Genomic DNA, 121,602 nt, shown 5'->3' on the forward strand with positions numbered 1-121,602 from the left:
TGGAAAGATTCACCTCGCGAGGACTTTACTATGAGCGACATGCCCCCAGTAATCATAAACTTAGGATGAGGCCCCTGATTGTTTTGGCATCCTTGAGAGATTCTCGGAATCTTGACTTAATTGCCCCAGATTGATTGAGCAAAGCGTGCCATGCCCCTTGTATACGTAGGGGACATTGCTTCTCGGAGTAATCTTGTCTGTCGGGATAACTTTCAGTCATTAGTTGTACCCTGTGCAAGTTCTTTCTGACGCTAACATTTAAAATTATGTAGCAGAATATGTTTAATAATGAATTCATGAGATGCAATGCATACGTTTGTCTTGAGTTTTTGAAAAAAACATTTAAAACAAGAGATGTAAAAGCGTGATATTTGTAAAAACATGCTATTTTTGTAGAAGCGAAATATCGACTCAGCATTTTAGTAAACCTTAAGGAGTCGGGATACCTTTTTGGTGACAGTATGCTTTCGAACTAACCATGCTTCAATTAGGACTTTCAAGGGTTGTAACGTGGCTTGGTTCGCGGTTTAAGAAACAAAGGATAATGGCTCAAAATTTATTTATACCCACCCCTCTTCGTGATGATCTTCAGTCCTAAGTTCAGTTAATTCAACTTATGCATTCAGGTTCCAAGAGACTTTTGGATTTGCACCTTTGATAATAATGATAGTTCACAAGCAAAGAGAACTTTTGAGATGGCAGTCACTTCTTCCTTTTGGTAGTCATAACATTGTGTTGTTCAGGAATTTATCGACTTCTCTTTTTTCATCTTTTTGATATCCCTAACTTTTGCCTGAACTGTCTATCTTGAACTTACAGTCAGCGGGATGCCTTGATTTTTGCCTAAGTCATCTTTTTGATTTTTGACTTAGCAGGCTTTTCTTTGTATATATGTTTTTTCATTTTTTTTCTTTTTGAAAGATATTGACTGCCTTGCTTAATGATTGATGAACCATCATTGGCTTTTGACTGACATCTCCAACACTTCTTTGATGTGTGCGGATGAACGCTTGTGATTGAAACCTTTGTTGAAAGGTGTACTGAATGATTCTCTTAAAATAGAATGCACAGCCAAATTAACTGAGAACTACCCTGCCCCAGGTTATGATTAAGGGTTTTAATTAGTACAAGAAAGAAACTTCTACTTCTTAGGCTCAAAGGGGTTGACGAGGGATTAACATCCTTATATCTCCACTGTTTGGGAATTGAAACAATGCCTGTACATCGTCAGCATAGTCCGCTCAAAAGCATATTGTATGAGGTTGCGGTATCATTTTCGTCATCCTCCCTTAAAAGGTTTTAAATATCACAAAACATATGCAAAGTAAAGATGTAATTTAAAAATGAGTGGTAGCGAAATAATTTATTCAAGACAAACATATGCAATGCACTGATGATGATTATTAGAACAGATAATGTCTATCATGAGTCAAATGTTTAAACAAACAGAACAGGGACTTGCAAACGAGAGTAGATCTAATGCTCTAAAAGTTCGTCCGTCTTGATGTTAATCAGTCTTGTCATGACTAGGCATAGGAGCGGTGATCACCACAAAAGTTTTCAGGAGGGTTGAATTTGACCTCTCCGTCATTGATCAGATCTTGAATCTTATTCTCCAATGTCCAGCAATTGTTTGTGTAATGTCCAGGAATGTTGGAATGATATGCACACCTCACAATAGGATTATAGCTACGCGCAGAAGTACTAGGATTCTTAGGGGGATCCTTTAAAGTGATCAACTTTTACTTCAACAGGTGTTGTAATGCTTGAGCCAGTGACATATTGATCTTTGTGAATTGGCGCTTAGGTGCATCTGGCTTGCGTCGTTGTTGTATAACTGGTGTAGAGATTCAGAGTATCCGGGGTTCGAGCTTCCGGAATGTGTATCTGATTGGAATGTTTCAGAAGTCTGGGGGTCAAGCTTCCAATATGTTCATCAGATTGGAATGTTCAGAATGTCCGGGGTTCGAGCTTCCGGAATGTATATCTGATTGGAATGTTTCAGAAGTCTGGGGGTCAAGCTTCCAGAATGTTCATCTAATAGAGATTGATTTGTTGATGGTATCTGTCTGACCAGTTGGTCGACCTGAAAGGAAAAGTTAGTTCTATGTGATGTTATGAATGCAAATGCAATCTTTTCAAGGATCTTTAGGAATTTAGTTGGCAACATTAGAAAGTGATTTGGCCGCGTCTTTGTCTAAAGAATTCTGACTTTCGTCTTTGAACGTTCCTCTTTGAGAATCAAGCTCACCATATCGAGTGGGTCATCGCCTCTGATTAGGGATACTTCTGAATTTGAAGGTACATGGATAGTGGAAAATAAATCCTCTTGCCCTTGATGGGTACTGAGTCTCTGAATTGGAAGGTATGTGGCCAGAGGAAAATAAATCCTCTTGCCCCTTGATAGGTACTGAGTCTCTGAATTGGAAGGAGTCTCTGAATTGGAAGGTATGTGGCCAGAGGAAAATAAATCCTCTTGCCTCTTGATAGGGATTTAGTCTTTGATAAGGGCACCTGAAATTGTGCGCCCTAAATCCCTAAGATCCTTGAAAGGTTTAGTTGAATCATGTTATGCTTATGATGTCATGATGTTATGCGAATGCAGTTCGTTAGACTTAGTGCGAGATGGTAAGGACAAACAAATCCTTTCAACAAAACCTGCGAGGAAATGAAGGTTAGTAGTAAACACAAACAAGTCACACAAGTCACACAATTTTTTGCTTAAGGCTTGCATGGAGTCTGATTATGTGTCCTTCCCAAGGGTATTTCTATAGATAAGGAGATTTCAGCAACAGGTTCTACAAGTTATCCAGAATTGTCAGCCCTTCTAAAGCACCCTCGGACATGATGCATTCGCACCATGCAATGATACTTTGAGAAAGAACCTATTTGAATTGTAGCATCGGGTAGCGACTAGTTCTTAACATTTGTCAAGAGTAGTCCCCCCACTACGTTCCTAAAGGCCAGGATGGGTTAAGGGTAACTAAAGGTCCTTGAGCTCCGGCGCACCCATAGACACATACATAGACCCCCCTCATTTGAGAAAGGTGTGCATATGCTATGGAGTCCTAACTCAAGCGTGAACTTCATATTGACTCATCTCCCACATATGTGAAAGAGGTCGCCATGACTATGCCACTCCTAATCTTAAGTGTTCTTGAATCCGGGAATAGGATTCGTCCTTCAGTTAATTCCCAAAACAACCCTGAAAAATAAAGCAAGCAAAGCAAACAATAGAATACAATTAAGTGATCCTAAACTTTTAAGGTAACCCCTCTTTTATCGAAAAATCCCCAGCAGAGTCGCCAGTTCTGTAATACGGTGAACTGACTTTTATAATCGAAATGTTCGGTTGAGCAAGAGTCGCCACCGACTTTTATTTTATCCAAATATCGGAAAGGCTAAAAGAAACAGGAAAACACCTTTTAAAAAGATTTGAGTCCGGGGGGTAATTATGCAAAGGGAAGGTGTAAAGCACCCTTTGCATCCATGGTTTTCCATGGGCTCTTAATTGCTTTGCTCTTTGTTTGAAAAGAAATGTAGAAGAAAAAAGAATAGGGACTTTAGCTCGTAAATGAGCGTAGCCCTTTTGAAGGTTTATGAGAAAGAATATAAAAAAAACTTTAGCCAGAGCAAGGCAATTAAAAGCAATTACCTTAAACTTAGATGATAGGTCTCTTTTAGCCTTTCAGGGGAAAGGGTCTGTCCTTGCCATAAGAGGGCAGGAAGCCTTTCATTTGGAGGTTAAAGGGTCGTCGAAACATCCTTTGCCATAAGACTGTCCCATGCCATAGAAGGGCAGGTAGTCTAAGGTAAGGATCAGAATAAGCCTTATTCGTAGGCAACCAGAGGATACCTCAGCCTCTCCCGTAGGCAACTTCCGAGGGTCGAGGTCATATTTGTGTATCGAAGGCAGCATCATTTAGGGTCGCATGACCTTTATTTATCGAGGCAGCATGGCTGAGGTATCCTCGTATTCGAGGGACATGGCTTATTCTGCAAAAAACACAAAGGCAACAGGCAACAAGGCAACAGGCAACAAGGCAACAGAGAGGTTACCCCAAAAGAGTGCGTGTGTGCATCAATCATGTGGTTCAATTCAGTTATTTATCTTGTAATTAGTGACTCTAATCCAGTTTAAATTTGCACTCCCTAAATTACTAACCACGCAGTATATAAAGCAATAAAGGGGAGGGGAAAGTGAAACCAGCGGATCCCCAACAGGGTTTGACACAAGTAATAATAAAAGAAAACAGAAAATATTTAGGGTTTAGGGTTACCCATGGCGTAGCTTTGGCATTCGACAAACCCTGAAAAGATGGGAAAAATGGCAAACAAAAGAGGGTGAGTGCATTATCAGGTTCGGAGGCAAACTTTATTAACTCTAAAAAAACAAAAGAATAAAGAAATTAAAAGTAAATGAATGAAGAGTACTTAGCTTGGCATTCGCCCTGACAGGGTTGGTGGGCAAAGGTTTGCCTCGAGTATGAAGCATTGACTCTGATCATCTAAGAATTGACAGAAAAAATAATAGGAAGCAGTGAGTGTATGGCTAATTCAATGGCAATTAAATTTAACCCTGATTTGATAAAAACAAAGTAGAATGATTATTTAAAATAAATACGAAATAGGACTTAGCTTTTGATTTGATCTGATATGGTTTGCAGTCGGAGGAACTCTGAAGCATGCACAAGCTATGAATTCTGCAAAACAATCCAATACTCACGATGGTAGTACCTCGCAAAAACAAGAAGGTGTTAGTAAAAAAGTTAATTAAAATTGACGGAAAAATCTAAGAATTCAAATTAACTTCTAACAAACTTAAGTGAAACACTTTTTTTTGTATTCTTTTAATATATGAGAGAAAATAAAAATAAATAAATATTATAAGTACTATTTATTATTATATATAAAAAAGAGTAAAAGATTTTTTAAAGGAAACAATAAAAGAAATAATATAAATATATATAATTAATAAAAACGAGTTATGTGATTAATCATTAAAAAAATTGAAAACTCATCTTTCTGATTCGGTGTTGCGCACGCCTGAGTCTCCATGGTGAGGAGGCGTTTTCTAGGCATTAGATCGGAGTGCTGGATCGATCTGAAGGCTGGCACTGAGGGTACGCCGTGAGGCTCTGTTGCTGTAGTGCACAGGATCAACAGACAAGAAAATTCATAAAATTAGTGTTGAAACCTGGGGATCGAACCCCCTCCTGCTGGGTCACTCATATACTACTCTCGCCAACTGTGCCATGATCTATTTGCTGTTAATGAAATCCACGATTATTATAATATATGTAAACAATAAGATTCAAATAAAACAAAACTGGCGCGCTTCCACATTCCCGAAAGAACCAATAGCGAATCGACACAACATCGTCTTCCTCAAGGATCCGTTGCCTTAGCCCTGTGATCACCTTTACCTACGGACAAACCGTGGCTAGAAGTATTACCTACGGATTTCAACCGTAGCCATAGAACCTGTGACATCAAACTCGTGAGATATACAAAATAAATCCATGGCAGGGGTACCAAACAGTCAGAAATTCGATTCTAAACACCAGGGACCCCTTCGTTTGCCCCAATTTTAACTAGAACCCGAAACCCCAATTTTGAAGTCTTGAACCCTAGCCATGGCAAAATCTAGAACCTGCACTTAAACTCTAATTGAATGGTGCATAAAGCTTCTAAACATTATCAGGAACACAAATATATACTCAAATCACGTTTATCATGCATAAATCAGTGAAAACGATAGGGGATTAATAATCTCAAACCGTAGGCGTGTATGCGACGGTTCTGGACATGTGAGGCCTTGGAGATGATCGAGATTGCTTCAGAGCACGTTCAGGAAGCTTATTTGATCCTTCAAATTCTCTAAAAAGGCCCTGCAATTCGTATCCGATTTGGAGTTTTTTCTTTGGATTTGTTTTTAGCGTGATGCCTCTGTTTTGGGACTGCAATCCTTGTAACCTTCGTCCTCCTGCATTAGAATGATTTATATAGCACATATTAGGTCAGAAACACTTAATCAAATCTTTGCAAATCAAGAGATTGACATTGATTTTGGAAGGAATATAGCAAGTTTCCAATTTTGTCTTCAATCAAGCCAATCATTCTTCCTTCATTATTTTTGCGCCTCATCCCTCTCCAATATCCAATCTTTTAGCTTCAAGAAAGATTCAAAATTATATTTGTGACTTAATCTATTTATTTTATATTTTAATTGATTTATTAATATTTAAATGAATAGAAATCCATATAAATATAAATAAAAGCCATAAAAATAAAATAATAAATTTAGAGGTCTTGAATTATTCCATGGGTGATTTTAAAGTCCAAAAGCTAGGCCCATTGGTTTAAAAACAACAAATTGTGCAATTTAGAGTTTTGTGCTTTTCTTGAAAATTGATCAACTTGTGCTGACCACAACTCAATCAATTTTTATCATATGAAGATGATCCAGGACTTTTTGGAAAGCCCAAAATATCCTCTAAAAGTCACTTTGGAACATATTTTCCATTTGAGGATTTTATCTTGGTGATATTGGCTTTGACAAAAAACTGCTCCTTTACGATCTTCTAGAAGGACCTGTAATGTATTGGCTCATATCTCTTAAACGAAGCACTTTTAGCCTTGGCATGTGAGAGACAAAATTGTAGAGAACCAAATTTCCTTCAAAATGAGCTTTGGATGGAAAATGTGTCTTGGAGCTTTGCATCATTGATCTGATTTTGAATAGGAGAAAATATATGGGCAAATTTTGGGGTATGACAATTTCGCATACCCTCATCAGGCCTTTCGAAGAAAGCATTCTGTTCTTCTACTGCACCATTATTCAGCACATAGTAACACACAGGTTTGTGTTTCGTCATTTCTTCGATATCAGCCTCTTCACAGTCTTCTACTTCAGTTTCCTGATTAAACTCGTGAGGGAGTACGGAAATAACATTGCAATTCAAGTTTATAGATGACACTCCATCAGAGTCAAAATCATTTGTCATTCTATCCTCTTCTTTCCAAGAATTTGAACGCATCTTGTCTTCTTCGTCCAAGAGTTTTTCAGCTTCGAACAATCTGCGTTCTACCGGAGGTTTATTTGACTTTGCCCCCTGGTATGGGACTTGGTTGCTACTAGATTCTCCAGCTTCTCTTGGCCTGTATTCCTTCTGAGCCTTTTTTATTCTCTGATGCCTTCTCCACTGGGACCGAGACATAGGATTTTTTCCTTTATAATTCTCCAATCAATACGCCTCTCGATTTGATCTTTGAAATTGTTTCCTATATGCCATTGCAGTTTTACCACCTTGGTCCCAAGTTCGCCATTTGTTGGTTCTTGCATCAGCTTGTACCCACTTATCCCTTGGCGCATCTGCAGGGATTCTGAAAGTTACCCTTCGAGTTCTGGGGTGTGGGCTATCAGGCCTCTTCGTTGGAGTCCATATGTCGAAACCGTACAGGTTAGGACGCAACCCCTGAGTTTCTTGATTCATGTAGCAATACACACGTTCGAATGATCGTGCTAGCATTTCGTCATAGACTGCCCCACATCTTGGGCAGAGAGCAACTTCAGTGTTTTCTTTGTGGCATCTGACCAAAAATCCTACCAAGCTTTCCTCCATCTTTGGGTACAGTTGTAGTAGGGGATTTGGCTCTCTTCCTGGGTGTTCCCACCTTTCGCGTCGAACCCTTTCGAAGTTGGCTTCGACCCTTCGATTCAGCATGATCGAACACCTTGGACACATCCATTGCTTACCACCATTTTTCTCGTGGCAATTCCAGAGATATTCCTTGAGGCTTTCGGTTCTTGGAGGAACTTCGATGCCCCCATTTTGCTTCGTCAGCCATGTCTCTAGTTCGCCAAATTCAGACACTGGTCGTCTGGCGCTGACCATGTTAACCGCTGCTGGAGGAACTTCAGAGATCTGGATTTTCTGGAGTTTCATCCTGAGGTCTTCAGTAGCCTCAGTGTTTTCTTCCTTCGATGCTTCAGTTATTTCTGTCTTGGAAGATTCTTCAACAATAGTGTTGAAGACTATTTCACCTTTTAGGCTTTCAGTAGCCTGCTTTTCATTGAACATTGCTTTAGTCTCCACAACTTCAACTTCAGAGGCCTCCACCATGTTGACACCTTCTACCTCGCAGAAGCTAGCGTCAGCAATGTTTAGGGGATTGGTATCGACCCTCATATGACTCTTGGTCTTGTCAGCAAACTTCAACCTTCCATCATTGAGAGCATTTTGAATTAGATCCCTGAAAAGAAAACATTGAGAAGTTTTATGGCCTAAAAACCCATGATATTTACAAAAACCTCTTTTCTTCCGTTGTTCCAACGGAGGAATTTTTGAATTTGGAGGTAGTATCATTTGGCCATCTTTTACCAATAAATCAAATATTTCATCACACTTGGTAATGTCGAATGTATAAGTTTTCTTAGGGAACCTATCATTCTTATCGTTTTCTACTGGGTTTTTTCCATTGGCAGGATTTAGCAATTTGCAGGCGTAAGGTGGCGCTTCTTTTAATTCAGCTAAGTCTATTTCGACTTCTTCAGGGCTATACGAGTCATTGAAAGACTCATCATCAGCGTCCTCGGCTTCGACGTACGCTACTCTCTCTTTCTTATAACTTTTATTTGCCCTAACTTTTTCTGCCTTCAGCCGTTCGACTTGTCGAACCCTGTCTGCTAATTGGGCCATGTCCCTGAGGTATTGGGTATCTAGTTTCTTTCTTATTGAATAATCTAGACCACCTGCAGCCATTTCAACAAATTCATGCTCTGGGACTGTTGTAAAACACCTTGATTTCAACAAACGGAACCTATTTAAATAATCATCAATTGTTTCTGTGAATTTTCTTTTAACACTGGCCAATTCTTTCAAACTTATCTTCGTTTGACCCATGTAGAATTGCTCATGAAAAAGCCTTTCCAAGTATGCCCATGCATCTATCGAATTTGGTGGCAAAGTAGTAAACCAAATGAAGGCATTTTTTGTCAGCGAACTAGGGAAATATTTGATCCTTAAATCCTCGTTTCCCGCTAAGTCTCCTGCTTCTGTCAAATATCTAGCAATATGTTCCACCGTTGATTCATTAGTTTCGCCTGAAAATTTTGTAAATTTGGGTACCTTAGTGCCCCTAGGCAATTCTGTCTGCATGATATAATCTGATATAGGGGATGTATAGTTTGGACGTCTAAGTCCAGTACTAAGGCCATTATTAGCCATAACCCTTTCTATCATGGCAGTTAAGTTATTTTCTGTAGCCAGATTTTCTCTTCTGACTCTTTGAACAACCTCATCTGGGTGTTCATTCCTACCCACAATCCTTAATCTGGGTTGCTCCTCCTCCGTTTCTTGTCGAACGGGGACGGTTCTTTGATTTGAAGCTTCTAAGTTAATTATTGGAGTTCCTTCGAACATCTCTGTTCTTCGTGAGGGGCCTACATCCCTAGTGGCTGTCCTAGATGACGGAACTATGTCTTGTACACGTTCTAAAATGGGCCTCTCTTCTTGATTCGAAGGTTGTTTGTCTTTCCTTTTAGGTGGTGTTATTCCCATGAATTCTGCCATTCGATTCATTTGAGATGATCTCTTTTGGAAAGTCTCCATGTTTTCTCTATTTGTAGTAGTAACATTTGCCATTAGTGGGCTTAAAACTGAAATCAATTCTCTGGCCAAAACCCCTACCATATCATGGTTGCTTGCATCCATTTCTTGTCGAAATGCTGCTTGGTTATTTGTGGTAAAGTGAGGCACCTGGGTAGAAAAACCAGTGTTATGTCCCACTGGGCGTGCCAATTTGTTTACGGTGATTTCCGGTAAACAACCGCTAGTCTTCCAAACTATAATAAATATGATTTGGTTACTTGCAGGATCGACTAGATTGATCCTAGGACACATAGTCAAGAAGATTGTCATCAACGTTCATTCGGACCATATTCATTATTTGTCTTCTTCAATAAGCGTTGTTCGATTAAAGAACAAATAGTCTTGACAATCACTTATTTATATATAAATGTGACTTCAATGAAAAGATAAGTAACATAACATAGAAAATTAAAGGACTATTGAAACGTAAAGAATCTTAAACTGCAGAAATGTAAAAGACTTTGAAAGTAAATAGCATGAAAGTAATTCGAAAGTAAATGACGTTAAAGTAAAGATACAAAAATGTAAATGGCAAGAAGTAAACGAAATGCAGTAATTCTGGAAGATAAAAACAAAAGATAATACACATGTATTAAAATGGTGGTGTCATACGTACATTTTCTCAGCGAACTCTTTCTCTTAACACTTGATACTTGAGTAAATATGTGAGTGATTTGTACAAAATGAACACACAGAATCCTAACATTAAGACTCCTATTTATACTAGTTTCGACCTTAACGGTCCTATACTAATCTGCTGCCACGTTTCTCATAAGGACTTCTAGCGATGCCATCTGTTACTTGGACAGTTACGAAACCGTCTTTGAATTTCAAATCTTCCCGCCTGAGTCTGTCTTCGACGCGTGGCAGTGTACTAAACAAACACTACGAAAAAACACGCTAAGTAGTAATACTTGAATATATTTACAAATTTGTCTAAGTCCTCGAAGACACATACTTTTCACTAGCTTTCAGTATTCATTATCTTCATAGCGAACTTAGAAATCTTTACTCTCGAAGCATGACCATCAGTAGTCATTCTTTTATTTTTAAAGGATGGCCATCAGTAACCATCTTTCCTTCGATTTTCTACTTCTTCGAAGGATAAATACTACAAAACGAAATCTTCAGCTAACACATCATTAGCTTCATATATAGAAGAAGCAACAAAATTAAATTTTGGTGTCAAGAATCGAATAATCTTCTCAACAATGAGAACATCCTATGTCTTGTCACCATGGATCCGCATCTTGTTAATGATTGCCATCGTTCTTGAAAAATAGTCTGTAACTGATTCTCCTGACTTCATTCAAAGTATTTCAAACTCTGAACGAAGTGCTTAAAGCTGCTGCCTCTTAGCCCTTATCGTTCCTTTGTACTTCTTCTTCATGGATTCCCAAATATGTCTGACTGTGTCTTTGCAAAGAATGGTTTCCAAGATTGAGCGATCGATAGCTTGGAAGAGATATTTTTTGCTTTAAGATCCTTTAACTTCAGCCTTCAAGCTTTGTCTTTTGCGCATTTGTCACTGTAACACCTTCTGCTGGTTTCTGCTACTCCATAAACAACAACCGTCCAATATTCTTTGGACCTCCAGAAGATCTCCACGAGGATGCTCAAATGGTTATAACAACTATCAAAGCATGGAACAGTTGCTTGCACAAAGCTATTTTCTGAAGACGTGGTTGACAAAACAAGGAAAAAGAAACTACAACTTTTCTTGGTTCTCTCCTTCACAGTTCGCAATTTTTTTTCTCTCACTATGAAATCCCTCTGATGTAACCAGCTCTTGATACCACTGAGAACAATAGTAGGAAGCAGATGGATGTCTTTTATTGATAAACTAACATCCTATAAATAGGCTAATACATAACTGAAAGCAACATGAAAATAAGCACTACTTAACGTTCAAAATAAACTCCTATTAACTAGGTAAACTGAAACAAACTTACTGAATATACTAAAAACTAGGACAAACCAAAAACGTACAAATTATGAAATTTCCTCAACAATCTTAACAACATAAAGTACTAATGACACATAAACCACACATGAAGCAAATCACACATGAAAATAAAAACACTGGATTGCATTTTCTTCTGAAGCATTTCATCAAACACCTCATATGCGAAAGAGTTAAATGGGTTTCTCATTTTTATTGGATCATAGTATTGAAACAGAGCAATGAAAAGGGTTTCATTACATTGAATATCAATATGTTTCATATGTTTGAGTTTGTTTTCAACGACTTGTAAGTTTCCAAATACTTTGCTTTATGTTTAGCTATGTTGGATTGTATTCATATGTGCAATAAAGAATAACAAGATGAACATGAAAGAAAATTAGTGAATTTAGGGAGGTTTTAAACCACCGCAATCTACTGTGTTTTTTTGGAGTCAACCAAACTATTGATTTTAAGTGACGTGGCATGACACGTGATGTGCCACGTCATCTCCTGTTAGAGCAAATAAATGACAAAGACTAAAATTGGAGACATAAAATTTTATGAGGACTGTAGCGGGGAAAATCTGATATCGAAGCCATGGGATTGACTCGAATCAATATTCCGTTTGAAATCGCCACCGCGCTTTATTTTTTCAAAGGAAAAGGGAAAAGAACGTAAAACCCAAAGTTTTGTTTTTTAAAAACAAGAAAGAGATCTCAGGTACGGGTGTTGATTATATGAGGGGAAGGTTTAAAGCACCCCTCATATTCGTGGTACTCCACGGGAACCTTTTTGAAAATCTGTGTGTGTGTGTGTGCTAAAAAAAGGGTTTGTTTTATTTTTAAAATAAGCTCGGCAAAGCGTTTAGCTTTGGGCCTACATACCTCCTCGGTGCAATGGAGAAGTCAGAGCTAATGTAGTTCCGCTTTTTTGGGAAAACATTTTTAAAAACGAATAAACACTTTATCATCGTCGGAGAGAAATACTCAGCCATTGATCTTGAGCATGAGAACAAACGAGTTCTTTGCATCCCTAATGAAAGAAGGGCTCCAACTCGGATAAAATCGACGAGTATGCCACTAGCTCTCTCACGCGGAAAAGATCTCATTATATCAATCAATTTCAAAATCGTGGGGTATAACCACTCGTTTCGACGATTAACGGTGTCTAAACTTTGAAGAAAAAGGCCACTAAGGGCAAAAGATATTTTTTGAGAAAAGGTTTTGAAAAGGTTGCAAACATAAGAAGGTTTTTGAAAAAGGGAGAAGATTTTGAAAATTTAAGAAGTGGGAGGAGATGAAGAGGCTATCCTATTGCGTAAAATAAAAGCTAAGGAAAGAAACGGTCTAACCGAAGAAGAAGCCAACACTTGACATTATGAGTCAAGGTAGATTTCCCATCCTTTGGAATTATCAATACCAACACATTAACACTTGGGGATCCAGATGAACTTATTATCTTAGCACCACTTTGCATTAAGCACATTAAGATTCTGACGAAAATCGGGCAGAGTAACGGCTGTTTTCGGGTAAAATCCTTATCTCAATGCCTTGGAATTAACCATCAAGGCTTTCAAGGAAATACCTGCACATACAAACAGACAACAATCCAATGCCAGACAGACAGAATAACAGCAGAGTAATAACAGAATAAGAGTCCAGAGGCACTAGGTCCATAAGTCCGAATCTCCAAAATGCTAGGGATAGTAACCAATAGTCCAAAAGAGAGCCTTAAGTGTTTTTTAGATTTTGGTTGTTTATTAGTGTTTTAGCATAAAAGTAAAGTATGGTCCAAGTGGACAAAAGGAAAATAGCGGAAGCATAAACATACGTCCAAGTGGACAAAGAGAAAATAGCGGAATTATAAACGTCCCAATGGACAAAGAGAAAATGGCGGAATGTAAATATGATGAAATGATAAAATAAAGCGATAAAGCGAGAAATATAAAGAGCGGTATAATAAATGGCGGAAATTAAAGTTAGTTGTTATATGTTAAAGATAACCATCTTGAAACTTGTCAAGTATGTTATCAAAGTTAGTAATGAAGATCGATGGTGAGTGAATGATGTACTCGGATTTAAATTCAATGGAGGTTTATCAGAAGCTTGATAGAAATCATAGCGACTACACGATAAATACCTCCACAAGTCTTAAATCATCGCATACAATTCTCTTCCATATTTGATCTTTTATCGAGTCGGGACAAATGTAGGAGAATTCTCCATGTATCAAGATCATCAATCAAAAGAAATAAGAAGGAGAAGAAGAAATGATCTAGCCTTTATCAAGAATCCATAGAATTCTCAAGATATCAAGACTTTCATCGATCAAGAGAAAATAAGATGAAAAAAGATAAGAATGAAAACAAATTGATCTAGTCTTTATCAAGAATCCATAGAATTCTCAGGATATTAAGACTTTCATCGATCAAAGGAGATAAGGTGAAAAGATAAGAAATGAAAACAAATTGATCTAGTCTTCATCAAGAATCCATAGAATTCTCAAGATATTAAGACTTTCATCGATCAAAAGAAAGTAAGATGAAAAGATAAGAAATGAAAACAAATTGATCTAGTCTTCATCAAGAATCCATAGAATTCTCAAGATATTAAGACTTTCATCGATCAAAAGAAAAATAAGATGAAAATAAGGATGAAAACACAAAAGATAATCAACTCACACTATCATTAATATCATTCATCCATTTTGGTGGATTAGGTCATTTCAAACCTATCAACACCCTAGATCCAATGATATTAATGAAGTGTAGGAAGAAGGAAGCCAAAACAAGCACAAAAGAAGGCAAAAAACCACATTCTGCCTGCTGGAAATCGATTTCATGCAGGGGGAAATCGATTTCCATAATGCAGTTTTAAAAAAAAACAAGTTACGTTCAGCAGGAAATCGATTTCAGCCTTAAGGAAATCGATTTCCTCAGTGTAAATTTCAGCAAAAACAGCATTTAAAGGCATGAAACTTGATTTGAACAAATATACAAACACCTTATGATCACACATCAATTAGAGCACGAATTTTCCATCAAATCACCAACAAATAGCACCAATATAGCATCAAAGATGCATTGAACACAAACAACAAAGAATCACATTGTGATATACAAAAAGGATGAAGAAAATTACCAAATCTTGAACAAAACTTAGATCTACTTCAAGAATCACCAACACAAATCTTGATCTCTCAACAATTGAAGAAAAAAGAGTGAAATAGATGGTGGTTTAGCTCAAAGTTTGTGAGGTTCAAGGTGTGACTCACAAACTTTATGAAAGAACAAAGAGCTTTGGTGAATTTGGTAGGGATGAGGAGAGAAATTGCAAGGGGTTTTTTGGCTCTCAAAGCTTGAGAAATGAGAGAGTAGTGGGCTCTATTTATAGGATGAGAGCAAGAGTAGTGGTAGTTTGGTCTTTTTGCATTTGGTAATTAGCTTGTGTTTAATTGGTGATTAAAGTGGCAATTAAATGGTAAAAAGTGGTAAAATGGGGTTTAAGTGGGTTTAATGAAGAGAATTATTTTGATGAGGTGGAAAATTGGTACAATGATCAAATAAAAAGGTGCCAAAATGATGTCAAGCTTCCTTCCTTATATTTTTTGAATTTCGCCTTAAGGAAATCGATTTCCCCAGGAGTGAAATCGATTTCACTCTGTTCCAGAAGAGAATTTGGCGCAAAATACACTAGGGAAATCGATTTACCCAGGAGGGAAATCGATTTCATCAGTCAAAAATTTGAAAAATGCCTTGTTTATTGCATGTCTTGGCTTGGTACCTACAAAACAAAAGCCTACAAAGAAACAAAGCAATGTTTTTGGTATTTGGGTTAGTATAATATGCATACAAGGTAAACAATCATTAGTGCTTGATGATCCCTCTTATTGATGAGGTGAGTGCAACACCATAAACAAAACTTCCAAGTGAAGCTCTTGATTAATGATTGGGATATGAATGATACAGGATCTTAGGGTCAAAAATTGGGGTATGACAGATGCCCCTATTTAAGTTTCTTCAATTTTGGAGATACGATGATTGGAAATCTTCGTTTTGACAAGATCGAAGAGACTTAAATATATAAAACACAATTTTTGATCCTAAGATGCAATGCAATGTTAATGAATGCCTATGATGATGATGAAACATGATAACATTGGGGAGTAAAAGGAACTCCACTGGGGAAAACAAATGTCTTGCTAGAAGAACTCCAATGGGGAAACAAGACTTTGTCGGAGAAACGAAACTTTGGTGGGAAAAGAAACTTTTCTGGGGAAAACATTTCGCACCAGAGAGGTTAAAGCATCACCTTTCGCTAGAGGTGAGAAAATGGGGTATCCTCTTTCACTAGGGATGAGAAAGTACGCATCCTGAATCAGAATTCCAATCTTCCGTCAACAGAAAACACACCATCGTACCACTGATGATATGAAGAGATGTACCGCCGTACCACTGACGATAAGATTTTGATTCGTGGACCATCCTCTTACTCAATAGTTGAAGGTAGAAGAAAATCGAATCACCGTCTCAATAGTTGACGATAAGCTACCAACTCAATAGTTGAAGGTAGAAGAAGATTGAATTACCGTCTCAATGGTTGACGATAAGCTGCTGAGAACAATAAGTTGCCGCTAAGAATAGGGATCAACTTCTTCAAGGACATGGCTTGAGAAAAGGAACTGGATGCAAACTGTCACTTCTGATGAAGGGACTTGCCATTTGCTGACTTTGCTGAGGAATCTTTAAGCAAAACGAACTGTCTTCGTGAAGAGGGCTACCATTCGTTATCTCAAAGGGAACAAACTGTCTTCTGTTGAAAGAGACTGCCATTTGCCGACCCTGTCGAGAAATCCTTAAGCGGAACGAACTGTCTTCTGCTGAAAGAGACTGCCATTCGTTGACCCATCTTAGGAAAAAGTGAGCAAACTGTTTTCTAATGGAGGAGACTGCCATTTGCTGACTTTAAAATTAGAATTCTTAAACGAACTGTCTTCATGAAGAAGACTGCCATCCGTTATCTCAAAGGGAACAAACTGTCTTCTGCTGAAAGAGACTGCCATTTGCCGACCCTGTTGAGAAATCCTTAAGCGGAACGAACTGTCTTCTGCTGAAAGAGACTGCCATTCGTTGACCCATCTTAGGAAAAAGTGAGCAAACTGTCTTCTAATGGAGGAGACTGCCATTTGCTGACTTTAAAATAAGAATTCTTAAACGAACTGTCTTCATGAAGAAGACTGCCATCCGTTATCTCAAAGGGAACAAACTGTCTTCTGCTGAAAGAGACTGCCATTTGCCGACCCTGTCGAGAAATCCTTAAGCGGAACGAACTGTCTTCTGCTGAAAGAGACTGCCATTCGTTGACCCATCTTAGGGAAAAGTGAGCAAACTGTCTTCTAATGGAGGAGACCGCCATTTGCTGGCTCTAAAATTAGAATTCTTAAACGAACTGTCTTCATGAAGAAGACTGCCATCCGTTATCTCAAAGGGAACAAACTGTCTTCTGCTGAAAGAGACTGCCATTTGCCGACCCTGTCGAGAAATCCTTAAGCGGAACGAACTGTCTTCTGCTGAAAGAGACTGCCATTCGTTGAGCTTCTTCCATTTGGAATCAAGAAGTTCATAAAGTATGAGAGATTATCACTTGATTTGAAGATAAGATTGATATGTGGAGACGTACAAACTTGCTCAAATAAAGAGGCTTCAATTTGTTGTCAACCAAAACGATGATGGGGATAACATATGTTGCTTAAAGTCAAAACCTGCCCCTTGCTTTCAAGCACAAATTCCAAGGGAGTGCAATAACATCACTGCCGGAAAATAAATCTTTCGATATCTGATAGGAACATCAATCACAAACAAGTTCTTCATTATAGAGGAAAGCATAATCCTCAAGAGGTGCAAAATAAATGCCTTCTCAATCTAGGTTTCCCAGCCTAGAGAGGTTCAAAATAGTATTGTAAGAGACCAAAGTTCAACTCCAAGAACAAGCTGGATAGAAACGGTCAAACAAAGCTTTGCCCCTTGAGGAATAAACTCAACTGGGGATTAATTCCATCCTGACAAATGAGCTGAGGAGGAACACTGAAGAAAAATTCTTCCACGAAGAACAAACTCAGTGGGGATTATCAATTTCTGCGAGGAATTTACAGATAATCTTCTTCTTATCAAAAAGGTTGGACAACACATCAAGCTCTATTAGGGGGAATCAGAGAAAATTTCTTTGGAGAAAATCTCCATTCTGAACTTGCAGAGGAAATAAGAAGTTAACATCAAAGCAAACAAGTTAACATGCGGGGGATTTTAGTTCAAAACTCAACACAAGGTGAGAAAGAAAACCCAACAGTCAACCGTTGTCTCAAAGCTTCTTGGTAGAGAGTGACATACTCTGGATTGATCATGGCAACAACCTTTGTACTTCAGGCTAATGAGGTGATCAAGGTAACTTCGGATTCACAACTTGCCCCAGATTACATGGTCTATGAAAGGAAACTACCTCAAAAAGGTTCATAGAGATCCTTGGCGTCATGCAGACTTGGAATAATCTGCCCCAGATCAACAGATTTTTGGAGAGATTTGTCAAATCTCGACGTAGCTGCCCCAGATTGACTAAACTTGACACATTCTTTTACTTGACAGAGTCTTCAAGATTTGCCCCATGATGGTAATCAAACTTGCAAAAGCATTATACTGGGAAAACAACATGCCCCTGGCAATGTTTTAGTTTTCTACTGATGATCAGATGTAAACTTCCTGGATGTCAAACAAATGTTTACAAGCAGAAAAATGTTTATTCTGAGAATGATAATGAAAATGCAACAATTATGTAAGTCTTGAAGTTTTATTGAAAAAGATGTCGCAAAACCTTGTGAATGAATCACTGGTTAAGGAATGACATTGATTTTTTTGTATGCATATGATACCAACAGAAGTTTTCAGCATAACCGATAGGAGTCAGGAACGCTTTCTTGTTTAAATATGCTTTCGAAATAAACCCTACTTCAATTAGGACTTTTGAGGGTTGTAACGTGGTCTGGTTCACGGTTTTCAGAAAAAAAGATTTTTAGGCTCAAAGTTTATTTAGCCCACCCCATCTTTGTGATGATCTCCAGTCCTATGTTCAGTTAACTTAGCACGAGTATTCATCTCTCAAAAGGATTTTGTGCCATTAAGGACCTAATGAAGCTTTCTTGGAGTACCAGTCACCCTTTTGTCTTCATTTTTGTATTCACACAGATTTGTTCATTGTTGATGACTTTTGCTTTGTAGTCCTTTCTCTTCACTTTTCACTCTTTTCTCTTTTTATTTTATTTTATTTATTTCCCTAACTTTTGCCTGGACTGATTCTTTTGAATTGGTCGTCCAGCGGGATGCTCTAACTTTTGCCTAAGTCATTTATTTTCAAGTTTCTGACTTAGCGAGCCTTTTTTCTTCTTCTTTTTTTTTATTATTTTGATTTGAACAAATCGTGTGACATTGACTTTGTCTTGACTTGCTGAGAGGGTTGTGACTGCCTCATTTCTTGGCGGATGAAGGATAACCATTGTGGTTTCACATTTTCCAGCCTTTTGATGCGCGGGGAATAACCATTGTGGTTTCCCATGATCCATCCTTTGATGTGGATATGACGTGCTTGACCTTTGGATGCACAATCCTTTTTGAAATATGAACACTCGGTCCAATTAACTGAAGACTACCCTGCCCCAGGTTTAAAATTAGGGTTTTTTCGTTTAGAAAAGAAACTCCTACTTCAAGGCTCAAAGGGGTTAACAAGGGATTATCTTCCTTATATTTCCGGTGTTTGGGAATTTGAAACAATGCCTGTACATCATCAACAGGGTTTTATTCAAAAGCATACAACCAGAAACTTTGCGTTTTCAGATCATCATCCTCCCTCCAATCTTTGCATAAGCAAGAGTTTGGCAAAAGCAATTGGTATCGTAATGCATAAAAACAAATAAACATGAGTGAAGCGAATGAATTACTTCAAGACAAACACTATTATTGTGTTAGCATTAACATTCAAAAATAAACAAGTTTCTACATGCAAACAATGCATTGAAAAACAAGAAATATTACAAATGGAAATCAATAAGAATACTAAAAACTGAGAAAAACTCTCTCCATCTGGGCATATGCTGAACGAAACATCTTTCGAGCTTCAGGCTACTATCAATAGTGATTCAATCATGCTTTGGCAAAGAATTGGCTTGAACATCATAACCAACATCTTGGAAAGTCAAAATACCAGCATGGATTAATCTTTGAACTTCATTTTTTAGAGGCCAACAATTATCTAAGTCATGTCCAGGAGCATTCTGATGAAAAGCACAAGTGACATTAGCATTGTACCACCAAGGAATCTTCTCTGGAATTGGAGGTGGTGACCTTGTCTGAACCAAATTCTTATGAATTAGAGCAGGGAACAATTCTGCGTAAGTCATGGGGATAGGATCAAAATTCCCCTTTTGAGGTTGATTTTGCTCGTTCGGTGGAGAATCTTGTTGACGAGTACTCTGCTGATAATCTGGGATTGCATGAACTGAATTGGATACAGGAATGACATAGGAAACATGCTGATGTTGGTGATGATTGTTTCCTCCCCTGATTCTCTTCTTTGAAAAGTCATTACCAAACTTCTTCACACTACCAGCGGAGTTACCTTCTTCAAGCAAACATTCCTTTCAGACATCTTTTTCTAGAAGCGCTTTCATATCCACCTCCCTGTGGAAGTCAGCAGGTGTACTGACTACTGTCCCCTTGGGAAAGAAAGAGTTCAGAGTTTCAAGAAAGACCTTTGCCATCCTTTCTTCCATCATAGGAGGATTGACTTGGGCAGCAACTAGAGCCTCAACCAGAGTAGTTAGATGCTTCATACCAGCCTTCAGAGTAACCACCTCTTCACGGAGCTCGAGAATCTCTTGTTTGATACTTTCCATTTCTTCTTAGTAAGAGTGTTGTACTGATGATACCAGGAGAAAGGAAATAAGGCTCTGGAGAATTTCTTTAGAAAGCAGGACCAAATGCAGAATGATGCATGCAATGCAAATAATTTTTTTTTTTTATTATTTGAGTTTCAAGGAACTTAAGATATTAACTTGTAAACACTCAACATTGGACTAAAGCTTCGATTAAGTTATCATCAAAATCAATCATCCATTTTGGTGGATTAGAGTTTTCACCCCATCAACACCCAAGATCCATTGAGTTTGATGAAACTTATGATGTTTACAAGGAAAGACGTCTAAGTTCCTTGAAAATCAAAAGAAAAAGAGTTTTCATGGATGCATGAATGCATGGTTTATGCATCAACCACAACCAAGAGCACACAAGGTCATACAAATCACACAAAAATCACACAGTCCAAGTTCAAAGGTTCGGCGTCACGAGCATGGAGCCATGGGTCTACCCATCCCACAAGGTGTGATCTAGGGAGTTTTGTACCTGCCAATCGGGTTCTACAAAGGTTCCCAGAGTTTTCAATCTTCTATTGGATATTACCGGCACGCACAATTGCTCATGGGCGCCAATAATATGCCTAAAAAGACCTCGTCTGAGCGTAGTATCGCATGACAACAAGCTCAAATTGGTACTTGATCTTGTCTCTGCACTACATCCTAAAAAGGCTTAGATGTGTTAAAAAGGTTCTAGGCCATTCAACTTCTACGGACACTCACTATTGAAAGTAATAGCGTTATCACGATGGTTCGTAACAACCTCTACTACCTTCCATGAGGCCTCCACTGATTGGGGTTCCACCATATGACGCTCATGGTAAGGATTGCTCCTGACATGCGACTATTGGTCTTACCACCTCCTATCTCAAGTTACTCACCAAAGTTCGGGTTAGAACTTTATCTCATCACAGAGGAACCATCGAGCACCAAAAAGAAAAAAAAAGAAAATAAACATACAAAGCACACAACAATATATACAGATAAAAACACACAGACAAACAAAAATAGGCTTAACACACTTAAAACTGGATCCCCAGTGAAGTCGCCATTTTTCTGTAGCGGGGAAAATCTGATATCGAAGCCATGGGATTGACTCGAATCAATATTCCGTTTGAAATCGCCACCGCGCTTTATTTTTTCAAAGGAAAAGGGAAAAGAACGTAAAACCCAAAGTTTTGTTTTTTAAAAACAAGAAAGAGATCTCAGGTACGGGTGTTGATTATATGAGGGGAAGGTTTAAAGCACCCCTCATATTCGTGGTACTCCACGGGAACCTTTTTGAAAATCTGTGTGTGTGTGTGTGCTAAAAAAAGGGTTTGTTTTATTTTTAAAATAAGCTCGGCAAAGCGTTTAGCTTTGGGCCTACATACCTCCTCGGTGCAATGGAGAAGTCAGAGCTAATGTAGTTCCGCTTTTTTGGGAAAACATTTTTAAAAACGAATAAACACTTTATCATCGTCGGAGAGAAATACTCAGCCATTGATCTTGAGCATGAGAACAAACGAGTTCTTTGCATCCCTAATGAAAGAAGGGCTCCAACTCGGATAAAATCGACGAGTATGCCACTAGCTCTCTCACGCGGAAAAGATCTCATTATATCAATCAATTTCAAAATCGTGGGGTATAACCACTCGTTTCGACGATTAACGGTGTCTAAACTTTGAAGAAAAAGGCCACTAAGGGCAAAAGATATTTTTTGAGAAAAGGTTTTGAAAAGGTTGCAAACATAAGAAGGTTTTTGAAAAAGGGAGAAGATTTTGAAAATTTAAGAAGTGGGAGGAGATGAAGAGGCTATCCTATTGCGTAAAATAAAAGCTAAGGAAAGAAACGGTCTAACCGAAGAAGAAGCCAACACTTGACATTATGAGTCAAGGTAGATTTCCCATCCTTTGGAATTATCAATACCAACACATTAACACTTGGGGATCCAGATGAACTTATTATCTTAGCACCACTTTGCATTAAGCACATTAAGATTCTGACGAAAATCGGGCAGAGTAACGGCTGTTTTCGGGTAAAATCCTTATCTCAATGCCTTGGAATTAACCATCAAGGCTTTCAAGGAAATACCTGCACATACAAACAGACAACAATCCAATGCCAGACAGACAGAATAACAGCAGAGTAATAACAGAATAAGAGTCCAGAGGCACTAGGTCCATAAGTCCGAATCTCCAAAATGCTAGGGATAGTAACCAATAGTCCAAAAGAGAGCCTTAAGTGTTTTTTAGATTTTGGTTGTTTATTAGTGTTTTAGCATAAAAGTAAAGTATGGTCCAAGTGGACAAAAGGAAAATAGCGGAAGCATAAACATACGTCCAAGTGGACAAAGAGAAAATAGCGGAATTATAAACGTCCCAATGGACAAAGAGAAAATGGCGGAATGTAAATATGATGAAATGATAAAATAAAGCGATAAAGCGAGAAATATAAAGAGCGGTATAATAAATGGCGGAAATTAAAGTTAGTTGTTATATGTTAAAGATAACCATCTTGAAACTTGTCAAGTATGTTATCAAAGTTAGTAATGAAGATCGATGGTGAGTGAATGATGTACTCGGATTTAAATTCAATGGAGGTTTATCAGAAGCTTGATAGAAATCATAGCGACTACACGATAAATACCTCCACAAGTCTTAAATCATCGCATACAATTCTCTTCCATATTTGATCTTTTATCGAGTCGGGACAAATGTAGGAGAATTCTCCATGTATCAAGATCATCAATCAAAAGAAATAAGAAGGAGAAGAAGAAATGATCTAGCCTTTATCAAGAATCCATAGAATTCTCAAGATATCAAGACTTTCATCGATCAAGAGAAAATAAGATGAAAAAAGATAAGAATGAAAACAAATTGATCTAGTCTTTATCAAGAATCCATAGAATTCTCAGGATATTAAGACTTTCATCGATCAAAGGAGATAAGGTGAAAAGATAAGAAATGAAAACAAATTGATCTAGTCTTCATCAAGAATCCATAGAATTCTCAAGATATTAAGACTTTCATCGATCAAAAGAAAGTAAGATGAAAAGATAAGAAATGAAAACAAATTGATCTAGTCTTCATCAAGAATCCATAGAATTCTCAAGATATTAAGACTTTCATCGATCAAAAGAAAAATAAGATGAAAATAAGGATGAAAACACAAAAGATAATCAACTCACACTATCATTAATATCATTCATCCATTTTGGTGGATTAGGTCATTTCAAACCTATCAACACCCTAGATCCAATGATATTAATGAAGTGTAGGAAGAAGGAAGCCAAAACAAGCACAAAAGAAGGCAAAAAACCACATTCTGCCTGCTGGAAATCGATTTCATGCAGGGGGAAATCGATTTCCATAATGCAGTTTTAAAAAAAAACAAGTTACGTTCAGCAGGAAATCGATTTCAGCCTTAAGGAAATCGATTTCCTCAGTGTAAATTTCAGCAAAAACAGCATTTAAAGGCATGAAACTTGATTTGAACAAATATACAAACACCTTATGATCACACATCAATTAGAGCACGAATTTTCCATCAAATCACCAACAAATAGCACCAATATAGCATCAAAGATGCATTGAACACAAACAACAAAGAATCACATTGTGATATACAAAAAGGATGAAGAAAATTACCAAATCTTGAACAAAACTTAGATCTACTTCAAGAATCACCAACACAAATCTTGATCTCTCAACAATTGAAGAAAAAAGAGTGAAATAGATGGTGGTTTAGCTCAAAGTTTGTGAGGTTCAAGGTGTGACTCACAAACTTTATGAAAGAACAAAGAGCTTTGGTGAATTTGGTAGGGATGAGGAGAGAAATTGCAAGGGGTTTTTTGGCTCTCAAAGCTTGAGAAATGAGAGAGTAGTGGGCTCTATTTATAGGATGAGAGCAAGAGTAGTGGTAGTTTGGTCTTTTTGCATTTGGTAATTAGCTTGTGTTTAATTGGTGATTAAAGTGGCAATTAAATGGTAAAAAGTGGTAAAATGGGGTTTAAGTGGGTTTAATGAAGAGAATTATTTTGATGAGGTGGAAAATTGGTACAATGATCAAATAAAAAGGTGCCAAAATGATGTCAAGCTTCCTTCCTTATATTTTTTGAATTTCGCCTTAAGGAAATCGATTTCCCCAGGAGTGAAATCGATTTCACTCTGTTCCAGAAGAGAATTTGGCGCAAAATACACTAGGGAAATCGATTTACCCAGGAGGGAAATCGATTTCATCAGTCAAAAATTTGAAAAATGCCTTGTTTATTGCATGTCTTGGCTTGGTACCTACAAAACAAAAGCCTACAAAGAAACAAAGCAATGTTTTTGGTATTTGGGTTAGTATAATATGCATACAAGGTAAACAATCATTAGTGCTTGATGATCCCTCTTATTGATGAGGTGAGTGCAACACCATAAACAAAACTTCCAAGTGAAGCTCTTGATTAATGATTGGGATATGAATGATACAGGATCTTAGGGTCAAAAATTGGGGTATGACAGATGCCCCTATTTAAGTTTCTTCAATTTTGGAGATACGATGATTGGAAATCTTCGTTTTGATAAGATCGAAGAGACTTAAATATATAAAACACAATTTTTGATCCTAAGATGCAATGCAATGTTAATGAATGCCTATGATGATGATGAAACATGATAACATTGGGGAGTAAAAGGAACTCCACTGGGGAAAACAAATGTCTTGCTAGAAGAACTCCAATGGGGAAACAAGACTTTGTCGGAGAAACGAAACTTTGGTGGGAAAAGAAACTTTTCTGGGGAAAACATTTCGCACCAGAGAGGTTAAAGCATCACCTTTCGCTAGAGGTGAGAAAATGGGGTATCCTCTTTCACTAGGGATGAGAAAGTACGCATCCTGAATCAGAATTCCAATCTTCCGTCAACAGAAAACACACCATCGTACCACTGATGATATGAAGAGATGTACCGCCGTACCACTGACGATAAGATTTTGATTCGTGGACCATCCTCTTACTCAATAGTTGAAGGTAGAAGAAAATCGAATCACCGTCTCAATAGTTGACGATAAGCTACCAACTCAATAGTTGAAGGTAGAAGAAGATTGAATTACCGTCTCAATGGTTGACGATAAGCTGCTGAGAACAATAAGTTGCCGCTAAGAATAGGGATCAACTTCTTCAAGGACATGGCTTGAGAAAAGGAACTGGATGCAAACTGTCACTTCTGATGAAGGGACTTGCCATTTGCTGACTTTGCTGAGGAATCTTTAAGCAAAACGAACTGTCTTCGTGAAGAGGGCTACCATTCGTTATCTCAAAGGGAACAAACTGTCTTCTGTTGAAAGAGACTGCCATTTGCCGACCCTGTCGAGAAATCCTTAAGCGGAACGAACTGTCTTCTGCTGAAAGAGACTGCCATTCGTTGACCCATCTTAGGAAAAAGTGAGCAAACTGTTTTCTAATGGAGGAGACTGCCATTTGCTGACTTTAAAATTAGAATTCTTAAACGAACTGTCTTCATGAAGAAGACTGCCATCCGTTATCTCAAAGGGAACAAACTGTCTTCTGCTGAAAGAGACTGCCATTTGCCGACCCTGTTGAGAAATCCTTAAGCGGAACGAACTGTCTTCTGCTGAAAGAGACTGCCATTCGTTGACCCATCTTAGGAAAAAGTGAGCAAACTGTCTTCTAATGGAGGAGACTGCCATTTGCTGACTTTAAAATAAGAATTCTTAAACGAACTGTCTTCATGAAGAAGACTGCCATCCGTTATCTCAAAGGGAACAAACTGTCTTCTGCTGAAAGAGACTGCCATTTGCCGACCCTGTCGAGAAATCCTTAAGCGGAACGAACTGTCTTCTGCTGAAAGAGACTGCCATTCGTTGACCCATCTTAGGGAAAAGTGAGCAAACTGTCTTCTAATGGAGGAGACCGCCATTTGCTGGCTCTAAAATTAGAATTCTTAAACGAACTGTCTTCATGAAGAAGACTGCCATCCGTTATCTCAAAGGGAACAAACTGTCTTCTGCTGAAAGAGACTGCCATTTGCCGACCCTGTCGAGAAATCCTTAAGCGGAACGAACTGTCTTCTGCTGAAAGAGACTGCCATTCGTTGAGCTTCTTCCATTTGGAATCAAGAAGTTCATAAAGTATGAGAGATTATCACTTGATTTGAAGATAAGATTGATATGTGGAGACGTACAAACTTGCTCAAATAAAGAGGCTTCAATTTGTTGTCAACCAAAACGATGATGGGGATAACATATGTTGCTTAAAGTCAAAACCTGCCCCTTGCTTTCAAGCACAAATTCCAAGGGAGTGCAATAACATCACTGCCGGAAAATAAATCTTTCGATATCTGATAGGAACATCAATCACAAACAAGTTCTTCATTATAGAGGAAAGCATAATCCTCAAGAGGTGCAAAATAAATGCCTTCTCAATCTAGGTTTCCCAGCCTAGAGAGGTTCAAAATAGTATTGTAAGAGACCAAAGTTCAACTCCAAGAACAAGCTGGATAGAAACGGTCAAACAAAGCTTTGCCCCTTGAGGAATAAACTCAACTGGGGATTAATTCCATCCTGACAAATGAGCTGAGGAGGAACACTGAAGAAAAATTCTTCCACGAAGAACAAACTCAGTGGGGATTATCAATTTCTGCGAGGAATTTACAGATAATCTTCTTCTTATCAAAAAGGTTGGACAACACATCAAGCTCTATTAGGGGGAATCAGAGAAAATTTCTTTGGAGAAAATCTCCATTCTGAACTTGCAGAGGAAATAAGAAGTTAACATCAAAGCAAACAAGTTAACATGCGGGGGATTTTAGTTCAAAACTCAACACAAGGTGAGAAAGAAAACCCAACAGTCAACCGTTGTCTCAAAGCTTCTTGGTAGAGAGTGACATACTCTGGATTGATCATGGCAACAACCTTTGTACTTCAGGCTAATGAGGTGATCAAGGTAACTTCGGATTCACAACTTGCCCCAGATTACATGGTCTATGAAAGGAAACTACCTCAAAAAGGTTCATAGAGATCCTTGGCGTCATGCAGACTTGGAATAATCTGCCCCAGATCAACAGATTTTTGGAGAGATTTGTCAAATCTCGACGTAGCTGCCCCAGATTGACTAAACTTGACACATTCTTTTACTTGACAGAGTCTTCAAGATTTGCCCCATGATGGTAATCAAACTTGCAAAAGCATTATACTGGGAAAACAACATGCCCCTGGCAATGTTTTAGTTTTCTACTGATGATCAGATGTAAACTTCCTGGATGTCAAACAAATGTTTACAAGCAGAAAAATGTTTATTCTGAGAATGATAATGAAAATGCAACAATTATGTAAGTCTTGAAGTTTTATTGAAAAAGATGTCGCAAAACCTTGTGAATGAATCACTGGTTAAGGAATGACATTGATTTTTTTGTATGCATATGATACCAACAGAAGTTTTCAGCATAACCGATAGGAGTCAGGAACGCTTTCTTGTTTAAATATGCTTTCGAAATAAACCCTACTTCAATTAGGACTTTTGAGGGTTGTAACGTGGTCTGGTTCACGGTTTTCAGAAAAAAAGATTTTTAGGCTCAAAGTTTATTTAGCCCACCCCATCTTTGTGATGATCTCCAGTCCTATGTTCAGTTAACTTAGCACGAGTATTCATCTCTCAAAAGGATTTTGTGCCATTAAGGACCTAATGAAGCTTTCTTGGAGTACCAGTCACCCTTTTGTCTTCATTTTTGTATTCACACAGATTTGTTCATTGTTGATGACTTTTGCTTTGTAGTCCTTTCTCTTCACTTTTCACTCTTTTCTCTTTTTATTTTATTTTATTTATTTCCCTAACTTTTGCCTGGACTGATTCTTTTGAATTGGTCGTCCAGCGGGATGCTCTAACTTTTGCCTAAGTCATTTATTTTCAAGTTTCTGACTTAGCGAGCCTTTTTTCTTCTTCTTTTTTTTTATTATTTTGATTTGAACAAATCGTGTGACATTGACTTTGTCTTGACTTGCTGAGAGGGTTGTGACTGCCTCATTTCTTGGCGGATGAAGGATAACCATTGTGGTTTCACATTTTCCAGCCTTTTGATGCGCGGGGAATAACCATTGTGGTTTCCCATGATCCATCCTTTGATGTGGATATGACGTGCTTGACCTTTGGATGCACAATCCTTTTTGAAATATGAACACTCGGTCCAATTAACTGAAGACTACCCTGCCCCAGGTTTAAAATTAGGGTTTTTTCGTTTAGAAAAGAAACTCCTACTTCAAGGCTCAAAGGGGTTAACAAGGGATTATCTTCCTTATATTTCCGGTGTTTGGGAATTTGAAACAATGCCTGTACATCATCAACAGGGTTTTATTCAAAAGCATACAACCAGAAACTTTGCGTTTTCAGATCATCATCCTCCCTCCAATCTTTGCATAAGCAAGAGTTTGGCAAAAGCAATTGGTATCGTAATGCATAAAAACAAATAAACATGAGTGAAGCGAATGAATTACTTCAAGACAAACACTATTATTGTGTTAGCATTAACATTCAAAAATAAACAAGTTTCTACATGCAAACAATGCATTGAAAAACAAGAAATATTACAAATGGAAATCAATAAGAATACTAAAAACTGAGAAAAACTCTCTCCATCTGGGCATATGCTGAACGAAACATCTTTCGAGCTTCAGGCTACTATCAATAGTGATTCAATCATGCTTTGGCAAAGAATTGGCTTGAACATCATAACCAACATCTTGGAAAGTCAAAATACCAGCATGGATTAATCTTTGAACTTCATTTTTTAGAGGCCAACAATTATCTAAGTCATGTCCAGGAGCATTCTGATGAAAAGCACAAGTGACATTAGCATTGTACCACCAAGGAATCTTCTCTGGAATTGGAGGTGGTGACCTTGTCTGAACCAAATTCTTATGAATTAGAGCAGGGAACAATTCTGCGTAAGTCATGGGGATAGGATCAAAATTCCCCTTTTGAGGTTGATTTTGCTCGTTCGGTGGAGAATCTTGTTGACGAGTACTCTGCTGATAATCTGGGATTGCATGAACTGAATTGGATACAGGAATGACATAGGAAACATGCTGATGTTGGTGATGATTGTTTCCTCCCCTGATTCTCTTCTTTGAAAAGTCATTACCAAACTTCTTCACACTACCAGCGGAGTTACCTTCTTCAAGCAAACATTCCTTTCAGACATCTTTTTCTAGAAGCGCTTTCATATCCACCTCCCTGTGGAAGTCAGCAGGTGTACTGACTACTGTCCCCTTGGGAAAGAAAGAGTTCAGAGTTTCAAGAAAGACCTTTGCCATCCTTTCTTCCATCATAGGAGGATTGACTTGGGCAGCAACTAGAGCCTCAACCAGAGTAGTTAGATGCTTCATACCAGCCTTCAGAGTAACCACCTCTTCACGGAGCTCGAGAATCTCTTGTTTGATACTTTCCATTTCTTCTTAGTAAGAGTGTTGTACTGATGATACCAGGAGAAAGGAAATAAGGCTCTGGAGAATTTCTTTAGAAAGCAGGACCAAATGCAGAATGATGCATGCAATGCAAATAATTTTTTTTTTTTATTATTTGAGTTTCAAGGAACTTAAGATATTAACTTGTAAACACTCAACATTGGACTAAAGCTTCGATTAAGTTATCATCAAAATCAATCATCCATTTTGGTGGATTAGAGTTTTCACCCCATCAACACCCAAGATCCATTGAGTTTGATGAAACTTATGATGTTTACAAGGAAAGACGTCTAAGTTCCTTGAAAATCAAAAGAAAAAGAGTTTTCATGGATGCATGAATGCATGGTTTATGCATCAACCACAACCAAGAGCACACAAGGTCATACAAATCACACAAAAATCACACAGTCCAAGTTCAAAGGTTCGGCGTCACGAGCATGGAGCCATGGGTCTACCCATCCCACAAGGTGTGATCTAGGGAGTTTTGTACCTGCCAATCGGGTTCTACAAAGGTTCCCAGAGTTTTCAATCTTCTATTGGATATTACCGGCACGCACAATTGCTCATGGGCGCCAATAATATGCCTAAAAAGACCTCGTCTGAGCGTAGTATCGCATGACAACAAGCTCAAATTGGTACTTGATCTTGTCTCTGCACTACATCCTAAAAAGGCTTAGATGTGTTAAAAAGGTTCTAGGCCATTCAACTTCTACGGACACTCACTATTGAAAGTAATAGCGTTATCACGATGGTTCGTAACAACCTCTACTACCTTCCATGAGGCCTCCACTGATTGGGGTTCCACCATATGACGCTCATGGTAAGGATTGCTCCTGACATGCGACTATTGGTCTTACCACCTCCTATCTCAAGTTACTCACCAAAGTTCGGGTTAGAACTTTATCTCATCACAGAGGAACCATCGAGCACCAAAAAGAAAAAAAAAGAAAATAAACATACAAAGCACACAACAATATATACAGATAAAAACACACAGACAAACAAAAATAGGCTTAACACACTTAAAACTGGATCCCCAGTGAAGTCGCCATTTTTCTGTAGCGGGGAAAATCTGATATCGAAGCCATGGGATTGACTCGAATCAATATTCCGTTTGAAATCGCCACCGCGCTTTATTTTTTCAAAGGAAAATGGAAAAGAACATAAAACCCAAAGTTTTGTTTTTTAAAAACAAGAAAGAGATCTCAGGTACGGGTGTTGATTATATGAGGGGAAGGTTTAAAGCACCCCTCATATCCGTGGTACTCCACGGGAACCTTTTTGAAAATCTGTGTGTGTGTGTGTGCTAAAAAAAGGGTTTGTTTTATTTTTAAAATAAGCTCGGCAAAGCGTTTAGCTTTGGGCCTACATACCTCCTCGGTGCAATGGAGAAGTCAGAGCTAATGTAGTTCCGCTTTTTTGGGAAAACATTTTTAAAAACGAATAAACACTTTATCGTCGTCGGAGAGAAATACTCAGCCATTGATCTTGAGCATGAGAACAAACGAGTTCTTTGCATCCCTAATGAAAGAAGGGCTCCAACTCGGATAAAATCGACGAGTATGCCACTAGCTCTCTCACGCGGAAAAGATCTCATTATATCAATCAATTTCAAAATCGTGGGGTATAACCACTCGTTTCGACGATTAACGGTGTCTAAACTTTGAAGAAAAAGGCCACTAAGGGCAAAAGATATTTTTTAAGAAAAGGTTTTGAAAAGGTTGCAAACATAAGAAGGTTTTTGAAAAAGGGAGAAGATTTTGAAAATTTAAGAAGTGGGAGGAGATGAAGAGGCTATCCTATTGCGTAAAATAAAAGCTAAGGAAAGAAACGGTCTAACCGAAGAAGAAGCCAACACTTGACATTATGAGTCAAGGTAGATTTCCCATCCTTTGGAATTATCAATACCAACACATTAACACTTGGGGATCCAGATGAACTTATTATCTTAGCACCACTTTGCATTAAGCACATTAAGATTCTGACGCAAATCGGGCAGAGTAACGGCTGTTTTCGGGTAAAATCCTTATCTCAATGCCTTGGAATTAACCATCAAGGGCTTTCAAGGAAATACCTGCACATACAAACAGACAACAATCCAATGCCAGACAGACAGAATAACAGCAGAGTAATAACAGAATAAGAGTCCAGAGGCACTAGGTCCATAAGTCCGAATCTCCAAAATGCTAGGGATAGTAACCAATAGTCCAAAAGAGAGCCTTAAGTGTTTTTTAGATTTTGGTTGTTTATTAGTGTTTTAGCATAAAAGTAAAGTATGGTCCAAGTGGACAAAAGGAAAATAGCGGAAGCATAAACATATGTCCAAGTGGACAAAGAGAAAATAGCGGAATTATAAACGTCCCAATGGACAAAGAGAAAATGGCGGAATGTAAATATGATGAAATGATAAAATAAAGCGATAAAGCGAGAAATATAAAGAGCGGTATAATAAATGGCGGAAATTAAAGTTAGTTGTTATATGTTAAAGATAACCATCTTGAAACTTGTCAAGTATGTTATCAAAGTTAGTAATGAAGATCGATGGTGAGTGAATGATGTACTCGGATTTAAATTCAATGGAGGTTTATCAGAAGCTTGATAGAAATCATAGCGACTACACGATAAATATCTCCACAAGTCTTAAATCATCGCATACAATTCTCTTCCATATTTGATCTTTTATCGAGTCGGGACAAATGTAGGAGAATTCTCCATGTATCAAGATCATCAATCAAAAGAAATAAGAAGGAGAAGAAGAAATGATCTAGCCTTTATCAAGAATCCATAGAATTCTCAAGATATCAAGACTTTCATCGATCAAGAGAAAATAAGATGAAAAAAGATAAGAATGAAAACAAATTGATCTAGTCTTTATCAAGAATCCATAGAATTCTCAAGATATTAAGACTTTCATCGATCAAAGGAGATAAGGTGAAAAGATAAGAAATGAAAACAAATTGATCTAGTCTTCATCAAGAATCCATAGAATTCTCAAGATATTAAGACTTTCATCGATCAAAAGAAAGTAAGATGAAAAGATAAGAAATGAAAACAAATTGATCAAGTCTTCATAAAGAATCCATAGAATTCTCAAGATATTAAGACTTTCATCGATCAAAAGAAAAATAAGATGAAAATAAGGATGAAAACACAAAAGATAATCAACTCACACTATCATTAATATCATTCATCCATTTTGGTAGATTAGGTCATTTCAAACCTATCAACACCCTAGATCCAATGATATTAATGAAGTGTAGGAAGAAGGAAGCCAAAACAAGCACAAAAGAAGGCAAAAAACCACATTCTGCCTGCTGGAAATCGATTTCATGCAGGGGGAAATTGATTTCCATAGTGCAGTTTTCAAAAAAAACAAGTTACGTTCAGCAGGAAATCGATTTCAGCCTTAAGGAAATCGATTTCCTCAGTGTAAATTTCAGCAAAAACAGCATTTAAAGGCATGAAACTTGATTTGAACAAATATACAAACACCTTATGATCACACATCAATTAGAGCACGAATTTTCCATCAAATCACCAACAAATAGCACCAATATAGCATCAAAGATGCATTGAACACAAACAACAAAGAATCACATTGTGATATACAAAAAGGATGAAGAAAATTACCAAATCTTGAACAAAACTTAGATCTACTTCAAGAATCACCAACACGAATCTTGATCTCTCAACAATTGAAGAAAAAAGAGTGAAATAGATGGTGGTTTAGCTCAAAGTTTGTGAGGTTCAAGGTGTGACTCACAAACTTTATGAAAGAACAAAGAGCTTTGGTGAATTTGGTAGGGATGAGGAGAGAAATTGCAAGGGGTTTTTTGGCTCTCAAAGCTTGAGAAATGAGAGAGTAGTGGGCTCTATTTATAGGATGAGAGCAAGAGTAGTGGTAGTTTGGTCTTTTTGCATTTGGTAATTAGCTTGTGTTTAATTGGTGATTAAAGTGGCAATTAAATGGTAAAAAGTGGTAAAATGGGGTTTAAGTGGGTTTAATGAAGAGAATTATTTTGATGAGGTGGAAAATTGGTACAATGATCAAATAAAAAGGTGTCAAAATGATGTCAAGCTTCCTTCCTTATATTTTTTGAATTTCGCCTTAAGGAAATCGATTTCCCCAGGAGTGAAATCGATTTCACTCTGTTCCAGAAGAGAATTTGGCGCAAAATACACTAGGGAAATCGATTTACCCAGGAGGGAAATCGATTTCATCAGTCAAAAATTTGAAAAATGCCTTGTTTATTGCATGTCTTGGCTTGGTACCTACAAAACAAAAGCCTACAAAGAAACAAAGCAATGTTTTTGGTATTTGGGTTAGTATAATATGCATACAAGGTAAACAATCATTGGTGCTTGATGATCCCTCTTATTGATGAGGTGAGTGCAACACCATAAACAAAACTTCCAAGTGAAGCTCTTGATTAATGATTGGGATATGAATGATACAGGATCTTAGGGTCAAAAATTGGGGTATGACAAGGACCATTATTCGAAGAAAATTTTTATAGGGACCAAAACTAATTTTGAGTTATTTATAGGGACGAAAAACATATTTAACCTTTGATTTGATCAATTTTTAATTAATTGGTTAAATGATTACTTCACTTATTCATTTGTTTGTTTGGGTTTTTATTTGAATTGGTTTATTATATCCCCATTCGACAAAATGTATCCCTCTCCCATGACATGTAATATTTTTACCGCTTTCCTTTATTTTGTTTATATTGTGTTAGTTAATTGTTAATTTTAGATTTGCATAAAACGAACCTTTTTTCAAAAACCCATAAAAATAAGCTCGATCCAATGTCGAGCCTTTTTCCCAAATCAAATCATAAATCAATCGCATTGCGATGCTTGATCTAGCATCAAGTGTCATTTTCTCTAATCATTCAAATAATTTCCTAATCAAACACTTGATCCTACTTCAGGTCGTAACTTCTTTCCAAAGCATTTTCTTAATAAACTTGGAATGAAAAATATTGGTTGAACGTACTTGTCCCTCTGATTCCTAAGTACTTGGATTGTTGGTTGTACTTAGCTTATGGCTCGATGCTTGTCTTTCACGCAAAAGCACTTAAAATAAACGAATCTCGATTCGTCTCACAGATTTCCTAAAAAACTTTTGGGATGAAAAAGAGTTGGTTGGACGTACTTGTCCCTCCAATTCCCGAGTACTTGGATTGTTGGTCGTACTTAACTCGTGGTTTGATGCTTGTCTCCCACATAAAAAGAATATAAACTCATCATACTACTTTATCACCCTCGTGCGACTTCAAAACGTTTTCATAAAACGAAAAGAGCTTTATCCATTCCGCGACAATGCAAACATCGCTTCAACATTTATAGATCAAACATTTTCCACTCGAATGCGATGATGGCAAGAATCTGTGCTGATCCATATTCAGTCATCCATTATTGAAGTGATACAAATGTTCAATTATTCATGTTTTGGGCAACAATATTTTCCATACGAATGCGACTTGAGAATATTTCGCTAAAATGAACCAACCCACAAACATTTACTATCCAGAACTACGTCGCCTTGAGTTCTCTATCGCACTTGGAGATACGTATGAGCAAGACACAAAGTCTTGTCAGGCGCAATAATAAAAAAATCCAAAAACACTTGTTTTTTTCTCTTTTTCTCGTGTAATAAGTAGAAGATCACAATTAACATAAGCTAACACTCGTTTGCAAAATTAACTAAATGGGTCTTGTTGAGTACAACGAACGTGAGGGATATTAATACTCTCCCATTGCATAACCGAAAGTCCTAACCCGTTATTGGTTGCGACGACCATTTTTTTTCTTTTGTGGGTTTTATCGATATTTTCCCTTTCTTTTTGGAATAAATAAAGTTCGGTGGTGACTCTGTTGTATCTCGAACGTGCGATGTGCTCGAGTATTTTTGTGCGTCGCGACAATTTGTTACTCTACTCGGGAAATTTCCTAAAGCGAGTCCACCCTAGTTTAATTATGTCTGTGGTGTATGTTAGCTTTTAGTTTAATTATGTTTGTGTTTTTGCTCATTCTTTCTCCTATTGCCTTTATTATATTATTGTATGGTTATTCATCTGTCGTGGTCGGAACGTTATGATTGTTAGCACTTCGTGAGGAAAAGCCCACTACCCAAGCTTTGAGAAAACACCTAAGATAGGATGATGGTTGTGCATTATTGACTTGCTGAACGTAGTTTTCTCGTTGGTTCGGTGCAAAAACCCTGCCTAGAGTAGATCCTTTAAGAAGTATTGTTGGCTCGTAAGTTATTTGTGTTAGCGATAATATTTTCAAAAAAAGTTATGTAATTCTAGGGACCTTAAGTAAACCCTAAACCTATGGATTTTAAGATGATGGATGTACTTAGCTTGTGCCTCGATGCTTGTCTTCCATGCCAAAGCAATTAAAATAAACGAATCTCGATTCACCTTACAAATTTCGTAAAAAACTTTTGGGATGAAAAAGAGTTGGTTGGACGTACTTGTCCCTTTGATTCGCGAGTACTTGGATTATTGGTCGTATTTAGCTTGTGGTTTGATGCTTGTCTCCCACATAAAAAAGAATCTAAACTCATTAAACTACTTTATCACCCTCGTGCGACTTCAAAACCTTTTCATAAAATGAACAATGCTCCACCCATTCCGCGACAATGCAAACATCACTTCCACATTTGAAGACCAAACATTTTCCACTCGAATGTGATGATGGTAAGAATCTGTGCTGATCCAGATTCAGTCATCCATTTTTAAAGTGATACAAATGTTCACTTATCCATGTTTTAGGCAACAATATTTTCCGTTCGAATGCGACTTGAGAATATTTCACTAAAATGAACCAACCCATAAACATTTACTATCCAACTACGTAGCCTTGAGTTATCCATCGCACTTGGAGATACGTAGGAGCGAGACCGAAAGTCTTGTCAGGCATAATAATAAAAAATTCAAAAACACTCATTTTTTCTCTATTTTTCTCGCGTAATAAGTAGAAGATCACAATTAACATAAGCTAACATTCATTCTCAAAACTAACTAAATGGGTTCTGTTAAGTACAACGGATGTGAGGGGTACTAATACCCTCCCATTGCATAACCGAATCCTAACCCGTTTTTTGTCTGCTTGTAAGTTATTTGCGTTGATGACGATATTTTCAAGAAGAATCCATGACTCTTGGAACCGTGTCTAGAACCCGTGAGTGGATGGTTCGTATTGTTGACTTGCTGGACATAATTGTCTCATTGGATCGGCACAAAGGCCTCATTAGAGTATACCCTATCGAGGATATTGTTGGTTTGTAAGTTATTTGCAATTGTTGACAATATTTTTAAAAAGGATCAGTGACTCTAAGAACCTTCTATAAACCCTAAAGCCTACATGCGAGGAGATATTGGTTAGATGACATCTTAAAATTTTGCCGCCCTCAAAACTTCCCTACGTGCTGTTTGAAGCATTACCTTCGAATCCTGCATGACATGAAACAATTCATTGCGTTATGGCATCCCATTCCATTGCATTCTTTGCATGCATTCAAGTTGTCGAAAATTCATTTCACCTGTCCTCTTCCTTAGAGTTGTTTGTTTGCCGTCAAACTAATTCCTCGACACAAGTACAAAATCAAAGCTAACGTCAAAAGAAGAATGAAAAATCAAAAGCAACATAATGTAAGGGTTAAAAGAGAAATTGATGAATTAAAAGGAAGTGTGAGCAACCATTATGAGGCCGTACAAATTAAAAAAATACATTAAATCATCTTTGATGAACTTTCTTATAGATGGATCATAACTACTATATAAAGAGAAAAACATAAGAGAAGAGATATAGACAATTTACAAGAGAATTCAAATAATTTTTAACTTTTAAAGTAAAGAAAAATCATTATAGATCAAATAACTCGAGCATGTAGCAATATTGAATTTTTTACTGTTGTTCATCTTCACAAGATAAGAAAGATATTCATTACACATAATAAGTTATTGGTCATCTTAAATATCTCAAATTTTATTTTAAATCCCTAAAAATATTTTCTTCAAAAAGAATAGTTCATCTAAAAATTTTAATTTTAATTTTTAGTTTTTCATGCCAAAACCGTCGTTAATTCCAAGTAAAAAACCATCGCTAAAATCATCACTAATTCTATTCCTAAGTTATAAAAAACCGTTGCTAAGTTGCAAAAGAAACCAAAAATTAAAATTAAAAATTTTAGGAGGACTAGAAACATTTTTAACCTATAAAATTTTTGATAAAAGTTGATTCATAATAAAAAGATCATAGAAAAGTAAAATAACAAATTTGATTAAGGGGACCACCACTAAGCCGGTGTCAGTACCAGGTTCTTACAGAGCGCGTCCTTACTCAATACTCATAATAAACTTTGAAGTTAACCGGGACCTATATAACCAATTCTTCTCATTTCTTCCATTTTTCCATTTCTCGTCTCTTGAATTGTTGAATCTCTTATACGTACGTACTCTCTTTCATTCTTCATTCCGTTTCTTCCATCTAACAATCCGCATCTCAGGTTCTCACCGCTTTCATCATCAAACCCTAGTTCTCGCTTTTCTCTCTACATTCTTCCAATCGCTCATTTCTTCATGGATCCTTTCGTATCTCCGATTTGATCGCACTCTAGCTTCTCCGATTGTTCATCATCATGTTCGAAGCTCACGTAAGAATCATCCATAGCTTTCACTCGTAATTCGTTTTTTTCGCGCATTGATATTCAACCTGATTTTCAATTTTCAATTGATGTTTGAGTTTGCGTTTGTGTATGCGATCTTTCTTTCTAGGCTTCGGTTTGTTCAATTTGCGATGTTTCTTGAACGCATGCTTTGTATTGTTTTTGTCAATTAACGATGATGAATAGTAAGAAGAAAGAGTAAATTAGTTTGGAGACTATGCTTCTGTGTAGTGATGTTTGCTTTGTTGACAGGTACTGCATTTGCTTCGAAGATATTTGGGCGAATATGTACACGGACTCTCTTCGGAGGCGTTGAGAATAAGTGTCTGGAAGGGTTTGTTTTCTGCTATTTTCTCTCAATTTATTCTCTATTTTTTTTAAACTGAAATTATGCATTCGGAGCTAAATTAGCAGTTATGGATTGATTACATTCAACTCATCTTAGTTCGGAAATCTTCTTTTCTCCTCTTAATTTATACTCCACTTTAGAGGTGTTGAGAGTTGGAAGGAGAGTAAATTATTCTCTATTTGCCGGATTGCTGATGCCTGATGGCATATTTGGTTAGAGCATAATTTTGTAGGGCGGGCTTGTTTTTCTAAGCGTATTTTTAGCTTTGCTGTCATTGATTTGTTTAGTTTTTATTTTTTATTTTTAATTTTTTTTTTTTTGATATGCAAATGAAATTATTCTGCTCTTTGAAGTGATTTAACAACTATGTTGGTTAAGCATATGCTATGCAAGATGTAGTTTCATTAACACATACCTTTACATTTTAATATTATAAGCTTTTGCATGGAACCATATTAAATATTGCGCTAGCAAATTCCTTTTTATTGAATGAATTCATCTCAAAATACAATGTTGGCTGAAGCTTTTTGTCATGAATGCTTGCAAAACTTCACATTACTCTGAAATGCTTTTTACTCCTATGAGACAATCGATCGTTGTTATTACATCTAAAGGATCAACTCTGCAGGTGATGTCGTTCTTAAAGATTTGAAGCTAAAGTCAGAGGCACTAAATGCACTAAAACTCCCGCTTACCGTCAAAGCTGGCTTTGTTGGTACCATCACATTGAAGGTAGCATTTACCATTTCTGGTTGTCTGATAATAACAACTTTTGGCCCCTTACTTTGGATTTATTAGTCATAGTCATATATGCGTGCGTCTATGTGCGTTTTATAATTATATGAATATGAGTGGATACATATGCACATGCTTACATGCCTATTTAGCTGTGTAAAATATATGGCATACAAGCTTGCATGTTTGGTTTTGTAATTTCAATGTATTTTTTGTGGTTTACGATGTTCGTTTTTAATGCTCATCTTTTTACCTTGTTTATTGCCTCCTCATTTTCCCCCTTTTCACCGCCTCTGTAATTCTTCTTCGTGCTTTCAAATTGGTTGTTCATTAGAATTTTTGCCTCACTCTCTATAATGTAATAGGTTCCTTGGAAAAGTCTGGGGAAAGAACCAGTTATTGTTCTAATCGATCGTGTCTTCGTTCTTGCTAATCCTGCTCCCGATAGTCGGACTATAAAGGTACAAAAGTATTTCTGTTTGTCGTTTAACTGATTAATGTGTATCCTTTTCGTAATTGAGCTATTTTTCTTTTACAGGAGGAGGATAGAGAAAAACTTTTCCAAGACAAGCTTCAGCAGATTGAGGTAAGTTTCTGTGGAACTTGTGAAAATATTTTATTTAAAATCTATTTTAAGAAAGGTGTATTAATGCTTGTTGCCCAGTCGATTGTGTAATCTGTGATAGATTTTCTGCATTATAAGTGTATAAAGTTATCATGACATCTGTGCCTGAACCAAATTTTCTTTTTATTATTGTCAATCAATTTTAATGAACCTTCAATGGTGTACCATCTATGTGACTGAATGTTGGGCAGTAAGGAGCCACCATGAAAGTAAACTTAGCGAAAAGAGATGAAAATGTTCTAATTGATGAATGGATATATAAGACCCAACAGAGAAATACAATCATTTGAAAGAGGAGTTGTGTACTTTAAATTGTAGAGGCTTGCGTACCTTATGTAGTTTAGACATGTGTGGGAAGACCCATGGAAGCACTTGTAAGGAGGGTTGACTAGATGGAAGGTTGTTCCATTGATAGGAAAGCAGAGGGAAAAACAAAAAAATTATAGGCCATACCTATTATGAAAGAAAGGAAAATTTTAATGGTCTATCGCTGGACTAAATACATGAGAGGGTATTATATGTTGTTTGATCCATAAAGCTGATTCACCTAATGGGTAAAAGCTTGTTTAGGTTACACCTCCTGTTACAGATATGCTTAGCAGTCAATTGTACTAAATATACCTGCATCATGTATTTATCCTCACAACACCCGTTATAGAAAACTTTGCAGTTTCTTCTTGTTTTTCTCTCAATCCAGACACATTATTAGAGGTGTCCAAGAGATGTCAACTCAATGGCAAGAGTTTGACTTTGTAAGGGACGGAGTTCAAATCTCTTCGGATATGGTTGTAAATTGTCATTAGTGCAACTTAATTAATTATGATGTCCCCCTTCCCCAATATATTTTTTAAACACTATTAGAGGTCAGTCAGTGTAGTTTGCACCGTTATGATCTGTCTCTATTTCAAATAGTCGTATTCCTCTGAAAAGGGGAGGTCCAGAGAAGGAAAATTAAGTGATAAGCAAGGAAGTCGGTGCTTTTTCATTTTCGATACATTTTCCCTTTGTCTTTGGGCCTATGTTAAACTTCAACAACTTTTATTTGTTAAATCATCTTTTTTCTAATGTTCGTTTTTTCAATTCTTTGCCTTTTTTCCCTTGGTCATGCAGGAAGCAGAGTCAGCAACACTTGATGCAATATCCAAGTCCAAGCTGGGAAGTGTACGACTTTTTATATAACCTAGCTAATGGTTTTTAAATTCACTTGGTTTTATGATTAGTTTACCCATTTTTTTTCATGTTATTTAAAATATGGTGAAAGTATGAAAATTGGAAGACATGACATATCTGAATGTGCATGAGGTTTGATACTCTCAGCAATATATATTTCTATTCTAGAGTTACAATGAAAATAGATGCAAAAATGTAGTTTACAAGATGATTAACGTGGCTAACAGTAACACTATTCTCTGATATGCATTTTTCATTTTGCTTCTATAGAGTGAATCCAAACTATTTGGAAATGGAACGACAAATTTATTCAGCTCCAACACTCACCCATAAGTTGGTGACTAAGTATTTCCATTCCCAGCTTCAATACTATTTCTTAAAAAATTGGGCTGTACAATCTTTTGACGAGATAATTAGAAACTGTCCCTCTGAAATCTTAGATTTTGGGTTAAGCCCTAACTCAACTTCACAAAATTGGCAATATTAAGCTGCAATCAAGTCAGTGTCAATAACATTCAAGTTTCTTCTTCTTCTTCTTCTTCTTCTTCTTTCATCTGTTACCTAAAATCCTACAACTTCAAAATGATATTATAGTATATCCAAGATCCGATGAGTCACCTACTATCACGTTTATGCTATCGGGCCATACTTCATATATTCAGTTTTAGATGTAAGGATGTGGTTGAGAGTCCTACATTAAATGAGAGATGATCTGAGCATGTGTTATAAGTGAGGATAATCCTCACCTTACAAATTGACTTCGTAAGGTTGAGTTATGTCCAACCCAAATTTTAAATAAAGAAACATATAGAGTACAAATCAAACCATAATCAATCAAGCTTCTTCGTGATAACACGCCGATCTAGCTCAATAAGTTCCATTCACTGACCTCATACAAGATTATAGGCTATCTTGATTGCTAACTTATTAACATTGTTGAATATTCTCTATTTATTATTGAAGGGGGATATACAAAATTGTGCAAATTAAAGGGGGATTAAACTTATGAGTCATACTATAAAATTATGGAAAAGAGTGATTGAACAAAGACTAAGAAAAGAGACTCAAGTCATTGAGAATCAATTTGATTTTATGCTTGGGAGGTTGACCATGAACGCGATCTATCTACTCAGACGTGTGATGGAGTAGTATCAGATGGACCAACAAGACTTGCACCTAATTTTTATTAACTTGTAGAAGGCGTGTGATAGAGTTCCTAGAGATGTTTTGGGAAAGCTCTAGAGAAGAAAGTGATTAGGATTGCATATATTCGAGCTATTTAAGATATGTATGAAGGGGTATCAACTAGTGTGCGGACATAGAGTAGAGAGACAGACGATTTCTCCATTACAATAGATTTGCATCAAGGTTTAATCCCTAACCTTACAAGTCAGTTTTATAAAGATGAGTTAGGTCTAGTAGTAATACCCAATAATCACATTAAAACAAATGCCCTTGTGCATATCCTGGAAATCCGCTTCAGCCTTTGCACTAGAAAGAACTGCCACATATTTGCTTTTTATTTACTCTTTCCGTCTCATATTATGTTTCATTACAAATATTTTGCATCTCATATTTTTTGTCATTTTATACTACCCATAGTTTTAATTATCTCATAATATACCCCCTTATTTATTGTATCTCAATTGACCTAACTATTCCATAAACTATTATTAATAAGGGTGTACTTTACTAATTAAAACTACTTCATCAATAAAATTAATGCACTTAAATGATTTTCTTATGAGGTGTGTATTACCTTAAAAATACACATTCTATGAGATGAGTACTCAAATTCCATAAACTATTATTAATAAGGGTGTACTTTACTAATTAAAACTACTTCATCATGAAAATTAATGCACTTAATGATTTTCTTATGAGGTGTGTATTACCTTAAAAATACACATTCTATGAGATGAGTACTCAAATTCCTACAAGGACTATACACTAATCAGGGTAGCTCTCTTGTTAGTAGCTAACACTGGATAGTTATAATAAGTCTTAGGCGTGTGTTTGGAAAACTTGAAAATCATGGTGAAAAATCACGGGGACAGAAGCTACACATACCAAGCTTCTCAAAATCACGTTGAAAAAGACCTTAAAAGTGTGGCAGCGGTGGCCTACCATGTTATCAAACATAGCGTTAGTAATTGTATTGCCATTCCTTTTATTAAAATTTCTTCTTTCTGAAGTTCCCAGTATTGTTAAACCGGTATTGAATATACACTAACCAGGGTAGCTCTCGCTAGTCGCCAACACTGCATAGTTATAAGTCTTAATAATTGTATTGCCATTCCTTTTATATTAATTTCTTCTTCCAGAAGTTCCCATAAGCAGTGTTGTTAAATAACAGGTATAGCAGCGCTATATGCTGTACCGCTGTGCATATCAGGTTTGGAGCAACCGCAACAAAAGCCGATATGCCTTTGCGATTTCGTTACCACTGTTTTCTATATTTTTTAACTAATAATAACGTTAAAATATCACTTGAGCTGCATTGACATATTTTTAAAAACAAAATAATATAATTCTGAGTTGGTGATGAAATGGGGTTCTTATATAAACCCTACAATCCCACAACCTAGGCAACCTCTCATCTATTCTCCTTCACTTATCATCCCTAATTTGATTTTTTTTCTTCTTTTTATCTCTTTTTCCTATTGTTCTCTTTCATCTATTCCTTAGATTTTTCCAAAATATTTCCTTTCTATTATATTCCCCATCCCCTGTTTAATTCAATTTCTGTTTATGTAACTTTTTTGTGTGTGTGCCCCTTGCTTTATTTTATATATAATTATTCATTTCAACTGCTATGTGGGTTCCTCTATTTGCCCACTACGTTATCCGCTATTTCTCAATTCAGATTTTTAACGATCCACTATTTTGCACGATCTGCTATTAATAACAATGCCCATAAATTGTCTAAAAAAAAACCACTTCCCATAAATGAACTTCTCTTGAACAAACTTGCAATGAATACAATGTTTGTGTGAAACAAATAGATTAATTTCCCAACTAATCATTGATACCTTTCCTCATCCAGTGCTGCACCTTCATCTGCATTACCTAGTTTAATAGTCAAATACTCGAATATATGGGTATACTTACATTCTTACATACTATCTTCCCCGACGATTTTGTTTTATCTAAACATGATTTGATTTAGCCAGTTCTGTTAATGGAAAGGTTTCTTTCTCTCCTTCCTGCGTGCGTGTCTGACTGCTTTATTGTCGTACAGCCGTCTTCTGGAAATTCATGGCTGAGTTCTCTTATCTCTACAATTATTGGAAATCTCAAGATATCTATAAGCAATGTGCATATCAGATACGAAGATTCAATCAGGTTTGTTAATAAGTATCATTTTAATTTCTTTGATTGTACAAGTATGCATTCATATTGGCATTTAATTTAATTTTGCCACACTTTAAATTAACGAGGTTCTTCTTGCTTATGCTATTAATTGTTGTTTGCAGTAATCCCGGCCATCCATTTTCTTCAGGTGTGACTTTGGCTAAGCTTGCTGCTGTTACAATGGATGAGCAGGGGAATGAAACTTTTGATACTAGTGGTGCTTTAGATAGATTGAGGAAGGTAGAACTTTTTTGTTAAGATAGTTATATGAAACTTCTGTTGAAGGTCCACCTGTTTAAGTAAACCAAATCAAGACTTACCAAAATTGTGTTTTGATCTAGTAAAGCTTCATATCTAAATATATATTTTTATATTGTAGTTTGTACACTCGTTTTTGTTACTTCCCGTTTTAGCTTTTTGTACATAGTTGAGATTTGTTTTGCAATATTTCAGAATTTAGCGAACCTAACTGAGGTAGATCAGAATTAGTAGGAAAAGAGATATTTTATTCAAGTCAAAACCCTATAATGTTGGTACTATAACAGAAAGCAAAAGAAGAAGACCCTCCCAGGGTATTCTAAAGACCAGGTCTCTCCTGAATACTGGAATTCCCAACCAAATCAAAATCCCTCCCTCTCTCCTGTTTATTCTCATCCCCATCATTAAATTTTATTGTCTACCAAAAATTTACTAACCGCCCTTCTCCCCTTTTTGTTCCTGCTCCGTCTGTTACAGTCAACTGTCTGAGGAAACTTACTATTAGTAATAACTCTCTGTATTTCTAATGTTCTGATTCTTTTGCCCATTGAAAATACTCTTAATTGGTGTTTTACTAGTTGTGGGAAATTCCTCCTTCATTGCGATCCGCCCCTAGTCGCCTAATTGTGGCATTTGGTCTGCCTTCTTTGTAACCTCTAACACTTATATTGTGTTGGGTTTGAAGAGGTGGTCCCACATTGTTTAGAGATATGACCTAAGTAGTATTTATAAAGTTTGAACAACCTTCACCTTACAATCGGTTTTGTAGGTATGAGTTAGGTCCAACCCAATTTTTAAGATATTATTAGAGTATATCCTAGATTTGTTGTTGGGCTTCCTGCATAGTCCATGTTTCAGGCTTGTTGAGACCTGAGTGTGAAGGGCGTGTTGGAATTTACGCCTTCATTGCGGTCTGCCCCTAGTCGCCTAATTGCGGTATTTGGCTGCCTTCATTGTAGCCTCCATCCAACACCTTTTTTGTGTTGGGTTTGAAGGGTGAATTTAGTCCTACATTGCTTAGAGATATGATCTCTGTAGTGTTTATAAAGCTTGAACATCCCTCAGCTTACAAAGCGGTTTTGTAGGAATGAGATAGACTCAACCCAAGTTTTAATTTAAACTAGTAGATACCAAGGCAAATGGTATTCATAATTCCTATATTTTACTCTTCTGCCATATGGTTATACAATTTGGGTCGGAGATATAGCTTCCGGACAATTTCTGGTTGGTTTTATTTATCAGAAGATTTCAGTAGCCGTAGTAGCCGTTTTCCAGCCACTTGTACTTCCCTAATGTGACATGGTATACCATAGGATGGTGGTAGAGATGTTAACAAGTCCTTTGCTTGGCAGTTGATGCACTTGGGATGGCTTGGTTCCTTAAAAATCTTAATAGAGCATCTTTGACGTATTTTGATCTTTGTTGCCTCCACTTCTATTTTAATTAAATATTTAGCTCAAGGTCAAGGTGCCTTTTACCTTGTTACAGCAGGGCAACTCATATTGTTTGATAAATACTTTATTCTTACAGTCAGTGCACCTGGAGAGGCTAGCTCTTTATCATGATTCTGATCGGCTTCCTTGGGAGATTGACAAGAGATGGGAGGATATCAGTCCACATGAATGGATTGAGGTTATTTTTAATTTGACCAATTCTGCATTCTCATTTGATGTGTTAGATATATGTTACTGTCAATTAGATCTTTTTATCAGCACGGTATGTGACTTAATCCCCCCATTTCACGCGTTAGTTATATTTGTTCTGTACCAGATATTTGAAGATGGCATAAATGAGCCTACTGATCACCATAAGTTGGTGTCTAAGTGGGCTATGAACCGAACATACTTGGTCCATCCTATCAATGCAAACCTACAGTATCATCGTCTTGGAAACCAAGAAAGAAGTGATCCTGAGATTCCGTTTGAGAAAATTTCCCTCGTCCTCACGGATATCTCTCTTACTCTTACTGAGGTATTTAGTTTTCAATTATTTTATTGATTTCTAGAATTGCCCTTGATTTTGGTGTCAAACACATCTAATTAAGAGAAAATGTCTAGAATCTTGGATATTTCAATGTGACCGCTGTGCTTGTCTTAGGTCCTAACTTGTTTTGATATCATACTGGATATCCAATATATTTCAAGTTATTGGACAAATTACAAGTACTAAGAATATTAATTCTTTGTCACTCAACGATTATTTGTCTCCTTGAAAATACTGTTTGTTTTACTTGTTCCTTTCTGAACTCTAGGCTCAGTATCATGATTGGATAAAACTCTTGGAAGCCGTTTCAAGATACAAGACATATATGGAAGTTTCTCATTTACGACCTTCAGTTTCCATCTCAAAGGCTCCTTATTTGTGGTGGCAGTATGCTGCACATGCCACACTCCAGCGGCTGAAGTTGTGGTAATTAAATTATGGTTTTGTTGGAATAAATAGATGGCCTTTAAATGAGATATGTATTATAGTTCAGAAGTCTCCCACTCATATGGATTCAGTACTGTTGTTAAATCCTGTATTTAAAATTGATTTTACACTTCCCGTGTTAAATCAGTTATCGCTTGTCATGGGACCAAATTAGACATCTTTGTCAGCGTCGACGGCGATACGTTCAGTTATACGTGGCTTCTCTTCAACAGTCATCCAGCGTCAACCTCTTAGAAATCAGAGAAATAGAGAGGGATCTTGATTCTAAAGTGATTCTTCTATGGAGGTATTACTTTTGATGGTCATTGTGCTGTTTATCATTGATGATGAGTATATAGTTTTATGCTATAACTTGTTATTATTATTTTCCATTTGAAAAGCATAAAAAATTGTTTCTGATTTTTGTCTTCTAATTTCACAAACGCTTATATATTTTCTGCATGTGAGGTTTGAATTTAATGCAACGGAAAAGCTTGTTATGTTTGGTTTTGTAAGAATTTTTTAAGAAACACCAAGAGTTATGAAGCATGGACACTTCTAGGAGTAGGCGTGTTGCGGTGTCCGACACTTGTATGACACCTAAATGGCGCATGTCGGAAAAGTCAGACAAATGTCCCTAAATAAATGATTTCTTTTTTTGCTTTGACACTCTTTAAATCAGTGTTTGACACTTGTAAGACACTCAGACAACAAATGTCAAACAATTAAGACTTGTGTTTCAAAAAAATATAGTTTTTTTTCCTTACTTTAACACAATTTATATATATTTTTTTTGACAAATCTCACACATCTAAAAGGGTTAGACATATATTTAAGCAATGTTATCAATGAATGATTAACAACATTAATTTTGATTAGAATATTTGTGACGCGTTTAATAATAGATGAATAAATGCAACTCAGATACTATTATATATATATATATATATATATATATATATATATATATATATATATATATATATATATATATATATATATATATATGTATGTATATGTACAAGTGTCGGTGTTCTATGTTTTTATATTATCAGTGTCTGTGAAGTGTCCCAGTGTCTGTGTCGGAGTACGCGCTTCATAGACTAATACTATGTTTGCCTTAAGAATCTCCTTTTAAAAAACTGCTGAATCTGCTAAACACTTGGTCTTTTTACCCGCCACTGATCCAATCCATCCCCATAAACCTCAATTGATTGGACATATTCCATAACAAATTTGTTCCATGGCTTTTGCAACAACTGTTTTCACCTTTACATCATTGTGCAAAAATTTACAAATGCAATTTACAAGAAAGTAGTTAGGTCTGTACAATGAAATATTAATGTCGTTTAACTTCCAACAATCATTAATGTTGTTTAACTTTTCAACAAAACATTCTTATCCATAGTTTTATTTTAGAATTCTTTATATTGGGAGGTGCTCAGTATTAGACCTCGTATTAAAGAATACCGTTAGAGGAGAGAGTAGAAATACATTATGGCAGTTATGGTCAGTCATTTTTTATTTATTTGAAAGTTATGCTTTTTATATTTTAGGAGTAAATAGAGAAAGGAAAAGGGAAATTGATTATTAAAAAAGATCTCGAGGTGAACGATTTGGATTGAATGATGGTCGTGGATAGAACATTGTGGCGCAAGTTGTTCCATGTAGCCGATTCCACTTAGTGGGATAAGGCTTGGTTGTTGTTGATCCATATAGCCGACCCCACTTAGTGAGATAAGACTTGGTTGTTGTTGTTGTTGTGGTTATACCTATTTTTATCATTCAGTAAGTGATGATCCATTTGATGGAGACAAATGGTTTTTAATGCTTTTAATGATAGAGGGGAAAATAAAATAAGATAAAACAGGAAACGTTATAGAGCAAGTACTTCAAAGAAATCTAAACTACTCCCTCCGTCCAACAATAAGTGATCCAGTTGATCATTTCACACAAACTATTAAGAAAAGTTGATAAAAGTAAGAGAGAGAATGATGTTTTTACTAAAGTACCCATTATCAAGTATTGGAAGTGATGAAAGTAGTAATAATTAAAAGGTACAATTGGAAAAAATTGAATAATTTGCATTGTAAATTAAAATGGGTCATTCATTTTAGGACACTTTTTATTTCAAATGGGTCACTTAATGTGGGATGGAGGGAGTAAAAATTAGCCATGACCTTAGCCAATGGAAGCCACCACATCTCTACAATGTATGAACTTTGCTGTAGTGATCAGCTCATACTTATTTCTGGAAATGTGTTCTCATCATTGCTTCCAAGAAGTTGAAAGACTGAATCATATTATTTGATTCGATTGTTTCTAAATAGATTTTGATGTTCATGTCATTTTCTTCATCTACTGCTTCTAAAATATTTTTTTGTGCAACATTTTTTTCTTGTTTAATCAATATATGTTCACTTATAAATGAATGATAATTTGTGTCAATTTTTGTTTGTTATCTAAAGGTTGCTAGCTCATGCCAAGGTTGAATCTGTAAAATCTATGGTAGCTGCTGAAGAAAGGAAGCTCAAGAACAGTAGCTGGTTTTCATTTAGATGGTATTTGGCAATTTCACAGTTTTGCATATTCTTACCACTTTGGAATGGTTTTTGTTTTTGCATTTCAGCAACATTTTTAGGCTTTTCTGATATGCATTTTTCATAGTATAAGTCTGTACGGATAAAGATTCATTCTAGTTCAACTTTTTTGTAGGCGTGCTGACACAGAAGAAGCTTCTCAGAGTGATGCTTCTGAGGAGCAACAACTTAAAGAAGAAAGATTAACTACAGAAGAATGGCAGGCAATCAATAAGTTACTAAGTTTTCAGCCCGAGGAGGAGTTGATGGTACGATCTACAAAAGATGTGCAGAATATGGTCCAGTTTCTGGTAACTGTATCAATTGGTCAGGCTGCTGCCAGGATTATCAGTGTGAATCAGGTGGAAATTGTATGTGGTCGTTTCGAGCAACTTGATGTGACAACCAAGTTTAAGCATCGCAGTGTTTACTGTGATGTGTTACTAAAGTTCTATGGCTTATCTGCTCCTGAAGGTTCACTTACACAGGTTTGATTCTTTGCATTGTAAATTGCATACATAATTTTCTGAAATAACAATAGTTTATTTTGCAGATTTGAATAGATTGACTTTATTTTTCTCTGTATCTCTCCTTATACGCGCACACACATATATGCATGTATCTCATCCGGTTTAAACTTACATTTAAGTTCCTTTTTTTTTCCTGGCTTTACTATTAATCCTACACTACTTTAATCGTGTATTTTGTTGATAATTGAAGTCTAACAATTGTTCATTTTAGATTTTTTTGTTTGTTCACTAGTACTCACTTCTTGGGAACCTGATGTGTAGAGTGTCTATAGTGAGCAGAAGGTAAATGCATTAGTGGCTAGTTTTGTGCACTTGCCAATTGGGGAGAATATTGATTGGAGATTGTCGGCTACAATTGCTCCATGCCATGTTACGGTACAACTTCTGAATCTTTAAGAGATTGAAAAATGAGTGTTTTAATCTCTCGACGTGTTTGGTATTGCATTCTTTCTGAAGTGGAAAATATGTACTGCTTAACGGCTTGAAATCACAATATAGAGGCTTCTTTTTTCTCATTAACTTAAGAATATTTCTTACCTTTGTTTGCAGATTTTGATGGATAGTATTGACCGCGTCTTTGAGTTTTTAAAGCGAAGTAAGGCAGTCAGTCCTACTGTTGCATTGGAGACAGCTACTGCTTTGCAGGTGATTATTTCCTTGCATTTATTTTTGGCTTTTTTTAATTGAAAAAGTAAATGATTATAAAAGATGCCACTATTCGAAGGTGATAATAATGAAGAATGAGAGAGAAAAGAGACAAAAGTGAGTTGGAGTTTGTTAGAAACTGAAATGTAGTTTAATGATTCAATTCGGTTTATAGTTAGTTATAGAGATCCAACTTATTAGAGAATTTCTAACTGAATTCATAACAAAATTCTTAGTAGAATTCTGACACAAGGGAAGGGGAGAGAATTGGGCCAAGCTCAATTCTCATTACAAGGGATATTAGCCCATATTCCTAATAGCCCCCCCTTCAATTTCAGGGTGGTTGACCAAATGAGAACTTGTCAACTACTCTCAACTTGTCTCTGAGTATTATGGGGGTTTTGTCAAAATATCATCCCACTGATCATGAGCCATGGGATGTGTAACACAATGATATTCACACTGATGACTTTTTCTCTGACAAAAAAGATGTTTAACTCCATATGCTTTGTTCTAGATGAAGCACATGGTTGTGTGAGAGAGCAATTGCACTGAGGTTGTCCCATTGAATTCATGCCTTCCTTAGTGCTTAACAACCGCTTAACAACCAGGTGCCACATTCCATTTTGTTCCCCCAATATCTTTATTCTCTACAACTTTGGTTTTCGGATGCACATGTTTTGTTCATGGCCTTACACTAGGTAAAAATAAACTTACTGCAAAATCCCTCAAGTGTCGTTTCCTCGGCTACTCTCGTCTGCAGAAAGATTATCGATGCTATTCTTCAGATCTTCGCCGATACTTTGTCTCTACCGATGTTAGCTTCTTTGAGACACGTCCTTTCTTCCCTTCTACACCTGAAGAGCCTAAAAATAATGGTCAGTCCCAATCCTTCTCTCCAGAGGTCTTAACATTCACTATTGCACCGACACCGGTTTTTATACCTGCACCCGTCTCTATCTCCACACCCGCCCTCCGCACCTATCAACGGAGGCCACGTCCATCACCCATTCCTTAAGATTCTTGCACTACTCTGACGGGTTCTCAGCCTTCTCACCCACACAAGAACTACTTATTGCTCTACGCAAATGTAACCAATCATCTCGAAATCCTATTCCTATTTATGCTTGTCGTCTGAATCATCATCGATTATCTACATCCTATTATGCTTTTGTGGTTTCCTTGGATTATGTGTTTATTCCTAAAACTACAGGTGAAGCTATGTCTCACCCTGGATAACGATAACAAAGATTGATGAGATGTCTGCTTTAGACTTCAATGATACTTGGGATTTGGTTCCCCTAGCCGATGGAAAGATGGAAAAACTATAGTGGAGTGTTGATGAGTCTAAGTGGATTGTCGATGAGTCTATACAGTTAAAATTGGGCCTGATGGAAAGATTGACCGTCTAAAAGTTCGTCTCGTAGCAAAAGGATACACACAGATTTTTGGCCTTGACTACGGAGACACTTTCACTCCAGCTGTCAAAATCGCATCTGTCAGTCTTTTTCTTGCCTTAGTTGCTATTCATCAATCGTTGCTCCATCAACTAGACATCAGAATGCCTTTCTACATGGTGAATTACATGAAGGGGTGTACATGGCCCAACCACCAGGATTCAATGTTAGTGGTGATTCACACCTCGTCTGTCGACTTTGTCGATCTCTTTATGGCTCGAAACAATCTCCCCATGCTTGGTTTGGCAAGTTTAGCATTGTGCTTCAAGTAGATTTGAAGCTTATTATTCTGTCTTCTCTTTGCATTCTTCACCAACCACTTGCCTCTACTTGTTGGTCTATGTCGATGACATCGTCATCACAGGTAATGATAAGGAAGGCATTCAGCGGTTAAAACAACATTTGTCTCTACACTTCCAAACTAAAGATTTGGGGCCACTAAAATATTTTTGGGGGATTGAAGTTGCTAAGTCCTAAAGTGGTGTGGCTATTATTCAACGAAAATATACTCTTGATATACTTGAGGAAACTGACTTGCTTGATTGTCGACCTAGTGACACTTCTATGGACCCTAACGTCAAGCTACTACGAGGTCAGGGGGAGCCACTAAAAGATCCTGGTAGATATCGACGTCTAGTTGGCAAACTTAATTACCTCACATGGACCAGACCAGACATTACATTTGCAGTCAGTGTAATTAGTCAATTTGTAAATGCTCCATGTGATGACCATTGGAACACTGTGATTCACATTCTTAAGTATATAAAGAGTGCGCCATGTAAAGGATTTACTTTATGAAAACAAGGGTAACACCCAAGTCGTGGGTTATTCTGATGTTGATTGGGCATGATCACCGTTTGATAGAAGATCCACTTCTAGGTAGTGTATTCTCATTGGAGGAAATTTGATCTCATGGTCCAGCAAGAAACAGAACATAGTTGCAAGGTCTAGTACAAAAGCAGAATATCATGCTATGGCAGCAACATGTGAACTAACGTGGCTAAAACAATTACTCCAACAACTCAAATTAGGAGACATCAAGGCGATGAAACTAGTTTGTGACAATCAAGCTGCACTTCATATCGCCTCCAATCCGGTTTTTCATGAAAAAACTAAGCACATAAAAATCGAGTGCTACTTTGTAAGAGATAAGGTTTTTTCAGGAGAAGTCGTAATTGATTTGGTTCGTTCAAATGATCAATTGGCTGACATATTATCTAAGTCCCTTTGCGGACCTCAGGTTGAATCTATTTGTAACAAGCTTGGTGCATCTAACATGTTTGCTCTAGCTTGAGGAGGAGTGTTAGAATTAATTATGATGTAAATATTCTAGTGATTGATAGTATTCCTAGAATATACAACTTCCTTGGTTAGTCCTTATTCATTAAATTTAAATGTATTTATTGTAACACTAATAAAAATGCAAGTAGTGTGATCTTCCTTAAGACACACAAAATTTTCAGAATTCTATAAGCTGGGCCAAGTCTATGCCCAAAAAGAGAGCCATTAGCCAAGTCTGAGAGAGAAAATGAGAGATTGAGTTTGGTGATTAGTTGTTGGATCAAGGCACAGAAAATGAGAGATTGAGTTTGGTGATTAGTTGTTGGATGAAGGCCTTTGATGTGCCTGTTATGATTATGTCATCAACATACACAAGGACAAGAGTGCATTGTGCATTGTATGGGAGTGTGCAACTTAAACAAGGATGGATCCCATTTGTTGAATGTGAAGTGGAGAGAGAGAAGAACACATTTTAATCTGTCAAACAAGGCCCTAGGAGCCTGGTTAAGGCCATACAAGCTTTGTTGAGTTTGCAAAAAAACTTAGGATTACCATTCTCAAAACCATTGAGCATTACCATATCATTAAGAAACCTAGTAAGGAAGGCATTGTTGATGTCCAATTGTTGGATTGCCCACAACCTATTAAGGAAAGCATTATTGATGTCCAATTGTTGGATTGCCCAACCTTGAGTGACTGTTAGTGTGAGGATAGTTCTCATAGTAATAGGTTTGACAACTGGTGGGAATGTCTCATTGTAATCAAAATCCTCAACTTGATGGAAAGCCTTAGTTACCAACCTGGCTTTGTATTTGTTGACGATCCCATCAGGAATTTCTTTTACTCTAAACACCCATTTTCATTAGGGCACCAGGTTCTGCCTGCATTGCAATAAACCATTCAGGAATAACCAAAGCTTGTTTATTGGAGGTTGGCTCAACACGTGTTAGAAGAAGAGTTGGATGAAGTCTTGGTTGGCCCCAAAAGGATAAAAGAACATTAGGTTGAGTTAGGGGGGTTAGGCCAGTTTCAACTATGTGCCTATGCCTGCGTTCTTCAAAACCATTTTGATGATGAGTGTGAGGACATGTGAGTCTATGTGTAATGGCAAATTTAGCTAGGTTTTGAGTAAAGGGTCTGAACTCACCACCTTCATCAGTTTGAACAACCTTAATTCTGTGGTTTAATTGCAACTCTACAAGGGATTTAAATTGAGTGAATGTAGTTAAGGTTTGGGATTTAAGTTTCAAGGGATATATCAATTGTTATCTACTGTGTGCATCAACACAGATTAGGAAATATGCAAGTCCACATGAGGAGGAATTAACTTGCCACCCCCAAGTTGAACCTGACACCCCCTCATATTTTGAAAATTTCGAAATGACCCATGGACAAATTTGAGTTAAAAAGTCCGAACAAAATTTTCGGAAACATACATTTCGAAATTGCTGGTAAAATTATCACGAGTCTTCACCGGAAATTTTAAAATTTCCGATAAAAACTCATGGAAATTTCCGGTATTGTTTTGAAATTTCTGGCAAAAACTCGTACTTTTTAAAAATTGATAACTTTAGGCAAGAGTATAATGATAAAAGCATGCAATATTCGCTCATGAGGATGTTACCAGTGCAGGTCCCCATAAATCACAAAAGATAAGCCCAAGAGGCTTAGTGTAGGTTGCAATAGAAGGGTGAAAGGGGAGTCTGTGTGCTTTCCTTAAACAAGAAGCATTGCAAAAGTCAAACAAATTTTTATTAGGTATTTGAATGTTACAAGTTTGAAGGACATGTTTAAGAGTATCATGTTTGGGATGCCCTGGTTACCAATGCTAAATTTGGCAAAGACTAGGAGGGGTGGGGGCAATACTTGTATTTTTAATTTTATTACAAGGGAATTGAGAAGCATGACATGAATTAAAGCTATTGCTAGAGCTGGACTGAGAGGAATGGCTTGAGACATGCATGCAAGACTTGAGGCGAGGTTGGAGCAAGATTGTCAAACTTGTAGAGACCATCCCCCAAGAGAGCCTCTTAACAAGATTTTAGAAGTATCCAGACATTTAATTAAGCACACACAATCATGAAATTCAAAGAAAAATGAATTGTTCCTAGCAAACTGACCTACACTGGCTAAGTTTTTGATAATTGAGGGCAAAAGCAAGAGATTGTTTGGTTTTAGGGATGTGTTAAGATAGAATCTGGAAGAAAAAGCCATTGAGCCAAAGGATGTGATAGACAAAACCTTGGCCATTCCCAATATGGACCTGACTGCCACTTAGGTCTAAGTTGCCTCGAACGTGTTTTTTGTTCGGCACTTTCTTCCACACTTGCCATGAGTGACGTAGATGAACAAAGCGAGTCTAAGATGGTGGACAACCACCATGTGCACAAGAGAGAGTCTTGTTCTTCCCAAGCTACAAATGCAGGATTTTCAATTTGCGAATCTCAATCAGTAATAGAGAGAAATCACTCAGGGATCTAAGGTGTAACAACATACTTCACCATTTTTGTTCCTCGAAGTACTCCTTCAACCTGCTGTTTCCTCTGACGGTACTTCGATTCATCAAATTTAATAGAGATCCGTAATTTAAACGTAGTATTAGCATCGGTAGCTAAGTACATCCAAAACTAAAGTAAAAAGGTAAGGGCTTAAGGGTGAAACCTTGATCTAATTCTTAATTTTTTTCAAAGAAAATTAAATAAAATGAAACAATTATTGAATTGAAGACCATTGTAGTTATATATTCTTTCTAGGCTAACTTGTTTGACCGGTAATTGCAAGGGCAGATGAAGTTTGAGAAAGTGACTCGTAGAGCGCAAGAGCAATTTCAAATGGTTTTAGAGGAGCAGAGCAGGTATTCATTGTTATTCTCCTTTTTCTTTTTCTATATTCTTGGATGTTTTTGCTACCTCTGTCTTGCCTGTTATTCTCCTTTTTCTTTTTCTATTTTCTGGGTAGTTTTTGTTACGTCGTGCCTCTTGTTGCATGGATTCCTCCTTTTTCTATGTTCATGCCTATTAACAACTTTGAAAGTGTCCAGAAAGCCAGTGATCAAATATACTTGAATTATTAGGTATTCTGAGTGTGATGCAGCCAGAAGCTTTTCCTAAGTAATCTGTGAAGATTAAAAAGGAAATTCATTCATTTTTTTGAAATTCTCGAGTTATCCTTTAGTTCATGTTTTCTTTTTCTCATTTTGTTTTATTAGTTTTTTTTTCTTCAATTAAAAAAGTATATAATGCTCAATTATAGATTGTTGTTTCTGACTGATTTTTCAGATTTGCATTTGATATTGATCTCGATGCTCCTAAAGTAAGAGTTCCTCTCCGAACTAGTGGTTCAGACCGATGTGATAGTCATTTTCTTTTGGATTTTGGTCATTTCACCCTACATACCGCGGTATGCTTCTTTAGTTACAAGATTTTAAGTTGTGGTTATTGCCGTGGTATTTTCTTAAATTATTCAGTATTCTCACAGGAAAGCCAGTCTGATGAGCAGAGGAAGAATCTTTATTCTCGATTTTGCATTACTGGACGAGATATTGCTGCTTTTTTTACCGATTGTGGCTCTGATTTTGGGAGTTGCAGTTTGGTGAAGCCAAATTATGACGGCCAAATAGTGAACTCACCCATTACCGATAAGGATGAGAATGTTTATTCTCTGATTGATAGGTGTGGAATGGCAGTACTTGTTAATCAGGTTTGTTTGACATGCTCATCCAAACTATTCTGCTGTCATTTTCTGGATGACTTGTTACTGAGTATATTTTGTTCTTATCATGTTTCTTTCTTTGGTTACTCCAGATTAAAGTGCCTCATCCAAGTTGCCCCTCCACTCTTATTTCCATTCAAGTGCCGAACCTTGGCATTCACTTTTCATCAGAGAGATATTTCAGAATCTTGGAACTACTAAACATATTATACAAGACTATGGAAACTTGTAGTCAACCTACGTCAGATAGTTTCCAATCTAAACTTACTCCTTGGAGTTCTGTAGATCTTGCCACTCATGGTAGAATCCTAGTATGGAAGGTATTTCCATAAATCTTCGTTGATTTACTCATTGGTCATTTATTTTTAAGGTATCATTTTGTTTTTTCCAATTAATTGAAAATAAAATGTTACATTGCATAGGGAATTGGCAATTCCGTTGCTACATGGCATCCTTGTTTCTTGGTGCTTTCAGGATCATATCTTTATGTATTCGAATCAGCAAAATCCCAGAGTTACCAGCGATACCTAAGGTTTTTATACATCTTTTTCTATTTTATTTGTTGGAAATTAGTGCCAATATTTCTTTTAACAGAAAAATATTTTATTTAAGAGAAAAGAGAAAAATAACTTGTTTATGGAGTGTACTATCCTCCAGAGTGGAAAAATCTACAAAAAGAAATATGAAAAGTAGAGCCATTTTTCATTTTTTAAAACATTTTTATGTTCTCATTTTTTGAAACTTATGTTTATTTTAAATTGCTAATAAGGTGATGAAGGCTCATGTAATGAATATTTGTGATAGAGAGAAGGTGGTATGCAAACTAGGAAGAATGCATTTTCAAAAATAATGAAAACAATGTTTTGGCATTTTCAATTTTTTTGAAAACGCTTGATCTTTTTTCAAAAATTGTAAAAAAAGTTGGTGAAGAAAATGCTCTCTTATTTTTATTAGTTGAAGTTAAAATGAAAACAAAAAGCTTTGGTAATGCTGCACGATTTGTTTTCTTGTCATAAACAGGAACTTTACTTAATATCCATGATGAAAACATCATTCTGTTAAATACAAAACTGGATCATAAAACCGTGTGTCTTTCTCCTGTATAGTGTATACAATCTGTTTTCATAATTAAGGAGACACTAAAATAATTGCATAATTACAACTCTACAATAATGAGGAAATCATTGTTAATAATAAATATTATCCAATCATTATTCTACTAATCATTTAAACCTGTTTATTATTAACAATGATTTCTCATTATTGTAGAGTTGCAATTATGTAATTGTTTTAGCGTCTCCTTAATTATGAAAACAAATTGTATACACTATATATATAGAGAGAGAGGGAGGAATAATACAACAGAAAGACACAATTTTATGATACAGTTCTGTGTTTAAGATGGTATCGGTTAAGGTTTGCAATGTGGGGATTCGACCCAAGCCCATGCTAGGCGCGAGGGTGGATATTGAAGTTGTTTAGAATTGACATTGCTAGGTTTTTCCGGTGTTGGATGTATAAATGTGTTTTGGCACCCTTATCCTTTGAGCTAGTTTTTGGGATGAGATTCAAGCTCATTTAACGCATCCTATATTGGACTTATGGGATAAAGTTGTCTTATTGATATGTGGCCATGAATCTCCTGGAAATTGCAATTGCACTGAAGTACTGCACATTGTTCTTAAAATGCACTCTATTTTTATAACTATTTTTGGTAAATTAAATAATGAAAAATCGATTCAAATCATAAGGGCACATCTAATTCCTGCAATGGGTCACAAGACTACTGCTTCACAAGATTGAAGGTTTAAATAATATACATTAGTTGAAACAGCAATGCAAGGATTACAAATTTGATATGTGTTATACTGATTCTATTGAGTACTAAGTTGTCAATATTTGTGTTTTAAATATTTGTGTTTTTCTATTTTTAAGTATTTATGTATGTTGTAATTTATGGTCACTACTTATATTGTTTTTATTCTTCACAATAGCTGTCATTCGGTGTTCGGTGCTACCCGCTGCTATCCGTGATTAACAACCTAGATTGAGTATCATTACTCAAACAAAAATATTTTTAAAGATAGAGTTTTGGCCTTCTTGTTTCTTAATGGGTTTGTCTTGATGGAATTTATTTGTCCGGAGTGATCCAAGTGGTTGGGTATTAGTTTATAAATATATGTTTTATTTTCAGATTAAAAAGAGAGCAAATTAGCAACTGAAACATGGATTAAGTGAAGATTAATGACAGTTTCTAGAGTTATTTACCCTCATTATCAGCTCTTTCAAATTTATAATTTGCCTAATAGCAATTTATGTTATTTTCATGATGCTAATTTACCTTCAAACTTTCAACTGCATAGAGCCTTATTATTATTGAAGTTACTCAGTTGCTTCAATTCTATTGGATTCTCAACGACTCCATACAAAAGAGAGCATAGAAACTGGATTTTTCTGGTGTATTGCTTTAAGTTAGAAGAGCCAGAACTGTAGGATTGAGAGCATAGTAGTTTACTTCTAGTGTTAGTTAATGTGTATTTTCATATGATAAGAGTTAGTTAGTTCTTACAAGTATAGAATATTTGGATTCCTGTTAGGCACTCATATTGCAGAATTTCTTGGTTATGTTACTACGGTTACAAGTGATACCGAGATTTTTTTTTTGTTCTGTTACTACGGCTACAAGTATTACCAATCGAATCACTGTTAGTTAATGAGTTGTTAGGCCACCTACATACCTCTTGGTTCTAATGATCATTCATAGGCTTGAGAGGGTGTGATGAGATCCCATATTGACTAGAGATTTAGCCAAAGTATTTCTTATAAGGCTTGAGCGTGCTTCTGGGATAAGTCAGGCCTTACCCTAGTGCAATATTTTTGCACAGGCCAAAGCCCATGTCTTCCAACTATATTTCCCTTCAATTTTTATGAGTTTATTGTTATAATAACTTTTAAACAGAATTTTTTAAAATTTATTTTATGTATGTAATTTATTGTTTGGACTCTGCAGCATGGCTGGTAGGCAAGTCCTTGATATTCCTCCGATGAATGTTGGTGGTTCCCCATTTTGTATTGCTGTAAGCACCAGGGGAATGGACATTCAGAAGGTAAGCTAAATAAGTTCCCGCAATCTTGATAGAAGTATGATGTTTCATTTCTGAAATTATTCATATTATATTCCTCTACACTTCATCATGATCTCTCATTTAACACTTCGGGTTCTGTCTCTAAACTCGCGACACCCCAGAAAAGTTACTTGATAGTATGCTAGTTCACTAATGTGTTTGTAAACTTGAGCTAGAAATAGAGGTGAGAATGGATTGGATTGAGATAGACTTTGCAAGATTCAAATCTAGTCGGGTCTTAAACTTCAAATCCTAAGCATGGCATGTGGTTTATCATAGGCTTAGTTTTAGGTCCTAGTCTCGCCTTTTCGAAAACCTAAGTTGGTCTATTTGCCTCCTTAAAAGCTTATTTCTAACAAACATACTTAAATATGTAGTAAGACATATGTTTAAAAATAAATATTTTAATACAACTAATTTGATATATATATTTATTGTATAATTATTATAAATACATATAAAAAAATTGAATAGGGGCTTACTTGTTTTCTGCTAAACCACTATCCAAGTTATATAGCTGCGGAAAACTTTGCATATATACAGATAGTTGTGGCAGAGTTATCATTATTGTAATCATTTCAATCAAATTCAGTTTAACCTTTTCTGTATTTCTCTCAACTTATCCCACTCTAGTATCAGACAAAACATTTCTTTTGGATTATGATTTCCAAATAAAAAATTTGGGATCAAACCTCAAATTTTTGTTCAGCGGCCAGAATCATTATATTTGTAACCATTGGGAATAGATATGCTTGTTTGTTAACTTACTTGCCATGACTCTTTGAATATATGAATTTCCTTCCAGGCTCTGGAATCTTCTAGCACCTGGATCTTAGACTTTCGGGAAGAAGAGGAGAAGGGTTTATGGTTCAAAGGACTCATCCAAGCTACATATCAAGCCTCTGTAAGACAGCCTTAGTATATGCTTTTTTCTCATTCATTTTGCTTTGGCAAGATATTATTTCCTTGATCTTCATAGTTTATTTCATAAATGTATACATTTTGCATTGCATGCAGACGCCACCATCAGTCGATGTGCTAGGTAACTCAGAGGGTGTTGCTGCTTCCTACAACGCTCTTAATACCACAAATTCAAAAACAGCCGACATTGTTATAAATGGGGCATTGATGGAAGCCAAGTTGTTTATATATGGAAAGGTTTGATAAATTCCTTTTAAGGCTTTATCTGTTAAAAACATGGGGAGTGATTAGTTTGTAATATGCGCATGAGCGCACACATGCACATATCTCTTTCATGTTGTTACTTTTTATTCCATTTGCAAACTATGCCTATTCAGTATTGAATCAAGAGAGAGAAAGAGCTTTTGAGTAAAACTGTTAAAGTTAGTTTTAATATGTATTTATCTACTGATTACAACCTTGATTACAACCTTATTTATAGCTGAATCTTGTAAGATAAATATCAATTGCCATCAATGAACTAATTTGCAAAGTATCAATAAATCCTGATGATTCTGAATACAGGCTTGGCATTTATAATGCTAGTAGCATAGCTAACTGTTGGACTTTCCGCCTTAATTGCGGTCCGCCCCTAGTCGCCTTAATTGCGGCACTTTGGCTCGCCTTCATTGCAGCCCCTAACACCTTGATTGTGTTAGCTTTGGAGGGGTGAATTTAGTTCCACATTGCTTAGAGATATGACCTGTTTGTGTTTATAAGCGGGGACAATCCTCACCCTACAAGCCGGTTTTGTAGGAAAGAGTTAGGCCCAACCCAAATTCTGAGACTAACACTAACAAAAAGGTAGTTATGGCAATTGTCAGCCAACTAATCAAAACAAACTAAAACAATAATGAATATTTTAGGAAACTCATTAGCAGATATTAAGACATATGTTGATGTGTTTCACATGCTCTATCAGGTGATGACTTAATTTAAGTTAAGTCAGGTAAGTGTTTCCAAAGAGAGAGTTTGAGAGTGAAATGGAAACATATGTGATTTATGTAAAAGTTAAACTAAATCTGTCACATTCTCTAACTAATATTTAGTAAGTGCAGAAACCTCTAAGGGACAAGCTACTAATAGTTAACAGAATAACTGATGTGATAACTATCTCCTAACTAACAATTGAGTTCAGCTGTAATGGAGTAACTCATAAAAATCTAAAATACTGCACTAAACAGTAATATGTGAGACAAAACAGAGACATGAAGAACTATCTCACACTTCTATCACCAGTTTAGCTAGCTGACTTGAAACTTCTGTAGCCTAACTTGGTGTTCACAATCATATGTTTTATCAATCAGTCTATGTGCCTTAGAGTCAATTGTTTAAGTCTTTTGTGGTTTCTGGTAGTAACTGAAATTTTCACTTATTCTTTCTTATGGTTATTTGCTACGGTTCACTGCTTTAGATTCATAAGTCCTTGTGCAAAGTACATGGAGATATATGTGATTTAACATATTTGCAGGCTGGAAACACCACTGAAGGAAATCATGACGAGTCTCTCATTCTTGAAATTGTTGCAGATGGTGGAAAGGTTTGTTCCTAAAATAAACTTATACATTTGGTACTTATATAGATATATAGTCTTAAATTGGAACTTCCATATACTGTTTAATTCTTTTGATTGTTTCTTTATGCACTTTTGTCCTTACGTATAGGAATGTGGAGAAGTGTCTTTAAGTTTCAGTGGCATAAACTCAAGTATTACATTTTTTTTTTTTTGGGTTTCAACAGGAACTTGTGTATTTATTTAACCTGTTTTATGCTCCGTTAGAAATAATACATGTAAAACTTATACTAAATTAATTTTTCTTTAATATTTTGGAGAAATTCCATAGCCAAAGAGAATCTGACAGAAAAGTGATAGAAAATACTAGAAAGTTTCAATGAGAAGATTGGAGGGAAAGATAATATTCTTGAACTGAATCTGCTACTATATTGTGGGTGAAGTTGATTCTGTTTCAGATTGCCATAATTTTTCTTAACGTGCTTGATTGAATTAGCACCTAGCAGAATGTTTAATTTAGATATATATTGATTGCAAGGAGAATGGTTGTAAAATGCAATTAGAAAATAAGAGGAGGTGAATGCTGTTTTGATTTATTCTTCGGCTTTAGCTGGTTTAAATAGAAAGAGTACTACCTAATCACGTCCTTGAATCAAGAAGAATTAGTTAGAATAGAAAATACTAGAAACTCCTAGTAAAAAGTAAAATAACCAGTAAATAATAAAAATACTACAGTTAATCCAACAAATGCATTTTACAAAGGTAAGTAATTAAGTTATTTCTAAACTAAGGTACTAAATGTCCAGTTTAACGTGAGCAATTTACAGTAGGAGAAGAACTCCTTGAGTACTTGTATATGTTTCACATACTGCTTTTTACTCCTGCAAAGTTATCAAATTTCCTTCAACAAAACTACAATACTTAGTAGAGACTTCCTGTCACCAATTGACCCTGCATAGTCAGCATCAATATAAGTCTAATTATTGCATTGACATTCATTTTATATAAAATTTATCTTATTAAGTTATTTAGTTGTTACTCTTTGCCAACAAAATTATTCTAATTTTGTAGTACATTTGGCATATAGCTCAATTTGTATCTCTGACCTGGAGACAAAGTCATTTGTGGTTGCCGTTTTGTCTCCCAGGTGCATGTCATTCTTGCAGATGGGGATCTTACAGTGAAGATGAAATTGCATTCTTTGAAAATTAAGGATGAACTTCAGGGTCGTCTATCTGTATCTCCACAATATCTAGCTGTTTCAGTCTTGAATAAAGAAACTTTATGTTCTTCCTCTGACTCTACTGACCCCCATGGGAAGGACGTTTCTCTTGGGATTCCTGATGATGATGATAGCTTTATGGATGCATTATCGGAGTTCATATCTCAAACAGATGGGGGACATTGTTTACATAATATGGAGATAGATCAGCATGGATTGATGGGGATTGCTTCTGACTTTGAATCTCTAGAAAATTTAATTCATGAAAAAGAAATTGAAAAGGGAAAGGGTACTCCTCGTGAGGTATATTATGAGGCAGAGGGAAGTGATACTTCAAATTTTGTATCTATGACTTTCTCAACAAGGAGCTCTGGCTCACCTGATTATGATGGTATCGATACACAGGTACTTTGGCGAGGATTGATAATATTGAATCTGATTTTCAGGTCTTCTCTTCTAGGTTATGAGATACAATGCTGTATTTACATTTCTAATTATTCATCTTCAGATGTGTGTTCGTATGTCCAAGCTAGAATTTTTTTGCAACCGACCCACTATTGTTGCATTGATAAGTTTTGGATTGGATATAAGCGCTGGAAATGAAGTGACAAGTGATACAGACACTTTGAAAACTTCCCCAGAGAGACCTTTAGTGAAGGACAAGACTGATGAAAAGGGGCGCGTTAGAGGATTGCTAGGATTTGGTAAAGAACGTGTAGTATTTCATTTGAACATGAATGTTGATAGCGTAACAATATTTCTTAACAAGGAGGATGGTTCTCAACTTGCTAAGTTAGTACAAGAAAGTTTCCTGATGGATCTGAAGGTAAATGACTTGCTTTCGAATAGTTGGTCTTTTAGCCTTCCTTTCTCCTTCTTCTGTGACTTTGTATATGCAATTTGTTTCCTATCTTTTTTGGAATTATTATTTTCCACTAATTGTTTATTTCTCTTATGAAGGTTCACCCAAGTTCTCTTTCTATTGATGGAACATTAGGCAATTTTAGACTCTGTGACATGTCCCTTGGGACCGATCAATGTTGGGATTGGCTCTGTGACATACGAAATCCTGGTATTGACTCCCTTATAAAGGTGTGTTTTCTTTTCCATGCTAAACCAACCTTTCAGAGACTCCTTGTGTGCGTGTGTAAAATTCCACCACCCTACAGAAACTTAACTATTTTAACATGTTATTTTAATTTTTACATCAGTCATAAGTTTTCATCGTAACTGACAATGTAGTACATTATTTTAACAGAAAAGTAATACTTGAAAGTTAAGATAGAGAAAATTCTGAATATTATTTATAATACAGGCTAGAATTCAATGATATAGGCTAATAACAGTTAAGATAGAACAGAATCAGAATCTCCTAGTAAACACACTCTCTCCTGATCTTATGTAAGATCTTGATAAATAGCAAAAGGCTGAGAGTATTTCTCTAAGGCAATTCAAGCCATCTATAAGTTAATATGGTATTAGAGCATAGTGAGAAAGTATCGCTATTTGGCAATTTTCACGTTACAACCCGGTTTTGTAGGGTTGTATTTGAATTTCTTATTCTATTATATAGAGAGAGTACACATAAACCCTAAATCCTAACTAATCCACTAATTAGGGAAAAGATATACTAGATCTAAGCCTCCTAACCAATCCCTCTAATTAGGGAAAAGATTATACTAAGAATGAAAACAATAAAACAATAAATATTAATAATAAAACAACGTCATATCTCAACACTTCCTCCTCAAGGTGGTGCATATACATCATAAGCATCCATCTTATCACATATGTAAGAAATCCGAAATTTTCGAAGAGACTTTGTAAAGAGGTCAGCAACTTGATCCTTGGAATTAACCAAGGAGGTATTGACGGTTCCGATGGTAATCTTCCCTCTAAGAAAGTGAGAGTTAACTTTTATATGCTTTGTCCTTATGAAACACTGGATTGGAGGAGAGGTGCAAACCTGACTGGTTATCACATACAAATTTCATAGGACCGACTTCTCAAAAATGAAGTTTCTAAAGTAAATGCTTTAACCACAAGAGCTAACACGTGTCATTGGTCTTGGCTCGATATTCAGCTTTGTACTTGATTGAGCAACAATGGTTTTCTTTTTGCTCGTCCATGAGATCAATTTTCCACACAATAATCCGATGTAGAACTTATATCACTTGCATCTCATGCCCAAGCAACATCTGAATATCCTATGATATTAGTGTTGCCTCTATAAATAAAGAAGCCCTTTTTGAGGTGATCCTTTGATATACTCAATGATTCTAATAACTGCATCCCAATGGTTGTCATAAGGAGAGTTCAAGAATTGACTTACTATACTGACCAAAGATATCAATAGTGGCCGGAGCGACGCTATCCCAGAATCTTGTCCCACCGCGTCCACCCTCCACTACGAAGGATCGTCGCACGTCGCAGTTCGACATTGCAGCCGCTACAAATGAGAAAAGCGGGTCGCGGCCCGACCCAAGCGGATTTTGACCCATTTTGAGTTCTGAGCAACAGCTGTGGAGAAGAATTAACGCGGCGGTGAAGAAAGAAGAGAAACCGATGAAGACGAAGGAGAGAGAGAAGAAGATGAAATGAAACGTGGAGGCAGCTAAATAAATATTTAATGAATAAATAAGTACAACTATTGAAATAGTTGAAAAGTCAAAAGTAACTTACTATTACATCAGTTATACATCACTTATTTGTTAAAAATATAATAAAATGGTTTTTTTTTAAAAGAATAATAAATAACAATAATAGAAATAATAATAATAATAATAATAATAATTAATCCTTTTATAAAAATAACCCTTACTACTGTATTTTAAATATTATGTTTTTATTTTTATTCTTTGATATTTGATTTCGAATAATTATTCAAATATATTTTTGATATATATAATTTCTAATATAATTTTTTATATAGTTATCCTGCTTTCCGCAATTCCGGTATCCCATTTTTAGGGTCAACTGCTCCGTTTTGCTATTCGGAAACAATAACTCTGATACTAACTGGAAAAGATATATCGGGTCTAGTCAAAGTAAGATAAATTCAACTTTCCTACAAGTCTTCGATATCTACCTGGATCAAAATATGGATCCCTCTTGATTAGGAAGAAGCTTTACATTAGGATCCATAAGAGTGTCAACCGGTTTGCAATCTGTAAGACCTGTTTCTTCCAGAATATCAAGAGCATACTTCCTTTGAGAGATAACAATACCTAACTTTGATTGAGATTCCTCAATCCCCCAAAAGTAACGTAGATGACCCAAGTACTAAGTCTGATCCAAGTCCTAAGTCTGAAAGTTTTGAAATAAGTGTTCTTTTAAAGCCTTTGATACCTTTAAAATCATCACCTGTGATTACAATGTCGTCAACATAAACCACTAGATAAATATATTTATTTGATGAAGAGCATTTGGTGAAAACAGAGTGATCTGATTCACAACGATTCATCCCAAATTGTTGCAACACTTTACTAAATTTTCCAAACCATGTCCGAGGTGATTGTTTCAACCCATACAAAAACTTGTGCAATTTACATACTCAATTACACTCCCCCGAACAACAAACCTAGGAGGTTGCTCAATGTAAATCTCCTTTCCTAGTCACCATGCAGGAATACATTCTTGATATCCAATTGAAACAGAGGCCATTGTTTCATGGCAGCCATTGCCAGAAAGAGACGGACAAATGCCATCTTCGCAACTAGAAAAAAATTATCACTATAATCTTGACCATGAACTTTAGTATATCCCTTTGCCATTAGGCGAGCTTTCAATCGATTGACAGAAATCAATAACTCTAACATCGATCTACCTGTACATCAGGACCCACCTTAACCTTAAATATCCACCTACAACCTACAACAGATTTCCCAGAAGGGAGAGGAACACATTCCCAAGAATGATTAGATTCTCGAGTTGACATTTCATCAAGTATTGTCGGTCTCCACCCTGGATGGGATAATGCTTCTTGAATAGTTTTAGGAATAGAAACAGATGCAAGTGCAGTAACAAAAGCACTATGGGTAGGTGATAACCGATGGTAAGACACACAATTATAAATAGGATAAGGGTTACGGGTTTAACGTTTATCTTTACGGATGACAATGGACAAATCATGAGCTGGAGCATGGGTGGAGGCGGTTGGAATAGGAGCTGAATCACGTAGTCCAGACCTTCTCGCATAGGTAATGTCATACCAGTTCAACGGTGGTGGAGTCTAATCTATCATAACGGGTGGACTAGACGATAAAGGAGTGGACTCAACCGATTCAAAATATGGAATAGGCAAGACTTGATCTAAATCAATTTTAGGAACATCAAAGTTGGGAGAGTATGATATGTTTTCAAAGAATGTAACATCTACAGACGAGTAGAAGCAATACATAGAAGGAGAGTAACACTGATATCCATTTTAACGTGAGAGTTGCCCATGGAAATACATTTGATAGTATGAGCAGACATCTTATCACGATCTGGGGACAAATCATGAACAAAACAAGTACATCGAAAGACATGAAGGGAAACAACATATAAGAGATTTGAAGGGTGCAATTGGGAACGAGAAACCTGATCATTCAACATACAGGATGACATCTGATTAATTAAATCCCCAACAGTAAGAACATCACCCAAAACTTTAGAGGTATATTGGCATTTAGCAGTAGGGTACAAGCAATGTCAACGTGTCTATGTTTTTGATAGAAACCAACTAATACATGAAAGAAATAGGGAAACTCCCTTTGATTACACAATGATATTGCAGGGTCTGCACCTCCCATTGCCAAAATGGCCCTTTTCCCATGCAATTTCACGATGATCAACTCCCCAATGTTTTCCCCTATTTATTTTAGACCTAAACACACTGAATTAATGTTATAATAATTCTAATAATTACCCACTAACTCATAATAATTTACTAACAGTTACGAAACTGAAGAGTCTAACAATACTCCTTCCTTAAAGATTCACTTGTCCTCAAGGTGAAAGAAATACACAATAGAAAAAATTGTATCCTCTCGAATCCCATAACTTGAAACATAAAGGTTGAGTTGTACATGAAATAGAAATTTTTTTCCCAGGATCAAATTTGCTTGCTAATGGCAGTTCCCTCATGACCAGTTGTTGTAGCCACAGTGGCACCGGTAGTGGAAATTTCCTGTTCCTAGACTTTATTTTAGGAATAGTAGCAAACACCGACAATAGCTAGTCTTTTGCCTGTGATGAAATAGCCGACTTTCCGTCATTTCGATGAAATAGGAAAAAGATAATACTAAAAATAAAAACAATAAAACGATAAATACTAATAATAAAACAATATCATATCTCAACAATTGTTACCAATGATCACCATTTATATGCTTTGAGGGAAATTTTTATGCTTTCATAAAACAATATCATAATTCTAAGAATTGTTATTATCATTTATATGCTTTGAAGGAAATTTTTTCTGATTTAATTCTGTGTACCAATGATCACCATTAGCCCATTTCTCCAGGTGTCTTCATTTGAGTTATTTATATTTGTTTTTTTTTTTTCAGTTCAAATTTAATTCTTATAGTGCTGAAGACGATGATTATGAAGGATATGACTACAGCTTGCAAGGTCAACTTTCAGCTGTTCGCATTGTTTTCCTTTATAGGTTTGTACAGGAGGTACGCATGAAAAATTTACAAATTTGGACATGAATTAAAAATTGTATTTCTCTCCTGCTTTGAGTCAGGTTTTTGAATAAAAATTTAAATCTGCGTGTTCTATAGGTTCATTCACATTTGATATATTTCCAAATAAGAAGAAAAAGAAAAAGAAAAAGAAAAAGAAATGACTATATACTTCATGCTTTACCTCTGTAGATAACGGTGTACTTTATGGAACTGGCATCCCCTCATACTGAAGAAGCAATCAAACTTGTTGATAAAGTTGGGGGATTTGAATGGTTGATTCAGAAATATGAAATAGATGGAGCTACTGCACTCAAGCTGGATCTTGCACTTGACACACCAATTATCATTGTTCCAAGGAACTCAATAAGTAAAGAGTAAGTAAATTTTATTATTAAGAGTTATATTATAATAATATATTACTAGGATTTAGTATTAAGTATATGGGTTTTGCCCATTTGTCTTCCTATGTATTATTCTTTTAACCTATTAATATAAATAGAAGGGTCACTACACATTGTAGTGTATTTTATTGATTGTTCATATTATTGTTGTGTACCTAACTGATTGGCGATTTCTTATGATGGTGTAGGCACTCAGTGTAAACTCCAATTATAACCAGGCTCTGACTCTATATTAGAATTTCTAAAGATGTAGTTTTGTGCAATTCATAAATGCTGAAATATAGAGAGAATTATGAACTGAATGCCGAATCTCAGCTTCTGAATTTTTTTGAAAGAATTCTGTTAATTATTACAATAGGTGAAAATCCTATTTATAGAGAATCTAGGGAATAGGAGATTACTTGCTTTTACCGGTTTACTGACTGATACATGTCAGTCTGTTAGTTACAACTGAAATTCCTTGACTGCATCACAACGGATTCAGTTATAGTTTGTCACAAAATCTGTTAAGAGGGATAATCATGTGTGTGGATTACAAATGGAAATTTGATAGGTTTATGGGCAGGGGCAATTTCTTTAATTCAGAAAGAATAAAGGAAGCATTAGACTTAACATATCATTAAGATTTAACAAATCAAGCTTAGAGTTTTCATGGAAGAATTATGTTTAATTGTTGGTGGTGTGTAAATGTATTTCACTTGGTGGATGTTACTTTTTTATTTGTTAATTATAGACGGGTTAACAATGACGTCTTCCTGCAATTACATATTAGAAAAGAAAACAGTTGTACCAGAAGCGTATAGTGCTAGTAAGAATTGAATTCATGACTAACTATTTCTACAGAGTATCTTTATTCAGTTTCCACTCTTTCTGTATATTTTTTTCTCTAGTAATAAAAAGTTGTACTTTCATCTATGTTAAGGAACTGACAACATGAAATTTTTTAACTTTTTATCCTTAAAATGCCCCCGTGCTTAGCGTCCTCTGTGTTTGAGGTACTGACAATGCATATGCTCATTTGCATGCTGTGCTAAAATTTAAGCTATTTATAGCAGCTAAGTGATGGCAAGGATTGGAGACCTATCCACTTGGTCATAGACTCATAGGGACTATGATATATTTCATACATGATAAATTAATTCTTATAATAGCCTAAGTTATAAGGTGAAAGATCATAAATTGTTTTTGTATCTTACAAGCTGAAATGCTATTGCTTTATTCACTTCCAGTTTTATACAACTTGATCTGGGAAAGCTTCAGATTAAAAATGAATTCAGTTGGCATGGATCTCAAGAAGAAGACCCTTCAGCTGTGCATATCGATGTTCTTCATGCTCAGGTATACATTTCCGTCATAAGACCTATCACAAAATACTTGACATATTCCTGACTCCAAATGAATTACAGATTCTGGGTATTAACATGTCTGTTGGAATCGATGGTTGTCTTGGAAAACCAATGATACGGGAAGGTCAAGGACTTGATATATTTGTTCGTCGAAGTTTGAGGGATGTTTTTCGAAAAGTTCCGACATTTTCACTTGAAGTGAAGGTAACTTTAAACTCCAATTTCTAATGATTGTATTTTATATTCCTCAAGATGTGTAAAACTACCTTCTTTTTTTCCAGGTTATATGAACTGATAAGTATTATGAAATGTCAAAATTTCTAATGCGTTAAATTGCAAAAATGTGTTAACATGTTTATCTGTTTGAGGAAGTTCTAAGATAAGATTTAATAATATTTTCTGGTAGAGCTGCCGAAACTAGGATTTAGATATATTATAAGTGTTGCTTTTTATGAGGCTGTTTTACTTGTAATTAATTAGGTGAGGGAGAAGACTTATAATAGAATGCTGACTCCCATTTATGAACAAAGAAAAAATAGTGATTTACAAAGAGTTGTAAAGATTATGCCCAAATCCTAAGTTTCGTGGTATTAAGTACATCTTTTCGACCTAAGAATTAAAATTTATAAAATCTAAAAGTTATTATAATTGTATCTCTTAGTATCAGATTGATATTAGTTATTATTATCATGATTTGTTTTTTATTTAAGATTGAGTCTATGTATTCTATAAGTAGTAATTAATATTACGTCTTTTGTATCATATCAATAGCTATTATCATTAATATTTTTCTCTCATCTTTTACATCTATAACCACAAATTCAACATGGTATCTAGAGCATTGTTTATCTTTGGGTTCTGTCGTCAAGGCTAACCCTAATTTTATTTATTTACTTGTCATTTGGTCGGTTAGAAATAATAATAAAATATCTAAATTTTCTATTTTAGATTTTATAAGATTTAGAGAATATCTTCTGTGCACAGCTGTCAAATTTGTTAGGGGTCTCCTATATAATGGAACCTTGTATTCCTCATTTAATATGAAAATCAATATACAGGATCTTTCATCAGATTTTATCTTAACAACTTTCTCTCTCTAATACCAATTCTAACATGGTATCTAGAGCTTCTTTTCCGATCCAATGACCCGTACTCATGGCATCACCTTTTCCGTTAAACCCTCAGGGTACTTTTCCGTCCTCTCATGTCAAACTTTCTGTGAAACTTGATGACAAAAACTTCAAACAATGGAAACAACAAATCGATGGAGTCATTCGTGGTCACAAACTTCAGAGATTTGTCACCACATCCTCCGTTCCTCCTCGATTCCTTCCTGGCTCAGATACGGCGTCTAACGACGTCAACTATGAATATCTTGATTGGGAGCAACAAGATGCGCCCATCTGCACTTAGCTCCTTTCCACCATTTCTGACTTGCTTCTAACGAAGCTTGTTGATTGTACTTACTCATGGCAAGTGTTGTATGCAATTCATATATTTGAGGCATTTGTCCCTACTCATAATTTTCCATTGTCACATATATTCGCATCTGTTTATCTGGCCTAAGGCCCGGATATAATTTAAGCAAAGAATTTTTGATAATGTATAGCTGTGTGCTGTTTAGTTTTCTGGACTTGTGTGTGTGCGCATTATGCAAATCTTCTAGAATGATACTCAAGTATAAATACTGCTGCAAGCCAAAATTAGAATGAGGGTGACTTAGAGGTAGAGTTGTTAATCCCGGATAGCGGAGTGGAGCGGCCGACCTCCGGGAATGGGAATAGTGGGAATAGCGGCATCCCGGATAGCGGGGTAAATTTTTGTATATTAATAATTATATAAAAAATTATAAAACATATGTCATGAAATACTAAACTAATTTCACAACACTCATAAAATATTTATAAAATCTAATGTCAAACATAGAGCAATGCTTAATAATTCAAAACATAAAGATTCAAAACATATAGATTCAAATTCAAACTTAGTACTATGATATGAAAATTCAAGCAAACATAAAAAATCATGTAGCATCATCAAAATATTCTTCAACATCTTCATCTTCATCTTCTTCAACATTTTCCTCCAATTCTTCATCTTCAATATCTTCCTCCGATTCTTCATCTTCTTCAACCTCTTCTACCACCACTTGTTGTGTAATTGTTGCTCTTGGTGCAATTGTTGCTCTTGGTGGCCTTGATGTTTGTGGTCGTGCCATTAACCTCCTAGTGTAGATTAAAGGCTCATTAGCCCCACTAGCATCGGCAACTTGAGTCCAAGTTAAATCATGATTTGGATCAACCAATTCTTCACCATCATCTCCTACCTTTTCCATCTCTCCCACCAACCATTCGGTGTGGAAATTAATTTCGCTAAATTCCATAGGATCAATTTTATCTCGAATTTCAAACCTCTCTACCAAAGCTTGATTGTACTTGATAAACACCAAGTCTTGCAATTTTTGATGTTCCAATTTATTTCTCTTCTTGGAATGAATCTAAAATACAATAATTTGAAGTATTAATTTAATAATACTTGCATGTAAGATACTTTAATATCCTAGTATAAAATTAATACTCACATGCTCAAAGATGCTCCAATTACGCTCACATCCGGAAGCACTGCAACTCAAACTCAACACTTTAATAGCCAACAATTGCAAATGCGGAGTTTCGGCTCCATAAGACTTCCCCCACTCAGCTGCAAGTAATTGTAAAAAATCATTCCATATACATAACACAAAGTATATCACATGTAAAACTTCAAAAAATCATTCCATATTACCTGGAGCTAATGTCGACCTTTGTCTTATTGCTGCTTTTATACCAAAGAGACCCGTAGCATCCCGGTATTGTGCCAATTCTACTGAAATCAAATCCTCCACATCTTCACTTTCACTAAGTCTCTCAATGCACTTACGGAGGCCTCTCACCAATCTAGCATCAGACTCAATTTCTGGTTTAGAATAATAATATTCAGGATTGAGATAGTGACCTGCAGCATGTAGCGGACGATGAAGTTGACACTCCCATCTTTTATCAATGATTTCAAAAACGGCTTTGTACTTGCTTGAATTTAAACTGAAAGTTTTTCAATCGATTCCTTCGCTACCCACATTGCGGCATATATGTATCCCATTGCGGGTTTCCTTTCATTGTCAACCATTCTTAGCACATCTACAAGAGGCGCCATGCACTTAAGAGTGTAGAGAACATCATTCCAAAATGATACATCAAGAATAGTCGTAGCTGCCCTTTTTCCTTTAGCATCTTTAGCACACTTGGAACTTGTCCATTCTTCACAAAGGAACATCTCTCTAAGCTTTCCTTTTAGCTCTTGCATCCTTTGTAGACAAAGGAAATGGGTAGCAAACCTTGTCACTCCTTGTTTAATCAATTCAACATTGCCGGTAGTCTTTCTCATTAAATTCAAAGCAAAAGTATGGTTATAAATGTAGCCCACAACCTTAATCCCTTTTTGTATAACCTTTTTCACCTTTGGAATTTTGCCTATGTCTTCTAACATAAGGTCTATACAATGGGCAGCACATGGAGTCCAAAACAAGTGTTTCCTCTTTTCACACAATACTTTACCCGCCGCTACATAGTTACTTCCATTATCGGTGATCAATTGGACAACTTTTTTTTCACCAATTTCCTCAACAAATGTGTCCAACAACTCGGCTAGCTTATCCCCCGTCTTTGCATAGTCAGAAGCATCCACACTCTTCACAAACATGGTCCCCGTCGGGCAATTGACCAAGAAATTGATCAATGTTCTACCTTTTCTATCCGTCCAACCATCCGACATAATTGAACAACCGTATTTGTTCCTTTGCACCTCTTGGTTCTTCAACAAACCTTTCGTATATTCCAACTCATTTTTAAGAAGTGGAACCCTAAGTTCATGATAACTTGGCGGCTTCAAATGAGGACCATAGCTCCCAACGGCTTCCAACATCAACTTAAAAGCTCTTGCATTTGCTACATTAAAAGCAACTCCACACGTATAAAAAAGCGAGCAACATATTGGATGGTTCTTGCCCTCGCTTCTTTATCACAAGCATCATTGATGCTTGTGTCCTTAGCCTTCTTATACACCAAATCTAACGGCCCTTCAGTCCTCTTGATGGCTATTGAAGAGGTCTCATTCTCAGCAAGCCTCTTTCCGGTTCTAATCCTACTTATTTCCTCGATATCCATGGTATCATCCGCATCTATTTGCACCGCAATTTCTTGTACTCCTTTTTTAATTTTCTCTTTCTCAAAAATGTCAGCACGTAATATAGCCTTAACATCCTCCGGTGTTTTCAAACAAGGAACTACATCACCTTGAATTCCTGCTTGATGCCTTTTTGCTCTTCTTATTCCCCCACAGCTTGCCATATTACAGAAATCACATGTGACCTTCTTCCGATTATTCAAATCCTTCAAACCATTATATTTCCATCCTATGTCTTTACTATTGGTCGGTTTTAACATTGGAGCACACGAAGCAACCGACGCAGAAGCAGAATTTGGTGTTGAGGAAGATGCTGCCATATTGTTCTATTGACAAAAAAACAGTGACAGACATTTAATAAAATAGTGGGGAATAACAGTAAAGAAGAGGTGGGAGAGATGGACATAATATTTTGTTAATAAAACAGTAGATGTTGACAAAACAGGACATTTTGACAAAACAAAACATTTTGTTAATAAAACAAAACATGTTGACAAAACAGAACATTTTGTTGAGTGACAAAACAAAACAGGAGAAGAAGGTGTAGAAGTAAAAGAAAAGAAGTAGAAAAAAGAAGAGAGGTGAAGATTACCGTGAGAGGGCTGGTGGCTGGAACGAGAGGGAGAAGAAACTGCACGGTGGCTGAACGATGAGAAGCGAATGGGTCGGTGGCTGAGGCGAAAGCTGAGAGTGTTGAGAAGTTCAGAACTTGACGGTGGCTAGGGCAAGAACGATAGGAGAATAAAACTAGAACGTGAAGATTCAAGAGTTTTCATTTTAAAACGAGGGCAAAATAGTAATTTTACCCAGGAAAAAATTTAAAAAAAAAAAGAAAAGGATCCGGATCTGCTCCGCCCGGGAACGATCCGCGATCCGCTATCTGGTTTCCCGGCTGTAGCGTCCGCTACAGCAGCTCCGCCACCGCACCCTGTATTCCGCTCGGGGGGGGTGGGTCCGCTCCGCTACGGAGCCCTGGGATAGCGGCCGGGAATGACATCTCTGGGTACCTCTAATTTCTCTCTTTAAATTTCTCTCAATTCCCTTCAATTCTCAGATTATATCCCCTCAAACTCTAAACCCACAATGTTTGCTATGATCTATGCAGCACTGAAACGGATACCAGTATACGACATGACACGGATACACTGACATAATAATATTAAAAACAAAAGATACCGATACCGCTACATATATAATATCATTTTACTCTTATTTATCAATCTACTAATAAAAGAGTTAAAAATATTCTAATAAAATTTAGGGAAATGCTAACCATTGTCCTCAGGGCAATGGTTAAAACTTTAAAATAATAATTTTATCTCGGTAATCTGCGTATTTAATGCTTTGAAAATTGAAATAGGGTAATGCTAACTTGTGCCCCAAGGGCACAAGTTAATAAACCCATAAATAGAAATTTCATATTAAAAATAATAATAAAATCATTAACTATAAATTTGTATTAAATGCATTACATAATTTCCAAGAAAATTTTACTATATTTATCTCTTAACTTGTGCCCTTGGGGCACAAGTTAGCATTACCCATTGAAATATTAATATTTTTATAAAATATTATCTTTTTTAGGAATACTTAACCATTGCCCTGAGGGCACTGGTTAGCAAGACCCTAAAATTTGATATCTTTAATTCTTCATTGATCAACATTGCTTCGATACTTCTTTAACCCTTTTAGATGTGTAAGGTGTGCTGAAATCAAAAAGCATTTTTTAAGCACTTGCCTGAATTGTCTGACATGTGTCGTGCGAGTGTCATACAAGTGTCAGACACTGCGACATGCCTAATCCTAGAAGTACCCTTGTTTCATAGGCTGTGATCTCATGCTTTTGTTCTTGTATTTCACTAAAAAAATTATTCTCAAGTTAATTTTTTGATCTCTTGAGCAGGTGGATTTATTGCATGGTATAATGTCTGATAAAGAATATAAGGTGATTTTGGATTGTACATTCATGAATTTATCAGAAGAACCAAGGCTTCCTGCTAGTTTTCGGGGTGGAAAATCTGATTCGAAGGATACTATTAAGCTTCTGGTTGATAAGGTTAACCTGAACGGTCAAATTCTGTTGTCTCAGACAGTTACAATTATATCTGTTGTGGTGAACCATGCCTTGCTGGAGCTTTGTAATGGCACTGATGGGGAGTCTCCATTGGCTCATATTGCGGTGTGTATATTTATACATGATTCATTTTATCTATATATACATATGAAGCTGTTTCCATGACAGTTTCATAGTGTTTTGATTTTGTTTTAACTAAATGAATGAGCTTATCTGTCAGCCTGATATCTCTGAATTATATTTGCTAACCTTTCATTCTCATTTATTTAATTGCATTATTTTTGCAGCTGGAAGGTCTCTGGGTTTCATATCGCATGACATCTTCATCAGAGACAGACCTGTTCGTGACAATTCCAAAATTTTCTGTACTAGATTTTCGCCCTGATACGAAGCCTGAAATGCGCCTGATGCTTGGATCTTCCACTGATGCTTTCAAACAAGCCGTTACTATAAAGGTTCCCGTATCGTTTAACCCAGGTAGCTTTCGGAGGACAAGCAGTGAAGCTGGAATTGATGATACACCCATTTCAACAATGTTCTTGATGGACTATAGGTGGCGTATCTCATCACAATCATTTGTAATTCGTGTGCAGCAACCTCGAGTCCTTGTTGTGCCAGATTTTCTTCTTGCAGTGGCAGAGTTTTTTGTGCCTTCTCTTGGAGCACTGACTGGAAGAGAGGAAACAATGGATCCAAAGAATGATCCCATTAGCAGAAACAGTAGCATAATGCTGATGGAAGCAGTTTATAGGCAGGAAGAAGATGTGGTGCACCTCTCCCCATCTAAACAGTTAGTTGCAGATTGTGTAGGCATTGACGAATATACATATGATGGCTGTGGAAAGGTTATTTGTCTATCTGTAGAAACAGATACAAAAGAAGTCCGCAGTACAAGATCTAGACCAATTATAGTCATTGGACGTGGCAAAAGATTGCGATTTGTTAATGTAAAAATTGAGGTAATAACTTACGTTAAATAAGTAAGTTAGTTATGCTGATTTCTTATTTATGTTTGGGGGAGCTATTAACTCCTTAGGAATCAAAATCTTCCATAATTTGATTTCTTAGAATCGTGGTTGGGTCTAAGTCAACTCTGCTCTTACATTTCTGCTATTGGGTTACCCACCATTTATTTCCACGCGTTAAACCCAATAGTGTTGGCGTGATGGCTGTGTTAAAAGTCCTACATTGGACAATATGTGCTATGAACATATGTTTATGAGTTGGGCCTAACTCAACCTACAAAACCGACTTGTAAGGTGATGATTGCCTCCACTTATAAACATATGTCCAAAACAAATATTGTATGATCTGGGACTCTTAATACATGTCCAACACTATTGAGCTTGAAGCTTGGATGTAAATGGTGGGCAGCTCTATAGCGGAAACGTGGTAGCAGGTGGTCCAACGAATCTTGAACCGGACTCTGATACCATCTTAGAATTGTGGTTGAATCTAACTAAATCCTACAAAGCTGGTTTGTAAGGTGAGGATTGCCCTCACTTAAAACATATGTTCAAACCATATATTGTTCGATGTGAGACTCTAAACATGATTCATATTGATAATACTTTGTAAAATGTCTATCTTCAAGTCGAGTGTGCAAAGTTCTACCCAAATCTCGTGTTTGCTCAAATTTAGAACACTTTATTGTATATGGTCAGTAGTTTTTTAGTAGAACTCAGGAGGGGAGATGGTTTATGTTGTTTTGTTTGTCCCTGCTGGTTAAATTTTTTTTCACCTTGTTAAAGGGAATGTCTTGTCACATCTTTATTTTGTTGATATATTTCTTTCTTAAGATTTCTTATTTGGTCAAATAGGGGTAGAGAAATAGGCCATAGATACTGAAGTTTGATGAATGTGAATTAAGAAGAATTTATTGCGTATGTATTAGGAGTTGATTTACATTAGAAGCTTATGTCTTTGTTATTTATCTATCTATCAGAATGGTTCTCTACTAAGGAATTATACGTACCTGAGTAATGATAGCAGCTACTCAACCTCTACTGAAGATGGTGTGGACATTGTTGTTCTGGGTGATTTGTCATCCGGTGATGAGCAAAACCTTGAAATCATGAATCAAACATCAGGGTCTTCCTTATATTGTCAAAGCGAATCAAATGGAACTCAAAGTTTTACATTTGAAACCCAGGTAATATGCTTCACATTTCCAGGAATTATATGCACACAGCTTCTAACACCACAATCACATATGACCAAAACTTGACATGCCTTTTGGATGTTACCATCATCTTAGTTGGAACTCTTTGCAAGCTTATGCTTTGTTGATCAAAACTTGTGCATTGGATCTCCGCAGTTTTTCTGAACCACATTATAAGTTTTATTTTATATTTCCTTTGTGTTGAAAATAATTTTTAAGCAAAAGGAAGACAAGTGCTGTTATAAGCCGTTATGGTATTTTAAAAAAAGCCGTTATGTAGAGAATGCAGCATGATGGATGATTAATTTTTGATGAATAAATTTGTGATTGTGATTTGCAATTTGGGAGTTCAATTATCAATAATCTATAATTTGATAATTTAAAGTTTATTTGTTTTGACCTATCTTATCTCTCGATTGGATTAGAACTTCATATCTCTTCTGAAATAGGAATATTTGTGCTTTAAAATTGCACAATGCTTCTCCTAGTAGTTTTTTGATGTCTGATGTTCTATTCGAGACATAATGTGTCTAACCTATCAGTCTGCATCATACTGAATAAATGATTATCCTTGATAAGTTTCATTACCAATCCAAGTAGGTGATAAGAAGCTCCATAAATGGTTTATTGATTTAGTGTAGATAGTTTGTCTTGCATTTTTTCGGTATTAACTGTGTTTTCTCTTTTCGATATAACACATTGAAAAGAACTTTACACCAACAATTACCCACCCCTTGAAGATTTGACATCATTCATTTTCTATTTTGCTTTTTAGTTTTTTGGTGATCTTCTGTCTAATGGCTATTGTGCTTTTCTGTTAGGTTGTTTCATCTGATTTCACCTTCTACGATGGTACTAAGTCATTTCTCGATGATTCATCTTATAGCGAGAAGCTTATCCGGGCAAAGTTGGACCTTAGCTTCATGTGAGATGTCATTGCTGTCAGCATTAAATTTTCTTGGAAAAATCATTGTTTAGGATTTCTTGGCAAAAATCTGTTCACTTCACGAACAATTAATTAAGTGATTAATCATGCCATTATACTGTTACTCCATTAACCAGTAACCTTTTATTAGACATTGTGTTTTACTTATATAGTTAATTGTTCCTCAATTGGAATTATTATTACCAAGAATTTCCGTATTCATTCTCGAAATTTTCTCTTTTTCAAAACCTTCATTATCAGCTTAGTTGAGCCAAGCAGTGGTCAATTTCCATTCTTTTCCTTAATATGTTCTTTAAAAACTGAACAAGTTTGTCGGCAAGTGCTTGATCTGCAAATTTCCTCTGTTTATTTGAGTAGGTATGCCTCCAAGGAAAAGGACACTTGGATTAGAGCCCTGGCAAAGGATTTTACTGTTGAAACTGGTTCTGGTCTTATCATTCTAGATCCAGTGGATGTTTCAGGGGGATATACTTCTGTGAAGGATAAAACAAATATATCTTTGCTATCAACGGACATTTGTATTCATCTTTCACTTAGTGCTGTTTCTCTTATACTAAATCTTCTAAGTCAGGCATCTGCTGCATTAAATTTGGGAAGTGCAACTCCTCTTGTTCCATGCACCAACTTTGACCGAATTTGGGTGTCTGAAAAAGGTTTCTTCCTAATTACGTTGAATAGCGTGATTACAATTTTTTTTTATTTACTTTTGCATTATCAATTTCTCTGCTTGACCATTATAAGTTTTATACCATATAGCTGAGAGAACAAGTTTTGACAATGAACTGTTTGGTCTTCTATTTTGCAGAGACTGGTCCCAACAACAATATTACCTTTTGGAGGCCTCAAGCTCCTGCTAATTATGTTGTATTAGGAGATTGTGTGACATCAAGGTATACTTTTTTTTTTTTTTTGAAGTTGTGTTCAAATCTTTCTAATTGACTTTTTTTTTACTGTACCCATGAAAATCTTCTAGTGTAAAACTTTGTTATCACTAAATTCAGACCCAGTAAAATGCTATGTAGTAAATATAATATTTGATTTGATACTATCTGTATCTGCTTTATATTCTTCTATGTAAATATTCTTCTTTAATGTAATTTGATTGATATTATAGAATTCTTTTAAATTGTGTCTTTAGTTAGATCACACTAATTGTATTTATAGTGGTGTTACAATAAATATATTGAAGAGGTACCATGGGAAAGGTCTAGTATGCACTCTTCGAATTTTGGTTTAGCCTGACTAGGCCTACAAAACCGGCTTGTAAGGTGAGGCCTGTCCAAGCTTTATAAACACTGGAGGACATATCTCTAAGCAATTTGGAACTAAATCCAACCCTTTAAATTTAACACAATGAAGGTGTTGGAGGTTGCAATAAAGGCAAGTCAAATGTTGTAATTAGGCGATTAGGGGTGGACCGCAATGACGATGAAATTTCCAATATGCACAAACATTGGTCATTTAGATATTGTTGTATACAACATGCATATTTGGAAGGATGTACATCCCAAAGACGATCCATATATGGATATTGTTAATTAGCTTAATAAAGGAGATTTGATTTCATGGAAAAGTGAGAAGTAGAATGCGGTTGTTATATCCAATGCGGTGGTTGAGTAATGAGTTATGGGGCACACTACATGTGAGCTTATATGGCTCAAACATCTTCCAAGAGTTACGCTACTAATATCCTTTGTAGCTGATTGATTTCAATTGATGAATACATTTTCCGAATACAGGAAAATATTGAATATTGTTTTTCATCTACATTCCAGATTAAATGTGATATGATGTTCTTATTTGCAAGTAGTTTTATTTGTGAAACTTTTTTCTGGTTCTGATCTGAATTCTTGCTATGTTAACGTTATTTTTCAATGTCTTTTCAGGCCAATTCCTCCGTCACAGGCAGTAATGGCAGTAAGTAACACATATGGTCGTGTAAGGAAGCCAGTTGATTTCCATCTTATTGGGTCATTCCAGAATATTGAAGGTGGTGGAAGTGATAGCCATTCTATTTCTGCCAGTGATTGTTCTCTTTGGATGCCTGTTGCGCCCCCAGGATACACGGCACTGGGCTGTGTAGCCCATGTTGGGAACCAACCACCCCCGAATCATGTTGTTCATTGCCTACGTTCTGATCTTGTAACATCAGCAAAGTATTCAGACTGCATATTTAATATCCCATCAAATCATCAGTTTACCTCAGGATTTAGTGTATGGCGCCTTGACAATGCCATTGGATCTTTTTTTGCGCATTCTTCCTCTGGTTGCCCTCTCAAAGACGGACTTTACAACTTAAATCATCTGCTTGTTTGGAATTCAAATCGAGTTCCTCTTGTAGCTCCAGTATCAGATTTAAGTTCTGACCAGGAAAATAATAATCAGCAGACTGCTAAAAGCATGAATACATCTGGATGGGATATTCTTAAATCCATTTCAAAAGCAACTAACTGCTATATGTCTACACCCAACTTTGAAAGGATTTGGTGGGACAAAGGTAGCGACCTCCGCCGCCCGGTCTCTATTTGGCGACCTATTGCACGTCATGGTTATGCTGTCTTGGGAGATTGCATCACTGAAGGGTTAGACATTGTTATCTTTTAAGCCTTTTATTTAAACCTTTCTACCATCTATCTTTTAGTTGAATGTTTTACGGGGATTAATATTTTCTCTTTACCTGCATTTCAGCCTAGAACCTCCTGCACTGGGAATAATCTTCAAGAATGACAATCCTGACATCTCTTCAAAACCTCTTCAATTTACCAAAGTTTCCCATATTGTAGGGAAAGGGATTGAGGAAGTTTTCTTCTGGTACCCCATTGCTCCTCCTGGTTATGTATCTTTAGGATGTGTTGTCTCAAGAACCGATGAAGCACCACGTGCAAATTTGTTTTGCTGCCCTAGGATGGATCTTGTTAGCCAAGCAAACATTCATGAGACTCCTCTTTCAAGATCTTCAAGCTCAAGAGCTCCTCAATCCTGGAGCATTTGGAAAGTAGAAAATCAGGTTAACCATAACTTTCACTTCCCTGATTGCATTAAAAAGTGTTTTCTAAATGTCTTCTAAAGTAAAACAAATATAGTTGCTTATGTGTGATCTACAGAAATTTCATTGTAGTGCTTATTCATGTTATTTTAGGCTAAGATATAACTGATTCTATTATTCTTTTGTGAAAAGAATTAAAAGATATAAAGATTGAATATTAAAGATAGAGTTGGTTAGGACAACAAGTCTGCTAACACCCAAGTAATCTAAACTAATTCAAATGATTTTTCCTGACACTCAAGTTGATGCATAGATATCCACAATGCCTAATTTTTATTGTATTACATTATTAGAAATTGCTATATCATATCATAATTACAATTAAAGGTCTTTATTCTTCCTCTTCCTCTTCTGTTTTTGTTCGTAACACTGAAATTCAAAAACAGTTTCTGGCCATTTATGTGATTAGTAGTTATACTTCCTAACGAGTCTTTGGCGAACCTTTGAAAGTGGTTAATAATAGAACCAATTATGTATGAATAGAATATAGTATCCACAAGGTCACCTTGGCGATATTTTCCAAACTATTATAAGGATTTATTGGGACATCTACTGTTCATAATATGATGCAAGATCACCAATTGAAAATAGAGAATCCACTAGGGCTTTAAGTTGGAGAAGGAATCAATGATTGATTCATCATTTTTTTTGTATTTCCTGGCTCTGTACGACGTTGCTTGGCTGTTGCTCATTATTGAGAACTAAAATAGTTTTGGATCTTGTCCCACAATTTCAAGAGCGGATGTAACCAATAATGTGAGTGAGAGTTAGGGGTCGAGATAGAAAAATACAACTTGGAGAGTAATAGTAGGTTTTATTGCCTAACTTGGTTTAGGCTTCATTGATTTTACCTTGATCTTGATCTTCATCAAGTAAGAGTCAGGGTGGAATAGTTGGGTTGACAATAAATTTATGAAGGCATAGGATAAAAAATTGAATTGTGAGCTTCTAAAAGAGTATGTGGTCGGCGCAAAACCAAGAATGTCATATGTTGATGGGTATTATGTGGTGGTTAGAGTTGGAGGATAGGTGCAAATAAACTTTTGATCCATTAGTGGAGGGCATATAATGTGAAAGAGGGCATTCACTATAACCATGGCCTTGGATCGCCTTCATGCTCTAGATTCAATGATTAAAAAAAATGAAAGAGAGAATCTGATACTTTATTTCTGAGAAACCAATTCTACGCCCGTTGATCTCATCTGAGTTCTAATAAATTCTTCTGGAAACAGTTGGGTTTAACCAACCCCTGAGTGAAAATAACAAACTGTAACCATCTCATAGTGTCAATAGGACACTATACACTAACAGTTCTGTGTTGGAATTTTAGATGAGGGTGATCCTTATTGGTCGCTCTGTTTAGGTTCTAATTATTGTGGGGGTTGGAATTAGTGCGGTCATCGATGTTTTCACCATTGGTGGGACAGTTTCTGTATCACAACATGAATCACTGTACCATGCAATTTAGGAGAAGATAATAATTGTTTCTCTCATTCTCGAGAGGAGATACTAAGATTGAATATAAAGGTCACATTGCTAAGTAAAGTACTGACAAATCTACTGCAACTGGGAGAAAATACCGAAAAGAAAGATAAGAAGCAGATCTGAATAGGATAATTCTGATAGCTTTCACATTATGAAAAGCTTGTAGCCGTTGAGCTGCTGTAACATATTTTAAACTCCAAAAAAAAAGTTTATTTATCATGTTATATACATGTAGGCATGCACTTTTCTGGCTCGTTCTGACCTTAAAAAGCCGTCAAGTCGTTTGGCCTACATAATTGGCGATTCAGTAAAGCCAAAGACCCGGGAGAACATAAATGCTGAGCTGAAGCTGCGATATTTTTCCCTGACAATTTTAGACAGCTTATGTGGAATGGTATGTTTTTCGATGTCTATTATAAAATCAAATGCCTTCAATTTCGAAGTCATCTATCAATCATAAGTTTTTTCATAAAGCAGTTTATTTTATAAATTGATCGATGAATTGAACTACTTTTCAGATGAGACCCTTGTTTGACACTACAATTACCAATATTAAACTTGCAACACATGGTGGGCTACATGGGATGAATGCAGTGCTTATTTCTTCCATTGTTGCATCAACCTTCAATGCACAATTAGAGGCATGGGAACCCCTTGTGGAACCATTTGATGGAATATTCAAGTAATTGATTGGTTATGTGATTTCTCAGTATAATATTTTAGTTAAAAATATATACTAATGTTTGAGTATGTTCTTTTGACCTACACATGGGCCAATCCTATTGAAAATATGCCGGTAATTAAATGTTCCCTTTCTAAATTGTTTAGGTTTGAAACATTTGATACAAATGCACAATCACCGTTCGGATTAGGCAAGAGAATTCGGGTTTCTGCAACTAGCATCTTGAATGTAAATGTCAGTGCAGCAAATCTTGAATCCTTTGTGGGAAGTGTCCATTCATGGAGAAGACAGTTAGAGCTTGAAGATAAAGCATCCAAGCTAAATGCGGTCAAATTTTGAATCCATTATCCATATTTATCCTTTTAAACTCATAACATTTAAAAGCCTTGCTAACTGTTTGGTTTGCAGGAGGCTGGTGGTCAAGACAAAGGAGAAAGTACAACTTTTTCTGCTCTAGACGAGGATGACTTGCAGACTGTGATAGTAGAAAATAAACTTGGGTGTGATATCTTTGTCAAAAAAGTTGAGCATGAAGTAGATACAGTTGACAGGCTACATCACGGAGACTGTGTTTCTGTGTGGATTCCTCCTCCACGATTTTCAAATAGGTTAAATGTTGCAGATGAATCTAGAGAAGCACGTTACTATGTCGCTGTACAGATACTGGAAGCAAAGGTCATGATGCAAATGGTTATACAGAATTCTAATTGGATGCCTGCTTTTCCTTCCTACCCATAACATTGAAATCAATTCATTTTAAATTTTGCAGGGTTTATCTATAATTGATGATGGTAACAGCCATAACTTCTTCTGTGCCTTGCGTCTTGTTGTTGACAGTCAGGCATCCGAGCAGCAAAAGCTTTTTCCTCAGAGTGCAAGAACAAAGTGTGTCAAGCCTATAATATCAAGAATTAATGATCAGGATGAAGGCAATGTAAAGTGGAATGAACTTTTTATATTTGAAGTTCCCCGAAAGGTAATTGATTGGTTATGTGTGATGGGTGTCATTAATTGATTAGGTTTATGTTTTTCTTCTTTTTTGTTCCTATAAGGCTCAATGACTGAAATAACTTTTAGAATGAAATAATGCAGAAACTAAACTGTGCTATCATAATATGAATTTCATGGTCTGGCATAGTGACATTCTTGCATAGGATAAAGAAAGCTCATTTATGCTATTTTTATTTTACATTCAATTTATGGTTTCTCCTGTTTTATTTATGTTTTCTTGCTGTGTGTTTATTTAATAGCATAGTTTGGACCTATTTAATCTTTGAAATGTAATACGAGCTCCATTGAAACTTTCTTTTTCTTCGGTTTTTTTGCATGATCAGCAATTTCCCCAACTTATATATCAACATGTTATACATTCTTCAATTTGAAATTTTTTACATCCTTATGAGTTTGCTGCATTTAATAAAGTCACATTGATAAATTGCTACAGGCCCCTGCGAAGTTGGAAATAGAGGTTACCAATCTTGCTGCAAAAGCTGGGAAAGGTATTTCTTGAATCACCTTATTTAGTGAAACGTCGCATATAGTTTGAATGTCTTTTCAGTGAGGCTTTGTTTATTTTAAAACAAATTTATAGGCAATCTGATTAGTTAAAGCTCTTAGATCAAACTTTCCATGTCACATTTTCTTTTATTGGTTCATTATCATATATTGTTTCTACATTGGAGTTTTTTTTTTTTTTTTTTGCAACTCAGCATGTTTTTGCTTTTTCCCTCAAAACTTGACTATTCATCTTGCAGGGGATGTCGTTGGTGCACTTTCCTTTTCTGTTGGACATGGTGCTAATACTCTCAAGAAAGTTGCTTCAGTGAGAATGGTTCATCAACCATATGATGCTCAAAATATTAGATCATATCCATTTACTATAATGGTTAGTTACCATTCACTACATTGTTTTTACCAGATTTGTCCATCTGATAAATTATTAATTTCTATAAAATATTTTGCTTCTTTCTTGTTCACTTTTGCAGGGTCAGCAAAGCAATGTTGAACTCATGCATGACAGCTCCCTCGTTGTTTCAACTTCTTATTTTGAAAGAAATACTATTGCTAATCTTCAAAAAGAATTGGAAAGTGAAAATACTAGTGATAGAGACATAGGTTTTTGGGTGGGTCTTGACCCAGAGGGTGAGTGGGAGAGTGTCCGATCATTACTTCCACTTACAGTTGGTCCAAAATTCTTACAGAAGGAATATATCGGTATGGAAGTTGTGATGAAAAATGGGAAGAAGCATGTAATTTTCCGGGGTCTTGTCGGAGTAGTGAATGATTCTGATGTTATATTGAATATTTCAACATGTCATGCTTCTAGTGGTCATGAGTCCTCACTTGGAACAAGCACTTCGAATACAGTGGTTGAAGAAGTCTTTCAAAATCAGTATTATCAGCCATCATCAGGTTGGGGTAACAGTTGGCCAGGTGTACACCCTGATAATCCTAGACACTGGAGCACAAGGGACTTCTCATCTTCATCAAAGGTTGGTATACTTAATTGTTTTCTGTTATCAACTGTTAACTTCGGTACCTATTGCACTTATTAAGATCCTCATTCACCTGTATCATTTTTGCAGGACTTCTTTGAACCTCCACTTCCTCCTGGATGGAAATGGGCTTCAGGTTGGTCCATAGAAAAGTTTCAGCATGTTGACAAGGAAGGCTGGGCATATGGATCGGACATTAAAAATTTAAGATGGCCTCCTACTTCTTCAAAATCTTCAACAAAATCGGCCTCTGATGTTGTCCGTCGAAGGCGTTGGATTCGTACTAGACAACCCACTTCTGAACAAGGTGTAGAATCCTTGCAGAGTGGAGTAAGTACTGTGCACCCTGGAGCATCTACTGTTTTATCATGGAGAAGTACGTCAAAGGACTCTGAACAACATTTGCAAATTCGACCTAGCTTTGATAATTCTCAGCCCTCGTATTCATGGAGTCATGCTGTAGCTGTTGGTTCAACTTATATATTTAGCAAAGACCAACAATTAGATCCTGGTTGTAGACCAAATTCTGTGACATCCAATTGTTCTTTAAAGCTAAATGAGATTGAGAAAAAGGATATACTTCTGTGCTGTAATCCTAGCAGTGGAAGTAAACAGTTATGGTTTAGTGTGGGTACAGATGCCTCAGTCCTTAATACTGAACTAAATACCCCTGTATATGATTGGAGAATATCTATTAACTCTCCTATGAAATTGGAGAACCGGCTTCCTTGTCCTGCTGAATTTTCAATCTTAGAGAAAACAAAGGACGGAAACTGTGTCGAGAGACATCGTGGTATCGTTTCTTCTCGGCAGAGTGTACATATCTATTCAGTTGATATTCAGAAACCTTTGTACCTTACTTTGTCTGTGCATAATGGTTGGGTTATGGAAAAGGTGATAACTAATTTAGCTCTGCATGTATTACTATAGTATGATTATGATATTTATATTTGAAATTGCTAGTGTTTTGCAATTTTGTTGATTCTTCTTCATCATCTTGCTTTTACTCCTTGGTTCAGGAGCCAATTCTTGTGCTGGATCCTGCTTTATCAAATCACGTGTCATCTTTCTGTATGGTTCACCGACAAAGTAGAAGGTTTGTAATATACTCTTTGGATAAGTCACATTAATTTTCTTTTTCAATATTATTCTTAGAGATTGTGTGTTTTTTCCGTGTTCTGGGGAATACTATTTTTCTTGTGTCTAAATTTTCAAACTTGAATTTATTTTTGGAGCTGGATAAACTCAAAGCACACTTAAGTGTAAGATAGGAGAAAAGACTGAAAATTGATTCATTTTCTTTTAAAATTCATTCATAATTCATTTGCTTTTGAATTTCTGTGTTTGTTACAAGGTAGGTTAGGATTTATCAATAATACTTTTCTCTCATCTTTTATTGATAATCCCAAATTTAACAATTTCTAGTTTATATTATATGTTTCTTTTTTTTCGTTATGCGTTTCTCAATTACTTGTTTTTAAGCTTTGGGTTATACGTTGTGCAGAATCATAAACTATTGTTTTTAACATAGTTCGTTTATTACATAACACTGATATTTTTCTTGTTGTTTTTTTAGTGTAACCCATATGTTAAGAGTGCCTTTAATCTAATAAGATATGACCAAAAAATATGTTTATAAATAAGGGCAATTCTCACCTTACGAGCCAGTTTTTTGAGATTGAGTTTGGCTCAAGTTTAACCCAAATTCTAAGATGGTGTCAGTCTATCCACGATTCGTTGAGTTGAATCACCTGCTATTCGATTTTCGCTATTGAGTCACCTCATTTTTATCGATGCACCAAATCTAGTAGTGGTTTGCGTGAGGGGGTGTGTAAAGAGTCCCACATTGAAAAGAATATGGCCTGAAAAATAGGTTTACAAGTGGGGGAAGTTCTTACCTTACAAATTGGTTTTGTAAGTTTGAGGTTAAGTTCAATCCAAATTTTAAGAATATAAATGACATTTTTGCAGGAAATTGCGTCTGAGTATAGAACATGATATGGGTGGGACAAGTGCTGCACCAAAAACCTTAAGACTTTTTGTCCCTTATTGGATTGTCAATGAATCTTCCCTGCCTTTGGCATATCGTTTGGTGGAAGTGGAACCTTTGGAAAATGCAGAGGTGGATTCGGTTTCACTTTCTAGGGCTGTCAGGTCTGCCAAGACAGCTTTGAAAAATCCCATTAGCTCGCTGGATAGAAGGCATTTTAGTTCAAGAAGGAACCTACAAGTACTTGAAGTAATTGAAGATAGCAATCCATTTCCCAGCATGCTTTCTCCACAAGATTATGCTGGCCGTAGCGGAGTTACAATGTTTCAATCTCAGAAAGATAATTACTTGTCACCTAGGTTGGGCATTTCTGTTTCGATGCGCTATTCTGAAGCTTACAGCCCTGGGGTTTCTCTGCTTGAACTGGAAAACAAGGTGTTATTAATAAATTAACAAACCAACAACTCTTCTTTTTAGCAAGGCATATTAGTACTGTTTGTACCTTATTATATAATGTTCATTGAAACTCTTGTAGGAACGTATTGATGTTAAGGCTTTCAAATCTGAAGGATCTTACTACAAGCTTTCAGCATTGTTGAAAATGACTTCAGACAGAACAAAGGTTGGACTGTTATACTAGTACTTGTCTTATATTGATTTATTTTCTAGTTTATATTTTTATGTTCTTGCAATATATCTAACTTATCATGGTTACCCTTGATATTAGTAACTGTTAAACTATTTGATGTCCAGGTGGTTCAGTTCCAACCACACACAATGTTCATCAATAGGGTTGGATGTAGTCTCTGCCTACAGCAATGTGATACTCAGTCTGTTGTATGGATACATCCCACTGATCCTCCAAAACCATTTGAGTGGCAGTCGTCAGCTAAAGTTGAACTTTTGAAGGTCAATCATTAATTTTCAGAATATTTCTTTAGCTTATATATTTGGCTTGTTTTCTATATCTTATAAAGTTTCTGTATCAGAAACTACTATGTTCTTATACAAATCCTATATTTATTCAGTTGCGTATCGATGGCTACAAATGGAGTACACCATTCAGTGTAGGTTATGAAGGTATAATGCGCATTAGTTTGAAAAAGGAGGTTGGAGATGAAAAAATGCAATTAAGGGTAGCAGTAAGAAGTGGTGCTAAGAGATCACGGTTTGAAGTGGTTTTTCGTCTGAATTCATTGTCAAGTCCTTACAGGTTTTTGTTATCTCAATATCTTTCCCATGAATCATCATAATACTTCTTTTATATTTCTTTTAACACCGAGGTTAAGGAGAATAGTATTTACTTATATCCTTGTATATATTATGAAAAACATTTGAAGCAGTCTTTTTAACACCGAGATAAGATGTGAGATAAGATGTGTAATGTATTCTTTTTAAGTAATGAAGGATGTAGTATTTCCCATTACTTCATCTGCCTATGCCGTAGTTATGATCTAAATTCTGGTTAAGATTTGAGACTAAATTTTCTTGACTTCTTTCTTCATCTTTATTACTGTTTGTGTTAGTTTGGACATTTCCCTGTTTTTAAAATATTTTTCTATCAACAGAGTTGAAAATCGTTCGATGTTCCTGCCTATTCGTTTTCGTCAAGCTGATGGTATCGGTGATTCCTGGCAACTGCTGCTTCCAAACTCTGCCGCTTCATTTCTGTGGGAAGATCTTGGTAGAAGACGTTTGTTGGAACTCTTGGTAGATGATACTGACCCAGTGAAATCACTGAAGTACGATATCGATGAAATTTCTGATCACCAGCCTGTCCATGTAGCAGAAGGACCAACCAGAGCATTGCGTGTTACAATTGTAAAGGAAGAGAAAACCAATGTAGTTAAGATCAGTGATTGGATGCCTGAAACTGAACCTATAGGAGTTATGAGCCGAAGACATTCATCATCAGTGAATGATTCTCAAAAGCAACAACTAATGTCAGATACAGACTTTGAGTTTCATGTCAACGTGGATCTTGCTGAGTTTGGGGTGTCTATTATTGATCACACACCAGAGGAAATTTTGTACCTGTCTGTTCAAAATCTTGTTCTGGCATATTCAACTGGTTTGGGATCCGGCATCAGTAGGTAAGATTTTCATTTAATCAACAGATGCATCTTTGAATTCGATTACAACATGGAAATTGGATATTTATATATTTTCAGTTAGATTTTCTCTAGCTTCCCGGTGAAAATACAGTTCAAACTTAATATCTTGCTGACTGGGGTACAACTCGGCCACTTTCCAGAAGATTTAAAATGACTATAAAGACATTTTTGTCTGGTTATCCCATTATTTACAAATTTTAATTGAGAATACAATATCTCGTGTTCCAGATTCAAACTTAGAATGTGTGGGCTACAAGTGGACAACCAACTGCCATTAACTCCAATGCCAGTCCTATTCAGGCCTCAAAGAGCTGTGTCAGAAACTGATTATATCCTGAAATTTTCCATTACAATGCAGTCAAATGGATCATTAGATCTTTGTGTCTATCCATACATTGGTCTTCATGTGAGTGTCACCATATTATAATACTAGTATTTAGCAAAGAGATATGTCAATTCTTAACTTGTTTATGAATCATGAGATTTTGAATTTTTTTATGATTATGGTAAACAGGGGCCAGAAAGTTCTGCTGCCTTTTTAGTAAACATCCACGAACCTATTATTTGGCGCCTTCATGAAATGATCCAGCAGGTGAAGCTCGGTAGTCTGTCTGAATCTCAAACAACTGCTGCATCGGTTGATCCAATCATTCAAATTGGGTAAGCAGGACTCTCTTGAAACTGCATCATTATGTATGTTGGGCTTCTAGAAGCTATATGACATTACTTTGAATTACAGTGTCCTTAATATTTCGGAAGTACGGTTCAAAGTGTCGATGGCTATGTCGCCTAGTCAAAGACCTAGGGGAGTGCTTGGATTTTGGGCATCTTTAATGACCGCATTAGGCAACACGGAAAATATGCCTGTAAGTATTTTAGTTTCTTTATGTGAAAACTGAATAATATATTTCGAGTATGTCAAAAAAGGTACAAGCACTATTCTCTTTATATAGACAATTGTAATCTAATGGGTTTAACTAATGGACCAAATGTCCCAGTATAAATTACTACTAACAATAGTAAAAATAAATGCAGTAAATATTCCGCCTTCATTGTGGTCCGTAATAGAAAAGTGGAAGGGATGAAGAATTTTTCATTTTGATTTAGTAAGAGAAGAAAGAATTGTTCATATTGGCTAAAACTGATATTCTGATCATACTCTTAACAATGTTCACTAAATGTGCAATAATGTTAATTTATGAAGCCCATCTTTTCTGCAGATATATCTTTAAATGCTGAAGATCTTTGGCATGACAAGTTTTGAAATGTTATGCCTTTTTTGTACAAATGAAATGTTATACCTTTTTTTTTTTATAAATGAAATGTTATACATTAAGTTTATTCAGTTTTAGGATTTGGAGGATATAACAAAGTGGTGTTAATGAGAAATGTGTACTTCTGATCCAGGTCAGGATAAACCACAGGTTCAACGAGAACGTATGCATGAGACAGAGTTCTATGATTAGCATGGCTATCTCAAATATACGGAAAGATCTTCTTGGTCAACCGCTTCAGCTGCTCTCAGGTGTTGATATATTGGGCAATGCAAGTAGTGCACTTGGACATATGAGCAAAGGTGTAGCTGCGTTGTCTATGGATAAGAAGTTTATTCAGAGTCGACAAAGACAGGTTTTGTCCAGGCTGTTCTTCTTTTCTTGTGCTTTTAATTTGGATAGCTGTATTACCCACTAAACCTAAAAGTTAAAGATTTTATGTAGTTCTTCTTCTCTTGTTCAAGTTTGGATAGCCGTATTACTTTCTAGTGCTTTTTCCACCTTATTTTGTTCTTATTCTTAATGTGTTTTCAAAGATTTCAGGTAATGTGTAGTGCTTTAGTAGGATGCTGACATCCATATTTAATACTGTGTGACAGGAAAACAAAGGTGTGGAGGATTTTGGCGATGTTATAAGAGAGGGAGGTGGAGCATTTGCCAAAGGTTTATTCAGAGGAGTAACTGGCATTTTAACAAAGCCTCTTGAAGGAGCAAAAACTTCGGGTGTCGAAGGTTTTGTTCAAGGTGTCGGGAAGGGTATTATTGGTGCAGCTGCGCAGCCAGTGAGTGGTGTTCTGGATCTTCTGTCAAAAACGACAGAAGGTGCCAATGCTATGAGAATGAAAATTGCCTCTGCTATAACATCTGATGAACAACTTCTTCGGAGGAGGTTGCCTCGTGTTATAAGTGGTGATAATTTGCTTCAGCTGTATGAGGAGTATAAAGCTCAAGGGCAGGTACCATGTGCAACTAAATATAAATCACAGCCCTGAAGTTGATTCAGTTTTTTAAACATTTGACTTTTAATTATAATACCAGGTATGGAATGTATTGAAACAAAGAAAACTAATTTCATTCAAATCCTAAGCAGAGTTATTGATATCCACCCAATTAGATCCACCCTATTTTCTAGATTAAAGAAAAGATAATACTCCCTCCAATGATAAATATGAGTAAAAGTCCAAATGTATTTGATCCTAATTTTAAAAAATACATTTCTACTATTGCTTATAGTTAAGAGCGGTTGGAGTACCTTTTTATTTGAAGTAGCAAATGTTTCAATTGTACAATTCATTTCGTAAATACGCAACTTTTGACAGATACTACAGTTGTAGGCCGAAAAGTTCAATGCGGGGGTTAGATAACATAGAAGAAGCAAATATTTCAATTGTACAACTCAGTTTCTGAAATACGCAACTTTTGACAGATACTAGTACTACTGTTGTAGGCTGAAAAGTTGAATGTTGGGACTGTATAACAGTGTGATTGAAGATCTTACTTTGCACTACTACATTATTTGACCATTGTTGTGACTTCTAACAAAATTATTACTATTTAATTTACTTGTCATATTGCATTACCAAATTGTGCAATCAACTTGCCTTATTGACTTTTTATTTTTTGATTTTTGATGAATTTTGATTTTCTTTTGGGAGCTCAATTCTAAACAATGGCCATATTTTGTTATGAAGGTCATCCTGCAGTTGGCAGAATCAGGTTCTTTTTTTGGCCAGGTTGATCTGTTCAAAGTTCGAGGAAAGTTTGCTTTATCAGATGCTTATGAAGATCACTTTATGCTTCCAAAAGGGAAAATTTTCGTGGTCACTCATAGAAGAGTCATACTACTGCAAGTACGTAGTCAGGATTTTAAACAAAAAAAATCCCATTTTTTTCAATCCACTGTTACTTACCAGCAATCTTTTTATATTGCCAGCAACCATCCAATATTATTGCTCAGAGGAAGTTTAGCCCTGCAAAGGATCCTTGTTCAATAGTGTGGGAAATACTGTGGGATGATTTTGTTACAATGGAACTGACACATGGAAAAAAGGACAACAGCCCAAAATCTCCTCCTTCGCAGCTCGTTATATATTTGCAGTCTAGATCATTGGATGTCAAAGAAAATGTTCGCGTTGTAAAATGCAACCCTGAATCTCGTCAAGCTTTTCAAGTCTACTCTTCAATTGACCATGCACTGAGCATTTATGGCCCAAATGCATCAAAAGTATGTTTCTATTCCCTTTGCGTGCTTCATTAAACATTAATTTGTATTTCGTTAGTTATTAACTTATTACTTGTGGTGTCCTTTCCACAATGAATTAACTGGACTATGTCTAAACTGTCGTTTGAAATCTTTTTTCTGACTCTCAGATGTATAAGCATGCTTAATGAACATATGTTTGTTCCCGAATATTACACAATATTACTCAGTTCTGACTTCTGGCTGATAAATTAATTTCCGTTGATATTCAGGGAATGCTGAAAAATAAAGTAACAAAGCCATATTCACCACTTGTTGATGGTCCTAGTGTAGATGTAACACCTAAAGAAGGGGTATGCCCCTGGTCCCCACAACAGATGCCTGGATCAGCTCCTGTCTCTTCAAGTTTTGGAAGCAGTTCCAATCACTAGGACTGAGTTTTCATCATTTATTCCTTCACTATATTCAACGTAATCTAAGGCTCTATCTCAAAGTTGCCTAGCCAAATTCTACCTTGTCGAAGCCTCAGCAATTTGTCTGTTTGATTGTATTCTTGCTTATATCTGTTCAACAAATGCGGCGTAGAAGAACCCTCTCTTTGATATTCTTACTTACATCCGTTCAACCAATGGAGGCATAGAAGAGCCCATTTGCTCTTCGTTTTGTAAAGTGTCGATCTTTTGCATTTTCCTTACTATCACTTTTGAGATGGTAATGTTGGGTTCCTGGAACAATATACCTAACCGATAATAAATGGTTAGGGATTTAGAATTGATTCTAAATCAGTGAATTTCTTAGGTAGTAGGCATTAGTTCTTGTGTATAATATTGAAGGAAAACAATATCATTGTACATATATAAATATAAATATCATATAGTAAAACCCAATGATAATTGGTTCTTCCATTTGAAGCAATTTTTGAATGTTTGTGTAATCACTATAAACTACTTGCCATAATACAAACCAGCTATGCAAGAATTCACACAAAACAGTATATACTATAAACCACTTGCAATATTGACCGAGGCAAATTGTTCCAAATATTCAATTGGATAGATATTTAAATATTTTTAGTAAAATCAATTTATCCTAACTAGAAACCCATGTGCTTAAAAATAGTGAAGACATGTTTTATGAATTTTAATTGATTGCGTTTGGATGTAATAATACGAGAAAAATGATTACTCAGATATTGAAATAATTACAGGAACTGTTCAACAATAACAAAGAAACACAACTCAAAAAAGCAAAGTCCAAACGCATCCAAAGAGTTCACTACATACCCTATATATAGTGATCACTAATTCTATAAAAAATGAAATGGGAATATCTTAATCCATACACCTAGGTATCTAGCGAAATTTTAATTATATCCGTTGAGTTCGGAGTTGTACTTCAAGAAGTAACTTTTTTTTTTTTGCCAAAATTTATTTCTTTCCAGAGTCTTACTTACGTAAGCATTAAAAACATAGGAAACGTTGAAAAAATTAAAATTAATTTAATTAAGGAAATGCAGCATTTCACTCCCAAATTTTAATTTTTTTAACATCAAAATATAGTACATCATAGTAGTGTAATGTAAAGGCAATGGTATATAGTACGCAAAAAAAAAAAAAACATTGTATAAGTCATCCAAATAGTCTCATACATAATCAAAATAAAGTACATCAATCTAATAAAAATTCATACATCAAAACAAACTACATCAATCTAATATAAATACATACATCAAAATAAACTACATCAATCTAATAAAATACAAACATCAAAATAATCAGCATGATCACTTGTGTGTGTGTGTGTGTGTGTGTGTGTGTGTGTGTGTGTGTGTGTGTGTGTGTGTGTGTGTGTGTGTGTGTGTGTGTCGGACAACATCCTCATCCTCTCTTCTGTCTGTCACGCCACCTATGCGTCCACCGCATCATCTGTCGGATACTCTGCCTCTACCGTCAAGTACTCCACCCGTCCTGACACGATGTCTCCGATACAAAAATTTCCTATTTGCCACCCTTATGATATCATCCAGTATACGCCTATGATCAGACCCCTCAGGGAAGAAACCACCGTCAATGCTTGCCTGTGTCATCTCAAGTATCTCACGACAACGAGGAAAAATATCATGTGTTTGGTCCAATTGAGACTGATGAGTCTGCAATATCTTTTGAAAAGCTTATCTGGGCGATGATCCCTATGTAGTGGGGATAATGTAGGGGTGACACAGTGAAGTACCAAGTGATGTACTCGTCGGCACGACTCCAGTCTACCTCTGGTCTGGTCGCCTGAGCCTCTTCTGGAACCATGTGATGCTCAAAGTCTGCAAAGGCCTCATCTATCTGCCGAAGGGTCATCAAGATAGGAGCGAAGACAAAAGGATGGCGAGGTATCGTCTGACGGTATCCGAACTGCCGCATGACGCGCTCCGGAAGATAGCGAACAGTGATGGTCGAACTACATGCCAACCATCTAGAATATAGTGCAATGTCATCCCATGGAACCGTCTCACGGTGAACAGCGTAGCAGTCGTATCGGATGTCCACGGTAGCCATGCGGATGGTATCTGTAAGGATCCAAATTTAGAAGTAATAAATTTTCACTGAGGACAAAAAATTAATAAGTCTAAGAAATGTTACCTCTATGTTTCAGACATGTATGACTGTATGTTAAGTATAAGAGTGCGCCTAAGGGGGGTGAATTAGGAATTTGAAGATTTATCCGGTTTTAGAAACAAGTTGTTCTTAATTTTCTGGTTTGGTGCAAGAACTTAAAATGTGTTACTTTCTTTTCTGGTTATGATTTGTGAAAGCGGTAAATGTGGAAAAGTAAAGAACACAATGATGTATGCTGGTTCCCCTCACATTCCGAGAGTACTCCAGTCCCCTTTCAACATGAAAGAGATTTTACTATTGTTTGTGACTTGTACAAGATCCACACAAATACCAAGAACAATCCTTTTGGATTTTCACTAAGTACATTAAGAGAACAATCCTTCCATAATGACTCACTTGTTTCCAACAATCCTGGACAACAAGATTTCAACCACCAAGAACAATCTTCTTGGATTTACTAACTTGATTATGAGAATAATCCTCTCACTAATCAGAAACTTTTGCTTCCAACAATCCTGGATAGCAAGTCAATAATAACCAAAATCTGGAAATATATTTGAGTAGTAAAGTTGATGAACATATATCAATCACTAGGATTGATCTTCTCTTTCAAGCAAGACAATTTACAATGATATAATAGTGCTCAATTGTTTATGTATGAATGATAATTTTTTTTGAATTGGTATGGAACAATGTGCAATAAAAGTTTCAATGAAAGTTCAAGTATGAAACACTTGTATGAAAATATATGGCCAAAAAAGGTGGTAAATTGTAATGAAAGAGGTGAGATTTAAATATGAAAATATAGTGTTTATATAGTTTCTTAACACCCTTTTGAAAGTGTGTAAAACAGTGAAACAATGCAACAATTAAGAGATGTTAAAACAAATTTGTTCAGATCTTCCAACAGCTATTTTTGCCTCTACCAGGCGTGGAAACTGGTTTCTGAAAAAGGGTGAACCGGTTTCTGTGAAACATTGTAACTGTTATTTAAAAACTGTGTTCAGGAAACCGGTTTCTGAAAATAGGGAAACCGGTTTCTTCATGAAAATTTTGAATTTACAGAAACTTAATAGAAACTGACACAAAGGGGAAACCGGTTTCTCATTTTGAGAAAACCGAATTCCTGTGCTGGAATATGAAAAAAAGTTTGATTTTAAGTTCAGAAAGAGTTTGATATACAACAATATTGGACCATGCATACAAGTGAATATATGGAGAATTTTGAGCACTAGGATATCAATATAATTGCATGCTTGTACCTCAATCAATCAAGATTCATGCTAGTCTTTAAAGTAAAAGTCTTGAATATTTTATTGCTAGTTTTCAATATGATGAGTCTTGCACTTGAGGCTTTTTCCATACTTTTTGACATGATCATTTATTTTCCATTTTGTCTTCATCAAAATACATTGGATGGAGAGTCTTGACTTCACATTCTCCCTCTTTTTGATGATGACAAACAATTAAAAGTTGATTGGATCTCTTTGAAATGCTTGAAACTCTTTGAACAAATGAGAATCTCTTATGTGAATGCTCCCCTTATCTTTGATTACTCTCCCTTGATTCATATAGAATTTTCATATTTCTTTTGTGCTGTAATAGTTAGAGACAAGCATACACAAATACATATATATCTTCTCCGCCTTTGTCATTAGCAAAAAGGATGGGAAAAGACTTTAAAATTATAGAGAAATTTATTAAAAATAAATAAAAGAAAATTATACCTATGAGTTTTACCTCATGAGTGACTTCATCAAACATTCATCTTTGGTGAATGTGATTTTGAAGCCTTTGTCACAAAGTTGAATTTTGCTTTAGAAGATTTTACTTTAGTCTTTCAACATAAAGTACATCTTCAATTGGATGTGAAAGTTAGTGCTCCAACTTTGCCAATGCCAAGAATTCTTCTTTTAAGGCATTCCCAATATGTGAAATAACACTTGGACTTTAGAACTATATTTAAAAGTTAGTTTATTTCTCCCATCAAATGCTTAGAACCACCACTTATCAAAACATCATAGATTTAAAGTGGTCCAAAAGCAAACCTACAAAACAAATTGTTTGATTTGATACCCAATGTGCTTTGGGTTCATCATAGTTAGTTCCCTTCTTAACCCACACATAATGTCCACTTGCTACACTAAAGTTTCTAACATAGCAAGCATTAGGTGTGTGGTCAATAATACCGCAATAAAAGCAAGTAGGTACAAAATTGCTTTTATATTTAGGAGTATAAGATTTCTTCTTAACAAAACTTTTTCTTTTATAATAATAATGAACCTTTTGTGCTTTATTCACTTTTTCCTTGTTGGATTGGTCACTTGCCTTAACAAAGATAGTTTTGATAGTACTTAGTTTGTTAAACTTTGAATAACCAAGACCTCTTTTATCATTAGAAAATCTTTGTTGGAAAATGACACCTTCCAATCCAATTTGTCCCTTTTTATACCTTCCAAGAACTCTCTTTAATTGAACAATTTGAAAAGAAAGTGATTCACAATTTTTGCATACAATATTCTGTTTTTGATCACTAATCATCTTTTATTTTTCATCCTCAAAATCTTTTTCCATTGTCTTAACTTTTTCTTCTGGAGATGAAATTTGTTTATTTTGAGATGATATTGTTTTGTACAGAATTTTGCATTCATTTAAGAGTTCATTTATGGCACCTTGCACATCCTTATTATAAAGAGAAGATTCATTACTAACCTCATCGTCTTCATCATCTGAATGGTGTGAAGCCATCAAAGTTAAATTTGCACATTCTTTGCTTTTGGAATCGGAAGATGAACTTATTTCATTGTCATCCCATGCTACATAAGCTTTCTTTGGCCTTTTGTCCTTCTTTCTCTTGAAATGTTTATTTTTCTTTTCAAGTGTAGGGCATTCACTTTTGACATGTCCTTTTTCTCCACATTCAAAGCATTTAATCTTCCTTGTTGGTGCTTCCTCTTTAATAATCTCCTTTTTACTTTCTTTTCTTAGAAACTTTTCAAACTTCTTGATAAACTCATCATTTTCTTCACTAGTGGACTCATCCTCTTGATTGCTATTATGATGTTTGACTCTTGTCTTTAAGGCAATTCTTTTTAATCTTTTACTTGAATTTCATGCGTTTCAAGTCTTCCGAGTTCAGTTTCATATTCTTGAAGTTTACTGAACAATGTTGCGGAAGTCATTCTAGATATATTCTTCTTCTTGGGTATCGCCGTTACTTTCGGTTGCCATTCTCCGGTTAAGGATCTAAGCACTTTTAGATTTTGTTCCTCGATAGTGAGTTTCTTTCCAAGTGCACTTAAATGATTTACTAAGTGAACAAATCTTTTTTGTAAGTCAAGAATGGATTCTCTGGGTTCCATTCTAAACAACTCGTATTCTTGAATCAATGTGTTTGATCGAGATCTCTTAACTTCAATGGTTCCTTCATGAGTTTTTACTAATGTATCCCATAATTATTTTGTCGTTGTGCATACCGAAACAGAAAAAACTCATACATGCTAAGTGCACCTTGAAGAAGATTGATAGTCTTTTTGTCAGCAAGAACTCTTTTCTTATCGTTGTCATCCCATGAGCCTTTAGGTTTATCTGATCCAACGCCATTGACAACGGTTGTAGGAACAAATGGACTATTTATGACAACCTCTCATACTTCTTCTCCTTGTGCTTCTACGTGAGCCTTCATCTGAATTTTCCAAAAGTTGAAGTATTGTCCACAGAACAAAAGGGGTTTCTTGTTGCTACCACCGTCTCTAAAAACTGGATTTTAATTTGCAGAAGCCATCTGGATCTTTTAGGAACAGGTTACCTATAACATGCTTTGATACCAATTGTAAGTATAAGAGTGCGCCTAATAGAAACTTAATAGAACTTTAATTTTAAGTTCAATTTGATACCAATTGAGGAAACCGATTTCCTGTGCTGGAATATGAAAAGAAGTTTAATTTTAAGTTCATAAAGAGTTTGATATACAAACATATTGGACCATGCATGCAAGTGAATATATGGAGAATTTTGAGCACTAAGATATTAATATAATTGCATACTTGTACCTCAATCAATCAAGATCCATGCTAGTCTTCAAAGTAAAAGTCTTGAATGTTTTATTGCTAGCTTTCAATATGATGAGTCTGGCACTTGAGGCTTTTTCCATACTTTTTGACATGATCATTTGTTTTGCACTTTGTCTTCATCAAAATACATTAGATAGAGAGTCTTGACTTCACAGTATGATCTGCGTACCCTGTTAACAGGAATAAATCCGAAGGACCCCCTGGGTAACCCTCAGGCGCCTCATGCGCACCAGCCCCCTGTGCAATGGATCCACACATCAAGAGGTGGCACAGGATATCCATCATATGCCGGATGTAACACCCTTCTAAACCCCCGCAAAAAATACAATAATAATCAGAGTAAACATGAAATACAAGGATGTCACAACTTCTTTAACATAAAATACCATAGTCATTTGTCATGCCACACGAGGAACCATTTAACATAAATACAATTCATGTTCAACACAGCGGATTATAATTCATAACATTGCATATTCATCATCATTCATGCAAGTTACTCTAATACAATTATAAAACAACAAAGCCAACAGAGTAATTCGTCTCTAAACTAGCGTTCCCCAGTGTTACAATCAGAGCATGACTCGACACGAACTACGGGCTAGCCTACAAGCTATCTTCACCCAATCAAGACGCCGCTACATCCTTAATCTGAAATCATCATAGTAAGGGTGAGTTTCATTCAAATTAATAAGCATTATGCAATCATAAGCAATAAAATCTCATAGTAATTATCATCCACTCAATCATACACATAATCGGAATTATTACAACAAGCAAGCATCAATCCAACAATATTGGCCATCGGCCCACAACTCATCAATTTCATCAATGATCAAGTTATATTAACAACATCTTCTCAATACATCAATCATGTAAACACACCAAGGCATAACACTGGATCTCATCCAATCATGTTATAACCAATGCATATGATGCAACTGACACTATGCATGTGGTACCAAAATTCGTGAATCACATTCACAGGACTTCTCTCTTTGATACTGCCCTCTAGTCGCACACACCCCACATGGGCACACGACTACTGCCTCATCGCTCACACCCCACATGGGCACACGATGACTTCCCGCTAATCTCCGCACAATGGGAATTAGCCTTCCAATGCAAATGATTTATGAATAATGCACACATGACACATACTTACATCTTCATACATCATCATCATTCCGATGCTTAACATCGCTTAACACCTCTTACCAATAAGGTCACAACAAGTATGTACATGTATAAGCATCATTCAATAATTCACATACATACACCACATCATCAAGATAACATACCCATCATAGTAATGTTAATTGCCACCATAACCAACATATTAATATTAACAACATATTAATATTCACAATCATCAATCATCACCATCATCATACATCGTTACATCTATCATCATTACACACCATGTAATAAATTGTTAAAACAACCCAACAACATAATCACAAAACATGTATTCATTTACGACATGTTATAAACCAACATCACCCAATGAATATCATGATCCCATCACCAATACAAAACATGTACCAATAATCATATATAAATTAGCACATATACATATACTATATTCCAGTTCATCAACAATCAAATCGAATTAAAATAAAGTCGGCCACTGCCCATTTCATCACTTCATCGAATAAAGCATCTCATTAGCTTCGCAACGCCCAAAACGGCACATAAAACAGATACACGGATCAAAAGTTACGGGTTTTTAAAGATAAAACATTTTTAGAAAATATGCTGCAGAACCCGGGTTGTCCCTACGTGGGAACCGGTTCCTGGCTGCATCCAAAATCACGTCTCTGATTTTTACTATGGGGAACCGGGTTGTCCCTACATGGGAACCGGTTCCCAGCTGCCCAGAATCCATATTTCTCTGTTTTTACAAGGGGGAACCGGTTCGTCCCACATGGGAACCGGTTCCTACGTACCTGCACAGCAAAAATCACCATTTTGACAGCTTTTACCCTATCCCATAACCCCAATTTCAGGTACATACGAACATACACACAATTATCATTGATTTTCACACAATTACACATTTCAAATAAGTTATTGACATGTATTAACATCATATATCACAAGTATCAACAGAATCATGTCAATTCATACAAGATTATCAAAACCTAACAAAATTCCCAACCCGACACGTACGATTGAACTAAACGATAATCCTAATCAATCCTACTACCTACAATCGCATAAGGATCACTAACCCGAAGAATCCCCCCTTACCTCAGAGTCGAATCTTCGAAGTTCTTCTCCTCCTTTGGCTCTTCTCACTTTCACGTGTTCTCTTTTTCCAAAATCTGCTTCTACTGCTTCTCTTTTCCCAATTCCTTTATTTTATGAAAAATAAAATAAAATATTATAATGGGCTTGCTTAGTTAACACCCCCTTACTGCTAACCACCACTCTAGGCCCAATGCCAATATTTCATCATTTTCCAAATAATTCCAAATAAAAATACTAAAATTCCAATTATTTAATTTAAATCCAAATTAAATTAATAAACTGAAATTATGGGGTGTTACACCGGAGGTGGCACGGGAAGAACAGAAGTAGGCATAAGATGAGCAAAAGTCTCTCGACGACGTCTACGGGTGGAGGGTGTCTATGAAGGTGAGGGTACTTCATAGACACCCTCCGCCCGCAGATGTCGTCGGGAGACTTCTGCTCCTCTTGTTTCTACTTTTGTTCCTCCCATGCCACCTCCGGCATATGCTGGATATCGTGTGCCACCTCTTGATGGTGTGGATCCATTGCACAAGGGGGCTGGTGCGCATGAGGCGCTTGGGGGTTACCAAGGGGGTCCTTCGGATATATCCCTGTTGACAGGGTACGCAGATTATACAGCCAGACATGTCTGAAACATAGAGGTAAAATTTCTTAGACTTATTACTTTTTTGTCCTCATTGGAAATTTATTACTTCTAAAATTGCATGTTGGTTTGATCGATCATGTTTGTATCTATGTTGTTCATCAGACATTTTTCTAATAGAATTAAAAAATTGTATCAATAAACATAGTTAAAAAAGGATGAGGTACTTAACATAGTTCAATCAGAGAGTCTCAACATAGTCTCGTTTGTGGCACTCAACATAGTCTTGTCTGAGGAACTCAGCAAAGTCTCGTCAAAGGGACTCAATGTAGTCTTGCCTGAGGAACTCAACACAGTCTCGTAAGAGGGAATTAGTATTGTGAGATATTGGATCGAACTCTAGTATGGTCGAAGGGTAGCTTCTTGGTTCGACAGGATTAAGCATGAAGTCGAAGGTTGTTCACATGCTTGTGTCGAAGATGCTAGGGTCGTTAGAATGTTAAATTAGGTTTTAGTGCTTAAACCCTAATTTGTTAAGTTAGCTTGTTTATTAAGTTGGCTTGTGTAATGGGCCTTGTGGAAAAAGCCCATTAGTTAGTATGTTAGGTTTTATTATAAATAGCATACTAGTCTCTCATCATTGCTAAACTGCAAATCCTAATTTAGGGTGAGAGATGTTATTTGTTATTCTTGTAAAGTTGTAATCTTGTTTTAAGAGAAAGTAAAAGAATAGCAGTTATAACCAAGAATTGTGTTCTTATTTTCTTCCCTAATTCCCTATTATATTTTTTTCTTGACATCGTTTTTCACAACAAATTGGTGCAGTGAGCATGGAGAAGATGCCGTCGACAAAGTATGAGATTTAAAAGTTCACCAGAGTGAATGATTTCGGTCTATGGCTCTTGAAGATGAAAGCCCTACTGGTTCAGTAGGGTTGTTTGGAAGCGTTGAAGGGAGAGGCAGTCATGAATGCCGCATTAACGGCAGCGGAGAAGACGACTATGATCGAGAAGGCACACAGCACAATTTTGTTGAGCCTTGGTGATAAGGTTCTCAGACAGATATCAAAGGAGACGACAACATCAGGGTTATGGGCGAAACTTGAAAGTTTGTATATGACCAAATCGCTGGTAAATCTACTCTACCTGAAGCAGGCTTTGTATTCATTCAAGATGGTTGAAGACAAAGTGTTGGCTGAGCAGTTGGATATGTTAAACAAGCTGATTCTTGATCTTGAAAATATTGATGTAAAGATCGATGATGAAGATCAAGCGCTGTTACTATTGTGCGCTTTGCCTCGATCACATGCTCACTTCAAAGAAACTCTCCTGTATGGAAGGGAGTCCCTGACCTTTGAAGAAGTTCAATCAGCCCTATATTCAAAGGACCTGAATGAACGAAAGGAGCATAAACCTTCGACTGTTGGCGAAGGTTTGGCCGTTAAAGGAAAACTCTTACGAAAAAATGGTAATTTTGACAAGAAGAAGGGCAAAAGTCAGTCGAAGTCTTACAGTGGCGAAGCATCTGGAATTCGATGTTATCATTGTAAGAAGGAGGGTCACACAAGAAAGGTGTGCCCTGAACACCTGAAAGAACATGGAGGTAAGGATAATGGCAATGCAGCCATTGTTCAAGATGATTTCGAATCATCTGATGTTATTGTGGTTTCAAGAAGTGACTCGAGAAGCGAGTGGATTATGGATTCAGGTTGCACTTGGCACATGACTCCAAACAAAGACTTGTTCGAGGAATTATGTGATCAAGATGGTGGATAAGTATTGTTGGGAAACAACAAGGCTTACAAGATTGTAGGTGTTGGATCTGTGAGGTTCAAACTCCATGATGAGTCAATAAGGTTGTTGACTGAAGTCAGGTATTGATAACACGTAAACGTATCATATATTTAGCTTAATTTACATGCATTATTATTCTATTTTATTTCGGTTTTATTATTTTATTTTGTATTATGCCGGTATTTCTATTTGTTTTCAGGTATTTAATAAAATCAGGACTTGCAAAGGAAATGAAGGAAAAATAGTCGAATTAAAGATTAAAAGGCCAAAAAGGGGTGTAACATTAACAAAGGGTGCGGAAAGAAGAAGACAAGGCAAGCCAAAGGCCCACACTGCAAGCAGCCCACAACGAGAGGCGCACCAGGCCACCTTCCGGTCGGTGCAAGGCCCTCCCTACCGGTCGGCACACACCATGCCACGCCGGTCGGCGTCACACCCTTCCTGACGAACGGCAAGGCCCAATTGCCCAGTAACGCATAGTGTTCTCCTATTTTCTTGGCCACGTAGCTCAATGCTTTGAACGAACTTCTCTCAAACGAAAATGGATCAACGTATATCCTACATTCACGCTCCAACTGAGTCTAGCAAGGAATGCCACTTCTTCCTATATTTTATCAACCTAGAAATTATGCGCAACAATATAAATACTAAGTATTTTACCAGCAAAAGGACCTCTTCTCTTTTCGGCAGAGCTTCTCCTTCTTTAGTTTTTAGGCAGTTTTTCTACCATGTAAAAGTGGTAGTTTCTCACATTGAGGAACTACCACACTGTTAGATTTATTTTATGTTTTCTTTATTTTCAATTCCGTTACCTAATTATCAAGTGCCGGTATAATCCAATTTCAATTCCAGCTAATGCACGCGAAGTTTATTTCAGAAATTAATTCCAGCTTTTCTTTTTGCATTATTTACAGGTTTCATTTTATCGCTTTATTATTATTATTATTATTATTATTATTATTATTTATCGTTTTGTTTAATTTAATTTCCATGTTGCTCTTAATTTCAATCCGCATGTTTAATCTGTTTACGCTTAATTCCATGTCCGGCTAAATTGTTTTGAGTCCGGTGTGTGAGGATCGTCGTCTCCGACGGGACTCGGTAATTGTGTTGGTTTAAATTATTATTATTAATTTATATTTTGGTTTATGTTTTTAATATTAATTTAGGTAACCTTGTCACGAGAGTGAAAGGTTACCTACCACGATTTCGTCACGAGAGTGAGAGATCTATTAAGGTTCGAACCGGCACTGCGAGAGCGTGGGGATCGAACCAGATAGTAAAAACTAGGCATTAATCCTAAATACAACGAGAGCACTTTAGGATTAATTAGAACTTGTTTAGTTTTCAAACTGCGTTCCTTGATTTAAGTGGGCGAGCGAGAGCAATATCCTACGGTTGAAGAGCGTGACTTTATTCAAAACCACGAGAATGTGAGGTTTAGTCTTTAAGCTAATATTTTCTACTAAATATGTTTTTAACATCTTTAATAAGCCAACGAATTACAGAGTTCCCGAAGTACGCAGAATCACATTCCGTTCTCTCTTCTCTTATATTTATCTTAATCTTAGTTTTATTTCAGTTTTAGTTCTTAGGTTCCCCTTAATCAAACATTCATTAGCCTTAGCTTTACAAAGCAACAATAGATTACAGTAGGTTGACATTGGTCTCTGTGGTTCGACAATCTTTTATATTACTTCGATATATCCGTGCACTTGTGAACGCATCAGGTATGTTCCTGATTTAAACAGAAATCTGTTAGAACAAGATTTGTTCTTATCAATTATCTTAGTTTTGATGATAACAATAATATGAATTTTGCTTAAGATAATATGGTACTCTAATCCAATGCAATTTCCCTTTCAGGAAATATATAAAGAGTACGCATAATTCAGCGCTCAGAAGATGTGTCTCAAATGGTTCAGCATGCAACATCAGAACATGGTCTGGCAAGACATCAGAAGATGGTCGAAGCAGAATCAGAACATGGGTCTATGGAAGCATCAGAAGAACATGAGATCAGAAGCACTGAAGATCAGAAGATGGTATCACGCTCAGAAGCACTTCAAGATCAGAAGATCAGAAGATGCTATGCACCAAGCTGTTTGACTCTGATGATATTCAAACGTCGTATTCACAAACATCAGATCAGAAGGAAGTACACGTGGCAGACTACGCTGACTGACAAAAGGAACGTTAAAGCTACTAAAGGCAACGTCAGTAGACACAGCGTGAACAAGGCTCGAGGTAGTTGACAAAAGCGTATAACATTAAATGCAATGCTGTACGGAACACGCAAAGCATTAAATGCATTCAACGGTCATCTTCTCAACGCCTATAAATATGAAGTTCTGATGAGAAGCAAGGTTACCAATTTCTACATCTATTCTGTGAATATCAAACTTGCTGAAACGCTATTCAATCAAAGCTCAGAATCTTCATCAACTCACTACATTGCTTTTGTAATATATTAGTGAGATTAAGCTTAAACGATTAAGAGAAATATCACAGTTGTGATTATCGCTTTTAAGAAGCATTTGTAATACTCTTAGAATTACATTAAGTTGTAAGAAACTAGAGTGATCGTGTGATCAGTATACTCTAGGAAGTCTTGGCAGTTGGCTGAGCAGTTTGTAACTAGAGTGATCAGGTTGATCAGTATACTCTAGAAAAGTCTTAGGAGTGAACTAAGCAGTTGTTCCTGGAGTGATCAAGTTGTGATCAGAATACTCTAGAAGACTTAGTCGTGGACTAAGTGGAAAACCATTGTAATCCGTGCGATTAGTGGATTAAATCCTCAGGTTGAGGTAAATCATCTCTGCGGGGGTGGACTGGAGTAGCTTCGTTAACAGCGAACCAGGATAAAAATAATTGTGCAATTTATTTTTATCGTCCAAGATTTAAAGTCACACTTATTCAATCCCCCCCCTTTCTAAGTGTTTTTCTATCCTTCAATTGGCATCAGAGCGCCGGTTCTAAGGTGCAAGCACTTAACCGTGTTTAGAAAAGATTCAGGAAGAGAAAAACGCTTCATTTAAAAGATGGCTGGTGAAACTCCGACAAATCCACCTGCATCTACATCTGGCTCTGCTGAGCAATACAACGGTAACAATGGTTATACAAGACCGCCGGTATTTGAGGGTGAAAACTTTGAATACTGGAAAGATAAACTGGAAAGTTACTTTCTTGGTCTAGATGGTGATCTATGGGATCTTCTGATGGATGGTTACAAACATCCAGTAAATGCCAGAGGCGTAAAGCTGACAAGGCAAGAAATGAATGATGATCAAAAGAAGCATTTCAGGAATCATCATAAATGCAGAACTGTTTTGCTGAATGCTATTTCTCATGTTGAGTATGAGAAAATATCTAACAGGGAAACGGCCTATGACATATATGAGTCCTTGAAAATGACTCATGAAGGAAACGCTCAAGTCAAGGAGACCAAAGCTCTAGCCTTAATCCAGAAGTATGAAGCCTTCAAGATGGAGGATGACGAAGACATTGAAAAGATGTTTTCGAGATTTCAAACTCTGACTGCTGGATTGAGAGTTCTTGACAAAGGATACACCAAGGCTGATCATGTAAAGAAGATCATCAGAAGCTTACCCAGAAGATGGGGTCCTATGGTGACTGCATTCAAGATTGCAAAGAATCTGAATGAAGTTTCTCTGGAAGAGCTGATCAGTGCCTTGAGAAGCCATGAGATTGAGCTGGATGCAAATGAGCCTCAAAAGAAAGGTAAATCTATTGCATTAAAATCTAATATCAAGAAATGCACTAACGCTTTTCAGGCCAAAGAAGAAGATCCTGAAGAATCAGAATCTGAAGAAGAAGATGAACTGTCCATGATTTCCAGAAGGGTAAATCAACTCTGGAAGAGCAAGCAAAGGAAGTTCAGAGGCTTCAGAAGTTCAAAGAAATTTGAACGTGGAGAATCTTCTGATGATAGAAGATTTGACAAGAAGAAAGTCATGTGCTATGAATGCAATGAGCCTGGACACTACAAGAATGAATGTCCAAATCTTCAGAAGGAAAGTCCCAAGAAGAAGTTTCAAAAGAAGAAAGGTCTTATGGCAACCTGGGATGAGTCAGAAGATGACTCTGAAGATGAGCAGGCTAACTGTGCGCTGATGGCGACAGAAGATGACGGATCAGAATCTACATCAGAATCAGATTCTGAAGAGGTATTTTCTGAACTTACTAGAGATGAGTTAGTTTCTGGATTAACTGAACTTCTGGAATCCAAGTCTCAGATTTGTATTAAATACAAAAAGCTGAAAAAGCTATTTGAATTTGAAACAAAGAGGCTTGAATTGGAAAATTCTGAATTGAAAGATAAACTTTTAAAATTATCCAATGATGTTGGATCTCCTTCTAATTCAGAAAAATCCACTCCTAGTCTAAACCATATTCTGAAAGAATATGATTTAAGTTTCAGGAAGTTCTTATCTAGAAGTATTGGCAGAAGTCAGCTAGCTTCTATGATATATGCCGTATCTGGAAACAAAAGAGTTGGCATTGGTTATGAGGGTGAAACCCCATACAAACTTGAACCTGTTGATGAAATGAAAATTACATACAAGCCATTGTATGATCAGTTCAAGTATGGCCACTCTCATGATATTAGGCACACTTCACATGCACAAAGTTTTCACATAACACACACCAAGAAGCATGTGACACAACCTAGGAAATATCATGAAACTCATATTAAAAATTATCATGATGTTCCTCCTATTGCTTATAATGTCAAACCCAAGTTCAATCAGAACTTGAGAAAATCTAACAAGAAAGGACCCAAGAAAATGTGGGTACCTAAGGATAAGATTATTCCTATTGCAGATATCCTTGGCTGCAAGAAGGACAAAGCACAACATGTCATGGTACCTGGACTCTGGATGCTCACGACACATGACAGGAAGAAGGTCTATGTTCCAAGACCTGGTGCTTAAGTCTGGAGGAGAAGTCAAGTTTGGAGGAGATCAGAAGGGCAAAATAATTGGCTCTGGAACTATAAAGTCTGGTAACTCTCCTTCCATTTCTAATGTACTTCTTGTAGAAGGATTAACTCATAACCTCTTATCTATCAGTCAATTAAGTGACAATGGTTATGATATAATCTTCAATCAAAAGTCTTGCAAGGCTGTAAATCAGAAGGATGGCTCAATCCTATTTACAGGCAAGAGGAAGAACAACATTTATAAGACAGATCTGCAAGATCTTATGAGTCAGAAGGTGACCTGTCTTATGTCTGTTTCTGAAGAGCAGTGGGTCTGGCACAGAAGATTAGGTCATGCTAGTTTGAGAAAGATCTCTCAGATTAACAAACTGAATCTTGTCAGAGGACTCCCTAATCTGAAATTCAAATCAGATGCTCTTTGTGAAGCATGTCAGAAGGGCAAGTTCTCCAAACCTGCATTCAAGTCTAAGAATGTTGTTTCTACCTCAAGGCCATTAGAACTCTTGCACATTGATCTGTTTGGACCAGAGTTGTTAATCCCGGATAGCGGAGCGGAGCGGCCGACCTCCGGGAATGGGAATAGTGGGAATAGCGGTATCCCGGATAGCGGGATAATTTTTTTATATATTAATAATTATATAATAATCTATAATAAATAATATATACAAATTACACAACTCCATAAATTTTTTATAAAAATCTAATTAATAAAATAATAATGGAATAAACTGATATTTGTTATTATTATTTTTTATTATTATTTTTATTATTAATGGTATTAGTTACAGCTATATTAGAAGTATTAGAAGTAGTTGCTCTGACTTTGTAACTTTAGTTATTTTTAAGCCTATGTTTGTGAAATTAAAAATTAAAGAAAAAGAAAAATAAAGATGAGAGAGAGGTGAGGGAAAGTTACGCAGCCTTGTGATTGTGACTAGTGCTTAATAAAGTGTCCATCAAGCTTTTACAGCTGTAAATAGCTGTTGGTAGTACTGTACAATATTTAATAAATTATTTATCTTTTTTACTTTTCAACTTTTTTTTGGAAAGTGTGTATCTCCTTCATCTTCTTTCTTTGGCCACCGCTTCCTGTACTTTTTCACCTTGTTTCTTGTATTCCTTCTCCTCTTCTTATCAAAATACAGAAGAAAAAACAAAAAAAAAAACAGAAAACATGATAAGCCGCTCCGCCCGGGAACGACCCGCGATCCGCGACCCGGGATCTCGGCTGTAGCGGACGCTACACCATCTCCGCCACCGCACCCTGCATCTCGCGCGGGTGGGGGCCGCGCCGCTCCGGGGCGCCGCTATAGCGGCCATAGCGGCCGGGAATGACATCTCTGGTTTGGACCAGTCAAAACAGCATCTGTCAGAGGAAAGAAATATGGATTAGTCATCGTAGATGATTATAGTCGCTGGACGTGGGTAAAATTCTTGAAACACAAGGATGAGACTCATTCTGTGTTCTTTGATTTCTGCATTCAGATTCAATCTGAAAAAGAGTGTAAAATCATAAAGGTCAGAAGTGATCATGGTGGTGAATTTGAGAACAGATCCTTTGAAGAGTTCTTCAAAGAAAATGGTATTGCCCATGATTTCTCTTGTCCTAGAACTCCACAACAAAATGGAGTTGTAGAACGAAAGAATAGGACTCTGCAAGAAATGGCCAGAACCATGATCAATGAAACCAATATGGCTAAGCATTTCTGGGCAGAAGCAATAAACACTGCATGCTATATTCAGAATAGAATCTCTATCAGACCTATTCTAAATAAGACTCCCTATGAATTGTGGAAGAATAGAAAGCCCAACATTTCATATTTCCATCCTTTTGGATGTGTATGCTTTATTCTGAACACTAAAGATCATCTTGGTAAGTTTGATTCCAAAGCTCAAAAGTGTTTCCTTCTTGGATATTCTGAACGCTCAAAAGGCTACAGAGTATACAATACTGAAACATTGGTTGTAGAAGAATCAATCAATATCAGGTTTGATGATAAGCTTGGTTCTGAAAAACCAAAGCAGTTTGATAATTTTGCAGGTTATGATATTGACATATCAGAAGTTGTTGAGCCAAGAAGCAATGCATCAGAAGCAGAGCTTCTCAGAAGCAAAGAACCTGAAGATCAAGTATCAGCTTCTCTGGAGGATCTAAGTATTTCTGAAGAACCATCTGTCAGAAGGTCATCCAGACTCATCTCTGGTCATTCAGAAGATGTCATTCTTGGAAAGAAGGATGATCCAATCAGAACAAGAGCATTCCTTAAGAACAATGCAGACTGTCAATTAGGTCTTGTATCTTTGATCGAGCCAACTTCTGTTGATCATGCTCTAGAAGATCCAGACTGGATAATTGCTATGCAAGAAGAACTGAATCAGTTTACAAGGAATGATGTTTGGGATCTTGTTCCTAGACCAGATGGATTCAATATAATTGGTACAAAATGGGTCTTCAGAAACAAGCTCAGTGAGAAAGGTGAAGTGGTAAGGAACAAAGCCAGACTGGTGGCTCAGGGTTATAGTCAGCAAGAAGGGATTGATTATACAGAAACCTTTGCACCAGTGGCCAGGTTAGAGTCTATTCGTCTATTAATTTCTTTTGCCACTCAACATAACATCACTCTCTATCAGATGGATGTTAAGAGTGCCTTCTTAAATGGTTATATAGATGAAGAAGTTTATGTCCATCAACCTCCTGGTTTTGAAGACTCTATGTCTCCTAATCATGTTTTTAAAACTTAAGAAATCATTGTATGGATTGAAACAAGCTCCCAGAGCTTGGTATGAACGCTTAAGTTCTTTCCTTCTAGATAATGGTTTCACTAGAGGAAAAGTGGACACTACTCTCTTTTGTAAAACCTTTGAAAAGGATATTTTAATTTGTCAAATATATGTAGATGATATTATTTTTGGAACATCTAATGCTACACTTGGAAAGGAGTTTGCTAAGTCTATGCAGGCCGAGTTTGAAATGAGCATGATGGGAGAACTCAAGTATTTCCTTGGAATACAAATAAATCAAACATCAGAAGGAACGTATGTTCATCAAACCAAGTATGTGAAGGAACTTCTGAAGAAGTTTAATCTTCTAGACTGCAAAGAAGCCAAAACTCCTATGCATCCAACATGCATCCTAGGTAAGGATGAGGTAAGTAAGAAGGTAGATCAGAAGTTATACAGAGGTATGATTGGATCTCTTCTATATTTGACTGCTTCTAGACCTGACATTCTGTTCAGTGTTTGTTTGTGTGCTAGATTCCAATTAGATCCTAGAGAATCTCATTTGACTGCTGTTAAGAGAATTCTAAGGTATCTGAAAGGTACTACTAATGTTGGTTTAGTTTACAGAAAATCTAAAGAATACAACTTAGTAGGATTCTGTGATGCTGATTATGCTGGAGACAGAATTGAAAGAAAAAGTACTTCAGGAAGTTGCCAATTTCTTGGAAGTCATTTGATCTCCTGGTACAGCAAGAAGCAAGCAACTATTGCTCTATCAACAACAGAAGCAGAATATGTCGCTGCTGCTGGTTGTAGTACACAGATGCTCTGGATGAAGAGTCAGTTAGAAGATTATCAGATATTTGAGAGTAACATTCCTATATTCTGTGATAATACTTCTGCTATATGTTTATCTAAGAATCCTATTCTTCATTCAAAAGCTAAACATATTGAGATTAAACATCATTTCATAAGGGACTATGTTCAGAAGGGTGTTATTTCTTTAAACTTTGTGGATACAGACCATCAATGGGCTGATATCTTTACAAAACCCCTGGCTGAAGATAGGTTTAAATTCATTCTGAAGAACATCAGTATGGATCTATGCCCAGAATGAGAAGATGAGAAGTTCTTATGTATGAGTAACTTCTGAAATGAAAATGGATTATTTTTTTTATATATCAGAAGTTCTGATTGAAATCTTTTAGAAATTATGATTCGGTTATTACTAACGTTTCATTGTCTAAGTTGATTCAGAACCTCTTTTAAAGCAAAACAGCTGTTACGTTTTTATCTCGGGATGGTAAACCTGTCGTTACTATTCGTGGATAAACGTGCGCGCAGTTGAAGGGACACCGACCATAGGTAACTGTGCTAGTCACCTCATTTGTCTTTATTATCTCTCCTCACGTCACGTAACATTAAATGCTAGTCATCATTCGTTTCACTCTATTTTCTTTTAAATACTCTTCAAAATGGTTTTTGGTTTCCTATCTCCTTGTTTTCCTCTTAAAGTTTTTTTTTTCTCTCTCTCTCTCTCTCGTTTTTCATTTCTTCTCTCAAAACCTAGCGTTCACTCTAAGTCTGTTGAAGCTCCATGACTCAAAGGCGACAGATCTCTGTGCATCTCGGGATGGCTCTTCTAATACCGCTCAAGTCAGACTCTTCTTTGATGTTGTTATCAACTTTCATCCAAAGACAGAAGACTTTCTTGAGTTATGGGAGGAGGTTAAGAATGATATTCTTAACTTCTATGTTAAGGGAAAGCCCCGTTTGCAACATTAGCTCTCTGTCTGTGAACTGTCCCTCACTTCCTCCTTGGTTCTGGGATCTCTCCTACAGTGGAGGTTTCAGTCTGGAAGACAAGAAGTCCTCCGGGATTCTTGATGGGTTGACACAGAGCGTGTCTAGCTAGGGTTCTGTTTTTAATTTTTGTAGTGATTTCCTCTTTGGAAATTCTTTTTTGTATTTGCTAGGAATGTTTCTCATCTTGTTAAACATAGGAACCTTTTGTAATATCTTTTGATTATCAATGAAAAGTTTCTTTGTGTTTTACATTCCAGTAAATGTTTTCTTTTGTCGTTTTTTGCATCTGAATCTTTTTAAATATTCTTTTTGATGTTATGACAAAAAGGGGGAGAAGATAAATGATATATGATTTGATTAAATCTATCAGTTGCTGGGTAAAGCTCCCACACATTCACTAACAAGAACTGCAAGTTCTATATGGTTTAAGTGTTTTGCAGGTACAGAGAAGTGAAGTGAATCTTCAGAAGCAAACACTAGAAGCAAAACCATAAGAAGCGTCATTCTGTAAAAGGAATAAGCTCTTGGAAACTGAAGCAAGCCGAGTGCTGTCAAGCTTCAGGAATCAGAAGCAAGAAAGAAGAATGAATCAGAAGCACTGATAATAGAATTTGAATATCATTGTCTATACTGTTCTGACAAAATTCTATTTGCTCTGATACATATAATGTTATGGCTCTGATACATTATTTGCTCTGTTACATTATTTCAGCCTATATGGCTCTGATACATATAATGTGTTCAAACATACATTTTATGTTCTAACTCGTTCATGCTGACTTTTGTCGTTTAGTTTTTGTTCTGTAACATTTCAGGATGTAGAGATGCTCTGATGATGCTCTGGTACATTCAACAATGTTCTGATACAAATCTAGCATAAAGTGATGTTGGTAGACATTCAAAGTTCTGAAGCTATCCGAGGGAAGCAGAAATCAGAAGATGTGAATGTCCTAAAAGATCCAGAAAACTCAAGTTCTGAAGCTGTCCTGAATGGAAGCAGAAATCAGAAGCTGTGAATGTTCTGAAGATCAAAGAAATTCAAGTTCTGAAGCTGTCCTGAATGGAAGCAGAAGTCAGAAGCTGTGAATGTTCTGAAGATCAAAGAAATTCAAGTTCTGAAGCTGTCCACGATGGAAGCAGGAATCAGAAGCTGTGAGTGTTCTAAGGATCTAAAGAAATTCAAGTTCTGAAGCTGTCCAATGGAAGCAGAAGTCAGAAGCTATGAATTCTCTGAAGGCAGAAGCTTATATGATCGTCTCTACCGAAATAATCAGGGAAGTCTTTTATCAAAGTTCTTCGAGTATTTATTTCAGGGGGAGATTATTTATCTCAGGGGGAGATTGTTAATCTCAGGGGGAGACATATTCATATGCTTATGCTATAGCTGTGTAATTTGTCTTTTGCCGTCTACTCTTTCTGATCGCAAATTCATATCATTTATATATGTTTTTGTCATCATCAAAAAGGGGGAGATTGTTAGAACAAGATTTGTTCTTATCAATTATCTTAGTTTTGATGATAACAATAATATGAATTTTGCTTAAGATAATATGGTACTCTAATCCAATGCAATTTCCCTTTCAGGAAATATATAAAGAGTACGCATAATTCAGCGCTCAGAAGATGTGTCTCAAATGGTTCAGCATGCAACATCAGAACATGGTCTGGAAAGACATCAGAAGATGGTCGAAGCAGAATCAGAACATGGGTCTATGGAAGCATCAGAAGAACATGAGATCAGAAGCACTGAAGATCAGAAGATGGTATCACGCTCAGAAGCACTTCAAGATCAGAAGATCAGAAGATGCTATGCACCAAGCTGTTTGACTCTGATGATATTCAAACGTCGTATTCACAAACATCAGATCAGAAGGAAGTACACGTGGCAGACTACGCTGACTGACAAAAGGAACGTTAAAGCTACTAAAGGCAACGTCAGTAGACACAGCGTGAACAAGGCTCGAGGTAGTTGACAAAAGCGTATAACATTAAATGCAATGCTGTACGGAACACGCAAAGCATTAAATGCATTCAACGGTCATCTTCTCAACGCCTATAAATATGAAGTTCTGATGAGAAGCAAGGTTACCAATTTCTACATCTATTCTGTGAATATCAAACTTGCTGAAACGCTATTCAATCAAAGCTCAGAATCTTCATCAACTCACTACATTGCTTTTGTAATATATTAGTGAGATTAAGCTTAAACGATTAAGAGAAATATCACAGTTGTGATTATCGCTTTTAAGAAGCATTTGTAATACTCTTAGAATTACATTAAGTTGTAAGAAACTAGAGTGATCGTGTGATCAGTATACTCTAGGAAGTCTTGGCAGTTGGCTGAGCAGTTTGTAACTAGAGTGATCAGGTTGATCAGTATACTCTAGAAAAGTCTTAGGAGTGAACTAAGCAGTTGTTCCTGGAGTGATCAAGTTGTGATCAGAATACTCTAGAAGACTTAGTCGTGGACTAAGTGGAAAACCATTGTAATCCGTGCGATTAGTGGATTAAATCCTCAGGTTGAGGTAAATCATCTCTGCGGGGGTGGACTGGAGTAGCTTCGTTAACAGCGAACCAGGATAAAAATAATTGTGCAATTTATTTTTATCGTCCAAGATTTAAAGTCACACTTATTCAATCCCCCCCCTTTCTAAGTGTTTTTCTATCCTTCAAAATCTACTTTCTCTTGGTGAATTCGACAAGAAAGGATATGTTTTCCAAGGAGAGAAAAGTATCCTAAGAGTCATGAAGGGTTCGAAGGAAGTCTTGAGAGACATGAAGAAACAAGGCTTGTATACCCTTGAGGCTGAAGTTGTAAGTGGTTCGATATATGTTGCATCCATGAAACCTTTGTCGAAGACAAAAATATGGTACATGAGATTGGGCCATGTCAGTGAAAGGGGTCTGGTCGAATTAGGGAAACAAAATCTGCTTGGTGGAGACAAAGTCGAAAAGCTGAAGTTTTGTGAACCCTGTGTACTTGGAAAGTCTTGCAGAGTGAAGTTCAACAAAGGCAAACAAAGAACACATGGATCCCTTGATTACATCCATGCTGATCTTTGGGGGCCTACAAGGTGTCCATCACATTGAGGAGCAAGGTATTTTCTATCCATAGTAGATGATATTCCAGAAAATTATGGGTATTCATCCAGAAGACTAAGGATGAAACTTTTGAGAATTTCAAAAGTTGGAAGACTCTGGTTGAAAATCAGACTGGCAAAAAGATCAAGAGGTTGAGAACCGACAATGGCCTTGAATTTTGCAATGAGGCATTTGACAGTTTTTGTGCTGCCTCTGGTATTGCAAGGCACAGAACTACTGCAGGTACTCCACAGCAAAATGGTTTGGCTGAAAGGTTTAATCGAACTATTTTGGAGAGAGTCGGATGCATGTTGACTAGTGCTGGACTAAAGAAGGTGTTCTGGGCTGAGGCTGTTTCGACAGCAACATAACTGATAAACAGATGTCCTTCGACAGTGTTAGATATGAAGACACCTGAAGAAGTTTGGTCGAGACATCCACCAGATCTCGACAGACTGAGAGTATTTGGCTGCATAGCCTATGCTCACATTAGGCAAGACAAGGTCGAACCTAGAGCTCTGAAATGCATGTTCATGGGATACCCTCAAGGAGTCAAAGCTTATAGGCTACGGTTCCTAGAGCCAGGTCACAAGAGGTGTATTACTAGTCGAGATGTAATTTTTAATGAAGCTGAAATGGCTTTTAAGAAAATTTATGATGTTGGTCGAAGTACAGAAACATCTGACGAAGAGCTGGAACAAGTAGAGATTCCTGTTGAGGTGGAGCATGTTGATGCAGAATTGCATATCCCTGATGAAGTCGAAGAAGAAGCAGAATATGCTGAGGAAGTTGAGGAAACTGATGATGACTACCTATTATCGAGAGATAGGTCGAGAAGAGTCATCAAGGCACCTCAGAGACTTGGGTATGCAGATCTTATAGCTTATGCCTTAATCTCTGCAAGTGAGGTTCTAGACGAAGAACCTAGAGACTACAAGGAAGTTATGAGGAGTCAAAATAAGACTGAATGACTGAAGGCCATTGATGATGAGATGAAATCTCTTCATGATAAT

At 36.3% G+C, this 121,602-nt stretch overlaps 2 protein-coding genes across 2 annotated transcripts; one reads left to right on the forward strand and one right to left on the reverse strand.

Moving 5' to 3' along the window:
• The first annotated feature begins 38,301 nt into the window (after positions 1-38,301).
• LOC131630615 (uncharacterized) lies at positions 38,302-97,641 on the forward strand. Its single transcript, XM_058901394.1, has 63 exons — positions 38,302-38,662; positions 38,927-39,008; positions 39,652-39,755; positions 40,124-40,219; positions 40,297-40,344; positions 41,494-41,544; positions 44,795-44,898; positions 45,030-45,147; positions 46,696-46,797; positions 46,936-47,136; positions 47,417-47,574; positions 47,723-47,881; positions 50,043-50,135; positions 50,290-50,641; positions 50,945-51,058; positions 51,233-51,328; positions 56,853-56,920; positions 57,345-57,465; positions 57,544-57,765; positions 57,870-58,097; positions 58,200-58,309; positions 60,788-60,884; positions 61,708-61,806; positions 61,920-62,060; positions 63,334-63,402; positions 64,523-65,002; positions 65,106-65,423; positions 65,558-65,689; positions 70,150-70,263; positions 70,462-70,646; positions 71,903-72,011; positions 72,080-72,223; positions 78,144-78,419; positions 78,602-79,273; positions 80,260-80,466; positions 81,297-81,400; positions 81,779-82,074; positions 82,227-82,311; positions 83,308-84,003; positions 84,110-84,428; positions 86,188-86,346; positions 86,471-86,634; positions 86,781-86,961; positions 87,043-87,309; positions 87,404-87,610; positions 88,079-88,133; positions 88,389-88,519; positions 88,620-89,126; positions 89,220-90,023; positions 90,149-90,225; positions 91,101-91,554; positions 91,655-91,741; positions 91,873-92,028; positions 92,148-92,332; positions 92,688-93,212; positions 93,462-93,639; positions 93,748-93,893; positions 93,973-94,099; positions 94,641-94,862; positions 95,107-95,463; positions 96,199-96,357; positions 96,441-96,731; positions 96,980-97,641. Exons 1-63 carry the CDS (start codon positions 38,648-38,650, stop codon positions 97,136-97,138), a joined length of 12,783 nt encoding a protein of 4,260 aa, XP_058757377.1. The 5' UTR covers positions 38,302-38,647; the 3' UTR covers positions 97,139-97,641.
• A 1,183-nt stretch (positions 97,642-98,824) lies between these two features.
• On the reverse strand, positions 98,825-99,253 carry LOC131658223 (uncharacterized). The gene has a single exon (XM_058927556.1). The coding sequence runs from the start codon at positions 99,251-99,253 to the stop codon at positions 98,825-98,827; it is 429 nt and encodes a 142-aa protein (XP_058783539.1).
• Between the last annotated feature and the right edge of the window lie 22,349 nt (positions 99,254-121,602).

This window comes from Vicia villosa, linkage group LG1, assembly GCF_029867415.1.
Source record: "Vicia villosa cultivar HV-30 ecotype Madison, WI linkage group LG1, Vvil1.0, whole genome shotgun sequence".
In the NCBI taxonomy this organism is placed as follows: domain Eukaryota; kingdom Viridiplantae; phylum Streptophyta; class Magnoliopsida; order Fabales; family Fabaceae; genus Vicia; species Vicia villosa.

Coding starts and splice junctions, on each gene's coding strand:
- LOC131630615 (XM_058901394.1), top strand. Junction 56,921..57,344: donor GTTTTAGAGGAGCAGAGCAG/GTATTCATTGTT, acceptor CTGATTTTTCAG/ATTTGCATTTGATATTGATC. Junction 87,310..87,403: donor TACAGATACTGGAAGCAAAG/GTCATGATGCAA, acceptor TAAATTTTGCAG/GGTTTATCTATAATTGATGA.
- LOC131658223 (XM_058927556.1), bottom strand. CDS start 99,253: ATGGCTACCGTGGACATCCGATACGACTGCTACGCTGTTCACCGTGAG.